This window comes from Poromitra crassiceps (assembly GCF_964638095.1).
Source record: "Poromitra crassiceps genome assembly, chromosome: 3".
Taxonomy (NCBI): domain Eukaryota; kingdom Metazoa; phylum Chordata; class Actinopteri; order Beryciformes; family Melamphaidae; genus Poromitra; species Poromitra crassiceps.
The window spans coordinates 25,643,956-25,786,192 of record NC_139625.1 but is presented as its reverse complement, the minus strand read 5'-3'; the positions used below and the strand labels follow the sequence as shown (position 1 = coordinate 25,786,192).

At 44.4% G+C, this 142,237-nt stretch overlaps 9 protein-coding genes across 11 annotated transcripts in view; 3 read left to right on the top strand and 6 right to left on the bottom strand.

Moving 5' to 3' along the window:
* Positions 1 to 7,855, bottom strand: part of plcb2 (phospholipase C, beta 2) — a gene marked incomplete at both ends in the record, with an annotated part of 31,397 nt that extends 23,542 nt beyond the window's left edge. The window contains 10 exons of the mRNA XM_083632962.1: positions 6 to 152; positions 1,424 to 1,584; positions 2,485 to 2,585; positions 2,914 to 2,989; positions 3,087 to 3,140; positions 3,244 to 3,323; positions 3,709 to 3,849; positions 6,654 to 6,722; positions 7,341 to 7,418; positions 7,775 to 7,855. Of these exons, the coding sequence (XP_083489088.1) occupies positions 6 to 152; positions 1,424 to 1,584; positions 2,485 to 2,585; positions 2,914 to 2,989; positions 3,087 to 3,140; positions 3,244 to 3,323; positions 3,709 to 3,849; positions 6,654 to 6,722; positions 7,341 to 7,418; positions 7,775 to 7,855 (988 nt within the window). The remainder of the gene's footprint in view (positions 1 to 5; positions 153 to 1,423; positions 1,585 to 2,484; positions 2,586 to 2,913; positions 2,990 to 3,086; positions 3,141 to 3,243; positions 3,324 to 3,708; positions 3,850 to 6,653; positions 6,723 to 7,340; positions 7,419 to 7,774) is intronic.
* A 4,412-nt stretch (positions 7,856 to 12,267) lies between these two features.
* LOC310773724 (uncharacterized protein) lies at positions 12,268 to 13,113 on the top strand (the record flags this gene model as incomplete). Its single annotated transcript, XM_083633660.1, has 1 exon — positions 12,268 to 13,113. The coding sequence occupies one exon, from the start codon at positions 12,268 to 12,270 to the stop codon at positions 12,958 to 12,960; it is 693 nt and encodes a 230-aa protein (XP_083489786.1). The 3' UTR covers positions 12,961 to 13,113.
* A 7,529-nt stretch (positions 13,114 to 20,642) lies between these two features.
* ccdc9b (coiled-coil domain containing 9B) lies at positions 20,643 to 44,421 on the bottom strand (the record flags this gene model as incomplete). Its single annotated transcript, XM_083632961.1, has 13 exons — positions 20,643 to 20,669; positions 21,086 to 21,171; positions 21,259 to 21,877; positions 21,987 to 22,020; positions 25,174 to 25,270; positions 25,414 to 25,464; positions 25,601 to 25,650; positions 28,462 to 28,640; positions 36,475 to 36,624; positions 38,139 to 38,279; positions 38,418 to 38,525; positions 38,659 to 38,766; positions 44,410 to 44,421. 13 exons carry the CDS (start codon positions 44,419 to 44,421, stop codon positions 20,643 to 20,645), a joined length of 1,662 nt encoding a protein of 553 aa, XP_083489087.1.
* A 6,178-nt stretch (positions 44,422 to 50,599) lies between these two features.
* Positions 50,600 to 70,954, bottom strand: LOC310772576 (C-1-tetrahydrofolate synthase, cytoplasmic-like; the record flags this gene model as incomplete). 3 transcript variants are annotated; one of them, XM_083632410.1, is made up of 28 exons in its annotated part: positions 50,600 to 51,291; positions 52,271 to 52,423; positions 52,828 to 52,935; positions 55,214 to 55,391; positions 55,603 to 55,703; positions 55,988 to 56,029; positions 57,215 to 57,354; positions 57,932 to 58,043; positions 59,334 to 59,402; positions 60,141 to 60,281; positions 60,708 to 60,784; positions 61,207 to 61,309; positions 61,406 to 61,480; positions 61,582 to 61,689; positions 62,594 to 62,640; positions 62,733 to 62,869; positions 63,034 to 63,207; positions 63,428 to 63,525; positions 63,766 to 63,893; positions 64,682 to 64,793; positions 64,958 to 65,094; positions 65,192 to 65,292; positions 66,139 to 66,275; positions 66,568 to 66,621; positions 66,720 to 66,779; positions 67,059 to 67,094; positions 67,505 to 67,553; positions 70,859 to 70,896. In XM_083632410.1, the coding sequence occupies 28 exons, from the start codon at positions 70,894 to 70,896 to the stop codon at positions 51,202 to 51,204; spliced, it is 2,805 nt and encodes a 934-aa protein (XP_083488536.1). In that variant the 3' UTR covers positions 50,600 to 51,201. The 3 variants fall into 3 exon arrangements, with proteins under 3 accessions (XP_083488536.1, XP_083488534.1, XP_083488535.1); XM_083632408.1 differs by lacking the exon at positions 67,059 to 67,094 and having other exon boundaries at positions 67,469 to 67,553; positions 70,859 to 70,954; XM_083632409.1 differs by lacking the exons at positions 67,505 to 67,553; positions 70,859 to 70,896 and having other exon boundaries at positions 67,059 to 67,083.
* A 462-nt stretch (positions 70,955 to 71,416) lies between these two features.
* On the top strand, positions 71,417 to 76,232 carry dorip1 (dopamine receptor interacting protein 1). The gene is made up of 5 exons (XM_083633898.1): positions 71,417 to 71,588; positions 71,894 to 72,418; positions 73,023 to 73,112; positions 73,210 to 73,344; positions 74,988 to 76,232. Exons 1-5 carry the CDS (start codon positions 71,503 to 71,505, stop codon positions 75,169 to 75,171), a joined length of 1,020 nt encoding a protein of 339 aa, XP_083490024.1. The 5' UTR covers positions 71,417 to 71,502; the 3' UTR covers positions 75,172 to 76,232.
* A 4,373-nt stretch (positions 76,233 to 80,605) lies between these two features.
* On the bottom strand, positions 80,606 to 90,338 carry klhl28 (kelch like family member 28). Its single transcript, XM_083633884.1, has 6 exons — positions 90,232 to 90,338; positions 88,446 to 88,706; positions 87,686 to 88,323; positions 86,897 to 87,340; positions 80,919 to 81,127; positions 80,606 to 80,795 (listed from the first exon to the last, which is right to left on the bottom strand). Exons 2-6 carry the CDS (start codon positions 88,704 to 88,706, stop codon positions 80,632 to 80,634), a joined length of 1,716 nt encoding a protein of 571 aa, XP_083490010.1. The 5' UTR covers positions 90,232 to 90,338; the 3' UTR covers positions 80,606 to 80,631.
* A 1,454-nt stretch (positions 90,339 to 91,792) lies between these two features.
* togaram1 (TOG array regulator of axonemal microtubules 1) lies at positions 91,793 to 116,890 on the top strand (the record flags this gene model as incomplete). Its single annotated transcript, XM_083632960.1, has 22 exons — positions 91,793 to 92,827; positions 95,992 to 96,058; positions 100,514 to 100,642; positions 100,772 to 101,023; positions 101,161 to 101,456; positions 101,864 to 102,093; positions 105,404 to 105,504; positions 105,588 to 105,764; positions 106,025 to 106,090; positions 108,890 to 109,050; positions 109,184 to 109,346; positions 110,069 to 110,296; positions 111,068 to 111,191; positions 111,636 to 111,741; positions 113,251 to 113,486; positions 113,597 to 113,755; positions 113,838 to 113,964; positions 115,112 to 115,227; positions 115,691 to 115,874; positions 116,054 to 116,273; positions 116,396 to 116,482; positions 116,620 to 116,890. 22 exons carry the CDS (start codon positions 91,793 to 91,795, stop codon positions 116,877 to 116,879), a joined length of 4,524 nt encoding a protein of 1,507 aa, XP_083489086.1. The 3' UTR covers positions 116,880 to 116,890.
* A 3,190-nt stretch (positions 116,891 to 120,080) lies between these two features.
* On the bottom strand, positions 120,081 to 129,963 carry ccdc28b (coiled-coil domain containing 28B). Its single transcript, XM_083634169.1, has 6 exons — positions 129,771 to 129,963; positions 128,263 to 128,557; positions 125,121 to 125,290; positions 124,351 to 124,505; positions 121,752 to 121,774; positions 120,081 to 120,290 (listed from the first exon to the last, which is right to left on the bottom strand). The coding sequence occupies exons 2-6, from the start codon at positions 128,496 to 128,498 to the stop codon at positions 120,236 to 120,238; spliced, it is 639 nt and encodes a 212-aa protein (XP_083490295.1). The 5' UTR covers positions 128,499 to 128,557; positions 129,771 to 129,963; the 3' UTR covers positions 120,081 to 120,235.
* A 914-nt stretch (positions 129,964 to 130,877) lies between these two features.
* tmem39b (transmembrane protein 39B) lies at positions 130,878 to 138,668 on the bottom strand. Its single transcript, XM_083633448.1, has 9 exons — positions 138,531 to 138,668; positions 137,611 to 137,816; positions 136,967 to 137,186; positions 135,768 to 135,851; positions 133,798 to 133,952; positions 133,053 to 133,386; positions 132,224 to 132,411; positions 131,558 to 131,678; positions 130,878 to 131,262 (listed from the first exon to the last, which is right to left on the bottom strand). Exons 2-9 carry the CDS (start codon positions 137,739 to 137,741, stop codon positions 131,029 to 131,031), a joined length of 1,467 nt encoding a protein of 488 aa, XP_083489574.1. The 5' UTR covers positions 137,742 to 137,816; positions 138,531 to 138,668; the 3' UTR covers positions 130,878 to 131,028.
* Between the last annotated feature and the right edge of the window lie 3,569 nt (positions 138,669 to 142,237).

The window sequence follows — 142,237 nt, the reverse complement described above, 5'->3', positions numbered from 1 at the left end:
CTGACCTGTCAGGTATGTGTTGTGGGATGACTTGATGAAGTAGTGGGGGAGGGGCTGGGTCATGTCGTGACACTTAGCCAGCCTGTCCTGTATGACGACTGAAGTCTCTGACCCCATCAGGTAGAAGAGGAGCCCTTCTGGAGAAATCTGACCTGCAAATGACCAACACATGCATATTAAAGACTTGCACCATGACTTTCCCCTTAAATGTCCTCTTAAGTAGCTTCAAAGTTAGAACATTCTTTCCAAACTGTACAACAATGTCACAGACATATTCTGCATATATCTTCTTGCAACACCCAATTGAAGCTACAGCTGCTTATATACTGAAACATCCCAACCCATGATGCAATTTTCTATGGCTGCACCATTACAACAAATGGAGAGGGGGGGCATCTACAGTAGATGCTTGTGTACCATTTTATTCACGGCCCTGTAGTTAATCCTATTGGAGCTGCAATTAGCCAGCATAGCCTCTAGTGTTCTGTGGACGAGCTACTCCCTCCACTACCCGCTGCAAACCCCCGTCCCCCGCAAACCCACTCCCTGCCCCCCCCCCCCCCTCGTTTTTCTTGTTCTTTGTGTCTGTTAACTCCTTACATTTAACAACAAATGTTGATGTATTGTATAATATTCAAGTGTGCCTTTATTTCTATTCAATCTAGTAATAATGTTAAAAATCTTAATTTGAGTATAGAAGGTGATACCCATTCGTGTGTTGTGTTTGTCCCTTTATGTTGTTTGTTCAGAGGACCGCAATGGAAACAAGCCTATGCTTTATGTAGGGCTTTATTGTGTTTTTATCCTCGGTGATTGTCTGTATCTGTATTTGTGTTCCCTGTTTCTTTGTTGACATTCACCAAATAAAGTCAATCAATCAATCAATCAATCAAGCTTGACATATTTGATATCTTTGGAAACCTTAGGATCTCGACTAGAAGTTAAAATGTAAAGTGCTGTGGGTTTGAACCAAGCTTGGCTATGAAATGTGTTTGTAATGAGGGACCTTAGCGTGGAAGTAGTTTTACTGTAAGTGTAGACACAATGCAGTTACAATGTAGTATAATGAATTTGTCCTGCATGTCAGTCCTTCTACCATCTTACATCTTACACATAAATTAGCAAACCTACGTATGTATCTCTGTTTCATTTTCCTCAACCAGCGTCAGCCTGACAGCATTCATATTTGGCACAGGTACCAACTCAATCGGCTAAAATGACTAATTAGTGGCCAAAATGAGTGAACACAGGTTTCAGCACCATGGAGAGCTGCATTCGTTTGCTACTGAAGGAGCACACCTGAGCGGAGCTGGAATCAGCCAGGGAACGAAAGCCCTCTGGGGAGAGAGAGGTCAACTCTGTGAGCGAGGCCTGACTAAATGGCCAGTATTGTGTCTCCAAAAATGTCATCAAGGCGTCTCACCTTTGTTGGAGTTAGAGGAGGTGGGCTCATATTTGTCGATCAGAGCCTTGATCTGGTCCTGCCGCAGACGGGGAAACAGCTCCTCGTTCAGTCGAGAGTCCCTCTGTTTCTCGTTGAGGAACTTGGAGAAGTTGTCCTTGGTCATGTAGGGTTTGGTGGTGCTGGGAGGAGGCACAGTGAGCCGTGACAATCACATCATCACCGCACTTAACGCTGCCTGCCACCTGAGCCTGTGCACTGCCAGGTAGCTACTGCATAACTGGAGACCCTGACTGACCAACCATGAGGCGAACATAATGTCATTTGCACCCGATCTCTCTGGCCTTGTACTCCCAAATTGATATGTGTGAAGCAGCTTGTTCCATGCTTTATGGCTATAAATATTAGCTAAGCTGTTGAGAACAGTTCAGAGACTTTCGGTGAAATAGCTTAGGTGCTAGGTGCCTGATGGATGGAGCTTGCCACATAGGACAATGCAATGAATAGAAACACACCATTTTTGGAAATAAATTCAGTTAATGATTTCTTGATTGGGAACTTATCCGATGCTCTCTAAACTGGTACAAAATAGCAGTCTTGAACATTTAAATGCAAGGATAAAGGCGTACTATGCAGGAATGCTGTTTGTAAACACAGCATTCAGACTTGGCCCCTCCTCCCTAGCTCAACAACACCAGAAGAGCACACCCCCTGCTCCTGACCGCAGTTGCTAATTGGTAGTTCCGAGTCGACCACACCTGTGCACTGTTATTGGCTGGGGGCTACACGCCCCCTGCCCAAAAGTTACAGCCCAGGAAAGTTCCTAGACCAGGAAAATAATAAGAAAATACACACAGAGGGCAGGGTCTCTGCAGATTAATTCACCACCACACACTTCTAGTGGGTCATAAGTACGATTGAGAGGGATTTATTTTAAGAGTCTATCAAAAGTTGAGAATATCAAAAAAAATATGCTGCATAGTATGCCTTTAACCAAATGTTAAGCATGATATGTAGGACAATCTTTGGGAGACCATGATGAATAGAGGATTACTGAGCCACAGCATGCGATGATAACTCACTAGGAAGTGAAGATCTCGCAGATCTCAGGCCGAGGGCACAGGTGTGTCAGGAAGGACTTGAAGGCGGTCTCAGTGAACACATCAGGCTTCATGGTGTCATGCTGATATGTAAACACACAATATCAAACAATCAGACTCTATTGACCACTGCAAAGATATACAGTAAGCCCAAACCATGGGCCTTATCTCATTTATGTAGGTGGAGTGTTGAATTATAGCTTCATATGTGTGCGGGGAGTCGGGGGACCTCCTTTATTCACTGAACACTCAAAAACTCATGACATATCAGGGCATTGAGGGAGGAAGTGGCAGAAATACAGTAAACAAGCTTGAAAGACAGATACATTCATGGTAGTGCTGTGATGAGCGACAGACAGCCAGAAGGTGGTGGTGGTGGTGGTAGTAGTAGTACTAGTAGTACTTTCTAACCTTTCCTTTAGGGAGGTGAGCTGAGGCGAGGGCACTTTCCACCCTCTTCTTATCGGCTGGAAACATCTTGTAAATGCTGAGAAAGCGAACACAGTGAATCATTGAGAGTGTCCAAATCTAAATACTGAATACTGTCTGCTAGCCAACACTCCACAGGTTTGTGAGTGACCCACTTTTTTACAGGGATCTTGCCATCCTTGTTGGTCTGGAGAGAGATGCGGACGTACCTAGGGTTGATCACACAAGTAAAACAGGGGATTAAAATTACACGTGATATTACAATATTATGTTATAGCTATCTTATCACTGTGTAGGCAATTGTTCACTTACATTTTATCCAGGAAGACTTGTCTGCATGCGTTGTTTCTTGCAGGGTTGTAGGCAACTGCAACAATGTCACTTGCCCAGTTCTACAGTGAATTTAATCCAAAGACATAAACCTCAGTACCCAAACCATTTTATAAAAGCCTTTAGCTCAACATAAAACCCACCACTAGAGGGCATCAACAGAATCAGTAAGAGAGCATGATGCATGTTGCCTTTGAACAAAGAACAATTCTGATTTCATTAGATTTGATTAAATCCGGATATTGGAGTCATAAAGTCCAATAAAGACTAAATGGAGTCGGGACAGAGGGTGCCTTGTTGGGGGGGGGGGGGGGGGGGGCACAGGCTCATTGCACGCACACTAGCCAATGGCCTGTGACAGAAGGGAGAATAGTATCGGGTGACAGATAAGGGAGTGCTATAGTGTCAACAACATCACACAAAGGGGAATGTACAGTGGTTTATTACCTGCGTCACTTTCTCCTTGGAGGCAAAGAAGTTGTGATAAGTCAGGTTCACCATGTCTGGACCTGAGACAATGGTCAGGGTTTTAGCCAGATGGTTGCTGTCTGGGAAATCCAGGTTGAACACATTGCGGACCTTGGGGTGCTGTGAAGGGTTAAATAAAGACAATTAAATTATAGTCAAGTCAAGTCAAGTCAAGTTTATTTGTATAGCCCTAATTCACAAGCATGTCCCAGAGGGCTTCACAGAGAATATGTCTAGCTAATTCTAGCTGACACAACAGTAGCAAATTACAGAATAAAGATAACACATTGAACAATTGATAGAGAAATATAGAAATATAGGATAGAGCAGAGGAGAAAGCAGGAGAAGGGAGGAGAGCAGGGGGATGTGCGGGAGAAGAGAGCAGGGAGAGGGAGGAGCTGGGGAGAGAATGGGAAATGTGGGGGAGGAGAGAACGGAGAAGGAGAGGTGGGGAAAGTAGCAGGGGAAGGGGGAAAGAAAGAGAATGGGTGCCATGCTTTAAAATGGAATGGATGCCATGCTTTAGAAAAGTGGAGGGGGGAGGGGGGAGGGGGGAGGAGGTGGGGAGGGGGAGCAGGGGGAGTATGAGAGACTATATGGAGAGAACAGGGAAAGGAGGGCTAGCTGACACAACAGTAACAAATTACAGTAGCAATAATAACACATTGAACAATCATATGATAGAGAAATATAGACACACATTTTGCAAACGGACATATGTCGATTTCTTAGCAACCAAACTATGCTTAACTTAATTTGCTGCAAGCCTTTAGTAGTGAATCCCTTTGCCAAAAAACACATGTTCACATATAGAGCTTATGGGTGCCTCGCTTTAGGGTAGAAGGGGTGCCATGCTTTAAAATAGTGGCGGAATAGTGGGAGGGGATAGAATGGGTGCCATGCTTTGGAGTAGAATGGGTACTATGCTTTAGAATAGTGAGGGAAGGGGGAAAGAGGAGAGAGCAGGAGAGGGGAGGAGGGAGGGAGAGCAGGGGGATGTGGGGGAGGAGAGAGCAGGGAGAGGGAGGAGGTGGGGAGAGAATTGGAAATGTGGGGGAGGAGAGAACGGAGAAGGAGAGGTGGGAGGGTGCAGGGGAGGGAGAGCAGGGGGAATGTGAGAGAGGAGAGAGCAGGAAGTGGCAGGGAATGGGGAAAATTGGGGAGGAGAGGAGGAGGGGAAGGAGCAGGGGAGGGGAGAAAGAGGAGAGAGCAGGAGAAGGGAGGGGGGAGAGCGGCGGGATGTGGGGGAGGAGAGAGCATGGAAAGAGAGGAGGTGGGGGGGTGGGAAATGTGGGAGAGGAGAGAACAGGAAGGGGGAAGTGGGGAAGGAGCAGGGGAAGTGGGAAAGAGAAAGAGGGGGGGGGGGGGGGAGAAGATCAGACAAACTGACTACTCTAGACATTAACCAGAACTAACTAGGACACAGGGGATCTAGCTAATCTACAGCCTAGTCTGTAGATTATATACTGTAAAATATATAATCTAATATCTAATGAGATCTTTGAGACATTCTTGTAATAATGGGCTGTATAAGTAAACTCAACTTGGTTCAAAATATGGGAAAAATGTATGACTCATTTAAGTTTTTTTTTTTCTTTTTCCACATTTTTCTACCCATTTTCTCCCCAATTGTACTTGGCCAATTCCCCCTGCTGTACCGATCGTTGCTCCACCCCCTCTGCCAATCTGGGGAGAGTTGTAGACTAGCACATGTTTCCTCCGATACATGTGCAGTCGCCAGCTGCATCTTTTCACCTGACAGCCAGGAGTTTCACCGGCAGGACGTAGGGCATGGGAGGATCACACTATTCCCCCCAGCTCCCCTCCCCCCGAACAGGTGCCCTGACCGACCAGAAGAGGCACTAGTACAGTGACCAGGACTCATATCTCACCGGCTCCCCACCCAGACATGGCCAATTGTGTCTGTAAGAACATCTGACCAAGCTGGAAGCACCGCTCCCGGGACACCTGGGAGCAAACGCCCAAACATGCAAATTTGCTGACCAGGGCATGCAAAATATGTGCATGTCACACACACACGCACACACACACACACACACACACACACACACACATGCATGCACACACGCACGCACGCACGCACGCACACACACACACGCAAACACACACACGCACGCAAACACGTACGCACGCACACACACCCAAGAAAAAACCCAAGAGCAGAGAAATGGTTTAGACACCATACATCTGCTACAGACCACCAATCATGTCTATTGTTAAGCTCAAAGCACAGAGCTGAAGCCAGCACCAAAGCTGCTTTCCCAAAAGTCCTCAGGGGCCCCTATAAGAGGATGTGCTGGCTTCCAAGTCCTCAGGGGCCCCTAAAGAGGATGTGCTGGCTTCCAAGTGCACCCCAACAAGGATGTTGCAGCACTCTGTGCCTCGAGGGAACACATTTCCCCTCTGAAGCCTCAGTGGGGGGTGGGCTGCATGGGGACGGCTGCATACTGCAACTCTCTGTGGAGGCCGGCGATGGGTGGGAGCGAGGAGTGAAATGGAGCTGAATCTCAAACTGTTAAACTCAATCAGGTCTTGACAGCTGGTAGAAAGGAATCAAAATAAAATAAAAAATGCTGTGTATTTATGTTTGTTTATCTGTAGGCTACACACATGCATGTGACTGCATGTGTGTGTGTGTGTGTGTGTGTGTGTGTGTGTGTGTGTGTGTGTGTGTGTGTGTGTGTGTGTGTGTGTGTGTGTGTGTGTGTGCGCGAGTGTGCACGTGTGTGTGTCCTGGGTGTCCATTGCCATTTTTGCAATGCAAATACACCAGTCCTACTAATGCATTAAGTCGTGCATCAAGTGCATGGAGAGATTTTGACAATCAGGGAGACGACGAATACACCATTCACCCATCAGACAGCAGGGAAAGCTTAACTGCATTAATACATAATAATACTCACTTTAGGAAGTTTTGCATATTTTCCTGTCCTGGTATCTCTGATGGTGGCAACATCCAGGAATGTTGTTTCCTAGAAACAAGAAGCATAAAAATCATCTCCAATACATGTAGACGCCAATCCAAATATGGACTGAGATTCAAGTCATCTATTGGCAGCATTAAAAGGCTATGGGACTTATTTGGTTGGTGTGAAGAATATTTGATTGTGAAGGTTTGGAAATGCTTCACTGCTTTTCAGACTAATGTACTGCAAACCAGAAGGTGCCTCGATGAGAAAGTGAGAAAGAGGGGGGAGAGAGAGAGATAAAGAGAGAGGGGGAGAGAGAGATAAAGAGAGAGTGAGAGAGAGGGGGAGAGAGAGATAAAGAGAGTGAGAGAGAGATAAAGAGAGAGTGAGAAGAGAAAAGGTGGATCTCAACCGAGTTTGCATCACAGGGAGAGTTCAGCTGCACAGGATGGTGCTGGTGCAGGTCCCACATCAGCACCAATCAATCATCTCCACAGGCTGCTGGGAGCAGGAGGCGCAATGCAGCTCTCAGCAGTCCAGATCCTATTCACATGTGTGCACATTACTGTTTAACTTTACTGCAATCCAGATCCGATTCACATGTGTGCACATTACTGTTTAACTTTACTGCAATCCAGATCCGATTCACATGTGTGCACATTACGGCTTAAATTCGGTTACCTTGCTTTGGTTGGTCCAGTAGATGTAATAACCTTTAGAATCCACCTTCATGGTGACAGGGATCGTCTTTGTTGAATCCTGGTTTTAAGTGAGGGAAATCAATTTATTACAGTCCATCAGGTGCATTATACCTCTGTTATAGAGCTGCATAATGCTGAAAATGTTGAATGATGGTAATTTGTATTTTCCAGTAACTGAACATCAGTGACAGAAGTTTATCACACATAAAAGTTACTTAGTAACATCTCAATTGTGGAATTTTACTGAAAGAGAAAAATACATTTCCATATTACTCGTCAGGCGATGCAAAATGAGTCACTTTTAGGATTGCAGCACAGACTTGATGAGCAGTTTACATGGTAATTCCTGGATTGATTTTCAATAATCAGTGCCTCCTTGAATGAAGCAACCATTTTCTATCAATATCTACTCACCTCTGACCACTTGGTGAACCTGTCTCCTTTGACCAAGTAGTCTTTGACCTCTGGAGGCTCCAGAGTGTATCTTTTCTTCATTTTTCTGCCCTTATAGTGTGATCCTTTATTCCAGTGTAATATATCCAATACAGATTTATATAACCATCTGCCAGCTTACCCCTCCATCTCTGTCCAAAGCACGCACTGAACAGGACTTCAGCTGATAACCTGAGACTGTTCAGAGGACGCACCCCAAGAAATATGCATTGCAAATGAAGGTGACAATAAAAATAGGTAACATGACTAAAGGTGGATGTGCTGCTGCAGAGCTGCCTAGAGTCAGGACTCCAGATTGAGCAAATTGTGAAGAAAGGGTAGACCACTGAACACAGTTTCAATGTTCATTTAAAGACGTGGTTTTCACAGTTGTCCTCCTTTGATTTCAGTTCCCTCTGTTACTTAATTCCTGCTCCATTAAACCTGTTTAAGTTTATGGCTATCATCAAAACAACCAAACTAAAACGGAAGGGAACAGCGATGCAGGGGCCGGCTGGGCCTCTGACAAACTATGGATGTACAAATTTGTTTATGAATGGTTGGGGGCAGGACTCGATAAGCCTAGGCTTCTTCCGGCCCCTTTTCAAACAGTTTGCTCTTTATTCTGTTGGAGTTTACATATTTTTCCTTTTGCTGAAGTCTATTGGACTGTTAATGAGGTTTACTTGTTTTTCATTTTTATGTATTGTTTTAACTGTTTGAAATACATTTTTTATTTTTTATTTTTTATAATAATCATTACTCCATTTAGCTTAGCTGATTGCTTCCTTAGATGTTATTACAGAATCTAAATAAACATCTGCATTATGGAGCTTCATATATACTATTATTCACTAAACAGCAAATCATCTCCATTCAATGCTGGACAACGTGTATGCCTATTATTTTGCTAAATGATACCGCAGCCACCAGGGTCATAATTAAAGTGTCTTATGTTATTGGGACGACGGGGGGAGTGACTGCTGAAAGATAGTTTCAACAGAGTCTCCCTGCCATTTGGATATCATGCAAATAAACCTTTAGACCGTGCAATATTTAATGCAAATAGCCAAGCATGCACAAGAGCAGTGGCACCAGCTAAATCACGACACACTCAGTTTATGTGGGAAAGACCCATTTGATTTTTGCAACAACCCTTTAGCACTTAACAGGGAGAAATGCAAATATTTTCCATGAAATTTTCTCAACCATGATCAATACATGTTATGCTGTCATGCAGGGATGCCAGGAAGAAAAAACTGCTTCAGCTCATCACCACCTCCCTTCCATATCCACCATTTTGGGAAAGCAGTTAAAATAATCCTCTAAACACGTCTTTGTAAAGCAGCCATCATGCTCTTTGCTGATAGCTACACTGTGGAATAGCTTAGTTTTGTAACTGCCAGATACAGAAATGCACCGTTACTCCTTCAGGCCTCCTCTTTGTAGGGATCATATACAATGAAATTCATGTTTATTGACATTTCAGTGAGGATTTTGTGATACGAGAAACTTTCTCTTTGGCCATTGCAAAATGGTTAGATGCGGGGATGTAGCGGAGGTTACAAATAGACAAATAGATGACAAATAGAAAATATCTCTCATGTCATGAGTAAAAGGCAGAGGTGCTGACATTACTAAGTAACTCATCTACTAAACATATCTCTCACTGGTAAATAGCCAGTGGAAAACAATACTAATGAACTAAACTGAAAATGTGGAAGTAATGTTACAAAGCAACAACTGAAAATTGAGCTTCTTTCACGGTTGTAGGCTGGTGACAAAATAAAACTAAAGATGATGTGGTGATGGGGAGCCGAGCCACAGGCCTACACCTGAAAAGACAGGGGGGGTACACCTGGCAAAAGGAACACACAAATAGGTTCTAGCAGGGGCAACTACATAGACATGTACAAGTGAGTCCATATCTGAAACACTTGCACCTTCCTGTACATGCCTTGGTGCACCCACATTTGGTCAACTCCCAACAATTCTCCGCAATAGGTGGAAGAGGAGTCCAGAAGATTTTCCACTCCTCATCCTGTTTCATCCATCCCCAGTCGGATGGGCTCTGCATTTGTGGCTGTCGCTTCAATGCCTGTCCCCACACGTATCTGGCCTCATAAGATGCATGTTTGGCATACTCTTTGAGTGCTGCTTGAGTTGGTGGGATCAAGTCATATGGTCTTTGCTTTCTGGCAAAGAGATCAAGCCTAGCCTCGTTTACACTACAGTTGTGACATCACTGGACCTGTCATACATTAGCTAGTACAACAAATCTCTCCAAAGCTTGCATGTCGCTATCATCCACCGCAGAGGGGCATTCGCTGAGTTTTGCAAATGTGTTTGAGACCTCATCACACACCTCCCATGTTTTCCAGGCAGACTTCTTTGATTTGCCATGAAAGGCTGACACAATATCACAACCACTGAAGGCATGGAAGAAGATAATACCACATGTTTTCTATGGCTGAAACCACATCATGTATTGGAATCGATCTTATCACCCATATGTCATCATCATCACCATCCATATATCACCAGTGTGCACTGGTAGTGGAGATATTCACTCTTGTCTAATGTACCTATAATCAATAAATCAACACAACTGTATTTTGATGTTGTGTGTTCTTTTTCATAACATAGAATTGCTTTAGCATCATCTAAAACATATAAAATAAAATGACACTAAATCCTCTGATGAAAAAAATCCAATATTTTTATATGAGAAAGGAGATTTTTTTAAAGGATGCAGTAGGCGACCATCTTGTATCACCAACTAAACAATTACATCACTTAACTGCTCCACTAAGGTGGTGGCCATCTTGAAAATGGCAGCCATCTTGAAATTTCAATTAAGTGACCCATGGAGACTGCTCATGCCAATTGTCATGCTTGTATCACCATGATTATATCACTTATGCTCCCCTGATAGATCAACAAAGCATCTTAGTCATGATTTTACCATTACAGTGGCCATCTTGAAAATGGCCGCCATCTTGACATTTCAAGTGGCTGGTAGCATTTTCTTGTCAAGTGACCCATGGAGACTGCACATGCCAATTTTCATGCTTGTATCACCAACTGAAATATATCACTTATCTGCTCCACTATTATAGCATGAAAGACAAGCAGAAAAATGTATAGGATGAGTCACATAAACAATGTTTCTGCTTACAAATGGCCCAGGTCAGGACAACTTCAAACAAACAAAAGTGTGAAGGAAAAACATATGGATGGATACAGTAGGCTATAAAACATGTAGAACTAAAATAATTAAATGTCCTCTAGCAAGTTTTATAAAAAAAAACAAAAAAAAACGAATTTGTTATTAAAATTGGCTAATTAAAAGCAGTCTGGGCAATTATACAATGTGTCCAATGCTGGCAGATCTAGTGTGGTGCTTATGTCTATATTAATCTCTGCGAAAAAAATCGTCTTGTGTTTTGTTAATGGCAATATTTCTAATAAAGGCATAAATAAATGTTGTTGCTGCTTCTGTTTATTAGAAATACTGAATTATGATCAGCAACTGAGGTCATAGCTTGGTCAAAAGTTCCCTTCTAGCAGTGTTTGTTCACCTGTATGAAGGACCAACTCAGGCGCTGTCCATTGTGCTGAAATGATGGGCTGCTAGCCTGCTGCTGACCAAACAACAGGTCAGAGCTGATGCCAAATCAACTGTCTTTATTACTAGCTATCAATTGGGTTGAGTTGTCTTATGTAATAAGATACAGTACTTCCCTACTGATTAGTAGACTGAGTCAGAATTCATCACGGGACTGCACATGATTGGCCCACATCTTCTGACTTGGCTGCAGACTAACACGCTGTAGGCTGAACTCTCCATAGCATCACTTGTTTAAATGTCCACCCCATCCCTCTGCTCTCTGTGCAGCAGCGTGTGAAGGAGATGTGTGTTTTCTGTGATTTCCTCAGTCAGAGCATCTCCATACAGGCTGCTGCACATGCTGCTTCTTTAAGAGCCACCGCCCGCCCCCTCTTCTGTATTTTTAGCTGAGCCAGCCACTTCATTTGCTGGATAAGACATAGGCTACAGTTGTGTACCGTATGATCTCACTTAACCGTTTTAATGACATCGAATCTTATACTGCGGATTCGCCGTGGGCCTCCCTCCAGCCAGCTGTTCCATGGAAATGTCGTAAGGATACACACATGACACATCGGTGGCTGTCGGATGCCGAAACGCGCAGGTTACACCAGTCAGTGGATGCTTGATGTCCATGATGAAACGCAATGCTGCACTGGGTACCGAAGATTAGGCGCAGTGCTCCTGATGAGATGAACTACAGATCAATTTAACCGCAAAAATACTCCGGTGGTGCGGACGGTTCCAGGTGGCCCAGCATCTTTTCCCTCAATCTCCTGGTTCCCGTCTTTTCTTGGACTGTGGATAACAAGAAGCCTTCAAGACGGACGGGGTGGTGGAGCATCGAGGAAAAAACAGGGGCAATATGAGAGAGCGGGACTTCATGCCCAATATGGAGAGGGGCAAACCTGCTACTTATACGGGGGACAAAAAGGCTAAGATGGCTGCTAAGACTAACAAGAAGTGGGTGAGACTAGCCACGGTATTTGCGTATGTATTGTCCGTGTCCTTAGCAGCCATTATACTGGCAATCTATTACAGCTTGATCTGGAAACCGACAAGCGCATCCTCTTCTACGGGGAAGCCGGGGGTGCCGGGGGAGGTCACCACCACCGCAAACATCTCAACTAACATTTCCACCAGCAACAATGTCTCAGAGTCGAACTCTACACAGACAGAGGTGTACTCTGTGAACCAGACCAAGCATGGTGCGAAGCCCCACAGCCAGGAGTTCCGGTGGGAGAGAGCCGAGACATCAGCTCTCTCTCCGGACGGTGCCGGAGCAGAGATTGCGCACTCTCAGCAGCAGCAGCGGCAGGAGGAAGGACCCTACGCATCTTCCCACGGCCACAAAACCGCAGCAACCGCGCAGAGATCAAGCTCTCCGGGTAGAGACACATCTGCACCGCCTAGAGCGAGCGGTTACATCGCGTCTGGCACCGTGCGTAATGAGGGCGAGGAGAGGGACCAAGCGGCTACAGATGCTGCTACCACTGTGTCTCCTAGTGGCCAGGCCGCCTCCGCGACGGGCCAAGCTGGCCTGCGCAGGGGCGACTGACTGATGAGGCCTCCACCCCCCCCCACACACATATCCTACTAGGAGTGTTTCACAGACTCAATGCCGCGGGTCGGATAAGGTCTTCTTCAAACTGGTTGTTTTGTAGAGCGCCTATGGAGGATGGATTGCACATGCTTCATCATACACGTCCTATTCTGAATGGCCCTGACTGAGAAATGATGGCCCTGAGAGCTTCTTCAACGATTATAGACCCTTCTCACGGGGGCCATTTTGTGTCGAAAAGGCAGGGTTAAAACAGGTGCAAGCAAAACACTAATGAGGGTTTCAAAGTTCCATGATTGGAATGTGGAAACCCTCATTAGTGTTTTGCTGGCACCTGTGTTTATTCTGCCTTTTCGACACAAAATGCCCCCCGTGAAAAAGGGTCTATTATACCCCCCTTCAACAACTATGCGTTTTTTCTTCCTTTTAGGCCAACTGTATGCCTTAAGTCAATGTGTGTCTACTTTACCTTGGACAGCTGTTTATGGACAATACTGGTATAGATATTTGTCAGATAGAACAATAACAACATAATGGTCCCACGCTTTTGATTTGCAGGACATGAATATAACTCACAGGCATAGTCCTTAAACATCACTGCCATTCACTGGCTAGCTGGTTATAAACAATACTGCATTATTGCATTTTACATCAACTATATTTTAAAATCTGGATTCCAAGTATAGAGGAACATGCATTATTGAGTTACGCTCAGGTATGTGCATATAACCATGTAAATGTATTGTGTATTTGGTAATGTATAGGGCAGGTGTACATCTTTTGACCTTGATGAACTTTTAGTGTAATTAGATACTTTTTATTAAGGTTAAAGTATGTATAATAGGTATACATATCACAAGGTACAAATAAACATCCTTAGAAAATGATTGATCTCTATGATTTATAATAGAGCATTATGCAAATTGTCAATTCACCAGTGTTGTATGTTATCGCTGCTAGTTTAGCTATTTAGAGCAATAATATAGAAAATATTAAAATAAATGTGTTTTTAGCTAATATCTTACATTTGTTTCCAAAAAGTCAGATAACGAATTGTGATGCACTGTGGGCTATTAGACTGTAGCTAGAGAGTAACAGATCAACCTTAATATTCAACTCATCTCTCACTGAGCCTTAACAGATTTGAAAAAATAGGCCGACTTAATAATAACCATGCCAGTACAAAGAGCCCTCAATTTACAGCCATCTTGTGACCTGGGCATTTCATCAAATCAGTGTGTTATAGCAGGACACCCTGAGTTAACGCAGGCTTTGTGAGCAGAGGAAGAGTCTGCTCCTCTTCGTCTCCCAGTCTGGCCACAGTTCAGACTCTATAGTCACTGCAGCTCACAGCAGCACTTCACACACACGTGTGTTTGTGTGCTGAACTATGAAGTGGAAATGTGCGTTCTATCTGAGTGCTGAGTATAGCATGTGAGGGAGCTGTATCTTTCTATCTGAGTGCTGAGTATAGCATGTGAGGGAGCTGTATTGATTTGAGAGCTCTGTTGTGTACAAAGGAAACCAGAACACATTACACAATACGGCTTGGTGCTATTTCGAGCCAACTCTCTCTCTCTGAAACGACTGTTGGGCTGAAATCTAAGTTTTTTATGCTGGCAGTGACAAGCATCGTTCACTATTACACTGAAAATAAAATGTCACCTGATCGTCGCTAAGCAGCCCCTGCCTTTACACTGTGATGTAAAGAGATGGTTTGGTGATCTAACTGTTTTGTTAGCATCAATTGTCAAATGACGAGATTCTCAGTCAGAGCCAAAGCCAATTCATCTGTTTTGGGTGCATAACAGGATGTCCATTCAACAGAGGAACATCCCCCCATCACAACACAAACCATGTGTGTCCTAGAAAAATGTAATAGAGTGTGTATAACACCGTTATAGACTTGTCAATGCTGCAGCACTCTCTGTAACGGCCTTGACAGATTGGCTATGTTTTCAATGCCTCTTAAGGCCTCCTGTGATATATGGAAGGAGTAATGACTGACTTATTGATGAAGGAGTCCATCAGTACTGGCAGATATTGCTGGCAGCCATGTCTGAGTCAGGATACGGCCTCCGACCTTATGACTCTTAAACTCAGCCACCCAGGCAGATGATCACATTATCTGATGTGAAATCAGCCATATACTACATAAGAGGCAAAGATAAGATTCGTTTTGTAGCTTTCTCGCTCAAGCCAGGAAATAGATAGCAAGATATTATGTTTTTATATATATATATATATATATATATATATATATATATATATATGACAGAAGCTTTTTTGACGCGAGATCTTTTTTATCCTGTTGTCAGGGATGATGCTACATCTGGTAAACGTTTTGATTTAAACAGTGTCTGGTCCTAACTAAGCCATCTGTACACAGTAAATATAAAAATATGTTGTTATAGCTGTTTTCATTTCAATTCTCTTTATAGGGTGACAAGTCAATTGTGTTACGACAGCATGCTGTCCTGCACCTGTACTGGTAGATTTGTCATGCTGGCCATGTAAATGACCAGAATTTGGATGCATAAGATCCAGTTACAGGCTGCAATAATAACTAGAAAGCTTTCCATGAAGAAGAGAGAAGATACGAATATGAATGATACATTCGAAGACATATAATGTAATGCTCAGCGCAAAAGAGTTTCTTTTGCTTATTAAAATTTTACTTTCCAGAGACTATTTTACTGACCAGACCTGGCATGCATGGGAGCAAAGCACTATACTGTACATTGTCATGTTATGCTGAAACACTGTACGAGAGACCTTTACAGCAAAGCCTGAGGAATCAAAGGCTTTTCATAATCCCATTGTTGGAGCAAGACACCATCACAACCGTTATGAAATATTAACACGCAGTCTTGCAAAACAGGGAAACAATATAAAGGCAGCTTATACAATGGCCTTTTGAATTAATGAAAGGCGGGGGCAAAAGGTTTGATTCCTAATTAAAGAAACAAAGGGGAAGCTGTAAGCTTCAGTAGGCACTGTAGTGTCGTGCTTTGTGTGAGTAATCTGCTTTCATAACTTTGTTATTAAATCTAGGAACACTCCCATCCAATCATCACAGGACTGTAAATGTTTGCATCAATTAATTACATCAGCATTGAAACACGTGTGGGACACAGGTGCCGGCAACATAATCTAAGCAGACTGACACCCCAGTAGAAGTTTTCTGATCTCACATTGTGTTACAAGAACAAGTAAAACTACATTAGTATATTATTATTATAGTCATTCTGTAGGATCCAGATAAACAGTAGAGAAGCCAGTCTTTTGTTGTAACAGGTTGATCAGCTTTATGCAATAGATTGCACTCTCATATCAAACTGATCCAAGACACAGACAGTAGAACATCGTATAGATCTATATGGCAAGCAGGCATCCTATAGATGACATCCTATAGATCTATATGGCAGGCAGGCAGCACATGGATAGCCCCTCCAGCCCAGGTTCCTGAGCAGAGAAGGGGGGGGGGGGTCGTGATCAGAGCAGCTGCCAAGGCGTGGCTGTTACATCCTGAACTGTGACGGGGCCGGGGGGATGACGCACGCGCTCAGTGTGGCTTATCAACCTGTCTGTTTGAGGTTCTGTGAAGGTCACACAGTGCGGCCAGGCCTTCGTCCCATTAACCTGTATCAATCAACTGTAATGAAACACCTCAAGGGCCTCCTACTGTCATCTCACTGTGTTCACACCGTGTCTGTCTCAAAGAAGCCATCACACACTTGTTAAGTAGGACATCACATTAGCACTTCAGATTCGTACTAACATTCTTGGTTGCCCACGGTAGCAGGGAACGCATCGCTGAAGGGGCTTATGCTCCAAACTATACCGCAATGAAAAGTTCATTTGTCTCCCCAAGCATCTTCACAGCTTGGTTTAGAGGCCGTTTTTGGGCATGCCATGTCCTGTTAATTTCTCCTCAGGAAGATAAGTTTCAAAGTGTAGCTGACATAATCCTACACTACACTTAACCGCTCTACCACCACAGTGTATACTGGACTTATTTCCATATTAACACCCACTGTGGTGTACTATTGCATCAGACCCTTGAAACTATATAGCCAGCTAGCAGAAGCAGGCCGCTGCTGAAACAATGGTAAATGCCTCGTAAATTAAAGTCTACAGGAAATCTGGTGTTAAATATAAAAAAGCCCATTAAGGATGCAGCATGTAACACGAGGAAATCAATCAGTTCAGTGTAGTGAGAAGACTTCCGATTATGGAGGAACAAGGCAAGTGTGCAGAAGGTCACAAGCTCAAAGCACTGTGGCCTCGAGGACAGACAGATGCCATGGTGACAGCCTTGGGGAGAGATGATTAAAACAGTAGCACCCATGGGATGTCCCACCTGCAGGGCAGGGAGGGGACGGTTTCCAGTGCGACGGCCCTGCAGAGAGCTCAATTGAAATGAATCAGTACGGGTCCAACGCGGAGGCAGAATTGCAGGGACAACACCTGGCTACGCGGCTTTGGTCTCATCTGCTCATACCTCCATCGCTCCCAGGTCAAATGCCTTCATGGGCTGCTGATGCTATTGTGTGTTCTACCATCCTCTCTCTCTTTCTCGCTGCAGTGGCGTTGTTTTTCTGTAGTCAGTCAGCGCAACTCTCCAGAGATCTGATTCACACATTGTTCTGACTGAGCCACAGGTGCGTCAGTCAGAGGCAACATGCAGAGGGGAGGAGAGAGTTGGTGACGCTGCAACAAAACCATGCCAGGCATGGCAGAAATGATCCCGCCAAAACAAAAGAGACTCAAGTGTGAAATACAGAAAACGTTTATTGATGTTCTGTATGCCTCCTTCCAATTCTTTTACAATTCATTATGTTGCACACAGATTCAAACTAACGAGCAATTCTGAAGAGTAAAAAGCTGCAAACACACCTCCATTGGCAGCACACACATGCACGCACTCACTCACGCACGCTCACACACACACACACGAACAATGATTCCTTCCATACTACAGTATAGTGAGAACATGGAGGACAGTGGGTGCACACCCATGGGAGCAACACAATTAGAGACATTCTCAAATTGGCCATTAAGCACGGTGACAATGCAAATGTCTAATGAGCCTTGAATGTGCTTATTCATTTTTGAAACACGTAAACATTACTGCGCCTCAAAATGACCAGGTGCTGATCGAGGGTCACAGCTGTGTGGTTGTAGCTCATTCCATCCTAAATTCCAAATATGATTGAATCCCAGAGGGAATTATTTCAAAGGTAAGTTGTGCAACTGGATTCTGTATGTATAAGAAAATAAACAGCGGTTTTCCTTTACCATCCAATCACATGCCAACTGTAAGATAAGGCTATTGTTCAAACCAACACTTAATGAGTTTCTTGACAGCTGGAATGGCCTTAGCCTTTTTGCCTTGCTTCTTGCCAGTGTGCTTCTACTGGATTCCTGATGATAATTATTTATTTTTGTGACCAAGTTTTTATTTGTTTCTTGACAGTGTAGGCCTACAGAAGTAAATAATTTGCACAAACCCATTTGAATCACATTATGGCCATATAGTTCTTAAACACAGTGATACGGGTAGTGGTGGTATCTTCAGAACAGAAAAGAACTGATGATTCTTTTTCATGTAAGATTGCGCCTGGCAGCTCAGCATGTCCACTATGTTCTCTACTTACACTTACAGCACTGTATACTATACGATAAAAGTATGTAGCATTGACAAAAGCCGAAAAACGTATTTGATGACAAGACGTGTTATAAGGCTCTCTATTAATACCAAAGTGAGATAAAAAGTGGTAATAAATAAAACATTTCCATACATTTAACAGAGAAAAAGCAGTCACTAATGCACATAAATATTGTTTCAAAACAGTTTTAGGGTTGCAGAATTATACTATAGGTAACATTCAGTTGTCCAAATGGAGAGGCAAATAAATAAAATAAATGCACTGGGCAAACTCTTTGTTAGTACAGTACATGGACACTATGTTATGACACAAAGCATGAAATCAATATCAAATTTCAATATCTGAAGAATCTAATATGCAAGGCACAGCATTTGACTAGCTTCTCAATTAGGAAGCCTTTAAAAAAATAGTTCTCATTCACAATTATAAAACAGAACAAAGAACATGACATTTCCAATGGAAATTACAGCTGAATCCCAATGTTTGGACTGTGGACTATGGACTTTCAAATTCTCAACAGTCCAAAGGGGGATATAAGAGTCTGAATTCAGGTGAAAATAAAATTAAAACCCTAGCGTATTAACATTGGCTGTGCAAATGCTGCATGGGCAAATCAGGATCTGGGTTATAATAGATTATTAGATTAGATTATTAGATCACGACTATAATAAGGCAGAAGGGGTCCACGGGGCGCGCAAAGCGCGGTGCTAGAAATTAGCATGCAAAGCACCCGATATTTCTAGTATTAAAAAAAAGTGTAAGTAATTCATAAATCCAGACGTTCTAAAATATATAAATGGATCACGTATATGGGTTTGAATGTGCTACTCCATTACAGCTTCATGAGTTAAGTTTTAATTCACAAATGAATTCATTCATAAACATTTTTTCTTCAAATAATCATGTCCCTTGTGCTTTGAACCCTTGTTGAGGACCCACATTACAGGTCCACATTGTTTGAAAAGCCTCCACTAGCCTCTTACAAGTCCAGAAGCCTGGGGAAGGCCAGACAGTTGGGATTCAGCCTTGATTTGAAATCACACAGATTTGATGGAGCACAATAACCATAATACTGTATGCTAAAGGGCACGTTTGAGATTTTAAGTTTACTGTGTTTTATCGAGCACTTATCAAGAGTCCTTTTAGGACATGACAGCAATGTATGTTTCGAGAAACTGTAGCTGTTGCCAATGTTAATGCCTCTGATGGAGTTTTATTGCTGATTCTTACTGAAGCTGCAGCATTCCATTCTCTCCAAAACAAAAACATTTGAGTCAGTAATACAGTAACATTTTGAAAACTTAATAGTCTTGGTCAGTGGCCAATAGGAGAGGATTTTCTGAATCCCAAAGGTGCCCTTTAGTAATGCACTTGAATTGATTGCTGATTCATGAAAGGCCATTGACTAAATGATGCTGGAAGCAGTCAATAAATAATATCCACTCAACATTTTGAGTGGCAACATCATATAATGCAGATTACATTTCAGCATTCAAAATACTCCTAAGGCAGAATTAGGCACAAGATAATTTGACTGTTGCTGAAGTTTATTGGCAAGGGCAGCCTAAGAAAGGTTGATTAGCTAGCGTCCTGATATGTACCTCGAAATCTTAATACAAATGTAAACAGAGACAGACATTCAATGAGCCTGCCATTGCACAGCATAATATGCTGAATAATGTGCCAATACTCATAGCTTCAATATTCATAAAGTGCTTGGACGCAAAGTATTTGAGCAGGGAAAATGTTCAAAGACACTTCTCACCAATCCAAATGTAAGTTTTAGATGGCTGAAAAACAGCATTCTGACTTTCCCATGGGATAACTGTGTTCGACGAGTGGGACACAGCACAGCACAATTAAAACACAGCTTTATAGGTAAGCCATAAACAGGGCGTCTCAAATGAGTTACCGGAAGCAAAATATCCAACTACAAAAATCGAATCTATCTCACTGAATTTTGGTTTCAGTATTTCTTCCATATGACGCTCATCTTGAGCATGTCCTTCAGACAATCTTCCCATTCTCTCTTGCCTGCAAACACAACATTTTAACAGTTAGCCTTGCCTTTCTCTTGTACAATCCACATATGTAGGCATATGCAATTTCTCTTTCTCTGGACACAGCTAGGCTCACACTTTTTCTGTGTGTGCATGGCTTAAGTACACAGTGACACATGATCAACCTGTTCCAGCCGCTGATGAGATGAGCAGGCATTATGTCATGAAGCTATTTCTACTCCACTTCAACGCCACCAACAGGCCTGAGAGGGGACGAACATGCTCAAACCAAGATCACGTATTACACCGCTGTAATCAAGACTGTGCTTTCGCTATCAATCTGTCCCTCCATCCATCCATTGAACTCCTCATCCATTTTGCACTTGCATCTATCAATCCATTTAGCCATCCATTGATTCAGCCAGCCCTCTTCTTCTCTCTTCCACTGACCTTGTCAGTGCTGGTGCTGTGTGCTGGCTGTGTTTCTCCTGACTCCTCCAGGCTCAAGACAGAGAGGCTGGAGTCTATTAGCTCCTCTATGAAGGAAAACCAACATTAGTTCATTGACAAACCATCCGGATGCTCTGTCAAAGGCAGTCGGGGGCGCCAACCCTATAGCATACCTGTGTTTGTGTTGCTGATATTGCACTTGGCGAGCTCTGCAGGCTGGATAGAGATCTCCTGTAGAGGGGCACAGGTCTTCTCAGCAGGGGGAGAGCCGGGAGCAGCGGGGGCCACACCGGCTTTTTTAGTGCATGCGCTTTCAGAAGCGAGGGGGGCTTCAGAGGCCTGCTGCTGGGCAACAGGAGCAGATGGACCCCCCTGGTTCTGAAGGCTACCAACGTCCTCCATGGCACTTTCCTGCACCTCATGTTTGATTCTGCTAGGTGAGGAAGCTTTTAATGAGCTGGATCCTCTAGATTCGGAGGAGGCGGTGTCCCGAGAGCCCGCGCTGGGCCTCGCCTGAGCCCCCTGGATGAGTTCCTCTGAGAAGCGCACTTTCTTCTCCGAGCCTTGAGGGGACGAGGTCTCTGCCTTCCCCTGGGTGGGGGTGTCCTCTCCCGGAGCTGCAGCTGCCTCAGGAGGACCTGTGGATCCACCGCTCGGTTCCACCTCCACGGAGCCAGAACCGCTGACCCCTTCCTCAGGCTTACTCAGCGTGTCTGGGCTGGGATCACCTACCTCAGTGTCAGCCAAGGCATCAAGTTCCTCCAAGAAGTCTTCCAGTGTTGTCTCAGAAGTCTAGGAGATCAAATTTAACTCATGATAAATTTATGATTGAAAGGCAGGGGTGTTTTTTATATCCTCATGCATACTTGTTATTCATAACAAGGCAGTTTTGCCCTCTCACCTGTAAGTGCTCTCCTTCCTCATTTGCATCCCACCTGAAAAACAAAAGTATTTATATCAAAAGGCTTTCAATTACACTCAGACAGCAATAAGCGAACAGTAAAGAGAAGTATGGCACCTCCAGGCAACTTGTTTATTTGTTTATTAAAAGGATCCCTATTAGCTGCCGCCTAGATGACAGCTAGTCTTCCTGGGGACAAATACATATTACATAACACACAATAATTAAAATACAAAAACACAAAGGAAAAGAACAGAAGAAAGAATAAAAAGCAAAACTAAGCTAAGACAGACAATAGCATGGTCAGCTAGCCCTCTAGCTGGCCAATAGCCCAAATATTAATATATGGGCAGTACAACTCTCTATACTTTAAAAAACAAACAGAATGAAAAGTGATGTGACAAACATCATTGTGTGTGTGCATAGATGGAGCCCCGCAGAGCTCTCCAAGGTGTCCAAACTGTCTCTCTCCCCCCTCTCTCTCTCTCTCTCACTCACACACACACACACACACACACACACACACACACACACACACACACACACACACACACACACACACACACACACACACACACACACACACACGTGCATGACAGTTTTACTTTTTCATGTCGTTAGTAGTTCTTTCTGCCTTGTCGGCGTTACAAACTCTAAACAGCTATTATTGGTCTTTCTTCAATTAATCCAAGGTCTTTAAAAAGAGGTAGCAGGTAGACCTACAGAAACATTGTTCTTCTTTCCAATCTTTTTTAATTCCCTCATGCGCTTTCATTTGGTCACGTTGCAATAAGTTGACAAATAGATCACAGTCTATTAACAGAAAATGTGCGGTGGGATTCGTTTATGGACACTTCAAATCATAATTACAACGAATGATCCTTCCAAAAAGTTTGTTTTGAGGGCTCATAGGCTACCTCATTTGAAGCGTTTCTTTACTCCACCATGTAGACTATAGTAGAGAGAGTGCAGCAGGTGCAGTCAGCTTCAGACTCGCAGACTCGCCTTGTTTGTCTGACTGTGTGTACGTGTGCATCTGTGTGTGTGTGAGAGAGAGTTCACATCTAAAGGGGCGGCTTTAGCTCAGGAGGTAGAGCGGGTCGGCCAATGACGCAAGGGTTGGCGGTTCGATCCCCGCTCCCTCCCAGCTGCTGTCGTTGTGTCCTTGGGCAAGACACTTAACCCTCCTTGCCTGTATGATTGGTATGAATGTAGACATGAATGATGGTGGTCGGAAGGGCCGTTGAGCGCCGATGTGTGGCTGCCACGCTTTCGAACCACCGGTACGAATGGTGTGAACGAATAATGATTCTGTGAAGCGCTTTGAGCACTTGGAAAGGCGCTATATAAATCCAATCATTATTATTATTATTATTATAAAGGGTTGGTGTCACAGGGTGATATGTGATTGACATGTGCTTGTCAGGGACCCCCTTTGTTTACTTATAATATTGTAATTTACGTCTTTGCATCAGAGGGTCAAACAGGAAGTGGGAGTGGCTTATGAGTACTTGACGTGGTGTTTCAGGTGCGCGAGTCTCTCCCCCAGTGCTAATGTGAGCCAGCCACGTATCGCTCCTGTTCTCCAATTCTCTATTGATCCCTCCGTTTCCACGTGCATGGGTGTGACTGTGTGTGTGAGATATTATTTTATAACTAGCGTCCCCAATCTACTGAACGGGAGCTGCTGATGGCCAGCTCCATACCACCGAATGAGCTGTCCATGAAAGAGGCCGTATATAGCTGTCAACGCCCCGGCCTGCTAGAAGGTGAGCTGCTCCCATTCAGTTTGGGACTTCTTGTTTGATGTTTCTGTGCAAAGACGTTCTGTGTTGTTGTGGCAGGTTTGGATTGACTAGACACGAGCTTGATCCTATTTTGAGAGCCGGACTCTGTCACAGTTGGTCTGCGACTCTGCCTGTTTCACTTCTATAACTCTAAGTTGCAAAATAATGTTGCTTTGATACATTCTGAGCATGCCCCGCCCGCGCCCACGATATTTTTATATTTGCCAACCCAGACCACCTGCGGGGCGGGCCAGTCCGCGGGACCCAGCGGGCATCACTCCATCACTAGCCGGCACATAGAGAAAGAAAGCCACCACTTCTCCCCTGAAATGCCTCACTCAAACGTCTGTGATCTCATGGGTTTTGGAAATGATGTGAAAGCCGCCTCACCACCCTGACTGAGTCAAGACAGCACCTCCTTTCACACATGAGAAATGCTGGAGGGAAAAATTATGACTGCAGTGAGATGTGAATGAGGCCTTCTGGGTTATTTACTCAGCTGCCACAACTTCTAAATCAAGTTGCGTGACATTTGGGGGGATTTGTCGGAGCACAGTGCAAGAAAACAAACTGCCTTCCCAAATCCATTTTAAGCATTTCATTACTTACAGCAAGTTTTTCACAACAGTTAATTGAGAGTGTGGCAAGAGACATCTGGCACTCCAACGGTTGAATCAACTTTTAAATTGCATACTAGGTGCTGTCGTCTGCTATCATACTACGTCACGTCACGCCAGGCTGCTGCGTGTCTGCTATCAGTCTAGAACAGGGATGGGCAACTTTGATGATAGAGAGGGCCACACAAAAAATTCCTTGCTACCAGAGGGACAGATTGTGACCGTGCACTTCCACCAGTAGCCTACTGTAACACCATCACTCCCTATTATAGCTACTAATTTGATGAAAAGGACTGGTAATCAAAGTTTAGTATACCAACATTTATATTTTTCATATTAAAATGTAGTAATTCTTCCATTCAGATGACACCAGAAACTTTGCTCTAGCTCTAAAACAGCCCGCTACAGCAATTTGATGGGGTACATCACCCAAATATGTGATATTAATCAGATTAGTAATGTTGCATGTGCATCCTGGATATTGTTTGTTACAATAGCGTTAGCTCAAATGCTAACATTAAACAGTATGTGGATGGACAATGCTAACGCCATTAGCGCCATGTTTTGGGGTGGACAGTAAAATAAAAACACACACACACACACACACACACACACACACACACACACACACACACACACACACACACACACACACACACAAATATATTTTTGGAAATCGACCCAGGGGCCACAATGAGTGAGGTCGGGGGCCACATGCGGCCCGCGGGCCGCCAGTTGCCCACCCTTGGTCTAGAATGTTGATGATGCTGAGCTGGTACTGACCTCCTCGCCCTCCCAGTCAGACGGTCCTTGCCTTTTGCCTTACTGCTCACCACTGGCACATGTTTAGCCCCCTTGTCTTTGCCCCGCATCTCATGGCCTAGGGGAGAAAAATATTGGGAAAAAACGACATAGAGTTTTCTTACCTTTTGTGTAAGTGGTGATTTTAAGGCACTGACCTGACGGCCATATTCAATATTACTGTCCTGTAATAATGGATAAGTGCATAGCCTCGGCAGATACCTTGTGAGTCAGCATTTGACCCGGGGTGTCCTCTTCTCGCATTTCGTCCACCTGGAAATCAAAGAAGAAATGGGCAAATAAATAAGACTAAAGAAGACCCAAAGGCTGGTGAACAACATTTTCTCATGATTTGACATGTGAGGGCCTATTCTCCATATTCTCAGATGAGATGGCGTGGAACTCTCACCTCTGCTGGGGGTCCCCCGGTCTCTCTCAGGAAGGGACTTGTCTGAAAACCTGAAAGCAGAGGTTCAGTTTACACAGGAACACCCAATGCTCATGCAGTGTTTTCCATAAACGGGAGTGCCGGATGATGGTTTGGTGTTAACAATCCACATGGAAATTCTGTGGATGCTTGTCCATTGTTTAAGTGGTGATCCATGTGGCAGACGGACAATTTATCATCTCATTGTTTGCTTAGGTGACGTAACAATGTCCACCCATTTAAATACAGGCCCTTCTGACATGTGGATCATCCTTGTGTGTTTACTGGCAGGTCTAGAATGAGATGTTTTGCAGAACAAGAGTGGTTTTGCTGCTTAACTCACACTACATTTCTCACAACCATTGATAGCATCTAAATTGTTAAATCAAAAAGACATGTCCTCTTGTATTCTGACTCAAGGACCTTGTTTAAGCCTTGCCAAATAAGGCAAGGCATTCCATCCCTTGCTAAAAATAGCTGCTCTTCCCTTGTCTCTTTACATTTCGATGCTTCCTTTAAACAGCGCATGGATTCACTCTGCTACTTTGTCACTCTGGAAACTACAGCTGGGCTTGTTTGAAATCTAACAAGCACAAAAACAAGCAAACAAACAAACGGGCTGTATTTTCTCCTCCAGGCACTTTGGAGTGCAGCTGTGTGATTTAATTAAGCAATCAGACGGCAGAACATTAAGTACGCTGAACATGTTTATGGGATCATCTTAAAATTAGATCAAGCAATTCTCAAACTCAACAGATTGTTTATATGTAGGCCTAAATGAGAGCCTTCAGGCCTAAACCTTTATCATTATCCACGTATAATAAAATACTTTTTCCCCCCACAGCAACAACTGCTATTTCCAATGTATTGTTTCTCTTCCAATGCAACTCCGTTTCAGATTGAATTCTAAGAAACATACCTTTACTGTTCACCCTATGATGTAATTATTTGATGGGCCAATCATTACATTTTTATTGTAGTGCTGCAATGTTAGCAATGCCATGTGAATTGATCATCTCATGAGGTAGGGCATGGAGATACCTGATCTAAAATGGATTCTTCCACTGAATAATCTAAGTAGAAACAGTCAAAGCTATTTCTAAGGCCAGACTGCCTTGTTATCTGCATGAATAACAAACCCTCAAACAACAAACTGGCAGCAGAGCACATGGTTGGTTGATGAAGCAAGTGATTTAGCAACCAACCAAGGGGTTAGCTCCGTTCATAAAAATTGAAGCCAATGCGGAAGTGCCTTAAACCTGCATTCTTTTGAATGACCTGCAGGGCGACTCCACTGGCTGCAAAAAGAAGTGCCATTGTATGAAAGTCAATCGGAAAGTGATCCTACTTCTCACTTGATTTATGGCTTCAGTAAACACTTTCCTCATGAGTTTATGGTCTCAATCACTAGTTTCAAGTCTTATTCAATACAGCATGATTTTCATTTTGTAAATTGCGGTCCAATTTTTTGTAAACTAGATGATAAAACAGACTATGTTTTGGGGCGTGACTGAGGTCGCCGGTCCAGTGATCACGCAGCTTGCCAATCATGGACCAATAGCAGGACATGGTGTGGCTCTTTTCGTCCAAATAGAGTACCGCAATGATGACATATTTTTGTAGGCTTTATCCAGAAATCGCCGCCATTTGGTTCTTCAGTGGTAAAGTCTATGGGGTTTTAGAATGGGGATTTCACTTAAATGCATAAAATAAGGTCTGTGGTTAACAAAGGTTTATGGGAATGCAAATTTGGGTTAAGCATGATACTCTTCACAAACGTGAATAACGTTTTGAAGCGTTTTATAAAATCGCGTAAAAAAATAAACGCATTTACGTTCCAAAAGTCATACAAGTTATTCACGTTTGTGAAGATTATCATGCGGAAACCAAATTCGCGTTCCCATAAACTTTTGTTAACCACAGACCTTATTTTATGCATTTAAGCGAAACCCCCATGTTAAAACCCATAATCTTTTCCACTGAAGTATACTTCCTGACTCATTCCTGCTGCTCTCTATTTATGTCACTTTTGGCTCCCAATAACCAAGATAGAGACACTGCATGAAATAGGCCACGCCCATCACGGGGGAAAGCACTCCATTCACTCCCATACACCAGCGTCATTTTCCTTGAGTTAACCATAGCTAAAAGCTGTTGTGTGGTGGGCTGCGCATACAACAAATGTAAAAAATCTCCAATTAAAGTTTTTTTGTACTCCCGAGCAAAACAAGGAAGTCATTGAGAATTGGCGAGAAGAAAAATGTGGATCTAGCTGTCAAGGAAATAAGTTGGAGTGTTCATCTTCCGTATATATGAGCTTTGTGTGCAACACGTGACATAGGAGAACGCCAGGATTGGGGGGTGGAGTTTTTGTTTCCCCCCGTTTTGGGCGTGGTTTCTGAATGATGACGCGCTCCACAGTGTCTCTATGGCGATGGTGAAAATGCCAACATCGAGGCTTCAAAATGGGAGCCCAAAAACCAATGGCTGACGTCACGGTAGCTACGTCTACGCCAACAACCTGAGGTGGGATTGTTAGCAAAATGCGGTTATGTGGAAACTGCCTCATATTTATTAGTGACATAAATGTAGTGGTTAGAGGAGTGGACTTGAGAGCAGAACAACACCAATTTCAATTCCTGAACTGGAATAAGCTGGGTTGGGAAAAAGAAAGGAGTAACACTCTCCCTTCCTTCAACAACTACCTTCAATGTGCCCTTGAGCAAGGCATGTCATCCCCTACTGCTCAGAGTGAGTGTGAATGTGAAGCAGGGCATTGCTGGGGATGAGTAAGCATGCTCATGTGACGCCACTCAGGGAGGACGAGTGGTAAGAACTCCTACATGTTCTCGGTCTTGTCCATGTCCCACGCCCGCCTCCACTGGCCCTTGGCGTTCTTGTGGCGCGCTACCCTCTCCCTGTCAATCTGCTCGCGCTGCCGCTTCCACTGCAGATACTCATCTTGCTCCTCTTTCGACGTGGGAATGGTGAGGTCCGTGCTGGCCTGCTGGCTCTCAGACTCCTTTGGAGACACAAGACACAGGTCCTAATTCGTAAGACCTATGATAGGCTTCCTTAATACAGGCTTACATCTGCTGGTGTTTACCTTCACTAAACACCTACACCACTTGTGTCATATTATATTTGAAGCATCGCCCTATACCACTGACCTAAAAAATTTGGACAGAGCTATCCTATTGATTTTGGGCTCCCGTTTTGAGTTGAAGTGGTGGCCGTCGCCATCTTGATTTTTCGTCAGCAGAGTGGGAGAGAATGGGTTGAGTCCTTGTGCAGCTCACGTGAGATGGGGGTTTCCCAGAGCCGCAGCTCCGCCTGCTATTGGTCCGTGATCGGCAAACTGCGCGGTCACAGGACAGGCGACCTGTCAATCACCCCCTTTTCTATCGTCTATTTTACTCCAAACGGGTGAGTTATATAAACAGTTGTTATGAAAAGGTGAAATTAGCTACTGCATATAGACCAAACTCATGTTAAGGACCAGGCTGTAAAGACGCTTAATCACTGTTACAAAGTGCGGCATTTTAACATGGGGGTGAACGGGAACGACGGGACTTCTGAGCCCTGCCTCAAGTGGCCATTCGAGGAATTACAGCTTTCAGGGTTACTTCCTGGTCCTCGTGGGAAAACCCCATGCCATGCCCACTGCTCTATACACTAACGGGAGTCCATTCCAACAATATACCCTCGTTAACCACAGGTTAATATATATATATACTAGGGATCTCGCGCGCGCTCGATTCCTAGGCTCGCCCGTCCTGCAGCTCGCCAAGCTGGCGCTGCAGCTTACATTCGCAGCTCGGCCCGACGAGGCCGAGCCTAGGCATCGAGCGTGCGAGATGCCTAAAATGGAGTATGTGGGCTCTGTCCACTGTTTGTTTCAAGTTCTGTGTTCAGCCACAGTTATGCCGTTTTACGTGCGATCAGGCTGAACCTTTCAGGGGGTGTAAAGAGCACCCGTCAGGGTGACCTGATGGAACCAGATTTTTTAATTAGGGCAGATTAATTGCCACTAATTGCCCTAAGGCTGATTGCCCTATAGTTCAATGATGATGTCATCAGTAATGTCATCAGTGATGATGTCATCAGTGATGTCATACATTGTGACATCATTGTGACATCACTGATGATGTCATCAGTGACATACACACACACACACACACACACACACACACGAGAGAGACTGAGGGAGAGGGAGGAGAGGGAGAAAGAAAGGTGGAGAAGGACTGAGGGAGAGGGAGTGAGGGAGGGAGAGGGAGGAGAGAGAGAGAGAGAGGGGGAGAGACTGTGGGAGAGAGAGGGGGAGAGAGACTGAGGGAGAGAGAGAGGGAGACATTGCGCCTGCGCCAATAGGGCAGGCGAGGCCACGCAGCAGCCGAGCTGCGGGTGAGGCCGTGCAGCGGCCGAGCTGCGTATGCGAGCTGCAGGGCGGGCGAGCCTAGGAATCGAGCGCGCACAGCGCACAAGATGCCTAGTTACTGTAAACTGTAATCGTTGCCTCTGGATTTCAGTCACCCTCCGTTTGATAATAGAAACCATGTGGTTCATCTACAAAGACGGCTGTAAGGCAACGCAATCCAATTCTTTGAGAAGGTCCTCCAGGAAAAGTGCAGTACAATGTAAATGCAATTTCCTTTTCCTCCTTTCCCCTCTTCCCCTGTGTATTGATTATTGTGATAAAGCTGAACGAATTGCTTGCCTATAATATCAAAAGGGAGTTCAGATGGACGCTCTCTACCACATCAAAAGGGACAGAGGCTGCGTTCTCGTTACGAAAAGCCCGGGGATGTGCTGGCTGTACAAGGAGGGGGGACAGCCGGCTGCTGGCTAGAGAGAAATGAAAAATCTGTATGCTGCTCTGCATATCCTTTCTCACAGAAACTGTAACAAAAAACCCAGAGTAAAAACAAGAGAGAAAGCGAGGAGGAAAGTGCCTGTGAGAAACTAGGTTATGATAGGCCATGTTTTCCTCTCGGCTGTGGACCAATCAGAGCCAGGTAAACATATACTGGTGATCACAGCATCTGTGCTCATCCCTGTGTTTTCCATCTCTCTCGCCCGTCTCTTCCGGCCCTGGAGGACACGCGGCCACAAGGGGCCACAAGTCTCGCATGTTCCAACAGGCCATCTCCAGCCACCGCCCCTAATTAGCACCTTTTCAATTTATCGCCTCCACAGGGCTTCCCAGGGAGGCCGCCAGGGGCCCAGGCAGGGCACAGTGACTTTAGCACTGGCCGCTGCCGCGCGAGACAGCAGGCTCACCGGCTCTCATGTAGGTGGCATAACATCCGCTGTACCGCTCATTTGTACCACTCAAACCCGCCCGCTCTACCATTTGACAGCAGACTAAACAGTATTAAACTAAGTGACAATGTGATGAGCACGTCTTTACTCTGGACTGCTGAGCCGCTACTAGCCGTCCTCTAAGCCAGTGGTTCTCAATGTTGGGTCTGGGGACCACCAGGGGTCCTTGAGTGGCTTCCAGCGGGACCCCAGCAAATTGATGAATTAGTCAACTTTACCATTATTTCATTTATAAGAAGTTAGAGAATGTAGGAGAGTGACTATTTTCCTCATAGTTTCACTGTTATCTGTCTACCTATAATACAGATAGTCATAGAATTCTGGACAAAATCATATCTAACAATACAAACAGTATATATCTTACAAATCTTATTAAATGGGTGTCTGTGGCCCTAATGTGTAGTAAATTAGGGGTTCTTGATATGACAGGATGAGAATCACTGCTCTAGAAGCCGAGTTGTCCCTGAAAACGCCAGAAGACGTTTATATTTGTTAACCAAAACAGTTGAGAAAGCTTCCACCCCACGCCTTATGCAACACTGCCAAAAGCGAAGGCTGGGCGGTATCACCTTCAGTGACTGCAAAGCAAGGCGAGGTAACACAGAGAGGCATGAACAGCATCACTTGTCATGTGGCTTATTCTGCGGCGCCTTTGAAGCCTGTCCTCCCTGTCTCCCAGCCGGCCTGGTTACCCTGCGCTCTGAGCTGCTCCAGCTAACGCTCGTTGGCTTGTCCCCATCTGCCTCCTGCTGGCTGGCGGGAGGGAGGCAGATGGCAGTAGAAAGGGGCGTGTGCATGTATGTATTTCTCTTTTGTTTTCCCCTGAAATTTTTCTACTATTTTCTCTCCAATTGTACTTGGCCAATTCCCCCTGCTGTCCCGGTCGTTGCTTTACCCCCTCTGCCGATCTGGGGAGAGCTGTAGATTAGCACATTCTTCCTCTAATACATGTGTAGTTGCAAGCCGCTTCTTTTCACCTGACAGTGAAGAGTTTCACTGGCAGGACGTAGCATGTGGGAGGATCACGCTATTCCCCCAGTTCGCCTCCCACCCGGCCCGAACAGGCGCCCCGACGGACCAGAAGGGGCACTAGTGCAGTGACCAGGACTCATGCCCCACCTGCAGACACGGCCAATAGGCCTTCTTCACAGCGGCCGTTTTGTGTAAAAACGGCAAGGTAAACACAGGTGCAAGAAAAACATAAATGAGGGTTTCCCTCATTAATATTTTCCCTGGACCATTGTGTCTGTAGGAACGTTTGACCAACCCAGAGGGACCACTACCAGGAATTTAACCAGAAGGACCACTACCAGGAAGTGGTGGTAGGTGGTAGCTTTGACCTCTACACTACCCAGATGCCCTATGTATGTATTTCTCTGTGTGTATGTTTGTGTGCTCACATATCGCTGTTGTCACATGAAAACTTTGTGACTCCATTTTCTATGTTTGACTTCAGTGGAAGGATTACATGATGATGGATTGGGAAAAAGTCTAATACCGTTGGGATTATGAAACCCTTTCATAAAGCCGCTGGCTGAAGCAAAAACCACATTTCATAAATCTTGAAAACTGTCATACCTGGCAAAGATCCTCAGTATGCCTCTGCACTTGTCTAACCTCATCCTGAAACAGAGGAGAGGGAGAGGGAGAGAGAGAGAGAGAGAGAGAGAGAGAGAGAGAGAGGTTTAACATAACTGTAATGCGAGTGACAAAGCAATTACACATTAATTCTGGGGGCCATCACAGCTGCTGCCATTAACAGTAACAGCAAATCTAATATAGTCTAATAGTGGGATACCGACCACTGTCAATGGTACCGACTCATCCATGGAGAGACCTACACTGCCCCCAAGTGGACAAATGCTGCTATGGTCAGATTTGGTGTTGAGGCTTAATTTTCTGCAGTGCAATGGGGTCACTGCCGTGTAGTGCTATCTGGAGAACTGAGGGAGCGCACGGTGCACCTATATGAGGAACAACACCCCCACTATTTTACTAATGTAAAAACAAACCCTTGGAGAAAAGGTGTGGGAGCTCCGCTCCCCTGCCTGTGCTCCCACAGCACTACACCCCGGGCCGTCACAGACTGCAATTTCCAGGGGGAGATGCTGTAAGTGAGTTAATTCTGTGCCTTGGAAAATGAAATTGTCATCTCATTGCAGAGATAATCGTGCACATTTCATAGCTACAATTTCCTGTGTATTTCTGACTGCAAGGTTATAATGCTCCGGCGAACACAGCGCATGAGTCATGTTGCCATCAGCAGCAGCACTTTCCTGAACAGTGGGAGAAAGGCAGTGTAGAAAGTAGGCAGAGTGATTTAGTGCACCCACACCCCCACACACACTAACACACCCCCCCCCCCACACACACACACACACACACACACACACACACTAAAGAGGCCTCTGACTAGCTCAACCTTCCCTGGCACCTTGCCAGGCTGCTTCCTCTGGCAGCATAATGAGCCTATTGAGAGTGAAAAGGCAGTCGAATGTTAATTAGATCAAACCAGCCCTTTCACGATGGTGGGAATGGGGAAACAATGTGGCGGAGGAGAGCAGACTCCTCATGGCTTGGGGAGGAGAAATGGAGACTGGAAACAGATGGTGGGCAGCCAGTTGTCTCTCTCTCTCTCTCTCCCTTCCTTCATCCTCTCTCCTTCTCCACTCTTGAGACAGTCCTACTTCCACTCTACCTGGGACTCACTCTGCCATATAGCCACGCCCCTCTCCTATGAGTCATTATCCAGGATGTCCAGGAAGAACAATCCGTGTTGTTCATTGTCTCATTGATTGTATATGGTCTTCAAAACAGCCAATGCATAAAACAGGAGTCCACGAATCAATGGATGACATCACGGTGGCTACGTCCATATTTTTATACAATATATGGCAAACATCCTTTGCCAAAGAGATACATGACATTTCCCCCCTCCTTTCCTTGTGTCTTAATTAGCCAGAGTAGCTCTGCTCACACTGGCTCTGTAAACAGCGAGCACATGGGAAGCAGGATTCAGTATACAGACATGACTGGTGCACTGGAGCTGAGCGCTGGCCACTGTTCAAGTGCTGATTCAGTCCACATGATAAATAAAGGGGCCTGACCCAATGCAGGCAGGCCAGAAATAAAGACAAGGGAACAGCATGTTCAGCTGCAGATTTAGTGCACATTACCTCTGATGGGCCAGTGAGCAGCATTGGATACGTCAGGTGACACGCACACACATACACACACAGAGACCTAGAATATAGAATATACCTCAGTGCCAAAGTCACACCCTCTTCCGGGTTTGGCATACGGCCTAAGAGATTTAATTCCCATTCATTTTCCCACGTTTTGTAAAATGCTTACCATATAACATTTCACTCCGAAAAAGTTGGGAAATAGTTTTTTCTTTTTCCTCTTTTCCCGAGTGAAAGGAGAGACCATAGAACAGTCTCTCCTGATTGTAAATATAGCTGAATTGCTTGGTTTGACCAGTCAATTTTGAAGAAACGTCTATGGAAAAATGAATGGGAATGAAATCTCTTAGGTCGTATACAGAAGCAGGAAGAGGGCGTGACTTTGGCACTCTATACAAATGCTGACCGTCCCTTGCGTCCAGGCATCTCCCTTCTACCAGAGTGTGACAGTGTGTCTGTGTTCACGGTGGGTGAGGATCAGCTGTCTGTGCACCAGCGCCTTGATTGGACAGCTTGTGTGAGAGTGTGTGCCAGAGCCACAGCAGCTGTTCCAGAGTTTCTGCAGTAAAGTCAGACAGTTACTGTGGCATTTCACAGAGGGGGGTATGAGCATATGTGTGCCTCTGCCTATCTGTCTTAAACATGAGGTCTCAAAGAGAGACCCATTGGATTGTATTACTAAAATAATATTATTACTGACACAAACAAAGGGGTCAGCGAGACAAATCCTATTAGAGCATCTAGCTAGCTTTCATGGCCGGATAACAGGATGTTTCACACAACTAAAGGCATCTATACCTAGCCTGGTAAACCAGCCCGTCACGTGAACTCACATTTCATTTGGTTCTGCGTGACGGTCTGGCCCCGACGCCAGTGGGGGGGTTTAGCAGAAGCCGAAGAGTGGAAGAGCCAATCAGCGACCCCGCTGTGATTGACAGCGCAAGTTGGCCAATCAGGAACGCCACTAGCACTGCACTAACAAAACAGTAATGGCCGCCTCCTTGCCTGATCGTCTCGAGGAGTCATGTCAGCGTTTGTCTAGTTTAAACAGCCATGAAGTGCAGTTATTGCAGAAATAGACTCAATAACAACAATGAGTGGATTTGGGTTTGATTGGATCCGACGCTGATTGGCTGAAGGAGTCTGTCAAGGCAACTACGCCCGCTCATGCTCCCGCCCCTGCTAAACCCCCCCCATGGCGTCGGGGCCAGACCGTCACGCAGAACCAAATGAAATGTGAGTTCACGTGACGGGCTGGTTTACCAGGCTAATCTATACCCACAGGGTAACTTGATATTTCTTTCACTAAAAACATAGCTCTTAGGAGGAAGCCAAGGAACACAAACAACAGTAGAACCAGAATGGGATTCACGTAACTGTGGCTGGTACCAAGCTCTATGGGGCAGTTTAATCACAGGGGACCTATCATCATACATAAAATTGCCAAAGTGGTGTCTGTCTGTCTGTTCTCAATTTTGGTCACGTTTCTGGTCTCACTCATTGTGAGTACTGATCACCAGCAAAGGGGCTGGGAGAGTCTGGCTGGGGAAGGCTTTCACTGTGGACTAGAGGGGAAAAAGGCTGTTTACAGCCATCCACCGAACGTACCATGCAAGCTGGCTTCATTGCATAATACGCATCAATCGTTTTCAGCGTGTAGCAACGAGCTAGCGGATAGCGCTGCTGTTGTTATTGTTTCAAAGGCAGCGGCGCAGGCATTTGAGCTCGGCAGATTCGACAAGTACAGCAGCAGAGGCATGCTGGGGGCGTGGAAAGGAAATCCAAATATGGTCGCAGCCACTTTCCATCCGGCACCGACTGAAATGGTCAGCACCAATGGGAGAGCTAAGTCCACCATGCTGCTTCAACCCAGTCAGACTACTCTTTACCCGACAGCAGAAAGCACTGTGAAAAAGAGTGGAACACTAGTGTCAAACAAACATTAATATCTGAAGAACTACACATCGCATGGCTTATATTTTGACATTGTGAGTGAGAGCAGAAGTAGTTGAAGGGTTTGGTGTGTATGTATGTATGTTAGAGCTTTGACTAGCATTTTAGGCAAAGACTCCAGCCCCCAGTACAGCTCTGTTCCCAGCCCCACCCCACCAGTCAATCACAGCCGCGGGGTCCGCCTCCTGTCCACAGGCCATTGTGCTCCATCACAGGAGGGGTGTGGCCGGCCCACATGTCTGACATCTATGTAAAACACGGCGGAGCAGCGTCGGAGGATGGCCAAAAGAGGGGGGAGAGAGAGTGAGAGGATACAGACGAGAGCGAGCGAGCCTGCTGTTAAATGCTGAAGCGTATAAGCGCTAACAGCGTTATGTAAGAGTGTCTGGTTGAAACCTGTGCAGTTGCGTCTCTCTTGGCCATGTGCGTTGGCTGCTTCCCTCTCCCAGCTGACTCCACACGCCTTTCCTGTCCCTCATCAGTCGGGCTCTTCACCTCCGCAGGGCCTGGCGTCCTCTCGGTCCTCTCACTCACCACCCGCTTACCCTGGAGAGGCAATTATTTACATCAGTACAACATACTTACAGTAGGGTGTGCTGTAATATGAAAGCTGTGGGGGGGGGGGGGGGGGGGGGCTCTGTTATCTTTACAACCATCCACCACAAGTACCAAGCAGGCCTTTTTTATGTTCCAACACAGGGGTCAGCCAGTTACTTCCTATTGTGTTTACACTTCCTGTGACAGTACAGTACTAGTGACCAGGTAAAACAGACAGTGTTTTGAACAGGAAGTCATAACACAACTGGGTCAAGTGGGCGGGGCTACATAAGGTGAATTGCACACTCCAAATCTTCGTTAAAACTTGCCATTTTCAGCATGTAAGTTGCTAGCTAGCATTGTTGTTTCACAGCGGCGCAGGCATTAGAGAGCAGTAACACGCAGGGAGCAGAAAGGGATTTCCCTTCGCTCCGACTGAAATGGTCAGAGGCTGAGCTTATCCCCACAGCTTGTTTCCACTGAGTCAGACTAAGCACAACTAAACATTGACATATATATGTAAGTGAACCTGTTGAGTACCAGATATGCACTAATCTCAATAATAAAGCTTTGACTCTGGGAAAGTGTTTTCTAAATTATGAGGGTTTATCATTCTAGCATAGTGCCAAAGAAGATTCAGCAGTGGCCGATACATACAGGTCAGGTGAATTCTTCATACTGTATTATATCATAATAATCATATTCACTATTTTCAAATCATCCTAGCCTCTATTTTTGGCTGTGGGATGATTCATCTCAGCTGTACTTTGGTTGAATGTTTAATTAATTGCGGGGTCAGTTTTTATCTTTGCTCTAGCTGTAGTGTTGTTTTAAATGAGTAATGATCATAATAGGCAGCTTTTTTTGCAATAGCTTTTTTGGTAAATGTTTTGTTCATCATTTTCTTTGCTACAAACAAAACGACAGAGCATAGGTTCAGACAGAGCATAGGTTCAGGCAGAGCATGGGTTCAGACAGAGCATGGGTTCAGACAGAGCATGGGTTCAGACAGAGCATAGGTTCAGACAGAGCATGGGTTCAGACAGAGCATAGGTTCAGACAGAGCATAGGTTCAGACAGAGCATAGGTTCAGACAGAGCATGGGTTCAGACAGAGCATGGGTTCAGACAGAGCATAGGTTCAGACAGAGCATAGGTTCAGACAGAGCATGGGTTCAGACAGAGCATGGGTTCAGATAGAGCATGGGTTCAGACAGAGCATGGGTTCAGACAGAGAATAGGTTCAGACAGAGCATAGGTTCAGACAGAGCGTAGGTTCAGACAGAGCATGCATTCAGACAGAGCATAGGTTCAGACAGAGCATAGGTTCAGACAGAGCATAGGTTCAGACAGAGCGTAGGTTCAGACAGAGCGTAGGTTCAGACAGAGCATGCGTTCAGACAGAGCATAGGTTCAGACAGAGCGTAGGTTCAGACAGAGCATGAGTTCACACACTTTCCCTTGTAACTTGACATGAAAGTCAATATTGCATCATCCCAGCAGTGTTTGCTTTGTTTATTTGACCTTTTTTCCAGCCATGGTGACCGTTAGCTGCTTCCTGCGGCCTCGGCCCGGGCCCGGCTGGGGGCCGTCTCCCCCCATGTCAGGTCCCGCCTCCTGCTGACCCTTTCCACTGCACATCTTGGTCACCACCACACGGGTATCCTGCTCCACACCAAAGCAAATGACATGTATAAAACATTTTGACCGTTTCTTCATCCCAAATCCGAAATGCTAGCCTAGGTCTTGTACAAGATAAAACACAGTCCTCAAGTCAGACCACCTCACACCGTAGACACTCACACTGGTGGTGGACTTGCTGATAGTGATGGTGAGGTCGTCAGCTTTGCCCTTGCAGCTCTGCAATGGCATTCCTTCCTCCTCCGCCCTCTTCCTGTCCTCCTCCACCTCCTGAATGCCACCAAATGAATTCAACAGGAAACATTCAAGGTTCAAGATGTAATTTAATAGCCCCATACTTAATGACAGCCAGGCAGATTTGTGAGGGCAGAGGTTTCCTCTGCCTGCAAGCACTTGTCCTTACCTGGTACCTCTTCATGAGCACTTCATTCTTCCTGCGCAGAGCCTGGATCTTCTTGTCCAGCTCCACGTCCCTCTCCTGATCCCTCTTGGGCATCACGTCACTGGCGGTCTGGGAGGGAGGGGGGACACATAGGATTCAGACCATCAAGGCAACACCATGGCAACAACTGGCTCACTACAATAGCGTGAGCGTCACCTTTCTAAAGTAGGTCTGCAGTACGCTCTCTTTCTTCAGTGTCAAGCTGTAGCAGCCTTGTATTTTTACGCGAGCACAGATCTATTGCCACTTTAATCAGCCATAGAATGAGTAAGGCCTTCATAGAAAAGTCAACAAAGAAAAAATAATAATAGCTATAAATGCGGCCCCTTGTGAATAGAGGAAGTCACTTAAAGCAGGACTAAACCCCAAAACACTTTTTTCAGCTTTTAACCAATACAATATATATGGCTTTTGGGGTGGTATGTGAAGGATTGTGGTAAAGATCTCCACATTTGAGACCAATCTGTTACAATTACAAACTCCTATCATTTCAGCAGCATAAGTGCCCTCTATGGGTTCAAACCTGCTTTTTTTGTGCCCTCAAATGAATGGCCAATTTGGTACATCGTTACGTCACGGTGGTATTTGCCCGTGCCCCACTCATGTGAAAAATGTTTTTTTCCCCATGTGATTATTACTGTAGTTCACGTGGCGCGATCCCTTTAAGAGCAATGCATGATGTGTAATCGCCTACTGTGGCTAATGTTAGCGGCTAGCTAGTTATGTTACTGTACATGGCAGTAAAACACCACTGAATGACCAAATTGATATAACTTTTAACCACTGTTTCCATACGGATCACCAGCGTTAGTTTCTAGTTTATAACGTGGCTGGCTATATTTCTGACATTCTCTATCTATCTCTGATACACTGAAAATACTGGGAGGCGGGCCATAGCGTCTCTGTCGATGATTTGATTCGACAGTTCTGGGCACTGGCGTTGGCCAATCCTGGCGTGTTCCACCCCCAAATCGATTGTGTTCTGGCGCAAAGAGAGTGGGTTCCAGGACGAAACAGGCTCAAGCCAACTACGTTATCTTTAGAGCAGCGCAGTAAATACAATATTCCTGGAATGCGAGTTTAACTAACCAGTTACATGTCCTCTGCATTCTACAACAAATAAAGACATTACAATTTGTTTTATTTTGTATCTTACATACTTATTGGCCAAGTTATGAGGCTAAGGGAGTATATGCGGCCATCTTGCCTGCAGAGTTTTCAAATCAAGTAGAATACCATTCTGCCAGAAATCTGGGGGGTTTAGTCCTGCTTTAAACGTGTCCCTGTCTTTCCATAGCGCTGTGTATGTATGTAGGCTCAAGCTGCGATGACACACACAACACAGCAGTGTGACCTCCCAACAGATGGAGTGTTCATTACGCAGCTCAGTGAGAAGATATATGCAGAGCATCCTAAACATCTTGATGTGCTCAGCTCAGTGAGAAGGTATATGCAGAGCATCCTAAACATCCTGATGTGGTCAGCAGGGCGAGCCTCCCCACACGTTAAGAGGCCCCTCCCTGCAAGCTCCATGTGCTGTCATGGCACTGTAACGTGAGTGTGTGTGTGTGTGTGTTAACGCTTACTTTCACGAGAACCTCTCTTCAAAATTATCATATGGGGGCTGTCGACTTGAAGGTCACGCTAACTTCCAACACAACTATTGATAACAACAAGGCTTAGTGTATGTTTTAATACTTAACATGCTTTAGGGATTATAATAGGGAGCCACACCAACTCCAATCTAATCCTAAGCATGCTGCACGTATCACTGTCTACTCATCCGCTTTCTTGGAAATCAGTCGGCATTGCAATAAAATCACTACATCCTACTTTCCTTTTATAAAGTGATATATGTCAAACTCATAGGTCACGTGGCAGATCTTCCCTCATGCAAAATGCAACATCTCAAAGACACATATCCCATGACACAATGCTGAAAAAGACTCAGCTGTTTCCTCTTCAAAACTGCCCAACTGACACATTCAGTGTGTAGTGTGTGTAGCTCTTGATACTGACACATTCAGCATGTAGTGTGTGTAGCTCTTGACACTGACACATTCAGCGTGTAGTGTGTGTAGCTCTTGACACTGACACATTCAGTGTGTAGTGTGTGTAGCTCTTGACACTGACACATTCAGCGTGTAGTGTGTGTAGCTCTTGACACTGACACATTCAGCGTGTAGTGTGTGTAGCTCTTGACACTGACACATTCAGTGTGTAGTGTGTGTAGCTCTTGACACTGACACATTCAGCGTGTAGTGTGTGTAGCTCTTGGCACTGACACATTCAGCGTGTAGTGTGTGTAGCTCTTGGCACTGACACATTCAGCGTGTAGTGTGTGTAGCTCTTGACACTGACACATTCAGCGTGTAGTGTGTGTAGCTCTTGACACTGACACATTCAGCGTGTAGTGTGTGTAGCTCTTGACACTGACACATTCAGTGTGTAGTGTGTGTAGCTCTTGACACTGACACATTCAGTGTGTAGTGTGTGTAGCTCTTGACACTGACACATTCAGCATGTAGTGTGTGTAGCTCTTGGCACTGACACATTCAGCGTGTAGTGTGTGTAGCTCTTGGCACTGACACATTCAGCGTGTAGTGTGTGTAGCTCTTGACACTGACACATTCAGCGTGTAGTGTGTGTAGCTCTTGACACTGACACATTCAGCGTGTAGTGTGTGTAGCTCTTGACACTGACACATTCAGCGTGTAGTGTGTGTAGCTCTTGCTTTTGGAGGAACTGTGTCAACTCACATTAGCTGTCTGCACACGACACTAACAACAACAATGGGATTCAGGATCAGGATATCAGATTTCATCCTGCACACAAACAGGGGCAACCCTTAGGGATTGGACGATATGTTTATCTCACGATATGATATGATTCATGATATGGGTCTGGGGGGCGTGGAATAGCGTGAACCTCCCACCCGCTACGTCCTGCTGGTAAAATTCCTCGCTGTCAGGTGAAAAGAAGTGGCTGCCGACTGCACATCTTTCAGAGGGAGCATGTGCTATTTTTTTTTTACAATATGATTGCAATGGAGAACTTGGTTATGACAGCAAACTAAAATGGAGATAATATTGTGGTTAATCCCCCCCCCCCCACTGTACGATATGTATTATTGTCACATTTTGTATTGCGCTATATTGAATTTCAATACATTGTTTCATCCCTAGTAACCGGGCAATACAATGAAACAACAATCGCCAAAATCTCTTCCAAAAAGTTCTAAAAAGTGTTTCAACATGTTTTCAACATTGACACTCGCCATTGTTATTGACTGTTGAATAGAACTGCAGATGATATAATCATAATCATAAACTGAAGACTGCCATTTCAAGGACACTACTAGGCTGCACCAATTCTAGTCAGGGTCTTTCCAGCAACATTGAGGCCATTTACACCTGGCGTTAACATGCGTTTTCAGATTGTATTTTATCACTTCAGCCTGATTCCATTTACACCTGGCGTTAACATGCATTTTCTGCAATCTGATTGCAATCAGATTGCAGAAATGGTTGTCCTCTCAATCTGCATAAAGTTGCTGTATCCAGATTGAGAGGACACATTGCATTTACACTTGTGTTCAATGTGTACACAATGCATCCCTGACCACCTCCGGAGGTGGTTTGGCCAATTAGTTTGCAATCCTTCTTCAATGCGTTTTGGGCGTGTTTACACCTGTACTTTCAAGTGATAAAACACAATCTGATTGCAATCTGATCACAGAAAACGCATGTTAACGCCAGGTGTAAATGGCCTCATTGTGTCAAAAGCATAATTCAGATCAGTGTTCATTTGAGAGTCATGCCATTCACCTAGTTATTATAAACTACATGAACATGAAGGGATCAAAAACCTTTGGTAACAGGAGGGAGAGAGTGCCACTTTGTGAGTCAGATATCCCCCACTGTTGCCCCAGTGACGAGAAGAGAGTCCTCCCTGCTCCGTGTGATATTCCTAACACAGGAGGATGACTCACGGCTAGCAAAGAACACAGAGGCCATCACATTGGAGCTGCATGAGACTCTTCCATGCTTTTTAGTGCCTGAAAGAATGGCTGACACTTTCCTGCTGTGGAAATATGAGATCTTGTTGGACAGTTTGAGCCCATTAGATTTGTCAGTTTTACTATCGCCATCAACATCACTCTCAAAGAAACCAAACACTTATCCCCCAAACAACTATGACGTGAAGTAAGCCCAATATGGTGGAGGCTTAGGCTGTTGTCAGCACAATCCTAGAGAGAGAGAGAGATAAACAATCCACATCCAGAATCCAACTGTGTCTCAAACCTGTGTCAAAGCCTGCAAAGACACAGTCAGTAGGAGAAAAGTTGGGACGCACTCACAGAGCCGGCTCCTGGTTGTCAGGGTATCCAAACACAACACACCATGAGGACATAGCACCAGGAATAGGCGTGAGGGAGAGACACGCTGCCGACTCCCAATCTCAGCAAGGCCAATGGCGGCGCCTGAAGAACGCCGGCCTCCACTAGCCAGCAAAGCCCACTGTGTGTGTGTGTGAGTGTGAGTGTGTGTCTCTGATTGTGTGGTAGGGAGGCAGATCCGCACATAAACACACATAGTCACAAAACACAGAGACGCTGTGGGCTGCCAGTGGACAGCAACCAGTGCCCAGACTGGCAGGAGGGGGGGGGGGGGGGGGGGGGGGGGGGATTCTGCAGAGTGAAAGCTGCCATGGCTTTCTCCCTGCCCAGCGCTCCTGCCCCCTACAGGAGCTACTGCAGGTGAAAGAGCCAGCAGGGAGGTCTCCTGCCCCCTACAGGAGCTACTGCAGGGGAGAGAGCCAGCGGGGAGGTCTCCTGCCCCCTACAGGAGCTCCTGCAGGGGAGAGAGCCAGCGGGGAGGTCTCCTGCCCCCTACAGGAGCTGCTGCAGGGGAGAGAGCCAGCAGGGAGGTCTCCTGCCCCCTACAGGAGCTACTGCAGGGGAGAGAGCCAGCAGGGAGGTCTCCTGCCCCCTACAGGAGCTACTGCAGGGGAGAGAGCCAGCGGGGAGGTCTCCTGCCCCCTACAGGAGCTCCTGCAGGGGAGAGAGCCAGCGGGGAGGTCTCCTGCCCCCTACAGGAGCTCCTGCAGGGGAGAGAGCCAGCGGGGAGGTCTCCTGCCCCCTACAGGAGCTACTGCAGGTGAAAGAGCCAGCGGGGAGGTCTCCTGCCCCCTACAGGAGCTGCTGCAGCGGAGAGAGCCAGCAGGGAGGTCTCCTGCCCCCTACAGGAGCTACTGCAGGGGAGAGAGCCAGCAGGGAGCTCTCCTGCTCCCTACAGGAGCTCCTGCAGGGGAGAGAGTCAGCGGGGAGGTCTCCTGCCCCCTACAGGAGCTACTGCAGGGGAGAGAGCCAGCAGGGAGCTCTCCTGCTCCCTACAGGAGCTCCTGCAGGGGAGAGAGTCAGCGGGGAGGTCTCCTGCCCCCTACAGGAGCTACTGCAGGGGAGAGAGTCAGCAGGGAGGTCTCCTGCCCCCTACAGGAGCTACTGCAGGGGAGAGAGCCAGCGGGGAGGTGAAGAGACGTCGCAGCTGACTGAAATCGCTGCAATGAGCCACAGCCGTGGGGAGAGGACGCAGCAGAGAGAGGGAACCTAACACCAGACAGGCTGAGACGGAAAAAGAGAGCAAGCGAGAGCATGGAGGAGCGAGAGAGAGGGATGAGAGGAGAGGGAAGGAGAGGAGAGGAGGCACTCACGGGTCTTTCCATTTCAGCGGTGAAAGCTGGGCTGGGTCCAGGCGCTAGGCAGCCGAGGCGGCAGAGAGGGCTGCCTGGAGTCCACGATCATGCCTCGATTACAATGAGCCAAGTTGGGCAAGCGGCCAAGACGTCTAACAAACGCACAGAGCTCCCCTGTTAACGGATTTCACAGCACCCACCCACTTGTCCTCTCTCTCTCTCTCCCCATGTCCTCTCTCTCTCTCCCCAACCCTCCCACCCTTCTCCACACATGCTCTCTCCCCCTCTAGAGCACTTGCTCTTTCCCCTCCTCACTTGTCCTCTGCTCAAAGCTGGTTAGTTAAATATTGCCGTCCCCCCCACTCCCCCCCAGTACATTCACGCTTACCGTGCACTCTGAATTTTAAATGAGAAATTACACTTTTGCCCCCTCATCTGCATAATAACAATCTTTACATTTCTGGAAAGCTACTTGAATCCCTCACATTTTGCTATAGTGTCTCATTTTCATTTGAACAAGTTGCTACATAACAAACTGTCACTAAATAAAAAACTGTCACTAAATAACAAACTGTCACTAAATAACAAACTGTCATGAAATAACTCCAGACATCACAAATGAGATGCGTGTTTTGCTCGGTCCTAATCCCACTGTCGTCTCAACAGCTGCGTTGCCTGTGAGCTCCATCCAAACTCCATGTTCAGAGTACTGTGGGGGTTCCTAAAGATGGGGGTTTGCGAGGGGGGTCCAGACTGCATGTTCAGAGTACTGTGGGGGTTCCTAAAGATGGGGGTTTGCGAGGGGGGTCCAGACTGCATGTTCAGAGTACTGTGGGGGTTCCTAAAGACGGGGGTTTGCGAGGGGGGTCCAGACTGCATGTTCAGAATACTATGGGGGTTCCTAAAGATGGGGGTTTGTGAGGGGGGTCCAGACTGCATGTTCAGAGTACTGTGGGGGTTCCTAAAGATGGGGGGTCCAGACTGCATGTTCAGAGTACTGTGGGGGTTCCTAAAGATGGGGGTTTGCGAAGGGGGTCCAGACTGCATGTTCAGAGTACTGTGGGGGTTCCTAAAGATGGGGGTTTGCGAAGGGGGTCCAGACTGCATGTTCAGAATACTGTGGGGGTTCCTAAAGATGGGGGTTTGCGAAGGGGGTCCAGACTGCATGTTCAGAATACTGTGGGGGTTCCTAAAGATGGGGGTTTGCGAAGGGGGTCCAGACTGCACGTTCAGAATACTGTGGGGGTTCCTAAAGATGGGGGTTTGTGAGGGGGGTCCAGACTGCATGTTCAGAGTACTGTGGGGGTTCCTAAAGATGGGGGGTCCAGACTGCATGTTCAGAGTACTGTGGGGGTTCCTAAAGACAGGGGGTCCAGACTGCATGTTCAGAGTACTGTGGGGGTTCCTAAAGATGGGGGTTTGCGAGGGGGGTCCAGACTGCATGTTCAGAGTACTGTGGGGGTTCCTAAAGATGGGGGTTTGTGAGGGGGGTCCAGACTGCATGTTCAGAGTACTGTGGGGGTTCCTAAAGATGGGGGGTCCAGACTGCATGTTCAGAGTACTGTGGGGGTTCCTAAAGACAGGGGGTCCAGACTGCATGTTCAGAGTACTGTGGGGGTTCCTAAAGATGGGGGTTTGCGAGGGGGGTCCAGACTGCATGTTCAGAGTACTGTGGGGATCCTAAAGACGGGGGGTCCAGACTAAATGTTCAGAGTACTGTGGGGGTTCCTAAAGACGGGGGGTCCAGACTGCATGTTCAGAGTACTGTGGGGGTTCCTAAAGACGGGGGTTTGTGAGGGGGGTCCAGACTGCATGTTCAGAGTACTGTGGGGATCCTAAAGACGGGGGGTCCAGACTGCATGTTCAGAGTACTGTGGGGGTTCCTAAAGACGGGGGTTTGTGAGGGGGGTCCAGACTGCATGTTCAGAGTACTGTGGGGATCCTAAAGACGGGGGGTCCAGACTAAATGTTCAGAGTACTGTGGGGGTTCCTAAAGACGGGGGGTCCAGACTGCATGTTCAGAGTACTGTGGGGGTTCCTAAAGATGGGGGTTTGCCTGCCGGATTTCCCACACCTCTCCATGCAGAGCATGCTGCCTCTAGCACAGCCAAGTCTAGGAGGAGCTAATGACCTGCAGTAAGCAGGCGAGCTGGCAGACTAAATGCCACATGCTGCTGATTGCTGAAGAGAGCAGACGCATGAGGCTCAATGTCAGCACTATGCAATTTCCAGAGCATTATGGAAACAGACACATCTTTGAGTTAGCAGTCTGAGCTACATTGTAGGTTTTAAGCACACTCAAGCCCACATAGCAGACATTTCTACAGGATTAATCTTACTACCATACAAAAGCGCTTTACAATCTATTTTAGCCTACAAGCATTTGAGGTGTTTTAGGATTACCCCAAGAAATCCCCAATGAAAATGTTGTATACATGTCAATACCTTCCAATGAAGTTGTACATCAGACGTCATCATACTTAAGGGGAAACTCAAGGACATTAGCCTACCTTGTTGTAAATAGATTCATGGCAAAAGAATAATCAGGTATTGTATGCCTCTTACCCTTAATTCATAGCAAGTTTGGCTGCCTACTGCATAGTTGCTATCAAGCTGGAAATGGCACTGACATATTTCAAGTAGCCTATAAGCTTAATATTAGCTCTCAAAAAGTACTGAAGTGTTAACATTGCAACATCGGACCGATGCCGATATTTAAAACAATTACTCACATCGGCCGATACGATATGATTGCCGATATATGGTGGATCGTGCATCCCTAATATTTTCACCACAGCTCAGTGAATACAAAAAAAAACCTAAAAGTACTTAATTTATCTCTGTCGTATTCTGACAACATGTGTTTTTTCACCTGACATTAGATAGTTATTATTCACATGAAAACCAACTTGTACAATGTGCTTAGAATTCACATGTGGGTTTTCACATGTGATTTTTTAAAGTAATCGTATTAAAAAATGTAGGCTACTTACTTACTTGCAATGCACACAGTAACTGAACTGAGTTACTTTCTACCACTGCCATCCCTCACTGATTGTCTTCCCAGTCTGGCTCACATGCTCACTCCTCGGTTCTTCTGTTGATGGAATCACAACAACAACAACAACAACAACAACAACCACCACCACCACCACCACCAGAAATGTGGTTCAATGCTTCTCATCAAAATTCTGCCAAATTGCAGAAATGATACTAGAATCATACTAGAGTATTGACTGTATATCAACATACTAGAGAAGTAACGCACTGGGATAAAAAGTGTGTGTTGCTAGCTGGAAGCAGCTGCAAATAGGCTATAACTCCATCTGAAAGGTTAAAAAGGTGATCTCGATAGATAGATAGATAGATAGATAGATACAGACAGACACAGATAGATAGTACAAAAGTAAAATAAGTTTGCTGACTGCGTTTCACCTTTAGATTAACTTCATCACCTGAGAAGTAGGCTATGTGTAGATAGCAATGTAGACAGTGTGTAATAACTTTTAAACTGTACACTGCACAAAGGTCCATGTATAAAACATTCATTACAAGTTGTAATACATGTTTTAAATACACAGGCCTTTGGGCGCCCCACAGATAAAGAAACAGTGAGAATATAACTTTAGCAGCTTCTTTGAGCTAGCCCTTTTTAATCAAATGGACATAACACTAGTGTAAATTGGGTTATTTAGCCTATAAACATATTATGCAATATCAAAATCAAGCTAAGTTGTCCTGACACAGCAGAGGTAAAGTCTTAATTAATTCATTTTAATTGGCGTTAATTAAAATATGTCGTTTTATAATAGTCCCTTTCAGTAGTGTGTTGTCCATATGCGGGTTATTATGACATGACGGGCCCCTGGGCCTGCCCTGGATGCATAAAAGAACCCCCCCTCACATACGCACCATTAAAGCCAGAATATGGTAATAACTACGAGTGTTTTCATACTCTGGCTCCTTTAAAAGAACCAAACTCAGACCTTATTTATTTCCTGATGTAAAGCACTTTGTGATCTATGGATTTGAAAAGCGCCATATAAATAAAGTATTACTTACTTACTACTTACTTATAAGTGGACCAAAAAGGGGATCAACAGAAAAGGGACTTAGTTATTTTTATGTTCACATTGTCAGTTCATTTGAAAGATGACTCAGTTCTCTTTCTGGTCCACTTCAGCCTCAGGCCTCTTTCTGTTCACACTAGTTCCACTGGAGCGCGCACCTTTACTGTTGGGGATTATAATAATATGAGTAGTTTTCACTTGGAACAAGATGGCTGTTCTTATAGGCTACTTGTCTTGTACTATATTGTATGTATCGGATAAAAGAAAGTTGGAAACACACATCTTTCAAAACCTTGTAACATACATTATGCTAGCCTACATTAAACCAATGTAGGTATGTTAAGTTCTGTTACCAACACAGAGTTGCCTTATAAGCTTATCAGTAAACTGCAAATAGGCACATATGCATGAGGTAGAACTCAGGCGATACACTGAAGTTGTGAGCAAAGAGCCAAAAATGAGTAGCTGGTAAATGAAGCAAATCTACCAGCCACTTGCATATTTTACCAGCATTTGGCTACTGGCTGGTGCTCATTTTGGACCCTGTCTCAACACAAGATTTGCAGCGCAGGTACACTAAATTAAAGCCAAAATCACATTAACCAGCTAATTGTCCATAAACTTATGGGACATTTTGTAAAAAATAAAGGGTTGGAGGCCCTACGCTACGGGGTAATGTGGTCCCAGGCCCGGGCAAGGTAGGCCCTGTGAAGAGGCTCTGGATTATGGGCTCACTGAGCTCTTGGGCCCAGTAGGCTATAGTCCCGTTCGGTAATACATCCCTGGTGTTGTTGTCAGTGTATGAGCTGACAACACAGTCAGTGACAACACAGTACTGAAAGGGGCTAGCAGTTTTACAGCTCCAGAAATTGCTCAGTGCTTGCAACCATTGTTAACGCTATTTTTCTCACGGTAAATCAACCTAGGTTACAAACGTGGAATTGATTTTTACTCTTCACCTTAATAACGTAGGCTACTGTGATGCAACACATAATTACAATTGCCATTAAAAGGTCTTAACTTTTGAAAAGCATTCATAAAATGAACAGGTTAGGCAGCAACAGGGATATAGTGATTCATGAAAAGCAAATGGGCAAATTCGGTGTCAAATGAAACATGCACTCACCTTCACTTCAGGAGAAGCAGGCAAGCTGCAGCAACGGCAGTAAATAGCTGTTTTAAATTTTGTCCACTAGGTGGCAGTATATATTCAGTTGATTCACATCAGTCTATTCTCGGTACCAGTTTCATTATTTCACTTTCAGCATAGTTTAAATCTGTTTGGATTAGTTAATTTCATAATCTTGTTTTAGAGGAACATCACGAAGGTGCAATTATCAACACTTGAGACAGGTTGATACTTATAGAGATTGATGAAGTCCAGACTCCATGGTGCCAAACGGTTCCAAACAAAGTTGTGAGGGATCTGCAGGCAGCCACTCACTAAACAAGTAGACAGTTACTATGCACACATACATTTCCATACACTGTACATAAGACATTATTTACTCTAGATTCATTTGCATTTTCAAACTGCAGTTAAGACACGATTTCATGAAAATCCATTATATTATTAGGAGTCGAATCCTAATAATATCCTTGATTTCCTGAAAACAATCATGATCCATCATTGCACATTTGTGTTGTGCTTGCCACTCCCAGCATGTCATGTCAGAATGTCATCAGTCACTGTCATAACATTTAACTACCCAGATTGCAATATTAAAGCAGAGAAACACATGAAAGTGGAGGAGAAATGAGAAAAAGAAAAACTGGAAAGGGCTTGCTTACAGTTAAAATGGATCCTGAACTGCAACCATATCCTGAGTGATCCACAAATAACTGGATTGTTTGTAGAATAATGTTTGCTCAAGGGAATTGGGGCACAAACTAGAGAGCGCAATGATACTGGGCTGCACAAATGTTGTTCCATAAGCGACCAGACTGGGGGCTTCCTCATCCGATAAGTCTGATACCCAAAATGTCAATTTATGGATGTTGGCCGCTCCCAATCTTTTCTGATAGAAAAGTCAAAACCACTGATGCTGTGATGACAGCATCACAATTTTCCGTTTCACAGTAGTGCCGATTACTCCAACAATGTTTGGCAGTGAAAATATTTTATTAGAATACAGGACAAGCAAAATAGAAAATCTGAGGCGCAAAGATTATCACAAAACATTTTGTAAAGGCAGCATTATTTTTGTGTTTTGCCTCATTTTTAGTAGTGCATTTATTATGAAAGTCATAGTCAGTTCAGTTCATTATTAACGACAGTGGACTGTTGCAGGACACAAATATAAACAACTACCTGATGCAATACTCCTGATCTCACTCTCACAGTAGTACTACTTTGAAATGTATGATCATCATTATCATCAGGATGGAAATTTCATGTGCGGCCAGCAATTTAACTTAAAGGAATGCAAATAGGACGTTGAACACATAGTAGCAAGCTCAAGGGGAACAAAACCGTTGTGTGATTAATTAAGGCCCTTAATTCAGCCATCAGTGGCTGTCTGGGTGGAGGAAATGAATTATTTTTCTTCTTCAGTAGCTGAGTGAAAACAATGTGAACTACAGATAGAAAAGCTTCCAGTTAGTACTCACAGATGTCATTAAGGTTTGTTGGGGGAGAGGATCAAAATGTTCATGGTTGTCATAAGTGACTGGCGACTCCAGTATAAGATGGATGTATATGGGTGACCCTCCTTACTGGTCAACAGTGCAGAATCCCACTTCAGAAGAGCCCATTGACCTGCTCAGTCTCGGGGTCCAGGTCAATGTCATAGAAACAGGGTCTGGTGGGCAGGCCGGGGATTGTGGGCATCTAGGAGGAACAGACAGAAAGGGACATTTTGCCAGGTGTTAGTATGTCTGTGGACAGATTTTGCGAATGTGACGGTGTCAAAACCGTGCAAGATGCAGTCAAGAAACTTTACAGGTGTGTAGTCGACATAAAAATGAAGGTCGAGTTCGAAAAAGGCTGTGATCCGAGCTAAGGACCCCCCCCACACACACAATTTTGCCAACACGATAGCGTCGAAACTAATACAAGATGTAGTCACGAAACTTTACAGGTGTGTAGTTGACATACAAATGAAGGTCGAGTTCGAAAATGGCCGTGATCCGAACAAGGGGGCCGCGCCCCTATGATTTTACATGCGCGATAGCATCCAAACCGTGCAAGATGCAGTCACAAAACTTTAGAGGTGCGTAGTCGACATCAAAATTAAGGTTGAGTTTGAACATGGGCGTGATCCAAGCAAGGGGCCAGCTCCCCCCATTTGTTTGTTGCAGGCGTCGCAGCTGGTGTGATCCCATTGCAACATGGTCTCTGGTTCATCAGCTGTCTTCATCTCTTCTACAGTAACATAGGATACCTCACTTGCTAGTTAACATTTACACAAGAGTATTTGTTGTCTTATGATCAAACAAAATTCAGCTCTATGTACACAGGCAATGGCATCCATCACTGTAATGCAGCCGTGATGTCATGTAATTTGATTATGAAGGGGATTATGAGAGTTGTGTGAAAATCTGCAGCCAATTTGTGAAGATCCTAGTAAACTTTTCACAGTAGAAATGTTATGTTCTTTTATCAATGAGGTAAATTAAAAATGAAACAAAGTTAAAAACTGGACATGATTTGTAGAAAATGTAGTCCTGTACACTGTGACAGTTTGATAGCACAGGTACAGAGGAGTGAAGAGTCGCAGCTCTGACTGAATGACCTGCATTTCTTCATGACTGCAACAGTGCCATGGTAAACAGCTGTTCTTGGTGGAAGTGAATGAATGAGTGCTTACCGTGCCAACCAGCGGGAACAGGAAGCCGGCACCCACACTGGCCCGGATGTCTCTGATGGGCAGGACGAACCCCGTGGGCACGCCCTTCTTGTCCGCTTCGTGAGACAGTGACAGGTGCGTCTTTGCCATGCAGATGGGAAGATTGGCAAAACCCTGAGGGGCAACGAGCACAATCGAGTTTGTTGGACCTGGATCTCCTCACATTTTACAAACGCAAATCTGTTTGAGCATTCACAGGTTAATTTACCATCTCTTTTGATGGGAGCAGCTCACAAAAATGTTTGACAATTGATAGAGAATGGAATTTTAGTCCACTTGAGTCTGACAGGGAAACTGTTATCAGTTGTTATTGGACACGATGCACTGCCCAAGGTCTCAGCAAAAGAGAGAAGTCCTCAATGCCACTGGGGTGAATCTATATGTGTGAGATGTCATGTCATGATGTGTGAGATGTCATGTCATGTTAACTTACATGGAACTTATATTTTCTCTAACAACAATATACAGACTGGAATAATACACAGAAGGAATACATCTCGACTCCCAGGGGTACTGACCTGTCTGGTGTAGCGCTCCACCTTCTTTTGGGCCTCTGGAAGCAGCTCGATATCGTCGGCTCCGTAGATCTTCTGGGCGATGATCCGAATTTTGTCAGCGATGGGGAGCTAAAGTGGAATAAAAAACATACACACACTAGCATCAGTGTATTCTGTGAGGAAGTTATTGTTCATCAATGCCAGCCAGACAAGATTTATACATTTACAAGACTTGATTCTGGCTAAGACCAGAAGGTTTGAGGCCATTTTGTTTTATTACGGATACCCATTTTCACTGGAGGACTGATGAATTATGCAACATGGTACTTTTGAGTAAATTAAGACACAGGGTGTGGCATGACAGCTAGTCTGCCCTGGATCCCCTGAAAGGTAGTATTGTAATAGTATTCTAAGTCACTTTGGACAAAAATGTCTGCTAAATGACATAACGTAATGCAATGTAATAGTGGAGACGTTCACACCAAAAAGCCTCATTCACAGAGTGGGACTGGGTGGGGGGTGGTTGATATCTCCATTTCCTATCACAAACAAAATAATAATACACACATTTCCTGGCATGCCAGTGCAGAAATACCGTGTACATTTCCTTTCTTTGACTAAGAAGTGTGAGGAGAGATAGGCAGCTGAAGTGTGAGGAGAGATAAGCAGCTGAAGTGTGAGGAGAGATAGGCAGCTGAAGTGTGAGGAGAGATAGGCAGCTGAAGTGTGAGGAGAGATAGGCAGCTGAAGTGTGAGGAGAGATAAGCAGCTGAAGTGTGAGGAGAGATAGGCAGCTGAAGTGTGAGGAGAGATAAGCAGCTGAAGTGTGAGGACAGATAAGCAGCTGAAGTGTGAGGAGAGATAGGCAGCTGAAGTGTGAGGAGAGATAGGCAGCTGAAGTGTGAGGAGAGATAAGCAGCTGAAGTGTGAGGAGAGATAGGCAGCTGAAGTGTGAGGAGAGATAGGTGGCTGAAGTGTGAGGAGAGATAAGCAGCTGAAGTGTGAGGAGAGATAAGCAGCTGAAGTGTGAGGAGAGATAAGCAGCTGAAGTGTGAGGAGAGATAGGTGGCTGAAGTGTGAGGAGAGATAGGCAGCTGAAGTGTGAGGAGAGATAAGCAGCTGAAGTGTGAGGAGAGATAGGCAGCTGAAGTGTGAGGAGAGATAAGCAGCTGAAGTGTGAGGAGAGATAGGCAGCTGAAGTGTGAGGAGAGATAGGTGGCTGAAGTGTGAGGAGAGATAAGCAGCTGAAGTGTGAGGAGAGATAAGCAGCTGAAGTGTGAGGAGAGATAGGCAGCTGAAGTGTGAGGAGAGATAAGCAGCTGAAGTGTGAGGAGAGATAGGCAGCTGAAGTGTGAGGAGAGATAGGCAGCTGAAGTGTGAGGAGAGATAAGCAGCTGAAGTGTGAGGAGAGATAGGCAGCTGAAGTGTGAGGAGAGATAAGCAGCTGAAGTGTGAGGAGAGATAAGCAGCTGAAGTGTGAGGAGAGATAGGCAGCTGAAGTGTGAGGAGAGATAGGCAGCTGAAGTGTGAGGAGAGATAAGCAGCTGAAGTGTGAGGAGAGATAGGCAGCTGAAGTGTGAGGAGAGATAGGCAGCTGAAGTGTGAGGAGAGATAGGCAGCTGAAGTGTGAGGAGAGATAAGCAGCTGAAGTGTGAGGAGAGATAGGCAGCTGAAGTGTGAGGAGAGATAGGCAGCTGAAGTGTGAGGAGAGATAAGCAGCTGAAGTGTGAGGAGAGATAGGTGGCTGAAGTGTGAGGAGAGATAGGCGGCTGAAGTGTGAGGAGAGATAGGCAGCTGAAGTGTGAGGAGAGATAAGCAGCTGAAGTGTGAGGAGAGATAAGCAGCTGAAGTGTGAGGAGAGATAAGCAGCTGAAGTGTGAGGAGAGATAGGCAGCTGAAGTGTGAGGAGAGATAAGCAGCTGAAGTGTGAGGAGAGATAAGCAGCTGAAGTGTGAGGAGAGATAGGCAGCTGAAGTGTGAGGAGAGATAGGCAGCTGAAGTGTGAGGAGAGATAAGCAGCTGAAGTGTGAGGAGAGATAGGCAGCTGAAGTGTGAGGAGAGATAGGCAGCTGAAGTGTGAGGAGAGATAGGCAGCTGAAGTGTGAGGAGAGATAAGCAGCTGAAGTGTGAGGAGAGATAGGCAGCTGAAGTGTGAGGAGAGATAGGCAGCTGAAGTGTGAGGAGAGATAAGCAGCTGAAGTGTGAGGAGAGATAGGTGGCTGAAGTGTGAGGAGAGATAAGCAGCTGAAGTGTGAGGAGAGATAGGCAGCTGAAGTGTGAGGAGAGATAGGCAGCTGAAGAGAGATACTGTAGGTGGCTGAATGGGTAATTTGTGCAGAGAGAGCATAAGAGTGAATCGGAAGAAGAGAAGAAGTAGAGGAAAACAAAAGTGCAGCAGGTGAGGTACCTCCACATCATAGAGGAACTTGAAGTTGCTGGGGGCGTCAGAGGCGCGCTGCACGGCCTGGCCCAGGGCCACGGCCCCTGCCCCGCCCTCTGCCCAGTGGGAGCAGTGCACAGCGTCAAAGGCCCCCGCCGCCTTGGCCAGGCTGCAGATCAAGTCCAGCTCTGCCTCTGTGTCAGTCCTGCAGGTCAGATCAGTGATGGTTAGAGACAGACACACAAATTCAAGTGAGGGTAAAAGCTGAGATATTGAGCATGCGTATTTGGATAGAACCTAGACAAGTGCAACAGAAATATTGCAAATTCTCTTTATCTACCATTTTGTTACATGAACAAATGTAGCCTTTTCTTCAGAAACACACTCACACAATCTGCACCTCATCCACCACTTACTTGAAAGCATTGACAGCCACCACCACAGGCACGCCGAAGTGTTTTGCATTCTCTATCTGCTTCCTCATGTTGCTGCAGCCCTTCTCCAGCAGCTCAAGGTTCTATTTACACGCGCACACACAGAGACACACTTTAGCCTATAGGGAGTTTCATGTAGTTGCTTATAAAGTGTTGCATAACATATAACGTATATGCATAAATATATACAAAGCCTTTGAACTTGAATGATTCGCTCTGCATTATAATTGGGGTGGTGAAGTATATATATATATATATATATATATATATATATATATATATATATATATATATATATATATATATACATACATACACACACACACACACACACATATCTGTGAGTGGCTTATGGCTTATGCATTACCTCCTCCACGTATTCCTTGGGCAATGGCATCCCAGCTGTGACCTAAAGCAAAAACAATGAAATAAAATAATAAGAAAGAAAGAAAGAAAAAAATAATCAAATGATTAACAGACCACTTCTTTTTTTACAACAATAAACACTTTAATCCCTCATGATTATCAGGCAGCAAACAACTGTTTGTGTGAGCGAAGAAGTATATGAACGAGCTATTGCTTGGTGCCCTCCAAACAGGAGGAAATGTAATTCCATTCACAGCAGCACATTGGCATTCACTGGGGGAGGGTGAGACACTGGCATTCACTGGGGGAGGGTGAGACACTGGCATTCACTGGGGGAGGATGAGACACTGGCATTCACTGGGGGAGGGTGAGACACTGGCATTCACTGGGGGAGGGTGAGACACTGGCATTCACTGGGGGAGGATGAGACACTGGCATTCACTGGGGGAGGGTGAGACACTGGCATTCACTGGGGGAGGGTGAGACACTGGCATTCACTGGGGGAGGGTGAGACACTGGCATTCACTGGGGGAGGGTGAGACACTGGCATTCACTGGGGGAGGATGAGACACTGGCATTCACTGGGGGAGGGTGAGACACTGGCATTCACTGGGACAGGGTGAGACACTGGCATTCACTGGGGGAGGGTGAGACACTGGCATTCACTGGGGGAGGGTGAGACACTGTAATGAATGCAGGGAATATTTAACGTGATGTGTGCATGCTCTTAAGGCTGATGGTGGGATTAGGATGCACAGTAGTGAACCATGGACACACATACAAATTTATATAAATGTGATTTTAGAGGCTAAATCACTGATAGTGTATATATACAGTATATTCTATTAGAACAGTGGTTCTCAAACTGTTTTGGCTCCAGTACCCCCTTCCCCTGATTTGTGAATCCAAGTACCCCCTTCACCCGATAACATTTTGCTTAGAAAACTGCAAGAGAAAACTATAGCATAGAGTTTTCACCAACGTATGAATGATAACTCACCTTTTAAAGAATATAACATTACAAAATAAGAAATGTAGTGAAAGAGTTGCAATTACGGTAGTGCCTCCTGAGCAGGTTTATTTTAATGTTTCATTTATTTTCATGATTTATTCTTACATGTTTCCATTTACCCTTTTCTGTAGTACCTCCATGTACCCCTAAGGGGTGTGCGTACCCCAGTTTGGGAACCAGTGTATTGGAGCATTGAGGAAAGCCCAGTGAACTCACAGTCGGTCCTCCTCCATGCATCTTCAAGGCTCGGACGGTGGCCACCAGCACCACCACATGGGGCCTCAGGCCGGAGTATCGGCACTTGATGTTGAAGAACTTCTCCATGCCAATATCGGCACCGAAACCAGCCTCCGTCACTGTTTGACACAATGGAGAAGGGTTAGTGAGGCACAGATATGGCTTAATGAGCAAGCAGAACCTGTAAGGAAAACTGAGTAATATCACTGGTGACAATCTAGAGTCATTTTCAAGTTTACAAGTATATAGACGGTTTTAACTTGACTACATAAACATTCTAAATTGCCCCTTGTCAAAAGAAATGCCAATGAAATCCTTTCTAAACAGCAGATCTCCATCAGTCTTATTGGTTTTTTTTCTCAGGGTGGGGTTTATTCAGAGAGCTGAGACAAACTGTTAAATTTGGGTGCTGTATTTTAATAAAAAAAAAGCAAGCACTTATGTTTATGGCCTTATTTTATTTTTCTCAAATACGCAAACAGATGCTTTGGATACGATCTTCACCAAATGGCATATGCTGTGTTAAGCTCAAAACATCTACTACACTATAGCATCACTACCATAAGCCACCCATACAGGCAAATGATCCACTGCAGCATTATGCGTAATACCTGACCACCTGAACACTAAATCAAGCACACAAATGTAGAGGTTTGACGAGAGCTGCCACATAACTATTTTCTCAACTCCGCTTACCTACGAAGCCCTCGGGTCCAACCAGCTTCAAGGCAATTTTATCTGCCAGGATGGAGGAGTTGCCGTGGGCAATGTTGGCAAACGGGCCGGCGTGGACGAACACAGGAGTTCCCTGTGTGAGATGATTTTCATGTGATAAAGCAAAACACATCACTCAAGGCGATGTCATATCTGAGGCACACACTGACATTTAGATCATTTTGACAACTTTACTGTGGCTAAAAGGGAACTGGGGACTTCAAAAGATCAGTTCACTGAATGCAAACCAATCAGTCACTTCCTCTACCCACTCCTGCCTGAGATGAGGAATGGAAGCGGGAAATAGCTCACAATTTGGAAAAACAGCCCCCAGCAAACAATATCTGTCCTCTCCAGACAGTCTGAGACTGCCTTTAGAAGCTTGTGGGAGGCTAAACACTGCACAAATACATATGTGTCAAGCTTAGTTCAAGGTCTGAAGTGCTACTCCCACACTGCCTTCTGAGTGCTACTCCCACACTGTCCCTTCTGAGTGATACTCCCACACTGTCCCTTCTGAGTGATACTCCCACACTGTCCCTTCTGAGTGCTGCTCCCACACTGTCCCTTCTGAGTGCTACTCCCACACTGTCCCTTCTGAGTGATACTCCCACACTGTCCCTTCTGAGTGCTACTCCCACACTGTCCCTTCTGAGTGATACTCCCACACTGTCCCTTCTGAGTGCTACTCCCACCCTGTCCCTTCTGAGTGCTACTCCCACACTGTCCCTTCTGAGTGCTACTCCCACACTGTCCCTTCTGAGTGCTACTCCCACACTGTCCCTTCTGAGTGCTACTCCCACACTGTCCCTTCTGAGTGCTACTCCCACACTGTCCCTTCTGAGTGCTACTCCCACCCTGTCCCTTCTGAGTGCTACTCCCACACTGTCCCTTCTGAGTGCTGCTCCCACACTGTCCCTTCTGAGTGCTACTCCCACACTGTGCCTTCTGAGTGCTACTCCCACACTGTCCCTTCTGAGTGCTACTCCCACACTGTGCCTTCTGAGTGCTACTCCCACACTGTCCCTTCTGAGTGCTACTCCCACACTGTCCCTTCTGAGTGCTACTCCCACACTGTGCCTTCTGAGTGCTACTCCCACACTGTCCCTTCTGAGTGCTACTCCCACACTGTCCCTTCTGAGTGCTACTCTTACACAGTGCCTTCCGAGTGCTACTCCCAACCTGTCCCTTCTGAGTGCTACTCCCACCCTGTCCCTTCTGAGTGCTACTCCCACCCTGTCCCTTCTGAGTGCTATCCCACACTGTCCCTTCTGAGTGCTACTCCCACACTGCCTCTTCTGGTCCGACGAGTCTTCTGTGATACACTGCGTGCTGGGGAAAAAAGAAAAAAGAAGATACACTGCGTGCTGCGCCTTTCTCCCACCTCCAAAGTCTGCATTAGGTTTGGCTTGATGGCATCTCTCATGAGTACAGCGAGAGCACCGCTCACACCCTGTGGAGTGAGAACATGGCATCAGAATAAGAACTAATTCACAAAGTGACTAGAACAAATGTCATCAGAATAGGAACAACTTCACAAAGTGACTAGAACAAATGTCATCAGAATAGGAACAACTTCACAAAGTGACTAGAACAAATGTCATCAGAATAGGAACAACTTCACAAAGTGACTAGAACAAATGTCATCAGAATAGGAACAACTTCACAAAGTGACTAGAACAAATGTCATCAGAATAGGAAGGAACAACTTCACAAAGTGACTAGAACAAATGTCATCAGAATAGGAACAACTTCACAAAGTGACTAGAACAAATGTCATCAGAATAGGAACAACTTCACAAAGTGACTAGAACAAATGTCATCAGAATAGGAACAACTTCACAAAGTGACTAGAACAAATGTCATCAGAATAGGAACAACTTCACAAAGTGACTAGAACAAATGTCATCAGAATAAGAACAACTTCACAAAGTGACTAGAACAAATGTCATCAGAATAGGAACAACTTCACAAAGTGACTAGAACAAATGTCATCAGAATAAGAACAACTTCACAAAGTGACTAGATCAAATGGCACCTTTCCATACAAGTGGATTAACCCTCCCTGTGTAATGGCTGTTAACCAGTGGCAGTAATGAAATCATGTATATGAGAGTTTATCTACAATGTAAATATAGAGACACGTGACTGAGAGGTGCAGAGGGAGGAGACTGCAGGCTACAGAACTGACCAGGTCTTCGGTGGTGATGGGCTGCCCGCTGCGGTTGGTGGCCACTACCATGTTGGCCAGGCGCTGCCGCATGTCCTCTAAACTGGTGGTGAGGGCCAACACTGCCATGATCTCACTGGCCACCGTGATGTCAAACTGGGCCTGGAGGACAGAGGTGGAGGGGAGCGCAAGTGCACGTCATCATCACGTCAATGTAGCAAAAAGGGATCAGAGACGGTACATTCTGTATACGGTGAGAAAGATAAAAAGATTAGAAATGCCCTTTTTAATGTCAAGGATGGAGCCCTAAATAGATGAGCATTAGACATTGGTCACCATTTGATAATAAGAGTTTTCCCTAATACGCTATTTCAGTTTTTGTTGCTAAATATGACAGAATGATATGGTGGGGACAGTGAAACGGTCATTCTTATTCTCTTGTTGCTAAACCTTCGGTGAATCAAATTGAAGTGAAATGCAACAATTTGCTGCGGACTCCCAGGAACCCTTTCAAGGGCCCTGGACCCTGCTTTGGGAACCCATGCTTGGAATGAATAAGAGATACCTTTGTGGATTTTAAGTCCTTACCTCTCTTGTGTGTCCCTTTTCAGTGGGCGCCTGGCCAATAGTGACCTTCCTTAGGAAACGGTCATTGGTATCCACCACTGGAACGACACACAAACACCAAATGTGTTTTTCATCAATAAACTTTAAAGCATGAGCTAATACACTTAGCCATGTCCAAAGTCCGGCCTGGGGGCCAATTGTGGCCCACGGACCGATTTCATACCAGCGATTGTCTGGCAGTCAACAGGTGGATAAAGTAAAACAGCCTATTGAACTATTGATTTAAGGACTAATATTATGGCACTGGAAAAAAATGCTTAGACTAGCTTCAATTGTATTCTCTGTGATATTTTTTTTTAAATAACCCATATGATGTGAGAAGCTGCTGGCCCCCAGGTATTTTCCCATTATCTAATCTGGCCCCCATTCAAAAAAGTGTGCACACCCCTGCACAAAGACATAGACCTAGTGAGGTAAATGATGATGATGATGAGGAGGAGGAGACGTCTGATGTTCATACCTCTCTGCCAGGTGATGGAGTCAGGGTCCATGTCCAGGCGGGCAAAGCGGGTGATCTCCTCCTCAGTCAAAGTGGCGGGATCAGTCTTCTCAATGCCCAGTTTCTAAACAACACAGAGAAACTTAAAATAACAAATGTTCCCTGCGATCTTAACTGTGAGATACACAAAAGCCCACAAGTCTACGATGTGATTTTTTACTTTTAGTCTGTTGATCTGGATGGGCGAGAATTGCCTCTGGCCTCCGCTGAGGGGAACCAAGCGGTTGTAGAGAGCCTGAGGGGACATAGAGAGGAACAAAATATTCACAACCCACCGATCAACTTGTAGGCAGTGTGACTTTTTTGATAAACCCACTGAGAAAAAGAGAGTATTACCTTGTCAGACTGGGTGGACTCATGGAACATACGGGCGTCGATGGCAGCAGCCACCAAGTTGTTGGCAGCAGTGATGGCGTGGATATCACCGGTGAGATGGAGGTTGAACTGAAATCAATACACACATTATGTTAAATGAAACCCTGTCTTTGTATTTCAGGCATGGAATTAAGTCATTTTTAGGGCAAGGCCATTTTGGCCTTTGATAAATACACATTTATTTGGGCATCGTGGCCAAATGTAGGGCACGAAGGTCAAAACCAATGGTTTTTCCTCAACAAAATAAATATCCTCCTAATAGAAAAATGAAGTGCTGTAGTAGTGTGATACAGCACATGTAAGATAGCCCAGACTGCAAAGTTAGTTACATGTCCAGTAACACATGACCTAAGTGAAACCCCAGGTTCTTTTCTGCACCTACAAATGACAGATGTCCCCTAAATGCCTCACAGCGTCTGCCTATCAGTAGACGAGACACTACAATTTACCAAGGTTCCCTATACGCCTCGTATAAGACCAAGGTTCCCTATACGCCTCGTATAAGACCAAGGTTCCCTATACGCCTCGTATAAGACCAAGGTTCCCTATACGCCTCGTATAAGACCAAGGTTCCCTATACGCCTCGTATAAGACCAAGGTTCCCTATACGCCTCGTATAAGACCAAGGTTCCCTAAACGACTCGTATAAGACCAAGGTTCCCTATACGCCTCGTATAAGACCAAGGTTCCCTAAACGCCTCGTATAAGGAACCTACTGCAACTGATAGTGTTTTTGTTTATTTGCTGCATCGCATGCAGTTTTAAATGACGAAATCCACAACATTCTTTTAACGGCCAGTTGGAAACAAGGCATGCCAAACCGGCCATGTGGGTAGTTAATTGTAGAAGGGGCATTACGGCCACACTTCAGGACATCCACGGCACTGGCCTCTTTGGCCTTGGTATAATTAATGCCCTGGTATTTTTATATCAACTACAGCAATTTCTGACTTTCTAAAGAGCAATGCAGTACCTCCTCCATCGGAATGACTTGGGAATATCCGCCTCCTGCAGCACCACCTGTAGGAGAGAAGACAAAACTACTAGTGAAAAATGTTTTTTTAACAGCTTGCAATCCATTTACCCTCCCACTAAGTGTTTCCGGCACTGGCCTTTAATGCCGAAGGTGGGCCCCTGGGAAGGCTGCCGGACGCAAGCGAACACGTTCAGCTTCATGTGGGCTCCCAGAGCCTGGACCAAGCCGATGGTGGTGGTGCTCTTCCCCTCGCCCAGGGGCGTGGGCGTGATGCTGTGGACACAAAACCTCGTCAGCCATGTCCATATTGTTACTGCTCAATTAAACTATGGAGAAAAGTGCAGAGGATGATACATTTTCCCAGAAAATGCGACAGAAACACTAGAAAAATCGACAGAATGCAACCCATCAGTTCTAAATACAGGGTAGCAGCATACCCAGTGACCACCACGTATTTGCCGTCCGGCTGGGCCTGCAGGCGTTTGATGATACCCAGCTGGACTTTGGCCTTGGTCTTGCCATACAGCTCCACCTCGTCGGAGAGCAGACCCACCTCCCTTGCTACACAGTCAATGGGCTTGGGGACGCAGGAGCGGGAAATCACAATGTCACTGTTGGAGTGACACACGCATGCGCACGCACACGCACAGAGATCAGAATACAGGAGAAGCAAGGAACACATTCTAATGTTTGCTAATGTGGGGTAAAGGGCCCCACTTGCTATCTTTCAATGCACAAACCCTGTGGGGGGGGGGGGGGTACCCTGGGGGGGAGGGGGGGGGGGAGATACCCTGTGTGTGTGTGTGTGTGTGTGTGGGGGGGGGTACCGACCTTGGCACAGGCTTCTGGAGGTTGAGCTTGGTGTAAGAAATGCCCCACTTCCCTGGCTGATGGCTCTCCAGGAAACGCTTGGCGCTCAACACCGTGTTCTACACAAACACACATACACATGCACACACACACACACACACACACACACACACACACACACACACACACACACACACACTTTGACTTAACATCTGATTACATGAATCTAAGAGGAATTAATTACATCACTTCCATTTCTAGACAATAACTATAAATGTTCAACCCCAATCTTGCCTAATGCATGCCAGCAATTAAATTAAATTAAGCAAATCAGGATTCGCTATACGGATGGACCTTACCCCCATCAGCATGGCCACAGTCATGGGTCCCACACCACCTGGCACCGGGGTGATGAAGCCGGCCTGCTCCTTGGCTGAGGAGTAGTGGACGTCGCCCACCACCCGCTTCCCACTGGCCTTACTCTCATCTGAAAGAGGCAATGAGAAGCCATGAGGTCAATACCAAACAACTCACTTTTTTGGCTTTCAACCAAGGGGGCAGCTTCGCTTGGTCGCAATGACACCAATGATGAAGCACCAAAAACTGCATCTCCTCAAATGGCCACTTGAGGCTGGCTGCAAAAGAGAGTAAATCCCCATTCACCCACATGTTAAAATGCCCAACTTTACAGCATAAACAAACATGTTTACAGCCTACGGTCGTCCAGGTGGGAATTACAGCTCGGAAATTTGGGTATCATCCAGACTCAGAGCTCCGCTTTGTCCGAGTTGACGTCATAGCCACCTCAAAATGGTGACTTGTATCGTTAATGGTTCGTTCACAGAATTATTATAAAGACGTTTGTTAACGTTTTAACAAAGTTTTATGTCTTAATTATGTAACATTAATATGTGTTTGTGTCATCTATGTTTCGCTCTGATTAGAGCAATATGTGAAATTCACTATTCGGTTAGCATTGTTAGCGAGTACGTAGCTACAATGCTACACAAGTTGCTTTTAGCAACCGATAGGAACCTATAGCCTGTGTTTGGTTGTTCCCTCCGAACGGGAAGTGCAGCGTGAACGCAAATCTGCCCGGGGCCGAGGTTCCGTGTTGAAACTTCCAGCGGTCCAGTTGTCTTGAATGCGGTATTAAAAACGGGAGTCCACAAACCAATCAGAGACGCGTCACACACACTCCGTCCATCTCTTTTATACAGTCTCTGATTTCAGCAAACGCCACTGAAGTTGAGCAAAAAGCCTGGGGATGCCAACCTGGAATGTGATTGATGCCGCAGTCTATGACCACTGCTCCCTTCTTGATCCACTCTCCCTTCACCATCTCTGCTTTGCCAATGCCGACCACCAGGATGTCTGCTCTGCCCACCTGAGCAGAGACAGCAATGGACAAATCAAAACAAAACAAAAAAAGAGACATGACCTACCGCACGACAGAATCCTAATGCATCGATATGATGTCCTGCTTGCTCGGGCATTACAAATCAGACATCTCCAATCTGGAGGTGGGTCTGCGCCGTGTTGCCGGTTTACCTCTCCGGCCAGATCGACGGTCTTGGAGTGACAGGTGGTGACGGTGGCGTGGTTCCACAGCAGCAGGTCGTGCATCGGTGCACCTACTATCTTGCTGCGGCCGATCACCACCGCTCTCTTCCCCGCTACGGACACGCCTGCAAAGAAGCGGACAGGGCAGTCAATTATTAGCGCCAGATATTGCCAGGACACAGACTCAGATCTTTAAGTGTGGGTGTTAAATGTTATACTTACCAGTCTGTCTGATAAGCTCCATGCAGCCGTTTGGGGTGCAGGGGATGAAGCAGTCACCCAGGTCCCCACGAGAGAGCTTCCCTGCATTGATGCTGGTCAGTCTATAAACGCGTCAAAACACACTCAACTGAACAATTTGAAATTTTAAACTATATAAAAATGGGATTTATATGGCCTAAATACAAGCTATGGAGATCAAATCATGACTATTTGACTAGATGGAACTAGAATAGTTTACTAGATGAAAGAAATCAATAGTCTCATCACTGGTATACTCGTTCTTATTGAGGGACTTGAAGCAGCTGTTATGAAACAATTATCGCATTTCTGGCCCCATTTTGTTGTTGTGGTGTATTTTTCTTATTCCAAACAGATAATTGCCAAACTTAGACGTCACATTAAGATACAGATGCAGTACAGATGCAATGGAAATTTTAACAGCAAAAAACAAACAAACAAACAAACAAACAAAAACAATTAATATATCAAGAGCCAACGTTCTTTGCGGACTCAGCATTTTGCAGACTTCCATCAAACATACAGGGAGAAGCATCGTAGAAGAGGCTAAGATACACATTTCTCTATCAACAGTAGGCTCAATAGAGCAGAATGCAATGGAATGCACGAACATCGCAACTTGATGCTATCTAACAATGGGAGGATCTGAGTCAGCCCAAAGGCAACAGAGAAGAAGTTCTGCAGTCCTTTCCGAACAACATAAATCAATAGAATAATTTAGCGAGGTGAATGAAGAACTGAGTTCTATCAACCAAAGGCCTTTCTTTACATATTATCTGCTCTCACACATGATGTCTGGATCAGTGGTATTTGTGTGGATATATATGGGTCCCAATAATCTCGAGAAGCGCAATTCAAGAGGAAGCCGCACACTTTCAGTATAATTGACAAGATGGACACCCTCGTCTTGAGTTGATGCTGGTTCTTACCCGTCGACATCCTTCTCTGGGGCCACGGCGTTGGTCACCTTCTCCGTGTCCATCTTGTGGATGGAGTCCAAGGGCAGCTGGACGATGAGACCGTGGACCGCCGAGTTCTCGTTCACCTCTCTGACACTGTGGAGAACCTACAGACAAGGAAGGCAAATTACTCTTTTCTTCACTCTCGTGTACACACAGTAGAAGAAGAATGTCTTTATTGTCATTGAATAGTTGTACAAATGAAATTTAGTCACTCCAGGGAGAGCCAAGCCGCTGCCTGTGCACGCCGCCATGTTAACTCAGAAGTATTAACCCTAACGTACATGTCTTTGACAGACACAGTATTCCATTTACTAAGTGTTAACTGTGTGTGTGTGTGTGTGTGTGTGTGTGTGTGTTTGTGTGTGCGTGTGCGTGCGTGGACAGAATCATTCTCACCTCCTCCTCTGTTGCCGTCTTGGGAAGTCTCACATGTGTGGCATTTATTCCAATCTGTGTGCAAAGAGAAAGAGTTTAGAGCTAAAAGCTATCAGGATTGCAACCGGTGTCCACTGAAAGCGGGATGTTATGAACACATTAAATCCGTTTACCTCAGCCGCTGCTTTCAGCTTCATGCTGATGTACAGATTGGAATCATCTCGGTCTCCCACCTGCAAACACACCCATAAATTGAGCTCCATGGCGCTGAAACATCAGGCTAAAAGACTGTCTCCGTCTACAACCACAGACTTGTTACTTTACTCTGGTAGTGGAAAAGGAAACATTCATACTCCGTGTCTCCATGCAGCACACACTCAGACCTGCTAAAGGACACACAAACCATCCAAATCCTTACCTGCTGACCTGGCAGGGGCAAGCCATGGGAAAGCACGTAGCAAAATTAGCCAGTAAAAGCATCCATACAATAATGAATCCTGTCTCACTCTTACCTGCAGAACCACCAGGCCGGGTCTGAAGTTGGGATCCTTACCTGCAGAACCACCAGGCCGGGTCTGAAGTTGGGATCCTTACCTGGAGAACCACCAGGCCGGGTCTGAAGTTGGGATCCTTACCTGGAGAACCACCAGGCCGGGTCTGAAGTTGGGATCCTTACCTGGAGAACCACCAGGCCGGGTCTGAAGTTGGGATCCTTACCTGGAGAACCACCAGGCCGGGTCTGAAGTTGGGATCCTTACCTGGAGAACCACCAGGCCGGGTCTGAAGTTGGGATCCTTACCTGCAGAACCACCAGGCCGGGTCTGAAGTTGGGATCCTTACCTGGAGAACCACCAGGCCGGGTCTGAAGTTGGGATCCTTACCTGCAGAACCACCAGGCCGGGTCTGAAGTTGGGATCCTTACCTGCAGAACCACCAGGCCGGGTCTGAAGTTGGGATCCTGAGCCTTCATCTGCTGCACCTCCTTCTTCAGCCTCTCCCTCACCTGCCTGAGAGCACAAGACAACAGAATGGAATAGGATGTGGCTTTAGTCTCAGTACAGTGACAAGGTTATTCCCACAGTTAGTGCACATTTAAATGCCATTTGGCCCATCTTGTTGGAAAGGTAAACATTTTGAATATAAGATATCAAACCATGGACTGGCAGCTTGGCTGCTAGTACGGCAGTATTACACAGTGATAGCCATTATAATTCATGCTAAACCAGGTCATCATAGGGGTCAGTTCAGGTGAATGGTCCCTCCCTTTTCCGGTCTTTATTGTAATGCATTATCAACATCAGTTTAACAGTGTGGACATTGGGAAACATTCCAATACTCTGAGGAGAACAGACATGCAACTACTGGGCATAAGGCATTAGACAAGCTAGATGGCAGCGATACAGAGGTACTAACTGGACTTTAGCTGATAGTGATTAAAAAGTAATGCAAGCTCTTGGCAATCCTGTTGACATATAAAAGGTACTAACAAATAAATACAAGTCAATTTAATTTTTATATTCTGTGATGCAATAAATCACATCAAATCTGCTTTGTTCATTTTACTCATTTTGAATGAGAACAAAATGTGGGATCAAAAGCTAGTCTGGTAATCCTGTTTAAACCTCAGCTTTAGACTACAAAATTGGCTTAGAGGAGTCACACTTTCCTTGTGCATCACATGAATAACATTGGCAGTAATGATGAAATAGGCTGCAGCAGCATACAGCATGTGCCATTGATTGCGAAGGTGTGACACAATGGAGTGACACTAATTTGGGCAAATTGGAAGTTTGTTCCTATTAACCTACCCTGAGTGTGTTTTTTGACCAATGATGCTAAAAGATATGCACTATGATACATGTATTGTGTACAGTTAGTAGTGTATAATTGTCCAACAGTGTGTCTCCTGACAGGCTGTCCCCTAACCCCCCCCCACCCCCGTGTGTTGCTCTTTGAGCTAACCCACTGTAGTCAAACAATGACACAGCAATAGTGTAACTTAGTCCAAACAATACAATCCATAGACCTATACCTGCAACTTTGTCGCATAGGCCATATGACCCACATTTTCCCATGTCAGAGATGCTTTCTGTTTATACAGAAAACTAGAGAAAAACAAAACACTATAGAGAAAGAACGATGAAGACAACCCCCCCCCCCCCCCCCTCACTTTATGAAACAAAACAATATAAGATCTTGCATTATAAGTTACTACAATCTTCCTGACAATAAGGATTGATAAAATAGCCTGTTGTGTTAGAAAGTACTAGGGGTTATCAATGCCTAGTCACTGATCAACTAGGTCATATCCCTATAAACAAAGGAACATTCATGCAATATAGTTGTACTCTGATTAAGGTCAATGTGCCAACTGAGCATGTCTGGAAAACAGACTTTTGGCTAATTGCTTGCAGAACCATCCTCAGCCATGACCCATGAATATCACTGTCTGGCACAAAACGCATTGTAAACCAAGACATTTCTATTTCTTAACTCAGTCATTGTATGTAAACCAATAAAATGGCCTGCATTTATATAGCGCTTTTATCCAAAGCGCTTTACAGTCAGTAGGTACATTCACACATTCACACACCGATGGATGGCGGCAGGTTACCACGCAGGGTGCTGGCACACCAACGGGAGCAATTTGGGGTTCAGTGTCTTGCCCAAGGACAACTCGACATGCAGACTGGAGGAGCCTGGAATCGAACCATCTTTTATCCAAAGCGATTAGTGGACGACCCGCTCTACCTCCTGAGCTACAGCCGCCCAATACATTTATTTTTCTTTTCTTTCCTGACACTGACTTGCATGTGAGCTTTTGTTCCTACTTGTGAGCTGATGAATGCAAATCATCCTCCTATATTGAAGGGATGAATGGAGATGCTGAACAGACCACAGATCATCCTGCTGCATGGAATAATTAACTAATGAGTGCTGGAGGGGCCAGTTAACAGTCCAGTTTTCCCCCCACAAGGCAGTCCAGTCTTGTGACAAGCATGATGCCACTGTTACTCTTTTAGTTGCACTTTTCTCTGGTATGTCATAGGAAAGGTTTTGTCTTTTCAACACATATTTGGAAGTGCCCAACCTTTTGGCAATCACCAGTACTTGGGCAGAGTAAACAAGTTTTAACAAGCTAAAACATATAAGCACCCATTTGTAGAGTGTAGTACTCAAGTTACACGCACTATATTACATTTTAATAGCATCTTATAAGAATTTTGAAACTTAGTTTTGGATCCTGTAATGGAAAAATAGTTGAAATGCCTTGTTGATCCATCAATAATGAGTTGCCCAAAGTGTATATAGGAGGATTTTATTCCACATGTTTACATCTGTGCACAGTCTCCCTGACAGTCAAAACGCTTACATCAGGAGACCCTCAAGCTCTCATCTTCACACTCTCATATAGTGATAGTAGGGTGCCCTCCCCACCCTGATCTCTGCTGTGAAATTCCATTAGCTCATACAAGTTCTAGTATATTTCCACAGTTAGCTTGATCCTTCATAAGAGACAATACAACCTTGGTCTAGTCACAAGACAAAATACATGTTATCTCCCTATACAGGAATGCTCTGCATGATGGAGAGCATAGTCCACAAAATACATCTTAGAAGAGCCATAGATGATTTATGGAACAGAGTCGATAATGATCAACAACCAATTAATAAGCATCAATCAATAATTTACTATAACAATCCCATTAGTGCATTTTTGTTAGCCTCACCACTTGAGGTCACTGAAGCAACAGGGCAAAAGCCACATTGCAGCTGAGCCTGTTGCATAATACTACAAGATCTGCAATCAATTTGGCAAAGAACTATGACCTGCCTTTATAGATTTAGAGTTAGAGCCAAATTCTAAATTTGTTAGTCAAAGGTCAAAGTGATATACCTTTCCAAAACTAAGCCACAAATCTGTCAGGATATGGTGCATAATAATAATTGTCCCATGCAATGTTAGAAGTTTTCCCTCTCATCTGTCAAATTGGTTTGGTTTAGTGAGCCTGATTATCATCACCTGTTGCACGTGGCCAACAACAGCATGTACTCACTCACTCAAGTCTGTCTGTTCTGTTGCAAGCACAAGCTAAACAGATTATTTTCAAACCAGCCCAACACCAGACAGTGGCATGCAACATGTGCAGAATACAGGACGAATATAACATTGAACTCCAGACATCGCCAAACAAGTTAGCTAGTTAACGTTAGCTGCCTAGTAAGCCAACATGGTTTTTGGCCACTGGATCAATTTGGTCAGTGGTGGTGCATGCGTAAATGTGCATCATGGGTAAAATCAGATACTCACGCCGAAACCTCTTTACCACTTATGATTTGAGCTGACATCGCTGTGCCTGGCAGTCCAGTCCGTTCTCTGTGATGCAGATCAGTCTCTTGACAAGAAGAGAGTGGTCCTAAAAAAAAACAAAGTTTATTGCACGGGGGACCTGGCAATCGGTGGTAGCGACGTACACTCAATCTACAAAGCTGTACCACAGCTAAGAATGACCGTATTAACTTTCAGGAATAGCATTGAACGTAGCTTCAGATTCGACAGTGGGCAGGATGATGATAAGGGGCAGAACTGTTGAACCTGATAACCAATCGGATACCTCTTAGAATTTATAGGAAGACGATATTAACCAATGGGAACCCGGATTCTGCTATCCCACCCCAGAGAGGCGGAGAGGTGGGGCTCAGGGGCTGGACCTCAGACGGAATTACGTTGCGAATCAGCAGATGGCAGCATTGCATTTACATTGGTTTATTTTCCTGTCAAAAAAACGGCTATGTTTATGGGCGTAACTACTCGAGGATGTGTTTTGAACCTTTCTATGGTGCCAACATTTATAGAGACTAACCTAAGTACTAGTTAAACGTTAGAAAACACTAATAAGCTAACGCTACATAGGCTGTGAGCCTGACATAAGACATGAAGAAACACAGAAAACAATGGCGAGTGAATTCTGTGTTTTGAACGACACCGAAGACCTCCAAACGCTCATTTCAAACACCGAGGAGAGTCTCCAGTTCGAAAGGTGGGTTGGCTGCAGCTGCTAGCTAGCTTGATAGCAGGCTGGCCTGTGGTGGGGCTCCGTCTACTCCCTGGAGTGGGAATACTAGACGTTTTCCGATTAATGTAACGATATAGCTTGCTTTTCCATTGTATCTGTTACGGGCATCCCATAACGTTAGTCTCTGACACACGCTGTAATGCTAAAGTCTTCGGCTTCAGAATTTAAAGCAGTCAGCCCCTCCAGATATAGCGAGGAGGAGACTGGCTGAAACCTCTCCTACATCAAAATCAGTCTCATCATCTTCTCACCAGCACGTGTTTTCTCAGGTCCAAGACATTGTTCGAGGAGATCCGTGCCTCAATCAACAATAATGATGAAGAGGACCGCTCGTTTTGGAGGCCTGTGCTTCCATGGGGTGGTGTCTACACCATCAGGGCGGGACGGAAGGCTATATCATGCACCCCTCTGTACGTCAAGATCAACCTAAAAAACACTTGCACCATCGATGGATTCCTCATGATCCTGTATGTGATCCTGCGAGACAACCAGGGTTTTCCCAGGGAGGTGGGCATCTTCCTGGGCAAGCAGTTTGTGGAGCATTTCCTCTACCTGATGGACTCCTATGACTACACCACAGTGAAGATGCTGTGGATCTGGGACAGGATGTCCAAGCGACAGTACCGGTCTGCAGTCCACCAGACAGCCCTGGAGATCGACCTGTTTGGCAACGAGCACGAGAACTTCACCAAGAACCTGGAGAACCTGATGTCCACCATGCAGGAGGGACTGTGCACCAACTGGAGCTGTCCAGCCCGCTTCCAGGAGTTCATCAGAAGGACAATCAGCATCAAGTAAGCAGAACACATGCTGCAATGCATAATTATCTGATGCAACAAAGTGAGCTTTGTGCAACCCAGTCTCAGTGTGTCCAGCATTAGCTGGCAGTGATACTATGTGCATTAGGACATTTCCACAACAACAAAACACTTGTTTGTAATGTAATGCAAAAGTCCTGCTTTTCCAACAGAGTCCAACAGAGCTCAGATGGACTATGTCCCAATGGGAGGATCTCCTGTCACTACTTATAATAGTGCTAATGGTTCAAGTCAGCTGTTGTGCATCTCCCTCTTCAAGTGGGTTTCATTTCTACCCCTTGACATGTTAACTCTAACTAAGAATCTCCAGCTGTCTAATTGAGATGAGATGAAGAAGGTGCATTACATTCCGAGCTGTCTCGATTCTCGATTTCTGGTCTCGGGCAGAGCCATATAAAGACATGCTCATCCACAGTGTGCGGTGCACTGTTTAGATTATGGAGTCTATTCTAAATCATCACAAATAATATTTGTTCAAAGGAATCTTCCTTTCACAAAGGAGGCCGGGCTGATGCATTTTGTTGGTTGATTGACACTGTTCTTGTTTCTCAGATTTTTGCTCTGACATTTTTCCCCCCAGCCCTCCTCATGAGCTGCCCCACAGAGATCCCATTCAGTCCGCTGTAGACGAGTTCTTCTGTCCCAAGATCCTTCTCTGCAAAGAACTGGGGTGAGGCATATGGGGAATGTACATCAACTGAACTCCCTAATTCAGTTCTTTGTTATCATGGTTTATTGACTGTGTGATTATCTGCCTCATACTGTAGGTGTGACGGGCTGAGGGAGTTCTCCCAGAGGGTTTTCTGCCACGGACCCCCACCCTTTGTCATTCTCAACATGCAGCAGTGGAAGTCAGAGGAGCTGTCCTATGTTCCATACCATCTGGCTCTGTCCCAGCACAGGTATGTCATGTCATACCATCTGGCTCTGTCCCAGCACAGGTGTGGAGCTTTCACAGCCTGTTAAGTTTCAGCTCAGGTGGATACATGCTGCTTTTGTGAGCACGTGGAGGTGAACAAAATAGAGAATGAAAATATAACTGATGGGGGGCGGGGGAAATGCTTGTGAACGGAAAATTAGTCCTAACAGTGGTTAAGTGGTAACATAGCCTGTGTTGTATCAACTGTTGTGTCATCACTTGCTTTCATTTGTTACCTATAATTATAATAATAATTTTGTTTATATATAGCACTTTGAAACAGAGTTACAAAGCACTTTACAAAGATAGAAAAAAGTACAATTGATTTAAAAATGTGGTAAGAGATATAAAAGTAAGACAGGAGTCATTAAAGGCAGGCCAGAAAATGGTCGTTCCAAAGTCTAGGAGCCCTGATGGCAAAAACACAGTCATTTGAATCTATATTTCGGAACAAGGGTCTCGCTGCCAGGGTGTTAGGCCAGGCCCATATGGAGTTAAATGGTCTGTGATATAGCCATGTATCCACTTAAAAACAGTGGGGAAAGAGCTTCCAAAAACGACCCAGAATAAACAAAATAGATGCAAAAGAGCCATAAGGTAAACATTTATTCCAGGTGAATATGCACAAATAAACAAAAGTGCTCAACACAGCAAAAGGTAAACCCAGATTAGGCTTGCCAGACCCATCCATGCCTTAAATGTGATCAGTAAAATCTTAGAATCAATTCTGAAATTAACAGGTAACCAATGTTAAGGTGCTAACTGGGTGATGTGATGTCTTTTTGTTACAGTAAGAATCCTGCCGGCTGCATTTTGTACAAGTTGGAGAAAGAGAAAGTTGCAGTAGTGTGAAAAGATAAAAGCATGGGTGACTTTCTCCATGTCACTAAAATACAAAAACTGGTTAATATTGTTAATCTTTAGTTGAAAGAAACAGGACTGGTGTGAATCATCCACATCTAAACTATTTTTTTCCTACAGTGTATTTCTGTCATGCTCATGAGTGAACTGCATTGAGCAGAAAAATCAACTCAACTGTCAAGAGCTCACATGATGTCACTGGTTACAGGGTTGTTGCTGGATCGTGGCCACTGTATAGCCTAGCCTAGTTCATATTACCTTTTTAACTCTATTTTTGAATGTTTGCTCCCTCAATCCAGATTAATATTGAAATATATTTTCAAATAAGGAAAATTACTCGCTCTGGGAGGAGCAGGGACAATCTGGACCAGAGGAGCAGCTGAGCAGTAAAGCAGAGTAGATAATGTCAAAGGCCGCAATGAGACGATGTAAAGATACAGGTGAGACTTACAGCACAGAGGGGCAGAAAAGCAGATTTCTCTGTAAAAAGAGCCTAATTTGTATTCTTCATCTCATATACAAAAGCAAGTTTGTAAGTTATGTTCTCTTGTTATCTTGACAAATGGAACTCAATTTAAAATGGAGTAATACTTTTTCAGCCATCCAGGTAATGTGAGCCTTTATTGATATTGACCTACAAATGACCCCCCCCCCCCAACAGCCCACCTACCACCATGGTGATCTCTCTCTCTTTTATCACCATGCATGCATTTGCATCCCCGATTAAAAGATAGGCATGTCCAACTGAGCCTGTTGTTCCCACAGGTACTCACTGGAGGGCGCTACACTCTTCAACAAGGAGGAGCATCACTACTCCGCAGCCTTCCAGATAGACGGCTACTGGATGCACTACGACGGCCTGAGGAGCGACAATCTGATCCTGTTACACAAACCCCCCGAGCTGCTGCTGCTCTCCTCGCTGGTCTACATCCGAGCCTCTGACAAGTGAGCTCGTCTGGTGCCAACTGGAGACACCGAACCATGCTCCCCCACCCATCATGTGGCTATTTTGTCTCATGATGACCCCTGCAATGGCCTGACATTGCTCACTACTTATTCCATAGTTATCATTTGACATTGCTTCCTTCCTGTCAACAATGGCTCCAGTTCGCTCCGAGATTATGGCTGACTGACACCTGCTCTATTTTGCCCCGAACGCTTGCAGAAAGCTCGCTGTGCAAAATGAAAATTGCTTCTCCTTTTTGGGCATGCTTGGAATCCAAGAATATAATGGACTATAATAGTTCCGGGCTGGTATGCACAAATGATAATTGTATGCATCGTATGCATATACTGTTACCACCCTCACAGGGGAAATGTCATCACATTGTTTTAACAATTTTATGGTTGTTAAATGGATTTACATTGACAGTGCATTTGCTATAAAGCAACCTTGTATCAACGGTTGTCATGAGTGTATTGGGATGACTGCACAGGGAATATATATTTCCATCTCAGTTGCAGATGTAGTTTTGTGCATGAGACGTGAGTCAGTGTTTCTTAGCGTTACATTTATGCATATCAGCCCTTGCCTCAAATTGAACTGGTGCTGTTTCTATTTACACTGTGGTTTAGAAAAGAAACAACCAAACTAAGTAACACTTTGCTTTTTTTCATCCACGTTATGTTCATTTCTTGCTTTTTCTTGAAATGTCAGTTGGTAAAGGTAAACATAAATTACGGTACCGTAAATTAATATTTGTTAAATTCAAATTCAATTCTTAAAATTTTTATAACTACCATTTAGCCTAATACAGTCTGAAATGTGATTCATTTCTGACATCAGTATCTTAGCATAAACATGATGTGTAAAAGCTTGTTTAATTTCCGGTGCAATAAGTTGGTTCATTTCCATACTGATCAAATTCAACTCAAGTAATTTGACACTACAGCTCAGCACATACTGCACATAACCTCAATTATCAAAATCACACAGTGCCTCTGCCAATGAAATGTTAAACTAAAAGAAATGTTTAGTAAAAATCCTTCCGTTAAATTTTTAGTCTTCAATTGCAGTTTTTCTATGCAGCCGCTGTGGTTTTTAAAATGCAATACAGATATTTTTATACTACATGTATTTGTTGTGTTGCACTTGTGCATTGCATGGATGGGTATAACAAGGGGCAAGTAAGAGCAAACAGTACCTTTTAAGGCAGGCATTTATTTATTTTAACTGGGTACAACTGCACCACACAAACAGACTAAAATGTATGTAAAATGTCTTCAATCAAAACATGATAAAATGTGAAAAAAGCTACTGCTTCTACATCTAAGGTTATCTTGTACTTCCAGTAACAATCCACAGGATATAAAAATTCAAGATCATCGCCTTACTTCAGACACACAATGGGAAATGTAAAAGAAGCAGAGTGGTAATTTGGCTAACATTGACATCAGTTTCAAAGGATTTCTTTCAGACACTAAACGGTCCAGTCCAGACCTGTTAGTCCTCCATCAGCTTTCTTTAAACAAGCACTTTGGTGAGTGGTGGCAAAACAACACATTGGTTAGGCCATAAGAGAAATGGAGAATTAACTTCATTTTAACATCCCTTTTGCAGATTCACGTTTGCAGATTTTTATCAATTATAGAAAGTCTGTATCCACCTTGGAAATCAACTGGATTTCTAAAATTAATAAAAGACATACAGTATGTGATGCATGTATGCAACATTGATGCTAGCTAGATGATTGATGGCAGCAGCACACACGCCCGCGTGATTTGTGCTCTGGCTGAGATTGTGTATGGGCTTTAAAGCGACCAAACATAAAATCTAAAATATTATTATACATCACAATGAACATGAGACAAAACACAGACATTGCAAACAAAATCAGACTAGATGTTACAGAATATGAACAATACATATTAGAATTATAAATATAATGAAACATAAAATTCTCCATTCATCCCCATCTTTCTCAAAAAAGAAAAAAGTTATATATATATTTGTAAAATACAGTTTGGATGGCAGTTACACATGAAACAATTAGAAATTAATAGGAATTTAGTGTAAAGTACTGTATAGTGACAGTCTGCAACATAAACTGGAACTATCTCACCAGTTGCTTGTGTGTGTATGTGTATATATATATATATGCATGTGTGTGTGTATACAGTATATATATATATATATATATATATATACCGGTATATATATATACACACATATATACACACACACACATATTGACAAATTTAAGGACAGCCTGACCGATTTGCAAGACAAATCTCATCCAGAGAAGAAATTGTCAGTAATTGATTTACTGAAACATTACATTTTAGAGTGCAAGGGTAAACTGGAAGAGCACATGTGCTGTCTGGTGTTCAAAGTAGAAGGCAACATCTATACCTCTGTTTCCCAAACCACAAATAATATGGTGAACAATCCCTTTGAATCTGCTTAAAACAACAAAATATGCTTTGGACAAATGAACCAGCATGCAAAATGCAAGTTAAAATGATAGCGCAAAATGCCAGTATAGGATGAGACAAAGCCACTGGTACCGTTTGTTTCATCAGACCCAGCATTATCGAGGCAACAACATGAATGGACAGACATGCCATGTGTGATTCCATTTCAGCAATATGAGATGCCTTGGCTTTTCAAACAGAGACTAAATTAAAAACACAAAAATATATTATTCCACAGAGGAAACAGAAATCTTATTGCATCATCTAAATGCCATCAGCGTAAATCAAAAGTATGCACAAATTACAATATGTATCAAATAGTTTGGTAAGTGCAATGCAGAGCTCTGCTAAAAGTTTCCACTTCTGTGCAAACATCAGTGTACAATGCAACTCAAACTAGACTCTAAACAAGAGTCGCAAGATGACACGCCTAGTGTAGTGCTCAATCTACTTACTCCCTCACACTGCTTGTCCCATCCCTCAGTTTAGCCCAAAGCTGTACAGAGCCCTCATCCAGGCTGGAGCTGTACAGAGCCCTCATCCAGCCTGGAGCTGTACAGACCCCTCATCCAGCCTGGACAACTCCTACAGACCCCTCATCCAGCCTGGACAACTACTACAGACCCCTCATCCAGCCTGGACAACTCCTACAGACCCCTAATCCAGCCTGGACAACTCCTACAGACCCCTCATCCAGCCTGGACAACTCCTACAGACCCCTCATCCAGCCTGGACAACTCCTACAGACCCCTAATCCAGCCTGGACAACTCCTACAGACCCCTCATCCAGCCTGGACAACTCCTACAGACCCCTAATCCAGCCTGGACAACTCCTACAGACCCCTCATCCAGCCTGGACAACTCCTACAGACCCCTCATCCAGCCTGGACAACTCCTACAGACCCCTCATCCAGCCCGGACAATTCCTACAGACCCCTCATCCAGCCTGGACAACTCCTACAGACCCCTCATCCAGCCTGGACAACTCCTACAGACCCCTCATCCAGCCTGGACAACTCCTACAGACCCCCAATCCAGCCTGGACAACTCCTACAGACCCCTCATCCAGCCTGGACAACTCCTACAGACCCCTCATCCAGCCTGGACAACTCCGTTTGCCAGCCCGCTTTGTCTCCAAGGGCCGAAGGTTTGGTGAAAGTGACAACTTGGCCTGAGTGGGCTAGTACAGCCCTTGGTGCTTTATAATCCGCCGCCTCCATATGACAATGACAAGCATGGAAGAATGTAACATTAGCAACAGGAAAGGAAAAAGAAAGTTTTGATTGTGGCACATAATCAGGGGATGGGGGGCGATTTCTAGCACTGGGGGTGAGAAAGGTTGATCAGACTCGGAGGTCCTATTTTGGCACTTAACATGGTGTGAACAGATTACCTCAAACCTGAGGCTGCCAGCAAGACCGTGGCCAGATGAAGTTCACATGGTTAGTGGCAGGTGGTGAGCGTTAAGCGTGGGCGACAGGGGCAATCACAAGCAGGGAAAGGCTTGTTCATAACTGGCAAGACACCGCACTGGCAATTGCCATTTGAAAAATAAAATAAAACATCTTAATTATATCCTGCAACAGTGAGTGTAAGGAGCACCATTGCTTGTGGCATCTAAGGAAGGGGAGATGACAATGTCAAATCAGTATAACAAAGAATAGATCTAATTGACAAATGTAAGGGCTGAGGACAGAAGTGTGTGGCTGTCTAACAGTAGGACTTACTGCTTGAGTTTATTGCATGGTGGTGGGGGTGGGGGTGTTCGGATTCTGAGCATTTTAATGCACACAAATCAAATAACTAAGACAGTAACTGAGCAGAGGCTAAGCAAAGGTTGACTCACTACGTGAGGCAACACAGACACAAACAGCTGAATCCTCAATCCTAAATATAGCACCAGTTAGTATTGTGTACAGACTGAGGGAGGGAAAGAGGGCCAAGGTCGATTTCAACAATTGCGAAGAGGAGCGAAGTGCGTGACCCGACCACAGGAAGTGTAACAGAAGCTGGAACATGGCGTTTGAAGCGGAGCGTAGCGGCGAACACTCAGGAGGATTCAGCGGGGTTTGTCATTTATCTCCGTAACGACCCTTGAACCAAATTGCACGCATACTAGTGGCCCAGTGCAGAAGAACATTTACAGGCAATGCACTAGAGGATATATATTCATATCTATATATTTCATTTAGACTATTTACAGGAGAAAAAAGGCAGCCCTTTTTAATTAAGTAAATATAAATATTCAAATTGTTTTCTTTTTGTGAAGCACTGATTTCGATGCAGAAGTCACAAACGCAGTGTGCCAACTCCTGTGTCAATCACTGAGCATCAGCTCTGCACACAGACACTGAGCATCAGCTCTGCACACACAGACACGCAACAAAACAAACTATTCTATCTGACATGCACATACTCCCCAGCATACACGCAGACATACACGCTAAATGGCCAACAACCCACAAATTCCATACAAATACACACAAGCAAACTGCAAGGGTCTACAAAATTGGAACACATAATTCTGCTTGCAGCAGAGAGAGAGAAAATCAGACTGGAGTGTTATACACAGAATTAATGGCATGAACAAAAACGTTACCAACGTCTAACAACATAACAGAATGTTCAAAGAAACAAAGTGACAGGTTTCTCCCACAATGCTCTGGTAAACGGCTCAGAGTCCTCATTGTGGTCCAGCAGCAGTAGAGCGGTCGTCTCCTCATCTCGGTGACAACAGGCGTCTCTTCATCATCCTCTTATCCACACACACACACACGGCTCCTCCTCCTCCTCTCTCCGCGGTCCCCTGTGCCGGACAGCTAGCCCGGCACATCCGTCCCGCCCGGCAGGCTCTCGTCTTCTCTGGTGTTCACGTCGGTGCGCGGCCCTCCCCCAGCCCCCTGACGATGAATGTGGGGAAGGAGCAGGAGACAAAAAAAAGAAAAGTCTTTTCGTCTAAGTTCTCTCACGGGGTCCTGGCCGGCCGGGCCATGGGTCAAAGGGCAGTCAGGCCAAAGTTACAGCGGCAGTACATCATGCCACTGGAGTCCAACCAGCTGTCTGTAATGGGGTCGTAGCGCTGGACAGTGTTCAGGTAGGACGACCCCGAGTGACCCCCCACCACGTAGAGGTAGTTGTCCACGATGGCAGAGCCCACACCTGGGACAGACGCAACAACAGTCATATTTGGCTGATCACAATCTAACCTCACCATTGTCTGGCTGCAGTAGTGTTACTAAATTCTGAATACAACCAGTTCAACAATATAGTATCTCAACTCACCAGTGCGCGGTTCATTCATGGGCCGACAGGCTGTCCACTGGTTCTGGTGGGGATCGAACCTCTCAATGCTGGAGAGGTGGGATACTCCGTTGTGGCCGCCCACCACGAATATGAACCCTAGCATGACCCCGACTCCAAAGTTGATCCTCTTGTCAGCCATGGGGGCTACCATTTCCCAGGCATCCTTGCTGGGGTCGTACCGCTCCACGCTGCAGAGAGCAGACACAGCACATTTAGTTACAAAACACACTGTGCTTTAAATTCGAGCTGAACCCAAAAATGACTTATTTTATTTTAGTTCAAATACATGGGTATTCAGTGCACCTATTTAATAATGTATGCCAAAAGAAAAATCACAAAAATCTAATTTCTTTAGTTTTTCACACAGTTTTTCAAGTGTTCATTTATCAAGATTTCAGTAATCTACAGTTTGCTGACGTCACATAGTGCTAGCAGATTTCTACCCCATTTCAACCAATCATATCACGACATGGCAGCTGTCAATCTTCATTTCAGGATAATTTTCTCCTCCAAATGAAGGAGAAAATGGCACCTAGTGTCTGTAATTTGGCAGAATTTCTAGCCCATAAACTACGGTAACTACTAACTTGGCAAATTGTATGGAACATACAAAAAGCAAACGGTAATGTCTAAGAATGCAAAGAAATGTAACTGGCTCGTTAAACTCGCAATCCAGGAATATTGTATTTACCGCAATGCTTCTCAAGTTAGCGTAACTGGCGTGTGCCTTAGGGAGCCTGGTTGTCTAAGGGGTCGCCCCTCGGAGATTCCAGGCGGGCGGGCAGCACTCATGCATCGGATTGTCCGCTCCGTTCCACACACAAGCAGCTGGCTGCCTGGTACTCGGTAGATCCCACTCACATAGCACCACAACATGCTGAATCCCACTCGATTTGGGGGCGGAACACGCCAGGATTGGCCAATGCCAAAGCCAGTCCCCAGAATTGTCAAATCAAATCATTGACACTAGGCATGGGTCGATTTCCGGTTTTACCGGTTCGGTTCGGTATACGAGCCCAAACCGGTTTGATCACGTGCAAACCGAAAAAACCTAAAAAAAAAAAAAAAAAAAAAAAAATAAAAAAAAAAAAAAATTGTTTTTTAAGTTTTTTTTTGTTTGTTTTTTGCCAGTCCATTCTGATTGCACTATTGTTCGTATTAGCCTCTTCTCAAGTTGCACTAGTAGGCAAACATATTATTTTGTTTATTATGTTGATGTTTGAAGAAAAGTTAAGCTGAATAGTTATGAGAAATAAAAACAGTGTGTTGTTACAGTTAAAAGGTTCTGCTTATTTGTATTCAGTGTTCGTGCTGGTTGGCAGCATACCAGCTTAGAGGTGCATTATCGCCACCAACTGCAGCCGCTTTGATACGTTTTTTTGGGGAATATCGAACCGGTTTCAAAATGTTCAAACCGACCCATGCCTAGGCCCTATATTGTGTGAATTTGTGAGTTTTGAAGTTTATAAGGCAGCTCAGCTGTAAGCCAATCCATTCTGATTGCACTGCTTGTGTTTTTATTAGCCTTTTTCTCAAGTTGCACTATAGGCAGAAGTCTTATTTCATTTATTATTTTGATGTTTAGAAGAAAAGTTGAGCTGAATAGTTATGAGAAATAAATACAGGGTGTTTGTTACACAGGTGTCCTGCTTCTTTTTATTCAGTATCATTGCTGGTTGACAATACCAGCTTAGAGGTGTATTATCGCTATCAGGTGGACTGAAGTTGCACTACAGACAGTTATGGGCCACACTCGGGAGCCCTGCTTGAAAAAAAAAAAAAAAAAAAAAAAAAAAAAAATTTAAATTACAAAAAAAATCGGTATACCGGTTCGATCCGGTTTAGACGGCAATATCGAACCGGTTTTAAAATTTTCAAACGGACCCAGCCCTAATTGACACGCTATTACGGTCCGCCTCTCAACCCTGTCATCTCAGACAAGATTTGTTTTCAGACTCTGAAACGTCTCCGACCCTCGCGCTACTTGCATTCTGTTGGGTTCATTTCGACTTTAAAGTGTGTAATCCTAGTAGGCGTGTAATGGTGGGCACTGGCAGGATGTAATTAGCCCCTGGGACTCTTTAATCACGTGACTGAGGTTAGCAAGATTGTGGTTTGAATCTAAATTACAATACAAAAAGGACCATCTGAGGTAGCATAAATCTATTCAGCACTACATAAGAGAGGGTTGATTTCCAAGCTCAATTTCTTTGTGATGGGAAAACTCTATGATGGGGAAACTCGGGGCATATTTCTCTGTGATGGAAACTCTGCATATTTCTCTGTGATGGGGAAACTCAGGGATGGGGAAACTCAGGGCATATTTCTCTGTGATGGGGAAACTCAGGGCATATTTCTCTGTGATGGGGAAACTGCGGGCATAATTCTCTGATGGGGAAACTCAAGGCATATTTCTCTGTGATGGGGAAACTCAGGGCATATTTCTCTGTGATGGGGAAACTCAGGGCATATTTCTCTGATGGGGAAACTCAGGGCATATTTCTCTGTGATGGGGAAACTCGGGGCATATTTCTCTGTGATGGGGAAACTCGGGGCATATTTCTCTGTGATGGGGAAACTCGGGGCATATTTCTCTGTGATGGAAACTCGGCATAATTCTCTGTGATGGGGAAACTCCGGGCATAATTCTCTGATGGGGAAACTCAAGGCATATTTCTCTGTGATGGGGAAAAACAGGGCATATTTCTCTGTGATGGGGAAAAACAGGGCATATTTCTCTGTGATGGGGAAACTCGGGGCATATTTCTCTGTGATGGGGAAACTCAGGGCATATTTCTCTGTGATGGGGAAACTCAGGGCATATTTCTCTGTGATGGGGAAACTCAGGGCATATTTCTCTGTGATGGGGAAACTCAGGGCATATTTCTCTGTGATGGGGAAACTCAGGGCATATTTCTCTGTGATGGGGAACCTCAGGGCATATTTCTCTGTGATGGGGAACCTCAGGGCATATTTCTCTGTGATGGGGAACCTCAGGGCTATTTCTCTGTGATGGGGAACCTCAGGGCTATTTCTCTGTGATGGGGAAACTCAGGGCATATTTCTCTGTGATGGGGAAACTCAGGGCATATTTCTCTGTGATGGGGAAACTCAGGGCATATTTCTCTGTGATGGGGAAACTCAGGGCATATTTCTCTGATGGGGAAACTCAAGGCATATTTCTCTGTGATGGGGAAACTCAGGGCATATTTCTCTGTGATGGGAAAACTCAGGGCATATTTCTCTGTGATGGGGAAACTCAGGGCATATTTCTCTGTGATGGGGAAACTCAAGGCATATTTCTCTGTGATGGGGAAACTCAAGGCATATTTCTCTGTGATGGGAAACTCAGGGCATATTTCTCTGTGATGGGGAAACTCGGGGCATATTTCTCTGTGGTGGGGAAACTCAAGGCATATTTCTCTGTGATGGGGAAACTCGATGCATATTTCTCTGTGATGGGGAAACTCAGGGCATATTTCTCTGTGATGGGGAAACTCAGGGCATATTTCTCTGTGATGGGGAAACTCAAGGCATATTTCTCTGTGTTGGGGAAACTCAGGGCATATTTCTCTGTGATGGGGAAACTCAGGGCATATTTCTCTGTGATGGGAAACTCAAGGCATATTTCTCTGTGATGGGAAACTCAGGGCATATTTCTCTGTGATGGGAAACTCAAGGCATATTTCTCTGTGATGGGGAAACTCCAGGCATATTTCTCTGTGATGGGGAAACTCAGGGCACAGAGAAATATGCCCTGAGTTTCCCATCACAGAGAAATATGCCCCGAGTTTCCCCATCACAGAGAAATATGCCCTGAGTTTCCCCATCACAGAGAAATATGCATCGAGTTTCCCCAACACAGAGAAATATGCCCTGAGTTTCCCCATCACAGATGTAACTGAAGCTGGCCGCAGTGTAGCTTAATTTTGAATGTTGCCAAACTTAATTCATACTGACGTTTTATTTTGAAAATGGTTGCCAACTCGCGCACGGCTATGGCGTAATCGCGTGTGTCGGCACGTCAGAGTTTCTGAAATGTGCGGTCTCAAAGCGATTACATGGAACGATCAGCGGGAAGCTTCACCAAGAATTCCACTCTGGAAGGTGGTTTCAAAATGTGTCGTTTGCTAAGCCCAAATTCGCCGTCACCATCTAAAAGGGAGGCACTAACGATAAAAGAATTCCCCGTCACCATAGGAAACCGTCCTCGTGTAAAGTGCCCCTTAGTCAACCTCATCCTGTTTTTATTTGTCAAGTTTTAGTCGACAAAAGGTCTGAGCATTTTAGTCTTGTAAAAAAGGTAATTCACGAGCATATTTCGTCAGTAGTGCTACGAAGTGTGGGCTGTACTGTAGCATAAAAGATAACAAAATACTAACATCATGCCAATTCAACTGAACAGTACATATGGAATGCTTAAAATTGGACCAAAACATGCTCATATTGTTTTGTTTGTTTTTGCAATTTATTTTTTGGCAGGGGCTTCCTATCTGGAGGAAACTCCAGGGGAGCACATGCAACCTCCACACAGAAAGGCCCTTTATGACGACCCCATGTGGGCCTTAGGCACTGAGGACACACCCTCAGCGCCGTAGGTGGGAATCTAACCCAGGACCTTCTTGCTGTGAGGCAACAGTGCTACCACTGCACCACCGTGCCCCCGATATGTATTTAATCAAGGTACGGAAGGGGGAGGGCAGTTGAAGTCAGTACTAGCGGTTGGTCTGACCACAAGTTCACAACTAGTGCAACTAGTTTAATGAGGCCACCTATGGCGGCTGTGAATTACCGTAACCCCACCAGAGTCAAAGTGTTGAAACCATTGACAATGTCACTGGAAAAACTGGCAATTTGGGAATTGCATCACAGTATACAAGGGCATACAAGGTGTTGGGGGAGAAAAACAGTCCCCAAAGATTCCCGATCCAAACACATTCTCCTGGGGGGTTTGGGGAGTCAAGGAGACTGGCAACAACAGAGACGCCCAGAGCAACAACACAGATCCAACCAGCAGCTTCTCTACAAAGAACTCAGCAGCCACTTCTGTCTGTTAAGTTTCCTCTCTGCTCATTAGGAGGCCATCTGCCGTTTTCTTAGCAACACTTCACATCCCTCACCTGTTTGACAGTTCTATTACACCCCATTTATACACCTGGTTCTTAAATGCGACCTGCATCCGAATAAGTTATCTGGATAATGGTCGCATTTAAAAACCAGGTGTATGTGGAGAAAGAGATCTGAACACAATGTGTGCCAGACTACCTCCAGATGCTGCCAGGAAGATCTGATCACATCCTGATCATGATCCGTTTACATCTTGCATTGACATGCATTTTTCCTTATCCAGATAACATCCAGATAACTTATCCGGATACAGGTCACATTTAAAAACCAGGTGTAAATGGGGTGTTAGATAACCAACCAGCAGGACCTTGAGAAAGACAGTGTGGCTAGGAAAGCTTAAAGTGGAGGCTTTCCCATGGGATCAAAGCCCATATATAGAAAAGGTATTTGATGTCAAATGTCATCTGTAGGAAAAAATAAAGGTTGGAGATATGTTTTCATCCAAAGTGGATTTCTGTGGTCTTCAAATCATGGAGAAATTTACTTTGGGAATGAAGGAAAGGAGGTGTACCATGTCATACAAAATGGCTAAACTAGAAGAAAAAGTAAAAAAAAGGTTGGACAAATACAAAATAGGGATCAGGATGATTAAGTGACTAGTAAATTAATTGTTGGGTAACACACTAATCTAAATTATATGCGACCTATACTGTACATTAAACCTCTCCGTTTTTGGCACTCTAAGATAATTAGCCTGTTCGATAACTAACTTAATTCGCATTCACAATTCTCCATCCCTACTATGCACGTGGAATATTTATAACAGTAGAAACATACATTTCCACAGATCAAACAACAGACAGCCTAACCACTCTCAGCAGTAGTATTACCTGTTCATATGCGCTGGGCCGTAACCCCCGATAGCATACACCATGCCATCCAGCACAGCGGTGGCAAAGCAGCTGCGGGACTTTGTCATAGGCGCCACCGGCTGCCACTCCTTCATCTTGGGCACGTACTTCTCCACCGACTGGAGGTAATACTGGCCGTCGTAGCCGCCCAGGGCGTACAGCTCCCCGGCCAGCACCACCACCCCGAGCGTGCTGCGGCACTCGGCCATGCGCTCCACCGAGGACCAGGTGTTGCTGTCAGGGTCCCAGCTCTCCACCGTGCTCTCGTGCCTCCGGTAGCTGATGCCCTGTCTCATGTGTGTGGCGATGCCCCCCACCACATAAACCTTCTGGTCCAGCACCGCCACTCCAAACTCATATCGGGGCACACTGAGCGGGGCGAGTCCTATCCATGAGTCTGTCTGTGGGAAATACATTTCCATACTGCAAGAGACAGAAAACACCCATAGTTTCAATGTTTTCCCATTTGTGCTTTTAGAGTACAGAATAGGAAGGAGACATCAACAATATAGAATAGAGCTGCCTGCAACTAATAAGTGACAGTAATGAATCAAAAAAGCAAGCATATCCTCGCATTTGTGAAGAACCAGAATCCAGGCTTTTTTACTTGATAAATCATAACATTCATGATGAGTTAATCGACTGTAATTCTGATAGTCAATACAGCTCTAATATATATATATATATATATATATATATATATATATATATATATATATATATATATATATATATATAATTTATTATGTGTAAAGTGATTAGCATTACCTTTCTAGTGTGGCAAACAGTCCAGCCTTGCCTCCTACTGCCAGCAGCACCTTGGGGGCACAGCGCGGCCGGGTGGACAACACAGTCTGATAGGACAGCCGGTGCTCGGGCATGAAATGATATTTGAGGGCCTCGTTGAGCAGGTGCTTGCACGCGTGGTCATCACGTATGAGGTGGTTGGCTTCATATAGGCGGGTGAGGAACTTGACGCTGAGGAGAGGAAGGCGCACACAGTGCAGCAGCTGAGCCAGATGCTGCTGTCTCTCTGACACGTCGTATTTGATCCACGACTCCAGGGCGTAAAACACAGTCTCCTCAGTGACCACCTTAAGACAGTCGTTGGATACAATTTCGTCCAGCTCGGCCCTCGTCAGCTCAAAAAACTCTTCTGTCTGACACACCTCCTCAAAGTTCTGACAGATGAACTTGGTGGCAGCCAGACACAGGTCGTGGCAGCCATATGTTTCAGCAAAGCGGGAGATGCCTATGCAGTTCCCAGCATCAAGCTGGCTCTCCAAGAAGGAACAGCACTCCTTAAGCACTAGCTTAACCTGGAGCAGGTTGGCAGCTGGTAGCAGAGATTCCACCGTTTCCTGGGAGATAAACACGGTGCCAGTGTAGGCATACTCGACGATGGCCTAGAAGAGAAAGAGCAAAGCTACTGCAACGGTTTCATAAAAACAAAACAGAGGTAAAATACTGTTTCAGGCCAGCTTTAAAAATAAATCTCTGCTGGGCTGGCTAAGAGCATACAGCATACCTGGAGTGCTGCCTCATCAACGCACTGGAATTCCACCTCAGAGGTCTCCTTTTCTGACAGGTTCCCCGTGAACATAGCCTTGAAGTAGGGGCTGATGCTGGCCAGCACTACTTTGTGGGCATGGATCTTGGCATCACCCACACGCAGCACAATGTCACATAGTTCATGATCCTGCCGCAAGAGCTGGAGGCCTTGCAGCAACTGCTCAGAGTGAGGCCGTGTCAGACTGGCAAGCATATAGGACTGGGCCTGCTGGTCCATCTGAGAGCAGAATCCACAGATCAGTACAATGGAGACATGTGTTAAAGCATTTGAGATTCTCTGACTAACGTTAACTGGTAACTTGATCTGTGATCACTAATCAACCTTTATGAAAAGTCAACTACTACACATGACGTAAACGTATTTATGCCTGGACAGTATGATGCGTTCAGTGATGTTTTGGAGCATCCAGGGATTAGTCAGATCCGTTGTTATTCTGTTAGCAAGCAGGATGAAGCATAGCTAGAACATTAGCTACATATCACTTTGCAAAAGATACGCAGTTTATTTAAAATCCCTTTCAGCATCCCGTTGCAACGTTTTCAAGTTGTCAGCCTTGGGCCAACGATGTTGACCAAACGCTGTTGTGCTTTTTTTGGTCCGACGTTCACACATTAGCGATAGCAAGCTAGTTAGCAGTTAGCTTGTTGACTGAGGCCTTGGCTTGATTTGAACGGAGGACATGCCCATTCACACAGATCAAAAGTCGATTCTTCTTCTTTAGCGTTGCATCGGGAAAATGCTAATACGCCGAAAAAACTTGATAGCAACTATAGTGCACCTTACACGGATGACCAATTTAATATTACACTAACGTCACTTGATGTAATGCATATTACTCCAACGTATCGTAACGTATCCAACGTATTTCCTTTCAGCAAATACACAATGCCCATTTCTACATTTCAGTGCACTACAGTCAGTGCAGGTTATCTGCTAAAAATAACACACGATTACTGTGGCTAGCGGCGGCATCATTAACTGGGTTTCCATCCAAATGTATCGCATAATTCAAGCGAATTTTGTGAAAATCCGCAAAATAAAATGCGAATTTATGCATGTTTCCATTCAGTTTTGTTTAGCGAGTTTTGGGAGTCGGCAGGTTGAGCAGTCGGTGGCGCTTCTCGTCAGGAGGAGGCGTAAAGTGCCTGTGTGCCTGTAAGAGATCTCTATCAGCGGAGACCTGCTTTGATTGAGTCGTCACCCGGTGATGGTGATGATCACCGTCCTCATCGTCGTAAAGTCGCCTTCAAAGCATGATGTTAGATTATAACGAACTAGTTGTGTGGCTTAGCCTTCCCAAATGTTGAGGGTCGTTTTTTAGAATTTAATACATAGAATTGCGAACGTTACATTCAATTTCATTCAGACTGCCTGGCGCTAATCGCCACCATTTCCCCCTGGAGTAGCATGAAGCGGAAGTGAAGTCACATCTGGTACGTCATCGTTAATTCGCAAAATCTGTTTCCATTGCAAAAGTTCGCATCTTCCTACTGTCGATACGCTGATAAATCCACCCCCTCCAAGCGTAAAAACATTTATGCGATATTTCGACCTTTATTCGAATTTCTGGTGTTTCCATTCAAGTTTATATTCGCATTTTGGGTAAATGCGAATATCCAGAGGTGGATGGAAACCCAGTTATTGATTGATACAGTAACATGGCTGACAAACACAAAACGTGACAGTAGTTGTCAGGATTATAACACGATCCATAATATTACATCAAGTGCAAAACACAAACCTGTAACTTATTGTGCGTATGATGTGCCGCTGTAAAGATGGATTTTTGCAGTGTCGGAGTTCAGTCAGCGGCGATCTGTAGGAACCCCGGGCGGCTGTCAGGAAAACAACCTAGTGCCAATAATAACCTAGCCACATCAAGCTACCGTCCACCACGATCTCTTCTCTCTCTCTCTCTAGCGACCCACTTCCGTTGGTTTAAAAAATAAAAGCACACCAGTCATTAAACACCAGTCAGATTTAAACTATTCAGTGGTCCCCGAACTGGGGTATGCATAGTAGCCTACGTGGAGGTCATGAAAATAAATGTAGGACACACATCATTTGTGTTCGTAATGGAGCTATGAAGAAACATGCAAATCTTGATGATTAGTGTGCATTGATGCCGTATGGACACTCGATCATGGATCCATTCACTCTGGTTTATGCGTTATGCCTTTTATTATTTTATATATTATATATCATGTTATGTTATGTTCGTGTCGATTGATTCACTTTTTCCTCGCATTCTGCGCTGCACGCACGTGACAGATTCTCGCTCCTGGAGACTGGAACTGGCGTCACCATGGAAGCGCTCCGTTTGCGACATGTATTCGCCATTTTGCTGCCTCGGTGTGTGTGTATGTGGGCTTCTCGTTGAATGCCTCGCTCTAGGCTCCCAAATATTCAACACAGCAGATATCAGCTAATGTTACAAGCCGGGGAATACTCGGACTCAGAACAGTAGCTGCACGAATATGTCATGGAAATTTGGACAACGTAGTTAGGTTCGTCGAGCGTCACCGAAGGAGGACTTGGGGGAATGCGAGGTCTATTTTTTGCTGTTTTTTCAACTTTAATACTAGCCCATACCAATAAACCTAACGCATTTAGCTTGGCTAGCTAGCTTAGCACCTTTGGAGCAATGCTGCAGTCATGTTTCATGTAGCCTACGCGTAGTCAGCTAGCTAATTAACCGCTATGTTGTTGAACGTCAGTCGGGAAGTATTGTCCTACTGGAGGGTTTGCAGTAGCGTAGTTATAACTGGCTATGATTGCAGCCGACATTTCTAACACTTTATTGAAGTAGACTACAGGGAATGTTATTTCAGCCATTCTTCTGACACTGCCACTGACAGCCACAAGTGGTTCGTTGGTTAACGTTGTTTTTCTTATGTTGTAACGTTACGTGAACAATCTGGATGCTATCTAGCAATAAGACACCCCACCCCATCAGATATCCTGTATTCATGGCTCATTACTGCAGCTTGTTTACATACACTGTTACCGATGCTGTCACGACGCTTCACTCTTTGCTGTGTTTGTTTTCATTCTAGGTGATTAGGGATTTATTCAGTCGATCTAACATTACATTATATTATGTGCTCCCTAGAACTCCCTGTTAATTTATTGTATTTTGGATTTACAGTATCACCATCTAACACCGTTAACAGGAGACCATTTGTACATCACCAGTCACTCAGAATGGAATCTCAAAGCAGAGAAGAGGAATATCTCTTACCTCGCTGGATTGTTTTTATTTCTTTAAATTCTCAACTTTGACCACATCCATAAGACCATCAATGATGATAGTTGGATTGATCTCCCAGGAGTTATATGAGCAGCTTCTGGACCTGAAGAATTACCAAAATCGCACAAATGGGGTGGAAGAACTTAAACACATCCTCTCAGATTTGGACATGAAGTTAGTCCCATCAGGCAGTATTGAAGAGTTCATACATTTTCTCCCTCGACTTCTGGATGACAGCAATTTTAAAGTATTATATGGCACTTTACAAGTTATAAACTTACTTATTCAGAGGCTAGATTTCAATGTAGACAAATATTTCAAACAGATAGCTTTTGTGGCACTGAAGGCCCTAGGAGACACTCGCACTGTCACCAGGAACGAATACATGAATGTGTTTCAACAGCTGATGAAAATTGTGGGCCCTCAACAAGTGTTGGATGTTGTTATTGGAAACTTGAGACACAAGAATTCTAGGGTTCGAATAGATGTCCTTAACATCATCATGGCAGCTATGCTCACTCATCCCAGGAAGGATTTCAACATTCCTAACCTCTGTTTGGAAGTCGCACCATATCTTGCAGACAGCAAAAGTAAAGTCCGTCTTGCAGCCCTTGAACTGTTTGCTGTTTTTGACGATTGCCTTGACATGGGGGAAAAACAGCCCCTGATAAAAGCTGTGGACATGGTTGAGCTCAATGAAGATGCGGAGGGTCTTATGGCAGCTGTGCAAGCAAGACGAGCAAGGCACGTCCTTCCAAGACTCTCCTCAGACGGGGTGGTGGAGTATGCCTTGGTGGTGCCCAAACCAGGAGATCGGTACTCCCCACAGTTTGCTGCCGGAGCGGACCTGGACTGGGTGCTCAGTGGAGGGCGAATAAGCAGTGCTGGTAGCCACAGGACCGAACCAGACTCTGATCGGTTGTACGGCTATGGCAGCTTAGGCTCTCTCACTGATGACCTTCCACTTCAAAGGAGGATTGTCAGTGCAGGTAAAGGGAAGAACAAGCTGCCCTGGGAGATGTCAAGCATCTCATCCACTCAGAGTGACCAGCCATGCAGTGCCCCCAATGGAAAGTGCTCTGAACAGGTGGGGTGCATCATCACTACTGCCTTGCCATACTCTCACTTATCTCACATGATAATTATGTAATCTGTACACATTTCTGGATTTAACATACATTTTTTGAATGGCTTGTTTCTGCAACTACAGACATATAAAGGGATTGTCTGGTATAGTTTAGTTTCTCCAGAGAGCTGACGCACATATTATGCCCTTTTAGTTTGTCATTAATGAAGCATTGAGAGACTCAGCAAGCTGTATTCACCTTTTTCTCCAAAAGGTCTTCTAAAAATAACCATGCAAATCCAAAGCGAGTTGCAGTTAAATCACTCATCAATTGACTGCCTATACAGAGGTTTTAGGAGTACCAAAACGTCTTTCATATTGTCTTTGAAATCAACTAGGATCTCAAGGGCCAGGGCCCAATTGCACAAAGCACCTTAGGTTAAGATTTCCCTTAGAGTCAGAGTTAAGGTGTCCATAAAATAGAATCGGCTGCACAAAACACCCTTAAATCTTCTCCATCTCCATAAGGTTAAACATTTGAAGGAAAACATAAGCACAAGATTTAAGGGTGTTTTGTGCAGTCGATTCTATTTTATGGACACCTTACCTCTGACTCTAAGGGAAATCTTAACCTAAGGTGCTTTGTGCAACTGGGCCCAGGCTTTTAGGTTGATTTGTCTCCAATCACTCAGCAAGTGCAGTAATTGCAAGGAGCAGGAAAAGACTGGATGTTTGTGTGTGCGAAACATGGCTGCTCTGTTTATGTCTTGTACAATTCACACGGGGCTGATTAAGTCAAACCTCAATGATACTTCATGTTGGAAAAGCTCATGTCTTCTTGACAAACATTCATCTGTCCATTGCTTGTTAGACAACAACAAAAGTCAGAACAGCTCCTTTCCTGCTTAAATAGACAGGCTCATAACCAAAGACCAAAGGCAGCAAGCTAAAGAGCCTAATGAAGTCCCGGAGGTGGTGCTTTTCTCAGAGGTGCTTTTGGAAAACATCCACTCATGATGCTGAACAGGATGATATCTTACCACACAGCGCTGTCGTGTCCTCTCCAAACAATCACTGCCTAGTCTGAATTATTTACATCGGAGCGTTTCTTTAGCAACATATTATGTCCAGACTCCATATACACGCAATAGGAATTTGTTACATTGTTAAACGATAGACGTCAGAGGCTCAGAGCACACTGGCTTCCAGGAGTGGCATCACTGAATAGGCAGGTGGCTCTTATCCTGCACAAGGACACTTCTGAAAGAATGAGCCATGTCACAGTCAGGTTATATAGACGGTTTCAACTCGACATCATAAACATTCTAAATTTCCCCCATCTTACTTCCTGTTGCAATGTTTGGTAATACAATAATACCCTAGCAACACAATTCCGTGAAAAGCATCTACAACCTAACATAATTTGGTTAAGGAGTCAATTGTGGAAGCTGTATAATATTGTATCACTTAAAAACAAACAGGATAATTATTATATTCATTCAACATTCAGCAACTACTATGAAACCAATGTCCATGGGCCATGATGACAAGATCCACAGCCCGAGTGACATCACTGATGACATCACAAATTGTTTGAGTGACATCACTGATGACATTCCAATTGCTCGGGTGACATCACTGATGACATCACAATTGTTCGAATGACATCACAATTAGGGCTGGGTATTGGTTCAAATTTCAAGAATCGATTCGATTCCGATTCACAAGGTTCCCGAATCGATTAATCCCGATTCGATTCGATTCCGATTCCGATTAGTGATACTAAAACATGTTTTTTTAGCTGTAACCTGAATTACATGACTGTCCAGTTATCTAACACAGGGGTTCCCAACCTTTTTTGCGCCAAGGACCGGTAGATACATGGGGGGAAAAAAGTTGCGGACTGGTTGTCAATTTTAATGGTTTTAGTTACACATATATTTACTCACCAGGTGGTGACAAAGGGCCTTTTCATCTGTCAATAAAGACACTTTCACAATTATGCACAGTGATTCGATTTCAGCCTATATAATTTCTAAAAGTAGATATTAATGATCAAACATTTCCATTTATGTGGCCTACAGTATTTATGTTTTTGTTTCAACTACAATCTGAAGAAGGCCACAGGCCGAAACGTCATTTCATTAAAAACTTTTTGCATATGGAGCAGTGAGTGTGCGACACTTTCTTCATCCTTTTGTTTCAACTACAAACATAAACGTCAACTTGAAACTGTTTCAACTACCGCACACAGCCTATAATAGTATAGCCTATGTTTATTAAATATATATATAGCCTATATATATTTTTTTTAATAAAAAATAATCGATATCAAAGGATTAAAATAAAAATCGGAGAATCGATTTTTTTTTAACCCAGCCCTAATCACAATTGCTCACATAGACAGAGTGACATCACGCTCGAGCCAGAGAAACTGGTTGGGCATGCAAAGCTAAAGACATGCCACTCTAGAAATTCGTGCGCTTCTAGTTTATTTCATGAGGCATGAATTTACCATATTTAGTTCTGTGTGGATTATTACCCAGTTTAGAGCCTTCCCTTGAAAAGCTGTTTACAGCAGCCTGTTTCCTGGCAACACCATTACCACATAGCACACTTGATGGAGGGGGCGAGAAACATAATTGTAATATCACAGGGTTCTGGCTGCAAAACCAGGCTTATTTACTGCTCTAGTGCAGATTACAATCACACTGTGCTCTGCAATGTGAGCTGATCAGATAGCAGGTGGTGAGATTCACCTCAGCCAGAGACCACATCAAAGGATGAGATGCGAGTAGTGATGCAAAATTCTGTCATCATCACGCTCTCTCTACTGCACGTATGTATGTATGTATGTATCTTAGACCAAGGCTTCACAGGTGCCATGGTTGCATCTTGACAGTAAAAGTTTAATGAGAACAGTAGATGCCATGTACATTGAGGTGTGTCTCCTTACAATAGCAGAATCCCCCACCCATCTTGTCTGAGCTGGCAAAATCTCTTCTACGTCCCTTTGTTGAGGCCAGTGGATGGAATTACTCTGAGGCTCGTGTCTCAGGATCTGTCTTCTGTCTCAGGATTTGTCATTTGAACTTTGACTGCTTCACATTTGTCATTTGAATCCTTTCCCCTCGCTCTCAAAGGAAATTATTTTCACACTTTTATGTAATTCTTCTCCCTCATAGTTGGCCAGTGAAGACTGCTTGTCCCTCTTCAGGAAGCTGAGTCCAGAGACATACGTACCCAGTTTTGGTAAGTGCCCCTCTCTTATCTAGTACTCACGTGAAGACCATGAGGCGACAAGTGCAGTTCAGTCATTGTCACGGTCAACTTTAGCTGGACTAAATTAGAGCATCTTTGAATTGGATTAGCATGCCCAGTCAAAGGAGCCACGTTGCCATGCGCCACCAAACCCCGAGAAGAACAGGTTGCTAGGCTGCTTGGCTGACAAGTCATACCAAGTCATACCAGTCTCACTAGTCCGGGGCCAAAAGCGTAGCTCCACGTCATCTGGAGGATGACGCTGGGAACGTCTCCAAAAAACAATTCTGCACTGAAAACAGCCAGGGCGTCATAGTAACGTAAAGAAATGTCATGCGCGTTATCTAACCATGTAGCTACAAAAATAAAATGAACTAACACCATATAAAACCATGCTTCTATGGGGGACAAAGCGGAAAGACCATGGAAACACCACTGGGGGGCGGGTCTTAGGGTGGATGATCATTCCCTGTAGCAATAGTCACGTAATAGTCACATGAGCTCTATGGGTACCAGGCTCTCTGGTGACGTGAGCTTACAGTCTCACAAGATGCCAGTACAACCCTCTGCACTGTACCACTCATCCATTGACTAGCCCATTGCTATATTATGGACATTAGGAATCCTCTCAACAGTTTGTCTTTAAACGTCTTTCAAGGATTTCACCTGGCATTGCTGCTCTTCAATCTGTGGAGCTAAACTTGTACAATTAACTAAGTAGATTACAAACATAGCCTTGACGGATGCTTTTTTCTTAGTTATTTGTCTAATGGATTTAATGTATGTGGGTGCTACAAATATTGTTGAAATGTGGCAACTTGGCTGTCATTTTAAACAACATGGATTGCTGACGTGGGAGTCAGAAATTCATTCTGTGGCATCTCCATTGAGATGCATTCAATGACCAGATTCTGAGCATGAGTCATCATGGATGCACGGCAGGCTAAAACATCAGTTCAACCCTAAAATGTCTCTGCTGCTTACGCTGGTAAGAGAACAGAACATGGTATAGACCAGGGGTGTCAAACATACGGCTCGGGGGCCAGAACCGGCCCGCCAAAGGGTCCAATCCGGCCCACAGGATGACTTTGCAACGTGTGAAAATTGCACAGAAGTCCTTCAATCCAATGTGATGCACTTGTGAAGGCTAAGAGGTGCCAGGTTTCAGGAGCAAGTTAAATATTAAGGAGCCTATTCACGGTTTCTGTATGCATCACTAAATGCTAAACTATTTCCATCACCCTGGCCTTGATTATGGAGAATTGCACAGTTGTCATCAATTGTAACGCACAGTTACTGACAGTAGATTTGATAATTTGTTTGATGGTAGCTGAGATAACCCTATGTGAAAATGTGTTCTTACAATGTAGCCTACCTGTAATTCTTTAAAAAGAAACATTTTGACGTTTTGTCATATAGGTTTCAAATTAAAGGATGGCTTTACCGGTAATCAACCCACTTTGTATCATATATAATCTCGGTAATGTAAGCACATGGGCAGTGTTTTACCTTATCTCTCTGTTTACCTCATGGAGAAAAATGATCCTGCTGCTGCCTGCAGAAACTCTGCCCCCACCAGCTGCAAGTCATTAAGGCTCATTAAGGCTCTCCATGCTCTCCGTGGATGTGCGCATACTTAAAAAATGAAAATAAACAATAACAGCTGCCCTCTGAGCAGATTCCGCCTCCAGCAGAACTTCCGCAGCTCCGTTGTGACGCATTGTGATGTAAAATGCGTCACAACGGGGCGCTTTGCCAGAGGAGGAAAGGGGATATCTCCGTGAGGAAAACAGAGAGAGAAGGTTACCTTCTACCTTCTACCTTCTACCTAGATTATCCTGCTGAACCCAAATTCGCATTCCCATAAACCTTTGTTAACCACAGACCTTATGTATTTAAGTGAAATCCCCATTCTAAAACCCCATTCACTTTTCCTCTTACGAACCCGGAAGTATACTTCCGGACTCATTCCTGCGGTTCTCATGTGTTTCGTCTCCCCTGCTTGCTTATCAATAGCGAGAGGCTCTTGCAGTGAGCCAACTGCACTAGACTAGAGCAGTGATTCTCAAACCTTTTCACGTCAAGGACCCCTAAACGGACACAAATTAAACCACAGACCCCCATTTGATAAGATTTTGTCACAGGGTCCCCCATTTGATACGATGTTTTTGCTTTTAGATGTTTTATTACAGAAAGTTTATGAAACCCATGGCCAAAATAGTCATACATTCTGTCATTGTGTTACTTGTGGTCCCTGTCAAAGAAGTCAAATTAAAGATGACTTACCAGCAGCTCGCTCAAATTGACAAGCCCGAAGCTAGGAGCAGAGCAATCAAGAGAAGAGGGCTAAGCCCGAAGCTAGGAGCAGAGCAATCAAGAGAAGATCGCTAAGCCTGAAACTAGGAGCAGAGCAGTCAAGAGAAGAGGACTAAGCCCGAAGCTAGGAGCAGAGTAGTCAAGAGAAGAGGGCTAAGCCTGAAGCTAGGAGCAGAGCAGTCAAGAGAAGAGGGCTAAGCTCGAAGCTAGGAGCAGAGCAGTCAAGAGAAGAGGGCTAAGCCCGAAGCTAGGAGCAGAGTAGTCAAGAGAAGAGGGCTAAGCCTGAAGTTAGGAGCAGAGCAGTCAAGAGAAGAGGGCCAAGCCCGAAGCTAGGAGCAGAGTAGTCAAGAGAAGAGGGCTAAGCCCGAAGCTAGGAGCAGAGCAGTCAAGAGAAGAGGGCTAAGCCCGAAGCTAGGAGCAGAGTAGTCAAGAGAAGAGGGCTAAGCCTGAAGCTAGGAGCAGAGCAGTCAAGAGAAGAGGGCTAAGCCCGAAGCTAGGAGCAGAGCAGTCAAGAGAAGAGGGCTAAGCCTGAAGCTAGGAGCAGAGCAGTCAAGAGAAGAGGGCTAAGCCTGAAGCTAGGAGCAGAGCAGTCAAGAGAAGAGGGCTAAGCCCGAAGCTAGGAGCAGAGCAGTCAAGAGAAGAGGGCTAATGAGTCGGAATGTCCAGACTAGATACAAAAGGAAAAGGAACTGTTTGCTACTTACTTTCTATATCTTGCTATTTCAACATGACCTCATGTCAATATCCCCCTCTGATGATCAAATAAAAACATCACTGATGTCATTACTGTCATTTTCCTTTCTTGATCCCTTGGCTGTTTGATTTTGACTGCTTACACATGGCTTAAGCTCACTTTCACTGCTACTACTATAGCTCATGTACTCTGGAAACATGTTAGTGGTAATCCTTGAATCATTACAACTGTAGCAGGTGTTCTGGAGAGACTTAAACTCAGGTGTTTTTATAATGCTATTACCCACTACTAATCAATGAATGTGTTTTGCCAAAGTTCTCCGTTGTGTACTGTGTCACATTACTGTGTAAATGTCCAGTCTTTATGCCTGCAATTGTTCTCAATATTAGTGTGCGACACCCGCCCCCCGCATAGCCTCTCTGTACAGGAACAGTCTGTGCTCCCAGGCAAGACTGGACTTTAATCTATTTTATCTGTGGGCTGCAGAATTTGCCAGCAATTTTTACCACACAGGTCAAACAAACAAACAATGTCACTGTCAGTTTAATCTATCCAACCAAATTCTCATAAAATGTGTTTTTCTATTATGAGTGAACTTAAAGGGCATGGTGCAGGTTGGAGACCACATTGCATTAATATGTGGAAGGGGTATATAGCAATGGGATTTGGGGGATTTTTTTTTTTTCAATCACACATAGCTGCGTTTAGACTAGTTTTTGTAACCAGCAGGGGGCACTGGTTTTATGGAACTACCTTTTGTGATGTCACAGGGATGCAAAATAGTCACCTTTAGGTGACATTTTTCAGACCAAAATATGAGGATTTCTGAGTGGTTTTATGTCTGCCCTGGTATCTGTCACCTTTTTTCACTCTCCATGACTTTGTATCCCTGTGTCAGCCCCAGCAGAACATTCTCCTCTTGTGATGTCACTCCTGTTGTTATGTCACACGCCCATTTATAAAATGCCACCTTTTCCTCCATATTATACCCTGAGGGCCTGTGTGTGTGTGTGTGGGGGGGGGGGGTCTTTGTCTTTTTGGAGTGTTTTCACTGTAATCATGAGCCCAAAATGTCAATCCAGATTTTCTTTTAACCTGCACCATGCTCTTTAAGCACTCCTGACAATTAAAATCTCTAAACTTGGATGCATATCAGCTGAAATAGTTGGAACTGCTCAGACATCTATATTTAATTGTATTACACTTCTACCCTATGATAGAAGCAGGTCATGTACATAGTATGACTACATAGCATCACGATACCTCAGCAGATTTGTATATAATTGGAGGGCCACAATACCTACAGTGCATTTGTCCAAAAAAAACTATTATGGATATAGCAGCAACTGGTATTGTTATTGTCATACTAGGTACTATTGAAGTATCATGCAACCCTGCTAGTGAGAATGGCAGACTATATTTTCCATGTAATGTAGGTCCTGCAGAGCTGCAGAAGCCACAGTCCTCCAGGAGGAGGCAGTCCCCATCACATCTCAGGAGAAGCGGAAGCCTCGATTTGGACCCAGACATCTTTAAAACCACCAACTTCTCTGACCCAGACAGTGGTAAGGAATCCCTACTTTAACAATCTTCAAACTTCAGCCAACCATGAACCATTTCCCCCCCTAAATACCTTTGTAGGTGTTGTTTGTTGAGTCCTTGAGGGTGAATATCCTTGTGATTGTCTCTCACAGTGGCACCCAAGGCACGCATTCTCTCTGGGAACCCCAGTGTTGAGCGCACCTTTTCCCTGCCCGCTAACCCCACCACACACGGCTCCTTCCTATTGCCCTCCTACCCGCTGGCTGCTCTCCCAGCAGGCCTGCTCACTCCAACACTGTCCCGTCGTCGAGCAGACTCCTCCCTGTCTATGTCCAACACCTGGCCCAACAAGAAAGAGAGTAGCCCTCACCAGCGAGACCCCAGCCCCTGGAGAGACGAAGCAGGCAAGGGGATGGGAAGGGGCAATCTAGTAAACAAGTTTTAAATGTAAAGATGTTGTGTCCTCTATCCTGGTGCCTGTATCTATTCAAAGCGATGTTATTTTTTCTTTTTTGTTCTACTCCCTCCCCTGCCCCTCTAGGAGACCAGCTTTCTAGTAGATGCTCTCCCAGGCCTCTTCGTGCCTCCCTGATGAGTTCCTCCTCCACGTCATCGTTCCGCCGGGCTCTGAGCAGTAACGTTACTAGGACAAGTAGGGCCCTCTCTGTCTCGCCAGTTCTCCCTCCAGCAGAGCGGGTCCAGTCTCATAACAGCCAGAGGTCAAAAGCTCCATCCAGCCCCCAGAACCTGCAGCTGGAGAGGAACCTTGATCTGGATCTTTCGAGTATCAATACTGTGCAAGATCCTCAAGAGGATGAGCCTCTAGACATGGAGGAGGTCAGCAACACTGTCTGTTTTTTTCCTTTGAAATCTAGCTCGAAAATATAGGACACTGCAAGTTTCAGCTTGCATCGTGGACATGAGGGAATCCTGAATGTTCTGTACCCAAATTACTTCATATTACTTCAGTGCAGTGAAATTAAATATGGGTTATTGCACCCTCCCCTTAACTGCAGTAGGAGAAAAATAGTTTAGATAAGATATAGTCTGAATATCTGCAGTGAGAGCTATTCAAATTATCAGCACTAGATTTGATCATGTGATGCTATTGATCCAGTACTTTGAGAGAAGAAATATTATCTATTCTATGCTGTGCTTCACATGTCAGTTGACAGCTGTTTTGCATTACACACATTATGCTCCTCTCCATGCTCATGTGTGCCAATTTGTGTGTTTCCTTAAAGATGTTGAACTCGCTGCGCTCATTGCGCAACAGCGCTGCCAAAAAGAGGGCCAAAGTGAGCCTTAGCAGTTGGGAGCCGGACCCAGACAGCCCTGACTCGGCCATGAAGCTGGAGTTGGGCCTGGACTCACCATCTCGCTCCTCCCCCGTGGTCACCAGCCCAGCCAGTGAGAGCGGCCTTTCCAGTCTGTACTCACCCCCCAACTCCACCCACAATGGCATGAAAACCAGGTAAAGGATCCACATTTTGCAGCAAGCCGCATGGTGCAGGTTGCAGACCACATTGCATGAATATGTGGGAGGGGTATATAGCAATGTTTGGTTGCTATATGATTATTATTATTTATTTATTTATTTATTTAATAAATACTCAACACTCAGCATCTGATCATGTTGTCTTGTGTTGTAAATCCAGCGTACACCTTTCTCTTGCAACAATGCGCTCCGCCCCTCTGCCAAAGCCCAAACACACTGTGTAGTTTCAGATAGAGTGAGTGTGTATTTAATTTCTTTATTTAGTGGGCATAGGCTATGTTTGGGGTCTATGTTAGCATTATTAAAGCAGAAAGATATAGGAACTGTATAGCTAATATGCATACTTTAATATTTGTTTATTTATCGCAAGTCGTATCGTCGTCGCTATATTGAACAATGTTATTGCACATCGCAGATTTTCCTCATATCGTGCAGGCCTAACGCAAATATTAAGAGGAATATCGAACATTTAAAAAGGACTGGGAACTTAAGTTTTTCTTTGTGTCCATGCGTCGTCATTTCACAAATCAAAAGGTCCAATTTGCAGCACCATCACAAAATAAAGCACCCAAGGTTCATTACCGACTTTCTGAAAGGTAGCAAGCTAAGGGCTGAACAGCTGGCCAGAATCAAACACAACCAAACTGGTTTCATGGAGGAAAGGGACATTTTTGGATTGTGGCTCTTGGAAAAATATATATAATATTTTTTGTCTATGTGTTCCTGAGTAGGGCAAGGTTGAGTACCACTGTTCTAAATCGCTAATGGCTATTACAGCTTTCTATATGTATGCCAAGCGATGTGTAATGGCTCTGGCTCACTGTATTTTGGCTTAAAAGTCCCTCTGATGTTATCAACGTAGATATTAGTAAACAAATCTGTGCACATGGTTTACTAATCTGTGGGCATGGTTTAGGAGTAAATTCTAAGAAAACCGTATAATTATGTTTCTTCTACAAGGTGACCCCTGGGGGGCTCCATACTCCACAGTTATCCTTACTGCACTAGGTTTACACATTAATAATACTGTGTGTTGAATTCACCAGCCATTTTGACCTGTAAAAGTAGGGTAAGCACAGGCGTAACCAATAACATTAATAAGGGCCCTGGGACTGGAACACTACAGTAAATGAAAATGGAACCATCATTAATGTTATTGGTTACACCTGTGTTTACTAGGGGTGTCACAATATATCGTCCCACGAAATTTCGCTATAGTAAAACGTCACGATATGTATCGTTGAGATGAAATCTCATATCGTGAAAAAAAAAAAAAAAAAAAATTTTTTTTTTTTTTTTTTTTTCAAAAGTAGACAAAGAAACGTCTTTGTTTGTTGAAGTTCAATGTGTGGAAAGTAGTTCAGTTGAACAAGTCTCTGAAGAGACACATGAGAAGTTATACAGGAGAGAAACCATTCAATTGAGTTTCTGGCAAAACTGTTTACTTGACAGGAAAAACTGAAGATGCATAAAAAATAGACTAAGAAAAGTCTTGTTGTTTGAGTTTGAAGAAAAACTGAAGATGCATAATGAGAATTTATACTGCTGAGAAACCTTTTAGTTCAAAGTAAATCTAAGTGACGTGTAACTCATTCTATTTCAAGATAAGCCTTATCTCCAATCTCATGTTTTTTCTAGTTGTTATTGTAATAACAATTTCCCACAACAGCATGTTTTGTATTTGTGCATTTCAAATAAAATACTACTTTTCCAGTCATATATTGTCATTATTCAAGTTTAAAAAAATATTGTTAAAATCGTATCGTATCGTTATCGTGAACCCAGTATCGTGATACGTATCGTATCGTGAACTGAGTGTATCGTGACACCCCTAGTGTTTACCCTGCTTTGACACATCAAAATGGCTGCTCTGAAAAGGGTCTATTGTTTTTGCTGTTTTTGTTATTGGACTAGTTTTATCAGAATCAGAATCAGAATCACTTTTATTGCCACAGTATGCAAGTTACATACGAGGAATTTGTCTTAGTGTCTGTATGCAGCGTAGCGGTCACATCAATATACAGCGATAAGAAGTAGGAAGATAACTAAAGACAATCACAAAGTTGCAAGTGCAATCAAATCGAGTATATATATACAATATGTACATGAGTGGTGAAGTGTTCTGTGGATAATAAATATGAATTTACGTTGAATTTACATGAGATTTACAGACTGAGTTTAATAGGCGTTAAATAGGCAGTGGATTTACATGAATTTACAGTGAGAGTTAAATAAGAATTTACATTGAATGTATATGAAATGTACAGGCTAAGTAAAATAGGCATTAAATGTGCAGTGGATTTACATGAATTTACAGTCCCAGTTAAACAGGCATTAAATTAGATATGAGTTAGAGTTTTATGGGGGGGGGGGGCGTTCAGCTGAGTTTAGGAGGAAGTAGTGCGCTTGCGGGGGGGGGGGGGGAGTTGTTGGTGAGGTCCTTGGTGGAAGGGGTTTCCGGGCCTTGTTGGTGAGGCTGATGGCGGTTGGGAAGAAGCTGGTCTTGTGGCGGGTGGTTCTGGTCTTGGCAGACCTCAGTCTCTTGCTGTGGGGGAGTGTCTTAAAGAGTTTGTGGCCAGGGTGGGAGGGGTCGGCCATGATCTTGCGAGACCGCTTCAGTGTCCTGGCTGCATGTAGGTCCTGGAGGGATGGCAGGCCGCATCCGCTTATCCTCTCAGCGCAGCGGATGAAGGAAGTCTGCCAATTTATTGAGAAATGGAGAAGTAAATGGTGCGATGGTGCAATGTGCTGACCAAACCCCTCCCTCCACCACTCATCCATCATTCATTTCTGGCTCAGAATGTATTTTTCTTCTTCTTCTTTAAGCCCTGTAACTGACCTATTTAACATACCTGGTTATGTCTAATATATCATGGGGTTTATGGCGGGACATTAGGTGCCTCATATTAATTCAGATAATAGAGTAAGTGTTACTCCCAAGCCCTGTGACTAGGCAGAGCAGATCTGATATCCATCTGTGTTACTCCCAAGGCCTGTGACTAGGCAGAGCAGATCTGACATCCATCTGTGTTACTCCCAAGCCCTGTGACTAGGCAGAGCAGATCTGATATCCATCTGTGTTACTCCCAAGGCCTGTGACTAGGCAGAGCAGATCTGACATCCATCTGTGTTACTCCCAAGGCCTGTGACTAGGCAGAGCAGATCTGACATCCATCTGTGTTACTCCCACCCCTGTGACTAGGCAGAGCAGATCTGATATCCATCTGGTGTTATGCGAGTACGGCTTGACTGGTCATAATTTCTCACTTGTCACACCTCTCAACAGTCCTGGAAACTCTGCCTCTTTAGCAGCAAAGCCTCCAGTTGCAAGAGTGCCCTCTGGAGAACTGAGGTCTTCTGTGTCCATGGACTTCAGCAGCCTTCAAGGTAAAGATAGATGATTTTGGCCTTTGCGTTGCATTGTGCTGTATCTTATTTAGGTGTTCATTTCTTGTTTGCATTTTCTCTAGGGTTTTCTCAGAAAGACAGAACCTCATCTGAGGTGGGTGTGGTTGGCCAGAGAGTCACCTACTCCAATGGTACAATCAAAACTGAGGAGGAGAATTGGACAAGAGAGCCCTCCTCTCCTCCAGTCAAACCAGCCTGCCGCGAACGTGAACCAATCAGAGCTCTGAAGCCTGCCAAAGGTCAGCCAATGGCCTGCTTGAAGCCATCATGAACCACTGTAAATTATCAGAAAAATATGCATGGTTAATGATAAATACACAGAGTATGCAAAAAGTGTGCTTGAAAATCTGTCTTGAACCTTTCTACCCCTCTTCCATCTACCTCATTATCAAAGTGTGTTTAATTGATAAATCAAACGGAGAACATATGAGCACCCTTGGGGATAATATTTTAACTTGGGATAATTAATCAATCAGTAATGATCTTCCTTGTCCTGAAGGGTCTCAGAGCTACAGCAGCAGGACCTCACCAGCCACAGACATGCCTGAAGGAGTGTTTGGAAGAGGTCAGTCTCTGCAGCTCTTTAATTTCTTTTTTTTTAATCATATTTTATTCACAGAAATATATAACAAATTCAAATGACCATTATTTGCATGTTTTTTTCTCTTCTTCTTCTTAACAAATCAAAAATACACACAATTCAAGACCACGGAAGAGGAGTAGGGCCACATGTGAAAAAGAAAAGAAAAAATAGATATACTGTATATTTGAGTTCTGAGTTCAAGTAAGCATCCTGAGAACAAAGTCAGAACTCCGAGGTTACAGTCAGAATCCCAGAAGATTACAGTCAGAATCCCAAAATCAAAGTCAGAATTGATGTAATCACCGATGTCATTCAAGCAGCATCAGCAATGCCATCGGTGATGACGTCACCACTGACCGCTGTGTTTACTACTATAATACATTTCCACAATGCCAATGTGGGGCCACAAAAAAAAAGAAAAGGTTGAGAACCGTTGAATTAGACAGACCAGAGAACGAGGAAAAAAGGAATACATTCGACCAGCCAGATGAGTCCTATTCAGAAGGCAATACAGGCAGGATGTTAACATAGGATGGTTTACCATCCAAGTGGTATGGTCTCTATCTTTCAGTCATGTGTTTGTGTGGTATGGTCTCTATCTTTCAGTCATGTGTTTGTGTGGTGTGGTCTCTATCTTTCAGTCATGTGTTTGTGTGGTATGGTCTTCACCTTTCAGTCATGTGTTTGTGTGGTATGGTCTCCACCTTTCAGTCATGTGTTTGTGTGGTATGGTCTCCACCTTTCAGTCATGTGTTTGTGTGGTATGGTCTCTACCTTTCAGTCATGTGTTTGTGTGGTATGGTCTCCACCTTTCAGTCATGTGTTTGTGTGGTATGGTCTCTACCTTTCAGTCATGTGTTTGTGTGGTATGGTCTCCACCTTTCAGTCATGTGTTTGTGTGGTATGGTCTCTATCTTTCAGTCATGTGTTTGTGTGGTATGGTCTCTACCTTTCAGTCATGTGTTTGTGTGGTATGGTCTCCACCTTTCAGTCATGTGTTTGTGTGGTATGGTCTCTACCTTTCAGTCATGTGTTTGTGTGGTATGGTCTCCACCTTTCAGTCATGTGTTTGTGTGGTATGGTCTCCACCTTTCAGTCATGTGTTTGTGTGGTATGGTCTCCACCTTTCAGTCATGTGTTTGTGTGGTATGGTCTCCACCTTTCAGTCATGTGTTTGTGTGGTATGGTCTCCACCTTTCAGTCATGTGTTTGTGTGGTATGGTCTCTATCTTTCAGTCATGTGTTTGTGTGGTATGGTCTCCACCTTTCAGTCATGTGTTTGTGTGGTATGGTCTCCACCTTTCAGTCATGTGTTTGTGTGGTATGGTCTCCACCTTTCAGTCATGTGTTTGTGTGGTATGGTCTCTACCTTTCAGTCATGTGTTTGTGTGGTATGGTCTCCACCTTTCAGTCATGTGTTTGTGTGGTATGGTCTCTATCTTTCAGTCATGTGTTTGTGTGGTATGGTCTCTACCTTTCAGTCATGTGTTTGTGTGGTATGGTCTCCACCTTTCAGTCATGTGTTTGTGTGGTATGGTCTCTACCTTTCAGTCATGTGTTTGTGTGGTATGGTCTTCACCTTTCAGTCATGTGTTTGTGTGGTATGGTCTCTACCTTTCAGTCATGTGTTTGTGTGGTGTGGTCTCTACCTTTCAGTCATGTGTTTGTGTTGTGTGGTCTCTACCTTTCAGTCATGTGTTTGTGTGGTATGGTCTCTACCTTTCAGTCATGTGTTTGTGTGGTATGGTCTCCACCTTTCAGTCATGTGTTTGTGTGGTATGGTCTCTACCTTTCAGTCATGTGTTTGTGTGGTATGGTCTCCACCTTTCAGTCATGTGTTTGTGTGGTATGGTCTCTACCTTTCAGTCATGTGTTTGTGTGGTATGGTCTTCACCTTTCAGTCATGTGTTTGTGTGGTATGGTCTTCACCTTTCAGTCATGTGTTTGTGTGGTATGGTCTCTACCTTTCAGTCATGTGTTTGTGTGGTGTGGTCTCTACCTTTCAGTCATGTGTTTGTGTGGTGTGGTCTCTACCTTTCAGTCATGTGTTTGTGTGGTATGGTCTCTACCTTTCAGTCATGTGTTTGTGTGGTATGGTCTTCACCTTTCAGTCATGTGTTTGTGTGGTATGGTCTCTACCTTTCAGTCTTGTGTTTGTGTGGTGTGGTCTCTACATTTCAGTCGTGTTTGTGTGGTATGGTCTCTACCTTTCAGTCATGTGTTTGTGTGGTATGGTCTCCACCTTTCAGTCATGTGTTTGTGTGGTATGGTCTCTACCTTTCAGTCATGTGTTTGTGTGGTATGGTCTCCACCTTTCAGTCATGTGTTTGTGTGGTGTGGTCTCTACATTTCAGTCATGTGTTTGTGTGGTATGGTCTCTACCTTTCAGTCATGTGTTTGTGTGGTATGGTCTCTACCTTTCAGTCATGTGTTTGTGTGGTATGGTCTCCACCTTTCAGTCATGTGTTTGTGTGGTATGGTCTCTACCTTTCAGTCATGTGTTTGTGTGGTATGGTCTCTACCTTTCAGTCATGTGTTTGTGTGGTATGGTCTCCACCTTTCAGTCATGTGTTTGTGTGGTATGGTCTCTACCTTTCAGTCATGTGTTTGTGTGGTGTGGTCTCTACCTTTCAGTCATGTGTTTGTGTGGTATGGTCTTCACCTTTCAGTCATGTGTTTGTGTGGTATGGTCTTCAGCTTTCAGTCATGTGTTTGTGTGGTATGGTCTCCACCTTTCAGTCATGTGTTTGTGCTCTCTGTGTTCCTCCCCACATTTCCCAGGTGTGTTTGGCTCTGCAGTCTTCTCTAGCCGTCCAGGCGTTGCCCCGTCATTTGAGCAGGAAGATATGGTGGCCAAACCCCCCAGTGACCCCCCAGCAGGCATCTATGGCCATGCTGTGTCTGGCAGTCACCTAGACAATGACAGCCCATATCCAGAGGAGGTTAGTCCCACTCCTGTCCAGTGGTAAACTATAGAATAGAAATGACCATAACCATTACTAGGATTGTGTATTGTAAGATCCATCCAAATTACCAAAGCGCCCCCTGTTGTGTTTTCTGTTGGTGTGTGTGTAGGAGAGGGGGAGGAATGCAAGGTTGAGCCGGGATAAGATGCGGCCTCAGCGTCTCGATCTACCAGAGGGTCAGGTTGGTCAGGTGGACCCCGCGCGAGATGAGCTTCGCCACCGTGTCAAACGGCTGCTGTCTAATCCACCCACAGAGGAGAAGAAAGCATCAGGCAAAGAGAGTTTATTGGAAACCTTCCCTCACTAATTCTATTTTTCTTTGAAGATACAATTAATGTCGACATTTTGGCTATTTTTCACTTTCTTTTTTATTTTATTTTTTAAGATGACTTTACCGGTAATCAACCCACTTTGTATCATATATAATCTCGGTAATATAAGCACATGGGCAGTGTTTTACCTTCTCTCTCTGTTTACCTCATGGAGAAAAACACTCCCTTCTCTGCCTGCAGAAACTCCGCCCCCACCAGCTGCAAGTCATTAAGGCTCATTAAGGCTTTCAATGCAATTCTCCGTGGATGTGCGCATACTTAAATAAAACTAAAAAACAATAACAGCCGCCGTCAGAGCAGATTCTGCCTCTCCAGCAGAACTTCTGCAGCTCCGTTGTGACGCGTTGTGACGTGAAACACGTCAAAACGGAGCGCTTTGCCAGAGGAGGAAATGGGAGATCTCCATGAGGAAAACAGAGAGAGAAGGTAAACATTGCCCATGTGCTTATATTACCAAGATTATTAATGATACAAAGTGGGGTGATTACCGGTAAAGCCATCCTTTAACTTTTGGATGGAAATAAGATCTTCCAAGCACTTTCTTATCCTGTGATAACCCAAAATATAGATTCACCTTACTCAAGTAACCAAATGTCAGCAATCTTTTGCATCCCCACAAATACATGAAAACACTTTTTTTGTGTGTGGTATGGCTGTTGTAGATCTGCATCTGAACGGCAGCACGCTGACCTCCACCAAAGCAGACCCTTCCCCTGGCGAGTTCCCCATCAGTCCTAGCAGCCCCTCTGGACCCCAGAGCCCCATCAAGTGCTTCACTCCGCCCCACCAGCCTAGCCCCCCCACAGTGCCCCCCAACCCCAAGACCTTGCCCCGCCACAGGAGGGCCCCTAGCCTCAGCAGGACCCGACCCTCACTCTCCCAAAGCTCAGGTCAGTGGAGCTAACAATGCAAGACCTCTTCTACACACTGCTACACCCAACATAAAGCTCCATCCTCTACACCAAGGGTCCCCAACCTTTTCACGACAAGGACCCCTAAACTGACACACATTAGACCACGGAGGACCCCCATTTAATACGATTTTGTCCCAGGGTCCCCATCTGATAAGATTTTTGCTTTCAGATGTTTTATTTCATAAAGTGTATGAAACCTATGACCAAAATAGTCATACATTCTGTCATTGTGTTACTTATGGATGGAATTATAGTGAAAATAAAGTATCCCCCTTTTTGCTGGGGACCCCCTGGAACCCCCTCAAGGACCCCTGGGGGTCCCCGGAGAACCACTGCCCTACACCTTAAGCATCCAAATTAAAATATTCACTTATCCACCTGCATCTTTACTGTGATGCTCAGTTTCTCCAGCTCTCAATAGGCCTTCAGTTATGTATGTAGTGTTACAATCCAGCAGTCTTCCATTGCACTATGAATAAAGCTGTGCTTTAGCAGGTCATGTTAGCACACATTAATTAGACCATCAAAGCTAACAGAGCATGGGGGAACAAGACGTTTGTTTGGGTAATGTGCCACAATGCTTTGTTTTGACAACCTACTGCTGATGTGCCTCCACATACACACTGCTTGTTTTCAGACTGATAGAGATGTAACATGAGATTGTGTGTGTGTGTGTGTGTGTGTGTGTGTGCGTGCGCGCGCGTGTGTGTGTGTGTGTGTGTGTGTGTGTGTTGTGACGCCATCCAGAGGAGTTGTCCCCTGGTACTCTCAATCAGAAGAGAGATCCGTCTGAGCCTCCAGAGCTCCGTCCATTTTCCAAACCCGACCTGGCGCTGACACAGAGCTTCGAACTTCTCCGCTCAGAAGACTGGTGAGTCCGGTCACACATTATGATTAACGCACTTGAAAGTTTTTGTTATTAATAGTTTTGATTTGATCATACTGGTAACTCAAGTCCAGGGTTCCCATGCAGGTCTAGAAAATATGGAATAAAGTGGGAAATTAATTTGATGAATGCCAGGCATTGAAATGCTTAGGAATTTCATTCCGAAAGACTGAAAATGTGCCAATACACAATGACCTATTTTATATGCAGTAATTGTAACCTAGTCACAGAATCTTTGCCCATGAATTCACAGACATTAGTATAAACAGACATATTTGCCAGCCACTGTCAGCAAACATCATATTTATCACACCAACCGAAATCTTCAAATTCCGACAAGAAATTGAAGTCTTGGTAAAAAGTGGAATTTTAAAAAGTAGGAACCTTGCAAGTGGAGCTGTCTGTCAGCTGTGTCATGTTTGAATTCAGGGAGAAGAAGATTAAGGGTCTGACCTTCCTGCGGAGGCTGGCCCAATATCACTCGGACACACTCCACAGCAGGCTGCACGACGTCTGCCTCTCACTCATTCAAGAGGTAGCACATCACACTGTCACACTCGCTCATGTCTGCATGTCTTTCATTCAAGAGGTAGCACATCACACTGTCACACTCGCTCATGTCTGCATGTCTTTCATTCAAGAGGTAGCACATCACACTGTCACACTCACACACATCTGCATGTCTTTCATTCAAGAGGTAGCACATCACACTGTCACACTCACACACATCTGCATGTCTTTCATTCAAGAGGTAGCACATCACACTGTCACACTCGCTCATGTCTGCATGTCTTTCATTCAAGAGGTAGCACATCACACTGTCACACTCACTCACGTCTGCATGTCTTTCATTCAAGAGGTAGCACATCACACTGTCACACTCGCTCATGTCTGCATGTCTTTCATTCAAGAGGTAGCACATCACACTGTCACACTCGCTCACGTCTGCATGTCTTTCATTCAAGAGGTAGCACATCACACTGCCACACTCGCTCATGTCTGCATGTCTTTCATTCAAGAGGTAGCACATCACACTGTCACACTCACTCACGTCTGCATGTCTTTCATTCAAGAGGTAGCACATCACACTGTCACACTCGCTCACGTCTGCCTGTCCCTCATTCAAGAGGTAGCACATCACACTGTCACACTCACTCATGTCTGCATGTCTTTCATTCAAGAGGTAGCACATCACACTGTCACACTCGCTCACGTCTGCATGTCTTTCATTCAAGAGGTAGCACATCACACTGTCACACTCACTCACGTCTGCATGTCTTTCATTCAAGAGGTAGCACATCACACTGTCACACTCGCTCATGTCTGCATGTCTTTCATTCAAGAGGTAGCACATCACACTGTCACACTCGCTCACTTCTGCATGTCTCTCATTCAAGAGGTAGCACATCACACTGTCACACTCGCTCACTTCTGCATGTCTCTCATTCAAGAGGTAGCACATCACACTGTCACACTCGCTCACTTCTGCATGTCTCTCATTCAAGAGGTAGCACATCACACTGTCACACTCGCTCACTTCTGCATGTCTCTCATTCAAGAGGTAGCACATCACACTGTCACACTCGCTCATGTCTGCATGTCTCTCATTCAAGAGGTAGCACATCACACTGTCACACTCGCTCATGTCTGCATGTCTTTCATTCAAGAGGTAGCACATCACACAGTCACACTCACTCACGTCTGCATGTCTTTCATTCAAGAGGTAGCACATCACACAGTCACACTCGCTCACGTCTGCCTGTCCCTCATTCAAGAGGTAGCACATCACACTGTCACAATCGCTCACGTCTGCATGTCTTTCATTCAAGAGGTAGTCAACGTGTGTGTGTGCGTGCGTGTGTATATATGGCTTATATACTGGCACTGCTTTACTGGCACTGACACTTATTTGGTCCTCATGTTGAGAGACAACATACTCCAAAAATGCAAATGTCACACCTAATTTAGAATCAACTCTAGACCTTTCATTAGTTCTTTTCATTTGTTAGTTATTTGCTGCTGTAATAAAGTTAATCTCATCCAGGTGAAGAACCTGCGGTCAGGCGTCTCAAGAGTTGCGGTGTGTACGCTGGGCGACCTGTACAGCCACCTGCAGAAGGCGATGGACCAGGAGCTGGAGGGGACAACCAAGGCCCTGCTGCAGAGGGCCGGGGATAGCAACAGCTTCATCAGGCAGGATGTGGATGCAGCGCTGGACTGCATGGTGCAGCACTGCACCCCCACTCGTGGCATCAATGCACTACTTACTGGGGGACTCAGGTCAGGGTGCATGCTTACATAAGAAAGGATGGTTTAACCACAATTACAATTGGCAGCCTATTGAGCCTAATTATGATCAACTTGTATAACTGTTTTCCCTCTGCTGTTAGTCATCTGAATCCAGTGGTGAGGAAATGCACAGCTCAGCACCTGGCCAATCTGGTAGAGAAGGTTGGTGCTGCCCGCCTCCTGTCTGGAGGGAAAGATCTCACCGACAGAATCCTACCTGCCGTCACCAAGTTAGCCCAAGACTCCTCACAGGAAGTTCGGTATGTAGAGAGTGGCTGCGTCAGATCATTGTCATCAGTGTTAGTGTCTTGATTCTCATTATTATACTGGTTCAATCCACAGGTACTTTGGGCGGCGGATGCTGCTGTTCCTGTCCTCCCACCGTGACTTTGACAAGATCCTGGAGAAATACATCCCCACCAAAGACCTGGTGACTGCCAGAGACACCGTCTTCACTCTCCAGACTAAGGTGCAGTGTTGTTTTGTGTATGTCTGTATCAGGGGTGCCCAATACATCGATCGCGATCCCCCGGTCGATCCCAAAGGCCAAGATGGCAAAGATTGCGTGCCATTCCTAAATATCTTTTTCCCCCCTCCACATTTTGTCGGTCCTCCCAAGGCGGTGTTACATTAGGATTGGAATTACCAGCGCTGACATTCATTTGAATTATCCTATTATTAAACATTTGTCCTGGCATAGCATTCTAACCAGAGTGAAGTTGGGAAACATTTCTCCCTGTGCGCCTCGCTCATTCTGTACCCTGTCTGAGTACCAGCTACGCTCCTGGGACAGGAGGAGCGCCAGGGCAGAGCAGAGGAGATTTAGCGCAGATTCAGCCTTCAGAACAAAATTTAAATGGTCATGAAGCCGTCAGTCGGAGCGAGGCCAAGCCATCTCTGCAGCATGCGGTTGGTTGAATGATTGCTTATTTGATTGATTGATTGATTATGCATAAGTGAGCCGACCACCCAGTTTAAGTTGTGCAGACGAGGAGGAAGGTTTGAGTTCAATTAAATTTCTTGTAAATCGCTTCTTCAAATTAGAATTGTAATTGTCTAAATTGCGTTATTTGCATATTTGAGAGGCTTATGGAAGGAATCTCACCGTGTGCTGTGCTTCTTGTGACATGAAAAGTGACTGCAGACACCGGACGGGCCGGCGCACGTTATATCTCTATTCATCTTTTCTCTCTTATAAACGCATAATCTAAGTTTCTTCTTCTGTAGCCTATATTAGGCCTACCTAAATGTTATTGTGGTTGATTGCTTTTGAAAATGAAATGCTTTTAAATACGCTATATCTCATTATCATTAAAGTAATTTACGAGGACGGATTTTTTTTTTTTATTACCTTGTCCGTCCTTGTGAAGGAAAATGAAAAAGTCTAGCACGGCCACTGGTCCATGCAGTAATGTAAGGTACATTCTTAGTTTACTGTATTTTCAGCCTTTTTTTTTTAAAGTAGCTTGCAAGGCAAAACAAGTGTGGGCACCCCTGACCTGGTCTATATGCAATTTGATTTCAGGATTCAAACCTTTCCAGTGGAGGGCAAACTCTGCTGTTGAAGAAATAATGCAAAGTTTTTTTTTATGTTGTTTAATGGGGGTTGTTTTTAGGGTCTTGGTGAGATGCCCCAGGACACACCGTCAGCCAGGGGCAGACGGTCCCTCCCAGGCAGTGGCACGGTCAGGGCCTCGTCTCTCACCAGAGAGCCACTCCACCAGACCAACAGGTGAGTCTCCACATCCACCAGAACACCAGACTTTTCTGTAATCGCACTGTGGGGCGGCTGTGGCTCAGGAGGTCGTCCACTAATCGCTTTGGATAAAAGAGGTTGGTGGTTTGAATCCCGGCTCCTGCAGTCCGCATGTCAAAGTGTCCTTGGGCAAGGTACTGAACCCCAAATTTCCCGGTGTCTGTGCCAGCACCCTGCGTGGTAGCTTGCCGCCATCAGTGTATGAATGTGTGTGAATGGGAGAGTGTAGGTCACATTGTAAAAGTGCTATATAAATGCAGTCCATTTCCCATTTACTGTCTCTTTGCATGATGCTGTCAACCCCCTCTGTATAATCCACCAATTAAACAACTGTTGTGCACAAAGGTGTAGTTTTATTGTATAGTACACACATTATTCACAATTTGCCCACAGGTTTATAAAGGTATACCATATTTGATGTATTTTTCACCATCTACAGGGAGTCCCATAGCAAGTACAGCTGCAGATCTCAGGTACACAGTATTTCAGACAAGACTGAATACATCAAGCAGATCTCAGCTCTGTTGGCTTCAAAGGACTTCCGAGAGCGGATCAAGGGAATCGACCAGCTAGTGACTGACTGCCAGAACAACCCCAACATGGTCATAAATAGCATATTCCCGGTCAGTAACTAGTAACTACTAGCATTTAAGATATATTTTTCTACTAATACCAATATTCCTTTGTCATGTGCCTGACTATAGCTAGTCTCTTAATCAGTTAATAGAGCACCTCCGAACTGTCTCTCTTCTAGCACCCCCCTATGTTCCTCTCACTCCTCTCCCTTCTCACTTTCTGTCAGGTGTTTGATGCCTTCAAGGCCAGGCTGCAGGAATCCAACAGCAAGGTCAACCTGTATGCCCTGGAGTCTCTGCAGAAAATCACAAACTTAATGAAAGACCACCTGTCCCAGGTGGTCAACATCCTGGTTCCAGCTATCGTGGACAATCACCTCAACTCCAAGAACAACGCTATCTACTCTGCTGCTATTGGAGCCATTAACGCACTTATCCTAAATCTTGGTACTCGTCTCACGGATTAACGTCCAAATATCTCTTTTATAGCTGAAATGTGAGGTTCAGTCAGAGTTTGACAGATGGAAAGTGTATATTTGACCGTGTCATTTTCTTTGTTTCCATGGCAGATAACATCCTCCTCCTCCAGCCTTTCTGTACCAAGGCCCAATTCTTAAGTGGTAAAGCTAAGGTGGACCTTATCGAAAAGGTTGCAGGTATGTCTGTTGCAATAATGTTCTGTCCTATCTGGCACCATATTGGACTCTATGGTCAATCAGTTATGGCCTCAGCCTTTGAACCGGTTATTGTTGTTTGACCGCTTTCTCTCATATGCTATTTTTTTTGTATCCAGATCTTGTGACGGCGCTCTACCCTCGCAAGCCCCAGGTGGTGGAGCAAAAAGTGCTGCCTTTGCTGTGGCACCTCCTGGGCACCTCCAGCCACAGCGGCACTATTCACGGCCGGAGCGGCAGCGTGCGGGGGGCCACCGCCAATCTGTGCCAAGCCCTTTATGCTCACATGGGGCCCAGCCTGGCCGAGTGTGCTGCCTCCCAGCCTGCCAATGTCCACAAGGGCCTCAGTGAGGTCCTGAGGACTTTGTCCTACCCATAAGGAGTAAAGACAAAATCCAAACGAAACCAAAACACTGAGAGAGAGAACACACTAACACTGACCTTACTTGAAGACAGAGATGTTCTACATTTCTAATAGTGCCTGCACTTTTATATTGTAAAGAGAAAGTCCTTAAAAATGAGGCGCTCTTAACTCAATACTTATCTCAGCGAGATTCCCTCTGGTACAGAAGCTTAGGCAGACTTTAACACATTGGCATCAGGTCTCACACATTCAACAATCTGCTCTCTTTGCACTTTGAAAAGGTAGCTCATTATCATGATAAACATCATGAGATTTACATTGTACCGTCCTATGATTGTCATTGCTGTTTTTTTGTTTGAAGAATCTTAACATATGTACTGCAGACAAATCAGAGACACTATTGCAGAATGTAACATTGAAATGCACAAAAAGAAGATGAATCAAGGGACCTGAAAGGTGTACATTTTTGCTGTTTCATCAATGTGATATTATGTGTCTTATATAGTTGTTTTGAATATTTGTGAATTGAGATTAACAAGGATATTACAAAATACTTTTGTACAGCTCAAATGTGTAATTGCACAGTATTAGCCTAATCTGTAATCGTATGCTGTAGGATGTTACAGTATATAATTGTTACATTATGGTTTTAAAGTCCTATTGTATGAAATATTTTAATGATGTGCTGAGTTAGTACAGTCCTTTTTATGCATGACCAAAATTTAGTGACAGGCGATTTAAATTAATGTTTATATTTTTGTTAAAGAGATATCTATTCTATGTATACTGATGCCTAAATCAAGGTTGGGTTCAAACTAATTCTCCCGATATAAAAAGCATTGCCTGGGTCAAGACCTCTGAATCCACCAACCAAAATGGAGAGCAATGAGTTGACAATTCAGTCTGATAGCCTCAGGCTATGGAAACAGTGAATCCCCGATCTGTGATTCTGTCTCAGTATAGTGCCAGTCTTAAAGTAGCCTTTTCACTCTTCCATCATTAAATTATATTGAACTTGTTTGTGAACAAGTGGAGAGACAGAATTATATATAAATATAAATAAAGTGTTTTATTTCTGTAAAAAAAAAAAAAAAGCCTCCAGTTGCCTCATTCAAATGTTGATGGGATTGGATACAGGAAAAGGGTTTTGGCCACAACTGTTTCATAAAGAAGGCCCACCCACTCTTTCCCTGTGCTTTCCTGTCAAATTCGAAATTATGTGGTTACCCTCATGACCACATTCTTGAATGGAGAAGGGACCTTTCACTCATCAAAGCTGTAAATAAACTTCAACAAACTGCAGAATATGGACAGCTTATTTTGTTTATGATTTAACGTTACAAAAAATAACATTTGATCTGAGGTGGATCTTCTGGGCATGGCGTAAATGGATGCATGAATGTGTGCAGACTGTCTTGATTTTCATCTGTAGACCTCTTAAGTTATCTAGACCTGAATGCATGTTTTATTTTTATTTCTTTGATAGGTTAAAATGTCACATCATCCATGGACTAGTGCAGTAAAATGTGAAGTCTAATAACAGCATTCAGCAAAATTGCATGACTCAATTTTATTTTGATAAGTCTTAAAGAAGGAAAGTGAAAATAAAACAAAAACCGTCATTTTCAGGTTCATAATTGACTTTTATTTATGGGCAGTTACTGAATATGAGTATTATTGCCTACACATAAACACATTTTGATAGTGTCTAATTTATGTATGGCATGAAATCTCAAACAGTGTTGTGAAAAACATCAGTCATGAGGTGAATTATCTGTTTGACTTTTAAAGGAATGCAAAAGCCAGAGTATGGAAAATTGATGCAGAAACCAATGTCAGAAATGTACCATGTCGCTAGGCTAGAGTGAGGCTATGCAGGCCCAGGCATTTAGGAGAAGAGAGGTAGACTTAGCAAGCAGTAGAACTAAGGGTCTATAACAGGTTTCCCAAAGTAAGCTGCTTGTGCTAACCACATACTTTGATGTTTCAACTGAACACTAATGTCACTCTAATTCCCTTCTCAGCATTTAGGCTGTTATTAATATTACTTTCATGTTTGTTATTAAATAAAACATCTCCCCTCGCCTCCAAAGAAAATGTCATTATGAAAGTAGCTGCCGTTGTGAAATTGTACCAACCAGATGTATGCCTGCTACATTACACTCTGTGAATATGCCATCGAACACAGTGTGTCACAGAAGAGGATGGAGTGAGTGTCTTCCAGTGTCTGGAGAGAATGTTATCCGGTAGGTGGTTTTACAGCATTGCAGCAGCAGGTGGCGCTGGCTTGTGCTTCGAGGGGAAACTGCTACTGGGCCCTCAAGAGGCATTCACAGAAAGAAAGCCAAGGCATTCCTGATGTAGCACTAACAACATCCAGTTCCTCATATCAAACCATCCATGCAAATACAGTAGCTCAAACCGCACATTGGTAATACATATTAACAGTTTCACACATTCCTATCCATATTTCAATTTAATCAAATATATATATATATATATATATATATATATATATTACATTAGGTCTCCTTGTGGAGTCGGTGTCTCACGACTCGTGCTTTGAAATGTCCAAACCCTGTCAAGAAAGGGTTATCCAGCTTTAGATCAAACCGTTTTCCAGTATTAAACTTTTAGCAAAGATATAAAAATGAGGGAAAGCTTTCTGAACAATAGCAAAAGAGTGAAAAATCCCTCAAAGGTCCTGAGGCAACCCACAGTGGCTTTGTCAACACAAGGGCCGAACGTATTTGCTACTTCACTATGGCTCCATTTTTCATGTTTGCTAATAGAGATAAATACCTTCCACAAATAATGCAACAGATAATGCCTAATAGAAGATTAGGCCTGCTCTAATAATAATAAGAAGAAGAAGAATAAATAAATAAACTCATTAGATGTGCATTATGGAAGTTGGAACACAAATAGTGGACTCACTAGGAGTATACAAATTTGGGGGATTTAGTCGTACTACTACTAATTGATACCAAAATGGAATGAACGGGCAAAAAACCTGTCCTCAAAATGTATTCTTCTCACATAATTGTACAATAAATCTACTGATCGTCTTGTGTGCTGTGAATGAGGGATTCATGATTTTGGTTGAGAGTTCATGTAGTGCCTTGCTGCTTGACGTCGCTATGATATTCCCTCGTCATTGACAGAAATGGAAAAACCGCGCCCCTCCCCCCCCCCCCCCCCCCTGCCGTAGCCCTTCCCACTCTGTTGCTAAGGCGGCTGGATCAATGTCACGGCAACCTGGCCTGGCTGGATCCTGTGTGAAGAAGATGAGCAGTCGCCTTGGCAACCTGGCCTGGCTGGATGTTGTGTGAAGAAGATCAGCGGTCGCCGTGGTGACCACACCTCGCTCGTCAGGGACCAGACGTCTTGGGCAGGTCCTGGTTCTCAGCCAAGTGAAGCTTTTGTCTGATCACATGCATGTTGAGGACTCAAGCCAAAAGACCAGGGGCTGTGAACTGAAAACAAATTATTCTGTAACACCTTATATTAAGGTACGCATATTCACCATTACGTACTGTAGCTGATTATCAGCATGCATATTAGTAGCATATTGGCTGTTTATTAGTCATTATAAAGCACTTATTAATGCCTTATTCTCCATGATGACTTTCTACAACAACTAGGCCATTAACTAAGAGTTTTCTGTCAATAACCTCCTAATTATTCCTTATTGATAGTAAGGAAGTTGGTGTACATGAATTACGATCTTAATGTTTTAGTGTTACTACCACCTTATAAGGCCCATACTGAGCAAAGCGTAATTCATACACAACAATTTTGTTACTTACAATAAGCAGTAATTAGGAGATTATTGAGGGAAACTTCTTAGTAGTTGTAGAATATGGTCATGAAGAATAAGGCATTTATAAGTGCTTTATAATGTAGGGCACTAGAGGGAGCCCTACAGACTTGGTCCCAGTAAAATGCAAAAGATGCATTGGCCAGAATTCATTTCTATACTCAGCGGCAGTAGCCTGGAACAGTCTCCCAGCTGAGATTAAGACAATCAGCCCATATCCTTCTTTCAAAGTAAAAGTTAAGAATTGGATCAGGAGAAGCAGAACCTGGATTTAAGGTATTGTGTTATATTGTGGTATTATAATATTATATAATATATAATATTGTATGGTAATGATATGTAATACCATAATATCTTATAATATATTGTTCAGTATAGGTACAGGTATGCTGGATTTGATGGTAGCCAAGGTGTTTGAGGTGGGGGGCGACCTGTTGTCGGCCAGCCAGTAACTGAGCCGGTGTTTCACTCGACCCTGTATTTTATTAGATTTTATTTTATTTTATTTATTTTACTTGATTATATTTTAATGTACGTTTTTTATTAGGATTTGATGGGTTTATTTTTTAATAGCACAAATTGTCTTTTATTTTATGCTTATTTTTATTGATTATTCACTGTGCCCTACTTTCCCATATTATTCTCCCCCCTGCGTGGCAGGCACACCCACGCGATACCCGCAGACTCTGTCAAGTGCTTGAGGCACTCACACTGTTATACACTTACACACATCCAGACATACACACAACAGTACACATTTTATCACCGACATCTTAAGGACCGCAATGGAAATAAGCTGTTAGCTTTATTGCGTTTTTATCCTTTTGATAATGGTGGGCCTGTGTATGTATATATGTATATTGTATATACTGTGTATTCATTATCAATAAAGAACTCAATCAATCAAAATAAACAGCCAGTGTGCTACTAATATGCATGTTAATAAGCATCTAAATTAGTTAATGGTGAATATGTGTGTACCTTAATATGAATTGTTACCGAATATTCAAATCCAGACTAGCAGATGATCCCTTAAATAACCAGCCATTCAATTAGAAAAAGGATACATGGAAGTGCTGAGCTCCTCCAGCTGTGGGAACAAATGAAAGGCATTGATTGGATCAGAGGTGTAAACACAAATAGAACCAGCTAGAAGTAGAAAGTGAAGCGGTAGTAAAAGCAAGCAAACAATCATTAAATGTGGTCATAATACACAACAGCCCATCAATACTTGAATCGAATTCCCCTCTCTCGGCCGAGGTGCAGTTGTTCTTCAAGTTCCCTTCTTCTCCGCACGAAAGGAGAAAGTCGTTTCACAGCCCGTCAGTTTTGTGGCAGAATTATCCAGCGCTGCTACAGCTAGCAGGTATTCTTGGCACCGCACCACCACTATCTGTAATGAGCTGGAGGGTTTTTCACACCACCCTCGCACATACTGCAGCTCAGCAGTCTGCCCCCAGCACACATACCGAGCCCAGCACAGGGGAACAGGGTGCCGCACACCAACAATAGACTCTATTTCAAGTCATTATTGGACTACATATCACCTACTGCGCCGGACAACATTTGACATTGACACACACTAGTAGCTCAGCATAGCACATGGCAATTTAAACATACACATTTGCTTAATGTCATCTCAGACATCAGTCATTACTATATTGTCTTAACATTATTTGATGGTATGCCTGCTCTAATGGAAAGTGTACAGCTGAAAGTGAAAGAAAGCCAGGGGTAGGTCATGAGGCTGACTCCTAACATTACAGAAGCATGCTAAATGTCTGCTGAGCCGGGGAGCACAGCAGTGCTTACTGCTGTTAATAGCTAAAGCACCATTAAGCTAAACTGATGCATGTTGCAGGGTTCCCACCTCCGATCAAATGTTCCATGACTATCTTTAACAAAGTCAGAGCGCTTCCATGACCTACAAATGTGATTCCCTTTCCCCGCTTTTTCTAAAGGGGTAAACAGCAATGCAATCAATGTGTGGAACAAGTTGCTAAGCATTCTGCTACATTCCTGTGGAAAGAACGTTTTTTTTAATCATTTTTGATTGTGCTTGGTCAGTTCCCCCTGGCGTCCCGGTCGTTGCTCCACCTCCTCTGCGATCGGGGGAGAGCTGCAGACTAGCACATGCTTCCTCCGATACATGTGCAGTCACCAGCTGCTTCTTTTCACCTGACAGCAAGGAGTTTCACCAGCAGGACATAGCATGTTGGAGGATCACGCTATTCCCCTCCCCCGAACAGATGCCCCAACCGACCAGAGGAGACACGAGGGCAACGACCAGGACTCATACCCCACCGGCTTCCTACCCGCAGACATGGCCAATTGTGTCTGTGGAAACGTCTAACCAAGCCGGAGGTGCCGCTGCCGGGAATTGAACCCGGGTTTCCGCGGTGGTAGACGAGTGCTTTTGCCTCTACACTACCCAGATTCCCCCACAAGTATATTCCTGTGAATGGAACCATTTGTGCAATTCCCCCGCATACAGGAAAACACCTCACAAAATCCCAGGATCTTCCAGGAATTCCATGAGAAGTGGGAAATATGGTTAGACCAATATAGTGGTTTGCTGATATAATGTATGGGGCTGAGATTGGCTTTTAATCTCTGATATGATGGAATTTCCTCTGTGGCCACAGCTCAGGAATATGTATTTTACTCAACAACTTCAGAGTCTGTAGAACCTGCCTCACCTTGCCTTAAAGTCGAGCTGAACCCAAGAATGACTTTTCTTTTCTTTTAGTTCAAATACCTGGGTATGCAGTGCACCGATTTAATAATGTATGCAAAACAAATCACAATAATCTAATTTCTTTAGTTTTTCACTCTTTTTCACATCAAAAGTTTGTTTTTCAAGATTTCATTGATAACAGTAATTTACAGTTTGCTGACATCACCTTGTACTATCATATTTCTACCCCATTTCAACCAATCATATCACGAAATGCAGCTGTCAATCAAATCTTCATTTCTGGATAATTTTCTCTTCCAAATGAAGTCGAAAATGGCGCCTATAGTGCCTGTCATCTGCCAGAATTCCTATCCCATAAACTAACTACTAACTTGGCCAATTGTTAGAAACATGAACAAAAACAAAAAGTATAATCTCTAAGAATGCAAAGAAATGTAACTGGCTCGTTAAAATGCGCATTCCAGGGATGTCGTATCGTTACAGCAGCGATAATGGCGCGCGCATCTGAGAGCTTGGTTGTCAGGGGTTGCACTTCGGAGATTCCAGGCCGACGTGCTGCACTCTCCGCTCGGCAACACAAAGGCAGCTGGTTGCCTGCGGCTCGCTGAGCTCCGCTCCTCTCGTCAAAAGGCTCTTCCCGAGGGGAGCGCCGCAACACACTGAATCCCACTCGATTTGGAGGCGGAACACGCCAGGATTGGCCAAAGCCCAATCCAGTACCCAGAATTGTCAAATAAAATCATCGACATGATACTATGACCCGCCTCTCAACCTGTCATCTTAGACAAACTATGTTTTCAGTCTGAAACGGAGTCATTATGCACGTGACGAACAGGTTCAGTTCGACTTTAAGCAGCGATTAATCCAGCGAAAGGAATTTCATTAGTGTGGGTTTCAAAGGCGAGTTTGAGATGTTTGGAGAAGCCAGATGTGATACTGGTCTGATACTGTAAACTCTTAACTCTTACATTGCAGAGCAGGTGCTCCAGGTTGTGATCGGAGGCACACTTCTTCTGGTCCTCTGACAGCTCCTCCACATGGCTGTCCAGGCTGAAGTGCAGTCGCGCCAGCTTCTCCTGCATCTCGCGCACGTGCTCCAGCTGCTCAAAGGAGCACACCTTGCCTAGAAAGGATAGGGAGGGGACGGGGGGTGTTAGGCAGATGGGCTCCCTCCCTCACTAAACTGGAAAAAGGAAAAAACTTGCACACTGCAGGGCTCCAAGTTAGTTAGTTTATTGCAGAGTGACTGCTCTTCGTCTGAAGAAGAGCAGAGTGACTGCTCTTCGTCTGAAGAAGAGCAGTCACTCTGCTCGAACCGTTACCACCGGTGCAATAAATGAACTAACTTGGAGCCCTGCAGTGTGCAAGCTTTTTTCCTGTTTCCAGTTTTGTCTACTTTCAGCCCTGCACCTGCCCTATCGGGTTTGGATGTGCATGTTTTTATCTCTTTTCATCCCTCCCTCACTAAACCATTGTGTCACTTTAGGTGTCACCTCTCTGGGTACTGAGGGGGATTATAGCAAAGTCAAACAGACACTCAGACAGATGGATGGAAATAGCGGTATGCCGATTCGATTTTGTTCTGTCCGATGCAACAAAAGCCATTTTCCAGCCGGCTTTATTTTCAGCCGAGTAATGTAATATTCCCGCCGGGGCGGCCCGACCAATGTAGGTCGTCTTACCGAAGGCGTGCAGTTTGCCTCAGTGGAAGTCATTGGGGAGGGTGAGGTCATCTTACCGAAGGCCTGCAGTTTGCCTGAGTGGAAGTCGTTGAGGAGGTTGAGGAGCCCGCCCTCCATCTCCCTCACGTCCGACACGTCCGTGAGGAAAGAGTGCTGCAGGGGGGACGACTGGGCCACCTTGCTGGGCCCTGCCGGCTGTGGGGCCCGGGACTTCTCCTTGTGGGGCCTGGCACACACACAGAGAGACAGGAGACATCAGGGTCACACACGCTCTACTATTCACTGTCTAGACACGTGTGGCAACAGCTGAACACAGCCTTCCATCTTCTCATCTGCATTAAAGAGCGTATCCTCTTTGAGAGCTGATCGTCTTTCGTGTCTTTCCAGTTCTTTAACATTGAGCTGAAATAGCGTTGGAACTGATACTGGCAGGCTCCATTATTGCAGCAAGACTAGTTTTGGGGAACTGGAAGAATGTAAGCGAGCCGGAAATCACTGATTGAACTAAACTCGTGACTGAAACCGCCTCCTTTGAATACGTAATAGGCTAATGAACAATATGAAAGGGACATTTAAACAGGTCTGGGAACATGATCTCCTGCACACTAAGAGATCTCCTGTACACTAAGAGCTGAATATATCTCCTGTACACTAAGAGCTGAATATTTTTTAAAGGTTATGAGAAAATTAGAGGCTAGATACCATTACGGTTGGAACTTTACTGTATACTTGGGGGCGGCTTTAGCTCAGGAGGTAGAGCGGGTCGGCCAATGACGCAAGGGTTGGCGGCTCGATCCCCGCTCCCTCCCAGCTGTTAATCGTTGTGTCCCTGGGCAAGACACTTAACCCTCCTTGCCTCGTATGATTGGTATGAATGTAGACATGAATGGTATGATTGGTATGAATGTAGACATGAATGATGGTGGTTCGGAGGGGCCGTTGAGCGCCAATGTGTGGCTGCCACGCTTCTGAACCACCGGTACGAATGGTGTGAACGAATAATCATCCTGTGTCAGCGCTTTGAGCCTTGGAAAGGCGCTATATAAATCCAATGATTATTATTATTACTATTACTAATATAGGTGCCGACAGGTGTTCTAAATGACTGTCTTTCCATTACTGTTGTTTTCGTTTTGTTTAATTTTTTAATCTCTGATTCTATGTTTGTAACAAAACATACATGTGTGTGTAATATCTGAAAGAAAATTAAATACTTAAATGACATAAAAAAAACATGGAGCTGAAATGCAACCTGCCTCAGATACTTGGCTGTAGCTCAGGAGGTAGAGCAGGTTGTCCACTAATCGCTTTGGAGAAAAGAGCTCGGTGGTTCGATCCCCGCCTCCTCCAGTCTGCATGTCGAGGTGTCCTTGGCAGTGCCAGCACCCTGTGTGGCAGCTTGCCGCCATCGGTGTGTGAATGTACCTACTCATTGTAAAGTGCTTTGGATAAAAGAGCTATATAAATGCAGGCCATTTTACCATTTACTTCTGCTTCAGTTAGTGATTTCCGACAATTCCCAGAATGTTGTAGACATAGTACGACTAAGAAAGTGAGTTTTTCCCGTTGCATTGAAAACACATGTCTTGTTGTGGCTGCATCGCATTCTGATTTATTGTGGCTAACTTGCTATAGTGGGGGGGTGAAATTGGTCTCCTTTCCTCTTCTAAGATGGACGTCTCCTTGCATGATTGTTGGGAATCAGTGAAAAATGGTGATTCTAGACAGAAGCTCTCGCTCTTTGATTCAGAGGAACTTAAACCAAAACCTGACATTTACTGTTTATGGCTCAAAAGTCCCTCGTCCTGGTCGCCACTCTTCTCATCCTTGGCGCCACAATGGTGGAACGAGCTCCCCCCTTCCGTCTGTATGCCCGAATCACTGCCCACTTTCTGGCGGAGAGTCATCAGGCTATACCTGGACCCTTCTTTAATGAATGCTTAGTAACCACCCTTCTAAAATGAAATGAAATAAAATAAATAAATAAATCAACTATTAACAAATGCTACTTGTTCCATTTTAAAGGTCTTAGCTGATGAAGACTGTGATGCACAGTTGATTGCACTATTGTTGACAAAATGTATTGTAAGATGCTTTGGATAAAAGCATCTGCTAAGTAGAGCTGCAACCATTAATCGATTAGTCGATGGACAGAAAATTACTCAACAACTATTTTGATAATCGATTAATCATTTTGAGTACAAATTTAAGAGAAAAGGTCTACATTTTCTGATTCCAGCTTCTTATATGTGTGTATTTTCTGGTTTCTTTACTCCTGTATGACAGTAAACTGATATTATCTTTGAGTTGTGGACAAAACAAGACATTTGAGGGCGTCATCTTGGGCTTTGGGAAACACTGATCGTCATTTGCTACCATTTTCTGACATTTTATAGACAAATTATAGAGAAAATAATTGACAGATTAATCAATTATGAAAATAATCGTTAGTTGCAGCCCTACTGCTAAGTGGTGACGGCGTAATGTAATATGATGTACAATATTAGATTGCTGAAAATGTGTCTTCCACTAAACTCCACTGTAGCCGCGCTGGAAATGTACGTCTACATTTGGCCAGTTATCCGCATGAATAAGAAAAATGCACCACCAAACGACAAAATGGGCCCACAAAAGCACGGTACATTGCTAATAACAAATAGCTGTCCTTTTTGGATCGTCCTTTTACTTCTCAATTCCTCAGGTGTCCATCATCGGAATCTAATTTGACCAAACAGAATATTATTTGTTATACTGTCTGCAACATTGTTATCTTTATACCAGTGTATATTTAAAGCTTGAGCTTTTCATCCAGCTGTTCACTTGTCCATTAAGTATGACATATTGTAGGTTAGGGGCAACGGGTGACTCGCCCAGCTGGTTTCCTTTAGACCCCTTGCAGGAGATCCCAAGTACATCGCTTAGAAGCACATAGGCACCTTACGTGGCTGGTAGCACCACTGTAATATTGAATGTTGATTATGTTCGTATATTTTTGTTACTTTTCTTTTCTTGTGTCTGAGCCTGTTTGTCTGTTTTGTTTGTGTTATAATATATATATATATATATATATATATATATATATATATATATATATATATATAAAAGTATGACATATTGTTTCACAATATGTCACTTTTTTCATATACATGAAAAAAGTATGACATATTGTGAAACAATGATTGTGTTAAAAGTACACACCTGGTGGTCTTTGGTGGAGCTACGACTACAGCGAGCACCTCTTTGGACTGTCCTGGAGCTCCAACGGACCTTTTGTACTTGCCCCTGTTCTTGGGGGAGGGCGGCTGGGGCAGGCCGAGGGAGAAGGTGGCACTTTTGCTGGGAGGCAGGGTGGACAGCTTGCGGGGGTTGACGGGAGGAGGAGGGGGCTGGGGGAGAGACACCTTCGGGCTCCGCTTCTTGCGTTTATCTTCCATGTCGTCGTTGTTGTTTTAAAGTAATGAGGGGGTGAAGCCTGCCTGAGGTACAGGACGTCCTGAAACAACAAAAAGGAAGGAAGTTCAAAGCCAGCAGCAGTGTTAGATCCGTGGAGGACACCCTGACACCCACCCTGCAGGAAAGCATCTCCAAATAAACAGAAGGAGGTGGGAGGAAGTGCCAGTTTACTCACAGAAGCCATCTTTAACGTTTTCAAGTGTGGTCAGATGAGGAACAGTATCTCCATGCACATGGCAGGCTTTTGATGGGAGAAAAATGTGTGATTTATCTCGGAATGCTTCGCCTGTGGAACAAGCTGGAGTGATACAGTAGCAGGGATATTTTTAGAGCAGCCTGATTGAGACAGAACTCAGAGGACGACCTGTGCTGGGCTGATGGATCAGTGTGCAGTGCTGAATTGAAAGACATTTCCCCTCCAACAAACCCAAAAATACACACTTCATTGGGAATTATTATAATTATGGCACCACGATAGAAGAGCCTGTATTATAGAAATAGGCATGCCTACATAAACCACTTTCATACACCAGAAAGTGTATGAAACCCATGGAAAATAAATATTATCCTGGCCTTTTTGCTGGGGACCCCCTCAAGGAAGGACCCTTGGGGGCAGGGCATAGTGGTAATGGAGGTGGGTAAACTATATCCAAAGTGAGTTTACCTACCTTGTCCCTCCTCATTGCTTGATAGTTGATCTGAAAATAGGTGAGTAAACTGTCTCATTTCACTACGCCCCTGCTTGGGCATCCCTGGACCCCACTTTGAGAACCACTAGTCTATGGTAGCCTATTCAAGTTTATAGTGGCCTTACTGGATTTTTGATTTCCTGTGGTATAGGTTAACTATTAATATTCCTATTGTGACTAATGTGATTGTTATAATTTTGGTCTAGTTTTAATTATCTAGTCTCGTAAAAGTGATGACCAGCGACTGCTAACGGCCAATAGAGCTCGGCGTGTTTATTCTAGGACACCGGTCTGAATAAGTATCGTCCATAATAGATGCAACCACATTGTGAAAATCAAATGTCTGTTGCTGAAGAATCAAAGGTTCTCTGTCCAAAGATGGCCACTAGTCACACAATGCGAACTTTACGCTGCCTTCTTTCACCTCGCTTATTCATATTGTAGAACTGATACAGGTAAATGTATGATGCATTATTGTAGTTACACTAGCCATACACTCAGCATCTGAAATGACGTGCAGACAAGACGGGTAGCATCGCTCGGGTGACACAAAAGACGACTTACCGAATCAATTACGCACAAAGGGCAAGCCCGCTGCAAACGGGCTCGATCTTTCCTCCCAACATTTAAAACGTATAAGTAGACTTGAGCAGAATTAACCAGAGATCGTGTAGACTTTAGTTTGCTCCTTCTACACCAGTTAGAAAATAAATGGCTGGTGAAATGTAAAGCGGGGCGGCATCATTGCGCTCGGCTGGCTTGTGCGGAGGGAGGTCATCTCTTCTTTATGATTCCTCTCTTAAAGGGCCAGTACACCGCGCTGCGTGCTAGGGACGGAGATTATGCAAATCAAATGTTTATTCAAGACAAGTGCAGCAGGATGCTGCGTGCTGCCAAAAGCATTCATGACACGGACAGCTCTCCGCAGTTGGATCATTCTACTGGGTTTACAGGACCTGGATATGCTGACATCTTCTCGATCCCCCAGGGTTCTTAACTTCCTACACATTTTCAATTAAACAATTCCATACTTTTTCCAGACCTCGATTTGTTTTGAATGATGTTGTCTGGTGTTCAATATGATTTAGGGTGATCATAAAAGGTTTGCATTTTCAAAATTCCATATCTCTCCCCAGACCCTATGTTCTTGACTAGTGATTTTGGTGGGTATTTGATCATGCATGGTCACAGCGGTTGGGTAAGAGCATCCCTCTGAACATTATTGATCACATCAACAAAACCTGTGTACTCAAAGTGGGTCTACAATATAAAAGCTATATTATGTGTATCAGACCTGAACCACATTTTCCACACTATTCAACACCTGGAAATTATCAATTTAATTTTCAATATTTTCCCAGATGTACATAGGAACCCTGATTCCTCCTTGATGGTCCACAACTTGAAATTTAGAAATCAGTTTATGTGAGGGTCTCAGAAGGCAAATATTCTAACTTCATCACTGACTTTCCTCACAACTTATATTCAGCAGACTGTCACAAGGTATGTTCCTTGTGATACCAAGTCACTGCAGAGTTCAAGTTTTCAACAGACAGCCAGGCAATGTATGAGTGATAACTCACTTATCTGTTTGAGTTTTGAGACAGAGAGGGCCTCTTGTGGCCAGGACAGATAACTATTTTAAAAGCCACATAAAAATAACTGCAAACATTTAAAGTCATACAAAAATATGTTTCTTTTTATTATGGCAGATCAGAACAAAAACCAACAGTGACACAAAATGCAGTTGTAGAAAAAATACAAAGCTCTCATGCATGTGTTTCTTGTTCCATGGTGAACGTGACGGATAATAGCGTGTCTTTTAACTGACCTTCTGGTCAGCAGAGCTGTTTGAGTATGAGTATGCCTTCCCTAGCACTATTCGGTCTCTGAGAAGCTTGAAAAAGGCGTAGTAGTTGCTGAAGAGGATCAAAGCCAGGGATATCGTCTGATGCCACTTTTCCGAGCATATCAACGAGTAGAGCTGGTAGAAGATCATGGCGCCCTCCAGAATGATGAGTATGTTCAATATCCGTAAAGGCTTGTTGAAGAAGAACTGGGGGAGGGAAATAAGACAGAGGTGCACTGTGAGTGATCAAACACAATCTGCTCTGTAAATGGCTGCATTTTAGGGCCGTGATACTTGCTACGACAAAGAGGCCATGTCAGCGGAGGCTCTCATTCCAACCAGGCAGCATCATTTAATCAATCTTCAAGATACGCTGATTAAATCAAGTCTGCTGCTTTTGTGACTCAAACAAGAGTGCAGCCAGTGCACACGCCCCCTGCAGTGGTTTGGGGTTGCCAGCTCTCTTTTACAGGGTCTATGGGTTCAGCCGGTTAATACTCACATAGAAGCGATAGTGCGACACATCTGAAGGGACCGCCACATTGTAGTGACCCATGGCCTTGAAGACGTTCTTATTGTGTTTCACCAGGACACCCTGTGGCCACATGTACTCTTCTGTCCATCTGTGCAAAGGAAGGGAGAAGAGAGATTTATTTTTTACTCCAATCAGCCCTAACGGAGCGAAAACCTGATTAACCAAATGCATCCACTGGAACTATCTTTGCATGTCAACTCAGCAATTCCTCTACAGCAGTGGGTCTCAAACGGTTTGGCTTCAGACAGCACCACCTTTCCCTGATTTCTGACCCCCCATTACCCAACTACAACATTTTGCTTAGAAAACTGCAAGAGAAAACTATAGCATATGATGCAATGAATGAATGATAATCCACGTTTGAAGAATATAACATTACAAAATAAGAAATGGGGTGAAAGAGTTGCAATTAGTGCCTCCTGAGCAGATTTATTTGAACATTTCATTTATTTTCATAATTTAGTCTAACTTTTCCCCCCTTTCTCTCAAGTACCCCCTGTAGTACCTCCACTGCTCCACAGCTAAAACAGTGTGGGCTGGTGAGTCATTTCACCAGTAATAAACTCATCTCAAAGAGAGCAGTTTACTAGGCCAAACACATACAGTTCATCCCTCTGCCCCAAGGGGACCTACATGTGCTGGAGGACGTTGGAACAGAGCGAGGGGTCGACCCTCTGCCAGCAGCCCAGGTGAGCCGCGGCCTTGTGGAGCAGGTCACAGTAGCGCGGTGGCAGCAAGTGTCTCATGAGGATGACGGAGGTGCTGACCGACACCAGGATGAACAGCTCACAGGACCAGCGCTTGTCCACGTACTGCGTACTCTGTGGGACAAGGGAAGGGGAGAATGACGTTAGGGCTGGGCTATATGGACCAAAAATCAGATCCCGTAATTTTTAGGCTGTATGGCGATACACAATTATGCATCTCGGTATTGGTTACCAAGTGGGCTAAATGTTCAGTTGTAACTTGGTACTTTCACAAAATATTATAAATATATAATGAGACTTCTGATAAATACTCATCAGTAATGTGGATATACTGACAAAGTGGGGAAAGGCAAATAATAGAAGTAGAACAGTCTAGAATAGATCAATCCCAACGCACACATCTCACTTTGAGGAGTTATGTTCAGGCGATCAACACAAAATATATTCTCAGTCCTATTCACCTTATTATTTGCCCATATAAAGGACGCTTCCACATAACGTCATTTTGTAATCGTATTTCCGTTTTAGACCCGGAAGTAGATTACTCCTACCTTTATCATTTTTAGCTTACTTCAAGCCGGAAGTACCGCTGCCGGGAATTGAACCCGGGTCTCTGCGGTGGTAAGAGTGCTTTTACCGCTACACTACCCAGTCGCCCCTAAGGATTCCTCTGTGAATTCATGTGTTGCATGGCACCATACAGAAGGACATAAAGATCGACATGGAAGTCCAAACAAAAAAGCGAAGTTTCTCACCTTGACAAACCAGACAGGTACAAAGGCCACATAGTAGGCACTGAGCATGGAGCTGACCAGCACCTCCTTCATTCTCCAGTTGAAGTCCATCTTCAGGTACTCCACCTCCTTGCGGATGAGGTCGGGGGAGAGGCAGCAGGCATGAGTGGGCGTGGCCTGGACGCCGTACAGCTGGCTGGTGTGCTGCTTCCACGTCTCCTTGAGCACCGTCAGGTAGTCCCTGCCCCGGCCCACGCTGCCCACCTCCTTGGAGCCGATGCTGGCGATGGGCGAGAGCGGACCCGCCCGCCGGAAGTCACAGCTGAGCCGGAAGAAGGGGATGTACATTCCAAATCTGTGGAGAGGGAAAGAGTAAGAGTTAGTGATTTGTGGAATATCTCAGGTATAGCCGTGGGTAGGACAGGACAGTAATATTGCCAGGGTAGGGGTTCGATTCCCACAGGGGCCAACGAACAATTGTTACCGCTTATAGTGCCTTATGGACCTGTAAGGCACTTTGGATAAAAGCATCCAAACAGCATAGCTTATCAAGACTTCTAGGAAATGAAGAGTATAGTATTGAAGTTCAATATCCAACTACATTAAGTGCATTCATATTTAATAAAGCAAATGTTACAAAGCAAGGCAGTGTTTCAATCGAGGCATTCCGCTATAGTGCAAGTAACATGTACAGCACCCTGGACTTTAGGCATGTGGCTGGTTGGTATAAATCTGACTGTGTTTGACATGGGAGTCCTCTACTTACGGGTAGCACAGGAAGAGCAGGCTAAGGACAGAGTAGGTCCTGAAGAGGTATATGAGGGAGCGGCACAGGCTCCAGCCCGTCAGAGTTAGCACAGCAAACCGCGCCATCACTAAAAAGATGGAGTGAGGGAAGGACAGCTTCCCACTCTGTGACGCCTGCAGGAGAAGAGGGAGGCAGAGACAGAAGAGTGAATTACAGACTTTACTATGCCAATACAGTTTGATTCACCATGGAAAGACAGACACACAACCCAAGCTGTGTGAGAGAAACACACAGAGGTTTACACAAGATACATGCATGGGCCAGTTGCACAATACACCTCGACTTAAGATTTTGCTTAAAGTCCAAGTCAAGGTTTCCAACATAAAATCGGTTGCACAAAACACCCGTAAGTCTTCTCTTTAAGGTTTCCTTAAAATGTTTAACCTTAAGGAGAAGATTTAAGGGTGTTTTGTGCAATTGATTTTATATTATGGAAACCTTAACCCTGACTTTAAGGAAAATCTTAACTCTGTGGAGTTTAAATGTGGCTTTTATTTTTTGGACTCCAACTGCTTTATATTTGCTTGCTTTCGGTGAGCAATAAGGCTAGCACATTTTCAATGTCTTTATTTTGATCCAGCCACTGCGCGTAGGGCAGGGGTGCCCAATACGTAGATCGCGATCGACCGGTCGATCGCAAAGGCCGTGCTGGTAGATCGCATGCCATTCATAAAAATAATTTCCCCCCTCCACATTTTGTCCCGTCCTCCCAAAGCGTCTGACACTTAATTGACATAAACATCGACCAGTCTGCTGCTGAGCTGTGTTACATTAGGTTACATGACAACTAACGCCGCTTTGCATATTGGGAAGGCAACAACGCAGCGAAAGGACAACATAAAAATTAGTGCGGGACCAAGAAGCCGTAAACTTATCCCGAAGAGAGGACATGTGGAGAGGCACTGGTACTAATGAAAGAACACACTTAGGGTGAGGACATTTTTCACACATTCAAAAACTTTATTGGCAAAACCCAGCTCCTAATAGACCATATTCACAGCGCGGCCATCTTGGGATGACATCACAGCTGGTTGGGAAAGTGAGAGTGGCTCTTATCTAAACCCATTGATAACCATGTCTGAACATGCAGCAGTAAACCAAAGGTTTGAGTTCTGTCACACCAATTTCGTTTGATCACATCGATAAATGGGCAGATGAATGTGTACAGGATTTAAAAAAAGGGCTACAGCAACTGGATCGAGTCTTATATCCACAATATTCAAGGAAGCGCAGCCGATGGTCTAAATTGTAAACTGCAGTACACCCTCGCACCACTGAGCACCGAACCGATACATCTGGCGCTGTGGAGCAGTTGCGCTTTCTTGAATATCGTGGATATAAGACTCGATCCAGTTGCTGTAGCCCTTTTTTTTTTAATCCTGTACACATTCATCTGCCCATTTATCGATGTGATCAAATGAAATTGGTGTGACAGAACTCAAACTTTTGGTCTACTGCTTCCATGTTCAGACAAGGTTTTGGATGAGAGTCTCGTTGCCTTCCCAACCAGCGGGTGACGTCATTCCAAGATGGCCGCGCTGTGAATATGGTCTATGTCTAAGTTAGTGTCAATCAAACAGACTGTGCGCCTGCAATGGTGCAAATGGCTTCATTGCCAAATGCAATGAGGACGATGCAGTTCCCGCCTTCTGAAATGCCAACACTGCATAATAATAAGGTAGTAGCCCTAACAACCATAAAACAACCTGAGATACATTGAAATGTATTGTCCTGTGGAGGGTCCATGCAGTAATGTAAGGTACATTCTTTAATGTATTTGGAGGGGTTGGTTGGGCTGGTAGATCATGTTGAGCTGGTCATTTTAAAAGTAGCTTGGAAGGCCAAAAAAGTGTGGGCAACACAAAAACAAACAAGTGTATATGTGTGTGTGTGTGTGTGGGGGGGGGGGGGGGGGGGGGGGTGCTTACCTCTTTAACAATTGCTGCAATTAATCTTCTTGCCAGTATGATGATTGTGAACACCAGCATATTATAATCAATAAGGTGAAAGTTCTGTCAAAAATAAAAAATAAAACGCTTCAGCATCATTGCAGCCCCTTAACCCAGCACTAATTAACAGTGTTAAATACAACATTTACAATTGTTTTGCCAACATAAATGGCCCATTTATTACAGCATGACATATACAGTACATATATAACAAACCCCCACACAATAGCAATCCAGTAATCACACTGAGGGGCCCTTTACACGAGGACAGTTTCTGGAAGAAACGACACAATAGCATTTCCTTCACACCTTCTCCCTGTTTACATGAGCACTGTTGAATTTTTAAAACGCTGTAATGTACATGCCAGGTCGTTAGGTGGCAGTGTGATCACCTTATTCTTTGCCCATACAAGGACGCTTCTGCATGACGTCATTTCGTAATCGTCTTTGCGGTTTTAAACACAGAAGTAGAGTATGCCTACCGCAGTCATTTAGACTTGCCAAAAAGCTGCTTTCAAGCTAAAAAAAAAAACCAAACTGTTTTAAAGTTTTAATATTTGTCGGGTGAGAACGTAACATATATATGACCAGTTTATCAGAATAACGCCTATTGGAAATCTTTAACGAACAGCGAGGACCGGGAGCGCTGACTGTGATCTGTCCAATCCTACTGTAGTTAGGCTACTGGCAGTGAGAAAACACTGTCGACGTGCTTTTGTAACTAACGTTAAATACCGACCGGGTACAGCCATCGGCTCCTCGCAGCAGTAACGTTATGAACATGTAACTGAAGTTGGCCGCAGTGTAGCTTAATTCTGAATGTTGCCAAACTTCATTCATATTGACGTTTTATTTTGAAAATGGTTGCCAACTCGCGCACGGCTATGGCGTAATCGCGTGTGTCGCGTGTGCAGGCACGTCAGAGTTTCTGAAATGAGCCGTCTCAAAGCGATTACATGGAGCGATCAGCGAAGAATTTCGCTCTGGAGGGTGGTTTCAATATGTGTCGTTTCCTAAGCGCGAATTCGCCGTCTAAAAGGGAGGCACTAACGATACAATAATTCCCCGTCACCATAGGAAACCGTCCTCATGTAAACTGCCCCTGAAGCCCGCAGGCAAAGCCATTAGGTAATGAGCTCAACATAAACAAACCTCAGCTAACATGACAGAGTACTCACCAGTGACGTGTGTGAGGGGGGGTGTGAGGGGGGATACCACCACACCGTCTTGTAGATGTTGACATAGTGGACGAAGAGGGCAATGAGGTGGCAGAAGAACAGATGGAGCTCGAACAGCACGTTGCGGTCCACCGACAACTCTGGGATCTTACAGTGCTTCAGGGGAACCACCGTCTGGGCTGCCAGCGGGGGGCTGGAGATGCAGGTTCCTGAGCCATTCCTGCAGACACAGCGCACTTTGAACCAGGGCTAATCATCTCACCTTATCACGTATGCTCCAACCTGACAGGTGGAATAATGGAACAGTGTCTACTTTACGTGCTGTGGGGAGTGATTCAAATAACCCAATGCTATTCCATTGAATACTCCAATCAGAGCCCTCCTTACTGACTCCCCAGGTTGCAATGTACATACTGGTTAGGAGCAGTGTTGCCAGATGGGCAGGTTTTCCGTGGTGGTTTTGGTTTGGGGTGCATTGTGCTTGGGGGAAATGGGCTTGGCCGTGTTTACAGAGCCACTTGTTCCCACAGACCTGCATTTGTTGTGTGTTTTGGCAGCTTTTGAACAGTCTTTGGGCTGGAAACCATTAGCTGTAATCTGGCAACACTGGTTAGGGGCAGTCAGTGTGTTGGAGCCCCACTTACCTTGTCCGTGATCGCACCCCTGTGACTGGGGAGCTGGTGGAGTGGTTGCCGTTGCTGACCGAGCCTGGCTCGCTGCTCAGTGGAGATCTGCAGTATGTGGTGCGGTTCGCCCCTCTCCTTCCACCAGCCATCGCAGACACACCCACGGCTCACTCTCGCGCAGATGTGTCTTCTTTGTGTCTTCCTTTCCTTTCTTGTTCTCCTGCCTGTTTGCATCAGTAAAGGCCAGACACATCTGGTTGGGAGTGTTGCTCTCAGAATATTTAACAACTGTGTAATAATGCTGATTGGGTAATAGATATTTAAAAAAAATCTATCTGTGATGTGTCAAGCAGGACAGTTCTCTGGCCCACCTACAATTAGCAATGAAATGATATGCACGTATTGACAAGTAATTGGATTAGAGTAAGAGCTGGTAAAGAAAAATTGTGTCCTTAACCAAAACAAGAAAAACTTGCAACATTGCTATCTCGGCAGGAATCTGCTGCAAATCAAAACATGTGCAAGGACAAATCGTTCAAACAGGACAATCTGGCCTTCATCACATGCTCGAATACATATTTCGCAGAAACAGCTAACGTTAAACAAGTTTGCACTGGATGCATCACACCCCGAAATATGGAACAAGTTTTGCGGAAGCAGACATTAGTAGCTAGCAAGCTTGCTAGTTGCATCATTTGCTCACTTGCCAGGTCAAATATCTGCCTTGAGAGTGGATAATTGAGGCATAATGCTGCAGGCGAAAACAGCGTGTACGTACAATGATCCACCAACCCCAATCTTTCCGCCAAGACAGGAAAATGCATGCTCGACAAAATACAAAAGACTGCGGCCTAGCTAACAGTAGCTCTGGCTAGCTAGCTAGCTTCCTTCGAATCCAACCAAACAGGCTAAACAACCACAATAAATGTTCATCTTACCAATGTCGGTGCGGATACTCTCTATCAGACGGTGCTGTGTATGAGAGCACCACTAACTTACACGCAATATATTTTCAGATTCTTCCTTGAAATAACAGTGTGTTTTTCACTGTAACAAACGAAGGTAGTCATTGTTGATGTGAAACTAGCTGTTGGATAGGGGGCGCGGATATGTTTAGCCACATGTGGGAGGAGAGTCCTTTAAAGGGACAACCCACTATTTTCAGTCAGAAAAGGAGAGACACCAGGAACCTCCTAGTGGCACTGGCAGGTAGTGGCATCTTAGTGGCTTTTTTTTTTTTTTTTTTCATTTAAGCATAATGAACAGAAAACATCTCATGAGATGACAGGGATTGAACAGGTTATACATACATTCTGTCAGGGTAGTGGGTGGGGAGAGGGGATTTTTTTTTGTCTTTTAACATAAAAAAAAAGAAAAGAAAAACATACATACATACACCTATATCAAGGAAAAGAAGGAGGGGGGGGAGCAAAATTACCTCTGGTTGTGTGATATAAGGTTTGTGGGAATATTCTTACTGTGTGCTCAGACCAAATGCGAATCGGCAAACTCACGTGGTGAGACCCCACACAAAGTCAGTGTATACGTGCTAGCACACGAACGAGAGGAAACACCCGCCTCAGCCGAAATCCTTCGGCTTATGGCAGATAAATCACGCAGTAAGAGGTGAAGTCATTTTTGCATCTGAATTCTGAAAGCACAGCCAGGGCAGTGGGGATTATGGGCAATGTCAAAGTAAATTATACATAGCCTACTAGTGGACCTGTGGGAGTTAGACCCCCTCTGGTCTGGAACACAGTGAGTGGTCTGACTGGTCTCCAAAGCCTCCTGGACACACTCAAATAATTTGTTATTTTTTGCCGCTATAACCCTTTATTTATACACAAATGATTCTCCCTACTTCTTCTTCTAATGGCTTTCCGGCAGACTGGATGCCTTGCGGCACATTGCTTCCTCTCACAGTTGGATGGTCTCACTCTAGACCTGGTTCTTCTTCTTCTTTCAAGTTCCTGGTGTTTCTCACACCTTGAGGATGAGGCCATTTACAACTGGCACTAACATGCAATTTCTGTGATCATATTGCAATCAGATAGTGTCTGACCACATTAGCCTGATTTCATTTACACCTGGCATTAGCATGCGCTTTGGGTGATCAGATTGCAATCTGATCATGGAAAACGGGTGTCCTCTCAATCTGCATACAGTTGCTGTATGCGGATTGAGAGGACACATTGTATTTATACTACTTCAATGTGGTCACAATGCGTCCCTGACCACCTCCGGAGGTGGTTTGGCCGATCAGATCGCAATCCGTATGTGTCTTGGGGTTGTTTACACCTGTACTTTCAAGTGGTCAAGCACTATCAGATTTCAATCTGATCACAGAAAACGCATGTTAGTGCCAGTTGTAAATGCCTCAATATTGGCTGTGGCGCCTCGCTACAGGCCACTCAGCCTGTGGCCATTTAGTAGGGTCATCTGTGGCACTTCCGTGACCGTGGAGAGCGAAGGTCCGTTTCTCAATGGATTTGTCATCTAGGAGGGTTAATAAACAAATTTAGCCGGGGTGTATTTTTAAAAAAGGCGGGGAAAATATTTGAGAGACCAAAATCCAAAATGTCTGCCGTGGAAATGAACTTTTTAATGGTTTGACCTACAATGATGCACAATACATGGTTTCAGAGCTTATTCTGGTCAAGGAATACATATTTGGTGTTTATATAATGATTTGACTTATTTTTTACCTTCAAATCCAAGATGGCTGCCAATTTTGAGCTCTAAAAGGCAGTTTTTTCAAAATCGTCATAGAGCCTTCATATTAGGCTTGAATGACAGGTCTTCTCATGATGAGTTGAATAATATACAGTATAAGTACACAGAAGTAATCTCTGAGGTCATTAAAGTCAATGTTTGTGTGTAAACAACAGTTGCTGATTTGCGGTTTCCCATTAAATAGGGTAGGCTACTGAGAATATGGTGTCCAGTTCATCCCATCACATTTTCATAATGAACCAAAAACAATTTTGCACTATAGCCTAACATAAAATAGTATTCTGTATGCAAAGCTAGCAAGGTTAGTTGCTTGAGCTGAATTTAAAGGTCAACTCAAAACAAACAATGAAATTAACTTTGAAATTAAAACTGAATCCTAGGCTACTAGACTTCATCAGCACACAGTAAAGGAAACATGTCTTTGAACTCAGCTGACTGTCTAGTCCTAATCCCTGTTGTGCAATGTCCCTTTTCAGTGAAGTTTTAGTTTTTGTTAATGGACTTTTAATCTTGACCTTGTTGGTAGGCAACGGCCCTTTTTCAGTCAAGCATTTTCAGATTAGCTCAGTCAGTCTGTGAAGCAGTCAGTGTCAGCACTTGCGCGAGCTCGCTTTTTCTCTAACTATTGTTAACATTACACACTTTAAGACACTTTGTTTGAGGATATAAAAGGAGGTACGGTGGTGTAGTGGTAAGCACTATTGCCTCACAGCTCGAAGGTCGTGGGTTCGATTCCCACCTGGGACGATGTGAACGCTGAAGGAATGCGTGCCCATTCGCATGTCCTCGAGTGCCCACCGCCCGGGTGGGGACGTCAAAAGGGCCTTTCTGCCTTCTTCCCTTCACCAAAAACATGCAATATCCTGGTTGCTAATGTGGTTCCTCCTCTGGTCGTTAAGGGCGCCTGTTCAGAGGGAGGGGAACTGGTTGGAATAGTGTGAACCTGTCAGGTGAAAAGAAGCGGCTGGCTAACTGCCCATGTCTCGGAGGAAGCATGGAGCCAGTTTCGGCTCTCCCCAGATCGCCAGAGGGTGGAGTAGCAACCAGGATAAAGAAATTACGTTAGCACTAATGGGGGATAAAAATGGGCCATCAAGAACATATAAAACAAAAGCAAAAACAATTTTTATTTGCAGAAGTCATCATTGATATTTGGTGTTAGCTAACGTTAGGTAACGTTATTATTTTTAGCTAAAGTTAATGTTATCTGTCTCCACACTTCTGTCAACTGACATATGCATTTGCTTTTGAAAATAAACAGCGTATAACAGCAATATAATATAACAGTAATATAATAGCGAGTTGCTTTCCCTCCCAATGAAAGACAAAGCACACAATGTCCTATGAATGTGTCCTAAAATGTGACAAGCCTTGCAAGCCCACCGATACAATAAATCAAGGCAAATGGGACAGCTTACAATTAAAAGCCCAAGACTGGTCAGGACTTGATAAATTTGATGATGTTTACACCACCACCTCCTGGGAAGATGGACCAACCAATCGGTACATGCATTCGTCATGTTATATTTCTATTTAATCTTCAGTTATGCTTAAGCAAGCCAGACTGTTTATTTTCAAAAGCAAATGCATATGTCAGTTGACAGAAGTGTGGAGACAGATAACATTAACTTTAGCTAAAAATAATAACGTTACCTAACGTTAGCTAACACCAAATATCAATGATGACTTCTGCAAATAAAAATTGTTTTTGCTTTTGTTTTATATGTTCTTGATGGTAGAACTATCTTTAGACTAGTGAATAACGTTGATATCCTCAAACAAAGTGTCTTAAAGTGTGTAATGTTAACATTAGTTAGAGAAAAAGCGAGCTCGCGCAAGTGCTGACACTGACTGCTTCACAGACTGACTGAGCTAATCTGAAAATGCTTGACTGAAAAAGGGCCGTTGCCTA

Bases quoted from the DNA above. Each gene is read 5' to 3' on its own strand.
- dorip1 (XM_083633898.1), top strand. From the start codon at position 71,503: ATGGCGAGTGAATTCTGTGTTTTGAACGACACCGAAGACCTCCAAACG. The intron at 72,419-73,022 runs GTAAGCAGAACA...TTTTCCCCCCAG, and splicing joins AGAAGGACAATCAGCATCAA to CCCTCCTCATGAGCTGCCCC. The intron at 73,345-74,987 runs GTATGTCATGTC...TTGTTCCCACAG, and splicing joins CTGGCTCTGTCCCAGCACAG to GTACTCACTGGAGGGCGCTA.
- klhl28 (XM_083633884.1), bottom strand. From the start codon at position 88,706: ATGGACCAGCAGGCCCAGTCCTATATGCTTGCCAGTCTGACACGGCCT. The intron at 87,341-87,685 runs GTAATGCTAATC...TGTCTCTTGCAG, and splicing joins CTGTTTGCCACACTAGAAAG to TATGGAAATGTATTTCCCAC. The intron at 81,128-86,896 runs GTAATACTACTG...TGCTCTCTGCAG, and splicing joins GGCCCAGCGCATATGAACAG to CGTGGAGCGGTACGACCCCA.
- ccdc28b (XM_083634169.1), bottom strand. From the start codon at position 128,498: ATGGAAGATAAACGCAAGAAGCGGAGCCCGAAGGTGTCTCTCCCCCAG. The intron at 124,506-125,120 runs GTAAGATGACCT...TATCCTTTCTAG, and splicing joins AGGCAAACTGCAGGCCTTCG to GCAAGGTGTGCTCCTTTGAG. The intron at 120,291-121,751 runs GTATCCTTTTTC...GCATGTGATCAG, and splicing joins GAGGAGCTCAGCACTTCCAT to ACAAAAGCTTCACTTGGCTG.
- tmem39b (XM_083633448.1), bottom strand. From the start codon at position 137,741: ATGGCTGGTGGAAGGAGAGGGGCGAACCGCACCACATACTGCAGATCT. The intron at 133,953-135,767 runs GTAAGCACCCCC...CTTCTCCTGCAG, and splicing joins TTGCAGCAATTGTTAAAGAG to GCGTCACAGAGTGGGAAGCT. The intron at 131,679-132,223 runs GTAGGTCCCCTT...TCCTTTGCACAG, and splicing joins TCCAACGTCCTCCAGCACAT to ATGGACAGAAGAGTACATGT.